The sequence below is a fragment of the Canis lupus genome, chromosome 6 (genome assembly GCF_003254725.2).
Source record: "Canis lupus dingo isolate Sandy chromosome 6, ASM325472v2, whole genome shotgun sequence".
Taxonomy (NCBI): domain Eukaryota; kingdom Metazoa; phylum Chordata; class Mammalia; order Carnivora; family Canidae; genus Canis; species Canis lupus.
In genome coordinates, this window is record NC_064248.1 from 76827821 (window position 1) to 76948640 (window position 120820).

The 120820-nt window shown below is 53.4% G+C and overlaps 1 protein-coding gene across 1 annotated transcript; it reads left to right on the forward strand.

Moving 5' to 3' along the window:
• The first annotated feature begins 22655 nt into the window (after nucleotides 1-22655).
• Nucleotides 22656-115823, forward strand: WLS (Wnt ligand secretion mediator). The gene is made up of 12 exons (XM_025418022.3): nucleotides 22656-22871; nucleotides 63664-63936; nucleotides 85486-85610; nucleotides 89738-89899; nucleotides 91033-91169; nucleotides 94280-94448; nucleotides 96313-96410; nucleotides 96663-96726; nucleotides 98330-98473; nucleotides 99703-99786; nucleotides 106244-106397; nucleotides 114919-115823. Exons 1-12 carry the CDS (start codon nucleotides 22766-22768, stop codon nucleotides 115026-115028), a joined length of 1626 nt encoding a protein of 541 aa, XP_025273807.1. The 5' UTR covers nucleotides 22656-22765; the 3' UTR covers nucleotides 115029-115823.
• Nucleotides 115824-120820: the final 4997 nt, after the last annotated feature.

A 120820-nucleotide genomic window follows, 5' to 3' on the forward strand; every position in this document is an offset into this window, starting at 1 on the left:
TCGGCCACTCGGCAGGAAGCAGGGGACAAGGATGATTTAACTCATCGAAAATGCCGACTCCGTGTAGACTTCTTGTAGGAAAAAAAAAGAAAACCGGCCTGAGGATCCTTTGCCCCGGAGCCCAGCACGCACGGGCCACTGCGACCTCTCTCCAGCCGAAGCTCCGTGTGTTCGGTGTCTGCGCTTGCCCTTTCAGGTGGCAGAGGCGTGCGACTGGTTGAGACGTTCAGAAGGGACACAACATCCTTCCTTCTCTCCTTCTTCCCACGTCTCCTCGGAGGGTAAACCGTAGCCTTAACGGCAAGGCCATCACGCCCCAAAGCTTGTGTGGGCGCTTGGTAGCCCGTGCGGGCTCCGTTACCAGGAGAGGCTGGGAGAGCGAGTGTGACAAAAATACGAGCCCTGTCCCCCCGGACAGGTGACCCGGGCCGACGGGGGAAGGTGTGCAGAACCTGCCCCGGCGATGCGCCAACCCGGCAACCCGGCAGGAGCGGCTTCCCGCGGGCGGCCTCGTGTGCCCAGGCGCGTTCCGTGGGGGCTGTTAACTCAGAACCGCAGCCCGGGGACGTCCGAGAGAAAACATCACGCGGGAAGGGAGCTGAGGGAAAAACCCAAGGCTGCCTTAAGCCACGGAGCCTCAAATGGAAGCACAAATAAGGAAATGCGGGAGATGGAGGGAGGCGAGAAGCCGAGGGCGCGGCGGCCAAGGTCTGCATGTCTGGATACGACCCTTTATTGCACGTCGGGTAGAGAAGTTTTCTTTTAAATGTGGGCTCTGGTTTGTCCTGCCCGAGTGGAAAGTAATCCTTATGCAAGTTGGAAGGTGCCAAATAAGGTGTATTTGTTGTTTCTTTTTCTTTTTCTAAAAAGATTTTATTTATTTATTCATGAGAGACACACAGAGAGAGAGAGAGAGAGGCAGAGGGGGAAGCAGGCTCCGTGCAAGGAGCCTGATGCAGGACTCGATCCCGGGACCCCGGGGTCACACCCTGAGCCAGGGCAGATGCTCCACCGCTGGGCCACCCAACTGTCCCTGCTCAGCGTTTTCTACAAGCGAATAAACTTTGTCTATTCCCCGTTGTTGTTGTTTGAATCAAGCAGGCTCTGTGCCCCACGTGGTGCTTGAACTCCCGACCCGGAGGTGAAGCGCTGTGTGTTCCACCGACCGGGCCAGCCTGGCACCCCTGTTTATCCAACTCGTCAAGTAGACCCAGCGAGTTCTCTTAATTATATTCCCTCTCGGGGCCAACGGGACGCACTGCCGAGAGGCAAGAGCGAGCACCCAGGGTCAGCTGGCGGAGTCGGGGTACAGAAGCAGCTGCCAAGCAGGGGTCAGGGCCGACTGCGGCCGAGACTGCGGGCCGTTCACCAGAGCTGTTTTCCCTTCTCCCTGGAACACTTTCTGGCCTTGCTTGTAAGTAAATATGATCACTTTAGCTAATAGAAGGGGAGCCCAAGTGAGCTGTGCTAATTGTAGGCCCACTCGGTGACCTTCCACGGCTCCACGACACACCGTCGTCTTTGTCTTCCTTTCTAGGCCTCCTGCTTGGTGACGGTCAACACGGTGCCCCGGGAGGCCCCAGGGTGGAGAGAGCAGAACCACAGGATAAAGGAGGCAGCCCTGCAGCTGAACTCGGAAGAGAGCCACCTGCCAATCAGATACCCGTTCCGGACTGGGCGAGAAAGGACTACGTCTCGTATTCTGTTCCTGGGACATGGTGCCCGTCTGCTAGAGCCACTGGCATCACCCTCGCCGACTCGTGTACCCACGAGAATGATGCAAAGTACAGCCCCAAGCACTTTAGAGATCAAGCCCAGCTCTCAATAGTATTCGGGGAGGTGACGTGATTCCCCAAGACCAACAGTCTAGCACTGGAATCCGGGTGTTGTTTATTAGGATGAACTGAAACCGTACAAAACAAAGAGTCACGTATTGGTTCATTTAATTGAAAAATTCCTGGGTAGGGCTGGATCCAGAGGCTGAGACAAATGCGCCCCGATCCGGCGTCTCCCTCTGAGCACTGGGTGGGCTCTGTTCCCAGGAGGCCTCTCCACGTCTGGGAGCGGGACGTGGCTGGCAGCTGCACGATAGAACCCCGACCAAATGGAAGTCTTTCCTCGCCCACCCTTGAAAACCTTGGAGGAATTGCTTCTGGCGGACCTGGCCCTGTCGGCTGCTCATCGCCCACCCAGACGCTGCAGCCACCAGCCTAGTTGACCAGCTGGGTGGCATCGGCCCCAATCGGGAGAACTGGAGCCAGAAGTCGGGGTTCTTGCCCTACTTAACTCACCACGACACCTCTCACAGGAGCATTGACTGCACGTCTACTCGGCGAACATTTGCAATACGCCGGACTCGGCGGGAGGCTCTCGTGGAGAAAAAGACGAGCAGGACACGCGCCTCCGCTCGACCCCCAGTCGTGTGGGTCTCGTCAAACATGTGCACAAATAGGCAGCTGGAGGCACGGTGAGGGTGTGCCTGGGGCCCGCGGCTGTGAGTTCTTGCTGTGGGGCCACATGTTCAAGTCCGCGGGGAGTCGGTGCCACTAGAAGGAGTAGACACAGTGAAGCCGAGGAGTAAAAGAGCAAACTGAAGCGCAGCTGGACAAGGCAGGGAGGACCCGGACGTCCCTTGTGCTTCCCAACCCCACCCGACCCGCCGACCCAAACGGCCAGCTTATGGGAAGCAACTTAGGATGGAAGCGCGTTCGTCTCCCATAAGACGTCCTGCTGACAAGGGGAGAGCGGGCAGCTTAGCCGAAGGCCGCAGGTTCTTCCCGCCGCGGGGTCGGTGCTGCTGCTCTCCTCCCCCGGATGACGAGGAATCGCTGCTGCACCCCGAGGCGGCGTCCGAGCGAGCAGAAGGGGGCGAGATGCGGGGAAGGACATGTTCTTGCCTCCAGAGTTACCCCCAGAGGCTGGGGACACCAGCCCCGCTCCCGGCACATTGGCCGCTCGGGGGCCTGGGGAGCAGCTTTCGGGGCCGGGGCTCTGGTGAGGGGCCTCCTGTGGGCTCAGCGGGGCCAGGGCCCGAGGGGGTCGGCCTGTTCGGGGGGAGCGAGGCCGGAGGGGCCAGCGTCCTGCCTCGGTCACGGTCACGTCGTGGCCCCGCTCGGCAGCGTCGCCCCGGGCCGCCCCTCAAAGCACCTTTTAACACACCTCCGTGGAGACGACAGTAACAGGCACCAGCAAGAGCTTCTGGAAGAAATGTCCAAAGGCAAAGGGACTGCCGGCTGTCACCGCACGGCTCATAGGGCTTATGCAGATTTTAAAGTATTTAGTCGTGTTCGTTGACGCAAACTCCGATGCCATCAAAAGAAACGTAAATACTACAGAAGTTGTTCAAAGTGCAAATCTTCCTCTTCCCAGGAGTAACCGCTCTTAACGACTGGTGCAGATCTTCTCATAGGGACTGCAGAGGTGCTTCTGTCTAACCCCAAAGTGATAGGGTTCCCAGCAATATCTTTTAGCAGGACCAAGGGAGAAGGAATGGTCCGCGGCTCGGCAGAACCCTCCTCGGTCGTTGCAAAGTGACGTGGCTCTTAGGTCGGGAAACCCTGGGGGCACCCGAGGCCAGGCAGCAGAGGACGAGTTCCAGCACTGGGTAAGAAATGGGGTGCATTGGGCGCCCGGGGGGCTCACTCGGGTAAGCACGTGCCTTCGGCTCGGGTCACGATCCCAGGCTGGAGACCCAGGCCCAAGGCGGCTCCCCGCGCCGTGGGGGACCTGCTTCTCCCTCTCTTTCTGCCCCGCCCCTGCTTGTGCACAGCTGCGCGCGATCTCTCTCAAATAAATAAAATCTTTCAAAACAACAACAAAAAAGGAGAGAGAGATGCGGTGCACCTGTACCCGTCATCCTGCCAACACCTGGCCTGGCTCCTCGGCACCAATTCTTTCCTCCCCTCCACCGCCCAGCTCCCCACGCCCAAGCCGCTACGTTCCCAAGGACGCTGCTTCTTCCCCCCGCCCCGAAGACTGGCTTCCACAGTCAAATACACCAGGTGGAAAATATTACAGGTGGGGTGTGGGGAGAGGAGGCGCTTGGGTTTTCTGTGTCGTTTCCTGACCATTCAGCAGTGACGGCCCCGGGAGTTTCTCTACATTCCCAGGGGACTCTGCCCCCCGGCGAGGACAGTGTATGCTGAAGGGCGGGCTCACGTGCACCAGCAGGACCATACGTGTGCCCTATAACCAGTGTCTTTATGGAGACTGGGGACAATCTCACTGCGTTAAGAAAATCAGTGAGATGCTGTGTAGGAACACTACTGTCTTATAAGCCTTTGTGGAGCAGACGCTTTAGGGCCCTGCTAGCAATGGCCTAGACCACTGGGTTGTTTTTTTGTTTGTTTGTTTGTTTAAATTTTTTTTTATTCAAGTCATTCCTAGTATCAAAAAAGAGTAAACAAACTCATACACCATTGACATTAGTGTCAGTGGATCCATAAATTGTGATTTATAAAAAGATCTTGAGAAACGAGGACATAACAACAAAAAATATTAGACCGAAACCTAACACTCCTAATTCCTTAGAGACTTAGCAAGCCTCAGAGTACAGACCTGAAGTGCCCTGGAAATTTTTAGCATCAATAACAGGATGCTTCGCTATGAATAAGCAAGAATTCTTTTTTTTTTAATAAGCAAGAATTCTACAATGTTTTTCTTGATCTCAGAGGGGCTAGTCCTTCCCCCTCCCCCCTTTTTTTATTAAAATGATGTCTATTGTTTTTATTTTTAGTTCTGAAGTTTTATGAAGATATTTCTGGACAAAAAGAGAAATGCATTGTGGAAGCCCCCCGGGGAGGGCTGCCGGTCAGCAGGTACCATGGATTCGGGGGAGGCTGGCCTCTCTTCCGATTAATCCCTACCCGACCAATGGTAATAGCCAGCTTTGTGTTTAAAAAGCGAATGTCAATTTGAAAACCAATTCATTCTTAGGGAGAGTAGGGTAAACTTAAAGTTTCTTCATTTTCTTGTGATCAAAAGTTTTAAATCAAAGGCAGCTATGGGGACTGGGTGGCTCAGCGGGGAGCGTCTGCCTTTGGCTTAGGGCGTGACCCTGGAGACCCGGGATAGAGTCCCACGTCGGGCTCCCCGCAGGGGCCTGCTTCTCCCTCTGCCTGTGTCTCTGCCTCTCTCTCTGGGTCTCATGAATAAATAGATAATTTTTTTTTAAAGGCATATATGTTTTTCAACTCCCCAAACAAGTATCATTTACAAGTTAACTGAAGAGAGTTGCCCTTGAGTTCTGATGCTCTTTTAGTCATGGTTTGGAATCACTTATAAAATAAACAGACAAATGAACCCACCTCTTCCACTGCTCCCCTTCCTGCAAAGAAACCCAACAAACAAAACCAGTGGGTGTCATTAACGCACTAACCCTTGCATATTTGTCTTCCTCAGAACACAAACACTTAATCCTTTTCATTCCCTCTGAGCTATTCCTGAATCTCCATTTTCTGTTCAGATTTGAAAAGCTCTACATACAGATGATGTGTGTATATTGATTCCTAAGTACTTACCAAAAAAAGGGATTTGTGAATTGGTATATTAGGTTTGTTGTTGTTGTTATCAGATAAACTTTCTAAGCTAGTGACCAATAAGAGAAAGATTCTCCAGCTTTTTCAACCAAAATTGGAGACTCTGCCCATTCCCTGGCCTTTAATAATGTGTCTTCTATTCATAGGACACCAAGATGGCGTGGGGAATCAGTTAATTCAGAAATTACTTCTCCATCATTCAAACATATAGAAACCAGATTTATAGACATGTAGAAACCAAATGATGAGGAAAAAACAACCTCGAGAAACTCAATCGTTTCTATCATGAGGGAATAAAAAAAATAAATTATTTAAGCCACTACACCTTACAAGTCTAGGCATAGCTTAAATAAACGACAAGTTTGAGTTTATTTTAAACTGTGAGTTATTCTCCCATTGATACTTTTCCACAATACACTGAAATAGTCACTTGTTATGTTTTAGATGTGAAATTGTAGGTGACCAACTGCTTCCTCTTTACTTCAAAATTTTTTGACTTACATATACTATTAAAATTGGAGGGGATCCCTGGGTGGCTCAGCGGGTTGGCACCTGCCTTTGGCCCAGGGCGCGATCCTGGAGATACGGGATCGAGTCCCACGTCGGGCTCCCCGCGTGGAGCCTGCTTCTCCCTCTGCCTGTGTCTCTGCCTCTCTCTATGTCCATCATGAATAAATAAATAAAAATTTTAAAAAATAAAAAAAATAAAATTGGAATTTTTTAATTAGAAGAATAATAAAACATTATAAAGTCAAATGACTTTAGTATTACTAGAATGCTAATTTGGGTACTAAAATGTTGATTCCACTGCTTTGCAAAGTTCCAAAGAAATCTGAAATGTAAGACTTAAGTTGTTCATTTTGCTGTTGTCCTCTACTGTTCAATTAATCTTAGAAATTTTTTGATGAAATCTGTGTTGGCAAAATAATTTTGAAGTCAGCCTAGTTTCATAAAATTGAATATTTCTCTTATGCAGTAAGTCTCAAGGAAGTAACATGAGCCAAATTATTCAACCTAGAAAGAGCCTGAATCACTTCTAGTGGAAGTTAAAATTCATAATTTGGTTTAATTTTGGGTTATACTCATTTTATGAGCTTTAGTTCCACCTAAAGAAGGACTGGGTACCTGATTCTGACCAGGCAATGAAGCAAACACTTGGGCAAATTTCCTTAACCAGGGTGAAGTCTCAAATTTCTGACAGTGATACAACCATTAATGCAATTAATTGCAATTAATGCAATTTGTTATTTAAATGTTTTTTATATTTATCAACCAGATAATTTCTTTAAAAAAGATGGACTAATGAGTGACATTAATCAGAGGAACTCTACTAGTCAATGAAAATCGCCAAAAGAAAATATCATGACAATCTTCCTCGGTTTAATTTCTGAAATCAGTCAATGAGACTGAAGGCAACATTTGCCTTCATGGCAGAGATGAGTGGTTTATCGTGAACTCTGAATATTCGCAGTCGGTTTCAGCAACATTAGACAAAGAATGGTCAAAACATGCTAACTTTCAGGGATTTGATTAATTTCTACCTTTAAAATGATTATTTCAGATTAGCATCCCTCCTAATACCCCAGTCTCTTAGGGGAAAAGCCTCTGTTGACTTTCTCAACAAATGCAAAATGTATATGACTTTTCCCCTGAGAATTGAGGCTAGAAGTTATTAGAAATCTTTTAACAGTAAAAATAATAGGTGTTACTGCAATAAAATCATTCTGTGCGTGTGCTCTACTTTTCACCATTAAAACATAAACATTGGGCAACCCGGGTGGCTCAGCGGTTTAGCACCTCCTTTGGCCTAGGGTGTGATCCTGGAGACCTGGGATCGAGTCCCACGTCGGGCTCCCTGCATGGAGCCTGCTTCTCCCTCTGCCTGTGCCTCTGCCTCTCTCCCTCTCTCTGTGTCTCTCATGAATAAATAAATAAAATCTTTAAAAAAATAAAAATAAAAAAAATAAAACATAAACATTTTACATAAACATTTTTAAAATGTTTACAAAAATGTTTGGCACGAGGTGAGCAGAGCAAGCAGCTCACGGTTTCTCAACAAGGAACCGAAGACCTACTGTGGATTTTTTAAAAACTCCCTGTTTACACACGACTCCGGGACTCCTCCAGCTGCCTTTCAAGATCTAGAACACCTAGTCGCTGCTTTACTTTGTGTCAATGCCACTTATTTACCTGTGAGCTCCCGACGGTCAGCAAACCAGGCGAGAGACGTGCTCCAGGCTTCGGGCACCAGGCCCGGCCCGACGGCACCGAGTCTACACCCGTTGAGCCCGAGGAGCGGCCGAGTAGTGAGCCACACGTGCGTGCCTCATGCATCCCACACCCGAGCCCTGAAGCCAGCAGCCTAGACCTCCCAACAAGTCACAGACTTCTTCCCCTCCTGTCCTTCCACTTTGCAGTGTCTACGCCTGACACTCGGGCTGAGCCGGGGAGGCCTCCTCTCGTCTCCGCCCGCCGCCTGATGTCTAGTTGCCCACGGGCCTGGGGGCTCAGATTCCACCCCGTGTCCGCAGCCCTCGGGGGGCCCAGAGGAGGCGCCTAGGAAACTACCTCACTCAACTGGATGCCAATGTCCCTGAGCCGGTGGCCCCAGGCAGGCGAACCTGCACCAGGAGGAAGGCCCAGGGACATTCCTGGCCCTGTGACGACACCCTACCCTCTCCTACTCTCTTAGCTCTGCTGGCAGGACGTCCGAGCAGTTTCGGGGTGTTCACTAACTTCACGCTCCCCCATTGACTCACCGACGCCTACCTCCGTGTTTATCACGAGAGTGGGACAGTTACCTACTTCGGTGGCCTCTAAGATAGAGCCGTGGGCGCTGGAGTTCTACTGAAGGCCAACCGATAATTAGCGACTATACCATTTTTTCTATTTCCTCCATTATCTGAGGATCGTGTTTGTGAGGCGATACGAAGTAGGGCTGTGGACTTGTGTTTAAAGTGGAATATTGCCCAATAATAGTGCTGTCTACCATATACTTATCCCCAGCCCTTCTCGCCTAGATTATAATTAAAAGCAAGGGCTGTTACCACTGCATGGTTATTACTTGTTTCATGTTACGGTAGGTTGGTTGATGTCTTCTTGAAAAATAAAGAACTCGACTTCCAGCAGAGGGATTTTTCTAAATACTCCAAAGCAATCCTTGTGTGCTCAAAATTATGATTCTCAAGTTTTGGGGAGAACATTAAATAAATCCAAACATTTGTGAAAGAAAAATAATGGAAAACAATACTGCTGGGTTACTTGCAATTGAACCAGACCTGAATCAAAATGAATTGCATTTCTTTTTTCTTTTTTTCTTTTTTTTTTTTTTGCGTTTATTTTTCAAGCTAGATCGTGAAGAAACAGCAAATCAAAAATAAGTAAAATGCGAGACGATTTTATGCTCTCAACTATTTCTCGGTGAATTTCTGGGCCTTTAAAAACTGACACACACACACACACACACATAGAAAATTGACACAAATTTCCCATTGCTTTAAGAAATTAACTATTTTATTACAACAATAATATAGGTTCAATATTTTTAAAATTAACAGAATAGAAAGGTAAAAAGTAAAATAAAATTCCCCTCTTTCTATCCTCTCTACTCTGTAGTCCTACTTTCTGGAGATAACCACTGGTAACATTTTTTCCTTTTATAGACATTTAAAATATTTCACTTTTACTGTTTGTATTATTTTTGCTAGATTTGCCATAACACAATACCAAACTGGGTGGCTTAAACAACAGAAATTCATTTTCCCAGAGTACTGGGGCCAGAAGCCCAAAATTAAGGTGTTCACAAGGTTAATTTCTTGAGGCCACTGTCCTTGGGTTGTGGAAGGCCACTGTCCTTGGGTTCCCGTCGTCCCGTGGTCTTTCCTCTGTTCTAATCTCTTATCTGGACATCAGTCAGATTGGATTAAAATCGCCTTGTCTCAATATAACCACCTCTTTAACTGTGATCTCCAAATACAATCACATTCTGGGATTCTGGGCTTCAACACATGAATTACGGGGAGACACAATTCAGCCCATAACACTACGAAAAGCAATACTACAAGAAAACTGGAATTCCTGTACATATATTCGAAAACTTTTGCAGGTATATGAGAAAGATAAATTTCAAGATAGACATCAAAGGATATGCTCATTAGTAATTTGGAAAGATACTGATACATTTTCTATAAAAGTTTTGTAATGATTTATACTATCAACAATGCATAGAAATGCCTATTTCCCTTGATACTTGGACCTACCTAATCAATTAACTTTCTAATTGTACAGAAAAAAAAATGACTATCCTGGTTTTAATTTGTACACTTGAAAACATTAATATGGTTGAGTATCTTTTCTTATGTTGATTGTCTAAAATGTTTTTTCCATGAACCCCTGTGCCCATTTTTTCCACTGAGTTATCTTTTGTTTACTTGTTAGAATTTTTGTATATCAAAGATGGTTTGGGGCGCCTCGGGGGGCTCAGTTGGTTCATGTCTGCCTTCGGCTCAGGTCAGGATCTCGGGGACTGGAATCGAGTCCTGCATCGGCTCCCGGCTCAGTGGGGCATCTGCTTCTCCCTCTCCCTCTGCCCCTCCCCCTACTCATCCTCACTCTCTCGCTCTCTCTCACTCTCTCTCTCTTTCTCTCAAATAAATAAAATCTTATAAAGATAGTGTGTCACATGAATGGCAATTATTTAAAATCTGTTTTTGTCACTCCTTTTGCCCCTTTTTACTACATATAGTTTTAAAATTGATAAAAATTTAAAATATGAAGATATAATTTTGGATATTAACTTTTCCTGTATAGCTTGATGACTTTGAAAATACTGAGAAAGGCCTTTCCCATGCCAAAATTATGTATGAGCTAATATTATTCCATGTTGTCTTCTAGACATTTTATGATGTTTGTTTTTCACATTTTAGTATAGAAGGAAAAGAGGAAAATTTAGCTTTATGTTCCTTAAGCATTTGGCCAGTCTTACTGGCATTGTTTATTCAATAGTTCACATTTACTAAAGTGCAAATTTTATCATTTATTAAATTCTGATAATAAGGATGATTTATGAACTTTCTCATTTGTCTCATTGATGTGTTTGTCTTGTCCAAGGTTAGGGAAACACAATTTTAAATATATTATCTATTATTGCCCTTGTGATTCTTCTCTTTCAGAAATTTTCTTATGTGTATTTTTTTAATATGGATTTTAGTATCATTTCGTTCAAGTTTCAAGAAAAGTCCAAAATCCTTGCTCATATTTTTGATTGATTGAAAGATAAACTGATGTCTTTTTTTTTTACTGATGTCTTTTAAAATATCAAATCCTATATCCAAATTAAAGGCATCTTTACATCTATTTAAGTTTTTTATGTACCTCTGAGAAATTTTAAATTTCTGTGCTTTCTTATTCATTCCTTTTTTTTTTTTAAATTTCAATCCTTTTTTTTTTTTAATAGGCTCCACACCCAGCGTGGAGCCCAACACAGGACTTGAACACACGACCCTGAGATCAAGACCTGAGCTGAGATCAAGAGTTGGATGCTTAATCAACTGAGCCCCCCAAAAGCCCCAAATTTCAACTCTTCATAGTAATTGTGAATGAGACATTTCCTTCCATTCTGTTTTCTGAGAGATAATCATCATTCTAAAGTATTTGACTTGACTTTTATATTAAATTTGTGATTACCAAAAATCACATGGGGGGGGCGGGTGTGATGTTAGTATGACCTTGTTATTTTGGACACTTCAGTGAGCTGCAAACTATTGGTGGATAATCTAGATCCACCAACAACGTTTTGAGCAACGCTGGATTTCTGCCTTCCTCTCCTTGAACTTCTACTTTCCCATATGAAAAATGGCGATAATTATAATTGGACAGACCTCCAAGGTTGTGAAGATTACCAAGATATTATCTTAAAATTGCACAGAATTGGTCCTATACAAACACAGGATAAGGTGTTATTATTCTCCATCTGGTAATAAACGTGGTTGCAAATGATAGCTCTTAAAGATCTGTAGATCTGTAATCATAATAAGAACAGCGCTTCTCCACCTTGTTATGTCCCTATCTCCCATGGCCACAGGTCTCCAAAGCGACAAGCTGAAGACAGACGGACCAATCACCCCTTCGCCGGGTATATCAGCTTTAGAAGTTATGGTTCCTTGATTTTAACCTTGCCCGTCTGTATTTTCCTGTTCGTCTCCTGAGAGAATACCTACTCATCTTCTAAAACTCATCTAGAGCTATGTTTTTCTCTAAAGACTTATCTGAACTCCTTTTTTGCAAGGTAAAAAGTCAGCCTCTCTTTTTCAAGCGGCCCAATGCCAGGGTACCCTTACGCGGCAGCACCACTGACTACTACTACTACTACTACTACTACTACTACTACTATTACTACTCACTATGGCCACCCTTAGTATTACCGTGTTTGAAGCACTGATCAGCTTTCTTTACGTGATTAAAACTTAAAGTCTTGGCATATGAGGTAGGTACTCTGAGAAAGTATAAAGCACAGGCAGTTTAAATGAATTTCCTAAAGTCACACAGGAAGTAAGTGGCGAGACTAGGCTTTGAACAGTCTGTCTAGTGCTTGGGTCTATTCGCTTAACTTCTCTGCAATCCTACCTGTCACTCTCTATTGTATTTGTTGGCCTTAATGTCCTTTCTGTTTTCTAGCTTTTTATTTTCTTGAGAAAAGAAACATTTTTTTTGAAGTATTTATTGTCTTAAATACATTAGGTGTTCAATAAATGTTTGCCGAGTGGGTGGAAGGTTGAATGAGTAAGGAGATCTTAACTTTCATCCTGGCAAGGTACCTCATGTTGATTATCTGGGAAATCTAAAAAGGAATTCTGGAACAAGGCTTTTAGGAGAGTAAATGCCTAATTTTTTTTTAAACGTTTTTTTTTTTCCTAAAGATTTAATTTATTTATTCATGAGAGACACAGAGAGAGAGAGAGAGAGAGAGAGAGAGGGGCAGAGACACAGGCAGAGGGAGAAGCAGGCTCCATGCAGGGAGCCCGACGTGGGACTGGATCCCGGGTCTCCAGGATCATGCCCTGGGCCGAAGGCAGACACTAAACCACTGAGCCACCCAGGGGTCCCACCCCCTGCCTTTTATTTAAATTGCCTACTTTTTTGAAGTGAGTATTCACTTCCAGATTATTCTGGGTTTCCAGTTGAAATTTTTATTTGACTCTCTTTAAGCCAAGTCTATTTGCCACATAATCATGGAGAAAAATAGCACCTACCTCACAGAAGGTGTTGTGGGGATTGAAGGAAGTAACATCCACAATACATTCAGAGCAGCGCCTGATGCCTAGGAAAGCCGAGGGACGCTGCTATGACTGCTGTTTGAACCAAAGGCGGAAGAGAGGAACTGCTAAGTGCATGGACTTTGGTACCACATTGATTGGGTTCAAAGTACAGCCCCAGTGTTTACTAGCTCTGTGATTTTGAGTAAATCACTAATCCTATCTAAACCACAGCTTCCACAGTGTCTAAAATGGAATAATAGTTTGTATCTCAATGGCAGTGAGGACAAAATGCTGTAAGTGGCATGTGCAAGAGCACACTCAACACTTTAATCCTCGCCATAGCCATTTGAGGCATATACTTTTATTTTACTATTTTAGTTCTAAGTGTTACACACTTGTATACTCATCTATCTATCCATCCATCTCTCTCTCTCTTTTAAGATTTTATTTATTTATTCATGTGAGAGAGAGAGAGAGAGAGAGAGGCAGAGACACAGGCAGAGGGAGAAGCAGGCTCCATGCAGGGAGCCTGACGTGGGATTCGATCCCAGGTCTCCAGGATCATGCCCTGGGCTGAAGGTGGCGCTAAACCGCTGAGCCACCCGGTCTGCCCCTATCCATCCATCTCATGGCAAACAACGCTCATTATGTTGTAAATATAAGTGTTTGGTATTATTATGACAACGTATTATTTACGTGGGTTGGCAGATGATATGCTCAGTATCTGTTTATTACACTTATAAAACAGAAGTCTAGGATGATTTCTTGGTTTCCATTTGGGTCTTAGGACAGCCAGTACCTTGAAATAGGTCGTACGAGAAGAAGAATGCACAGAATCATAGCTTGTGACACCACCATAAGGTCGACTGCTCTATCCCTGAGATAATGTTATAGGGAGAGAGACAAGAGCTCCCCTGTGAGTTATAGGGAGTAATGTATGGAGACATGTCTTGGGAGCCTGGGATAATCCAAAGTAGCTAGACCTTAGACTACTCAGTGAGGTTGTACTAGATACGGGCTTTCTTTGTAGGCAGTGGGGAGATATTGCAGAGTTATATTCAGAAAGTGAGGAAAACAGATCTGTATTTTATAATGATCACACTTTGGAAACTGTACACAGACTGGGTTATCTGTGGTAAGAAGCTAGCGATGGGAGAGTTGATGGGGAAGATCTTTAATCGTCCAAGTAGGGAGGTGGAGAGGATGGGGAGGAGAGGCCCGCCCATGTAGCAGGGGGTAGGATCTGGTCTGGCTAACTGACTGTATGTGTGGGTAATGACTCGAGGACGGCCTTGAGAGCTGTAACTTGTGGGACTGGTTGCAGAGCTGGGCCATTAACTCGGGGAAGGCATCTGGTTGATTTGGCTCCGTGAACCTAAAGTTCGGGCAAAAGGTCAAAGCCTGAAGGTACATTTGTTCTCAGAACCCATGGGAAGAGATGAGGTTAAGGAGAGATTGGTTAAGGATATTGACTTTCAGGGACTGGACGGAAGAAACAGCTGATGAGTGAGAGAAGGGGATGTTAGAGAAGTAGGAGAACTGAGAAAGCAGAGTTATTGCAGCTGAGGAGGTGAGTTTCTTTTTTTTTTTTTTTTTTCAAAAGAATGAGTGTTAAATTTCAGAGGCATCAAGGAAGGTGGACACCAAAGAGGCAACCAGTGGGCTTTGTCACAGCAGCCTCAATGGAATGCTGAATCTGGAATCTGGATGGTCTGCAGGGGGTCGGCGAGGAATGGGAAGGGAGATTCTAAAGCCAGTGAGTGTGAACTGTCCTTTTCAGAAGTGTGATTTACAGTTAAAGCAAAGAAGCCAGTGAAGGTTACGGATTAAGGAGAAGGCAGGGCTGAGAAGGGTATTTTTTAGGGCAGAGAAGATGTGGACGGAAGATTGAGGAAAGACACGAAAGAAGATCATTGACGAAGCGAGTCGTAGAAGGTGATGGAAGATAATTAAGAATAAAAGCTAACATTTACTGAGTGCGGCGCTGTGCTCAGCACCTTCTCTAGTAAGCACTTGCCATGTGCTAACTCAGTAAACGAAGCACAGGCTCTTACCTGGGAGGCTACGCTGGGCGGCTCTCTAATAGGTCCGAGCGTGGGTGCAGGCGGATGTGCCCACCTGAAGGTGCGTGCTGTGTGCAGGCCGTGGGTCACTGTTTCCTCGGGGAGCAGCCGTGGGAAAACGGTCATCAGGGTGCAGGACCTGCACCCTCGCATCAGGGTGCGAGTTTATGCCTGATGGCTCCTTCTCGCCACCTCCCCAGTAGGATAGAACATCTGTTTTGAGACGGAGGTGAAAAGGCAAAAATCTGCAAGTAGCAAAGCTCTGAGAGAATTGTTACAAAGCCTAAGGTTCTACTAGAATTAAAAAAAAGACTTTAGGGGCAGCCCGGGTGGCTCAACAGTTTAGTGTCGCCTTCAGCCCAAGGCCTGATCCTGGAGACCCGGGTCGAGTCCCACGTGGAGTTCCAAATCGAGTCCCATGTTGAGTCCCCCGTCGGACTCCCTGCAGGGAGCCTGCTTCTCCCTCTGCCTGTGTCTCTGCCTCTCTCTCTCTCTCTGTGTCTCTCATGAATAAATTAAAAAATCTTTAAAAATAAAAATAAAAAAAGACTTATGTTTCAGGCACTGTTTTCAATACTTGAACAGATCATCCCATTCAATCCATATGACAATCATATATGGGGAGCATATTTTATCTTATTTTCTAAAACTTACTTTTATATTTTTTTAGTAAGCCCTACACCCAACGTGGGGCTTGAACCTCACCCCCGTGAGATCAAGAGTTGCACGCTCCAGCGACGGAGCCAGCCAGGTGCCCCTGGGGAGGGTAGGATTATTCCCATTTTACAGCCAAGGGCACAGAGCGACAAGAACTGCACCCGAGCTGGCCAGGGCGCGCTCCACGGGCCGCAGCCAGGATCAGACCCCAGGAAGTCTGGCTCCAGAGCCCGGCAAGCTCTTCCTGCCACGGGGCGCCGGCCCCAGAGCGGGGAGGCCTGTGCCAAGCCCAGCAGAGCGCCTCGCGTCCTCTCGGTTCTCCACCTGAGCTCTCCCCCATGCCTCTCGCGCCCGGGCCTCCCGAGGACCCACTCGCGGCTGAGGGTGCTGCTGCTTCCCGCCTTGGCACACCCGACTCGCTAAGTGCTGCGAGAGCCAGGGCATATCTGGGCTTTTCTATTTGTGTCTCAGCACTTGCCGGAGACCTGGCATGTGGGAAACATGAATATTTACGAAAGAAATGGAAGAAAACATCATCAAGTCACTCAGGCTTCAGATTTCTCGGAAACGTAAGGACATATGTCAGAAATTGGGCACTTTCAGCCTCATAAATTCTTACCTGACAATCGGTGACATCGATCAAGCAATTGAAGTCTTTGGAGAGGAGGGTCTTTATTAGGGGTTCACATCACGGCAACAAAGGAAGGAAGCAAACAGAAGTACTTTAGGAATCCAGTTGCAGGTGAGCTAAGCCCAACCTGATTTTGTGCCCGGGACCGTCTGGCAGCGTGGATGCCTCAAGAAGGTCCTCAAAACACCGAAATTATGCTTAATTACTTCATGAGTCATTTGACTTGAAAATTGATCTTCAGCTTGGAAAAGCCTTAATGGCAAATACTACCACAGAATGAATTGCAGAGATTTAAGGCGTAATTGGTGGGAGTTTGCTCTGAAGTGGGGTGAGGAGATGAGGAGGAAACAGAGCGGACCGTGAACAAAGGAAGGGCCAAAGCCTGTCTCTGATCTGGCAGGAAAGGGGCTTTCTGCGTGAGCGTGTCCCAGGGAAACGCGGAGGGAGGCCCGGCTGCAGACCAGGGCGGGCCTCCTGCGTCCGCCACCCTGCTGGGCTCTTTCCTCTGCCCGGTTCAGGGCCTGTGACCCAAGGGAGGCCGGATGCAGGTTCCCCGGTGCGCTCGCCCGAGGTCAAGGACGCGTGGGCCGCAGCCCCTCCCGCGTGTCCATCCAGTGGGCCGCGACTCCTCCCCTGTGTCCGACGTGTGGGCCGCCGCTCCTCCGTGTGTCAGGGCCCCGTGGGCCGCAGCTCCTCCCCTGATCCGGGCCAGTGGGCCGCAGCTCCTCCCGTGTCCACCCCGTGGGCCGGCTCCTCCCGTGGGGGTGGTCTGCAGGGGAGGGTACGTGCTTTCACAGCAGGTGGTGGGACTGGGCATGTGTTCAGGGGCTCGGCCCAGGGGGACAGCCCTATTCCCTCTCTCTCGGGGTCCTCCCCTTTGCCAGGGGCACCTGCTCGCTTGCTTGGATGTGCCGGGAGTCTGCGTGACATCCTGGCCTAATAACAAAGCCGCTTGCACTTCCGAGGGCAGAGCCCCAGGTCCCCAGAGGGCCACAGAGAAGCCCCGGCCGCAGGCAGGGCAGGTTCACGGTGTCACTCGTTTGGGTTCATCTCCGCAGACATGCCTTGGGTAGGAGAATAGGGAAAATCTGTCCTTCTCAAAGTGCAGTCTTATTTTCTCTGCCTTTAAGTGTCCCACATACGTGTTTGTAGTTTGTTTTTTTCCATTTTTTTTCTGAAGAATTTATTTGGCAGAGAGAGAGAACATAGGCAGGGGGAGCAGCAGAGGGAGAGAGAAACAGACTCCCCGCTGGGCATGGGGCCCGATCCCAGGACCCTGGGATCATGACCTGAGCCAAAGGCAGATGCTCAACTATTAAGCCACCCAGGCGTCCCTGTAGTTTGATGTTTATTCATTTAAAATAAATAAATAAGGCAGCTCTGGTGGCCCAGCGGTTTAGTGCCGCCTGCAGCCCGGGGTGTGATCCTGGAGACCCGGGATCGAGTCCCATGTCGAGCTCCCTGCATGGAGCCTGCTTCTCCCTCTGCCTGTGTCTCTGCCTCTCTTTCGCTCTCTCTGAATAAATAAATAAATCATAAATAAATAAATAAATAAATAAATAAATAGAAACGTGGGCCGGGGCTCCTCCCCCGTGTCTGCCCCGTGGGCTGCGGCTCCTCCCCTGCATCCGTCCAGTGAGCCGTGGCCCTTCCCTTGCATCCCTCCCCCGTGGGCCACAACCCCTCCCCTGCGTCCCTCCCCCATGGGCCGCGGCCCCTCCCCTGTGTCCCTCTCCTGTGGGCCGCGGCCCCTCCCCTGCGTCCCTCCCACGTGGGCCGCGGCCCCTCCCCCGTGTCCCTCCCCTGTGGGCCGCGGCCCCTCCCCTGCGTCCCTCCCCCCTGGGCCGCGGCCCCTCCCCTGCGTCCGACCAGTGGGCCGCGGCTCCTCCCCTGCGTTCATCCTGTGGGCCACGGCTCCTCCCCTGTGTCTCTCCCCCGTGGGCCGCGGCCCCTCCCCTGCGTCCAACCAGTGGGCCACGGCTCCTCCCCTGCGTCCATCCCCGTGGGCCGCGGCCCCTCCCCTGCGTCCAACCAGTGGGCCGTGGCTCCTCCCCTGCGTCCATCCCCGTGGGCCGCGGCTCCTCCCCTGCGTCCCTCCCCCGTGGGCCGCGGCCCCTCCCCTGCGTCCCTCCCACGTGGGCCTCGGCCCCTCCCCTGCGTCCATCCCCGTGGGCCACGGCTCCTCCCCTGCGTTCATCCTGTGGGCCGCGGCTCCTCCCCTGTGTCCCTCCCCCGTGGGCCGCGGCCCCTCCCCTGCGGCCCCTCCCCTGCGTCCAACCAGTGGGCCGGCTCCTCCCCTGCGTCCATCCCCGTGGGCCGCGGCCCCTCCCCTGCGTCCAACCAGTGGGCCGCGGCTCCTCCCCCGCGTCCATCCCGTGGGCTGCGGCTCCTCCCCTGTGTCCCTCCCCCGTGGGCCGCGGCCCCTCCCCTGCGGCCCCTCCCCTGCGGCCGTCCAGTGGGCCGCGGCCCCTCCCAGGCGTCTAGGCCGCGTGGGCACTCGCAGAGTTCAGTGCTCACTTGCTCACTGGGTGGTTGACCGAGGCTGCCATGCCGCCGCTGCCCTAGGGTCGCAGCTCCCCGAGGGACGACCGGGCCCTCTGGCCGCTTTCTCCCGGTGAAATAACAAACATGCGGGTGCTTGGGGATGGATAGGGGTGTGTTGGCTGCCCGGCCTCTGCTGAGCTCAGCGTCTCAGGGTCCTGAGATCGAGCCCGGGTGGGCTCTGTGCTTGATGACGAATCGGCTTGGAACGAGCTCTGGCTCTCCCTCTGCTCCTCCCCTTCATGCTCTCTCTCTTCTCCCTCTCTGTGTCAAATAAATAAATCTTTAAAAAAACAATAAAATAAAATGATAAAACAGTACGTACCTCACAGAACTGTGGTGTGGATTAATGGTGGTGGAGGCCCATCCCGCCCGTGCTCCGGGTAGAGGCCCGTCCCCACACGTGCTCCAGGAGGAGGCCCTTGCCAGCCTAGCCCACTGCCGCAGCCCCTGTCAGGCCCAGGAAACCTCCTTCAGGTGTCAGCTGCCCCCCTGCAGGCCTTGGAACCCCATAAAGTTTTTTACCTGCCCCTTCCAAGCTGCCCTGGTTCAAAAAGCAATTTCATAAGAGACAATAATTAGGGGTTTTATAGTTCTTTTTTCTTCTTCTCTCTCTCCCTCTATTTGGGAACAGAAACCTCCTCTTTTATAACATGCAAAATGTTTGTTGAGTGCCCACCCCATGTCAGACTCCCTGCTAGGCCTGGTGAGGTCTGTTTAATGCTCGCCAAGACCGTGAAAGTGCTACTAGCAATTTTTTTTTAAAAGATTTAATTTATTTATTCATGAGAGACACACAGAGAGAGGCAGAGACTCAGGCAGAGGGAGAAGCAGGCCTCATGCAGGGAGCCCAACGCGGGACTCGATCCCGGGTCTCTAGGATCACACCCTGGGCTGAAGGCGGCGCTAAACCGATGAGCCACCCAGAGGTCCCCCTTAAGGATTCTTAAATACTCTTAAATACAATCACCGTCACCGCCCTCTCTTACAAGAATACCGGGAGGCAGGTAGAGTCACCGAGTCCAGTTTCCAGGTGACAAAGCCCAGCGCCAGAGCGCCCACGGCCCAGCGCCGAGCCAGGGCCCAGCCGGTTGCACGCTGCAGCCCAAACCCGGACAACCCTTGCGTGGCCATTTGTCTGTGTTGTTCCCTTGGGAAATACAGATCGGAGTCGCTTTTAATTTTAATTTTTTAAAAAGATTTTATGTATTTATTCATGAGAGACACACACAGAAAGGCAGAGACCCAGGCAGAGGGAGAAGCAGGCTCCCCGTGGGGGACTCGATCCTGGGACCCTGGGGTCATGCCCTGGACCAGAGGCGGGTGCTCAACCGCTGAGCCCCCCAGGTGTCCCTCACTTAATTTTTAAAGAGATCTGATAGAAACTGGGTTTTCCTTAAAGCCGGTGGCGACCACGGTGGCACATGTCGCACCCTCAGGTCCGCAACTGCAGGCCCACCCCCTCATGGCCGACTCTGGATTGCTCTCAGGCCCCAGGCGCAGGCTATGAGGAGGAGCCGGACCTGGAGCCCGCTTCAGGCTCTCTGTCCCTCCGCCTCTGCGGCCCCTCATGTGCCTTGTCCCTGTGTCTCTTGTGCTCTCCTCTCAAAAAGACATTGTCCTGTATGTACCTCTTTTTAATTAAGTGCCCTTAGAGCAAAGGGGACCGCGTGGGTGGGCGTGCAGTATTTTGTCTCCAGCCTGTCACTTCCAGATGGGGAACCTGGAGCCCAGGAACTGAGGCCAGTTCCTCTGAGGGGACCCTCGGGGCTGGGGGAGGCAGTGTGGCTGTCGCCCATGGGAAAGGGAGCCCAGGAGCTGGGGCCGTCACCTGCGGGAGGTGCGTGCAGGGACTGCCGGATGCCTGAGACTCGCCGGGGCACCGTGTGTTTCCCGCTCTGTGCCCCCCACAGGCCGTGGGTGCCGGGAGAGGTTCGCAGCAGGACCCTAGAAGGGGACACAGCAGGCGGGTCAAGCCGCGTGCCGTGGTCTGGCCCTCCAGATGCCTCCCTGCGCGGCATGCCGCCTTCCCGCGTGCCCGAGACACCTGCGTGCCGAACCAGGTGCGTGAGTGAGCAATCATTGTGCCAGAGCCTCAGGCTGCTCACCGACCTCCTGACAAGAAGGCACGAGGATCACCTGCTTTGGGCCCATCGGGCCCCCGCTGACGACAGGTAAGTGAAACCCCGGAAAACCAAGCTAGGATAAGCGGCAGACGACTAAACACATTCTGTGGATCCAGTTCACATTTCAAGTGCATAGAAACACCACCTCTTTCTTCTCCTTTATCTTTTTTTTTTTCTTTTTAAGATTGTATTTATTTATTCATGAGAAACACAGAGAGCGAGAGGCAGAGACACAGACAGAGGGAGGAGCAGGCTCCGGGCTCGGGACTCGATCCTGGGTCTCCAGGATCAGGCCCTGGGCTGAAGGAGGTGCTAAACCACTGGGCCACCCGGGGTTCCCTCTTCTCCTTTTTCTTAAAGATTATATTTATTATTTATTTGAGAGACAGAGCAAGCAGGAGCAGGAGACAGGGAGAGGCGGGCTCCTCGCTGGGCAGGGAGCCCTGACGTGGGCTGATGGGATCCAGGACCCCGAGATCTCGCCCTGAGCCCAGGGCAGGCGCTCAACCCACCGAGCCACCCGGGCGCCCCTCCTTTCTTTCTTAAATAGCAAAACATAGGATCAAGTGGAGGGGGAATCTTGATGTTGTGCCCTATCAGCCTTCACTTAAATTCCCTGGTATTAAAAGGAAAGTCTCACCTAAAGGCATCACTACTATTCCAGCGGGCGGAAGCTGGCAGCCTGCCGAGCCGAGCGCGCAGCCCGTGGGGTGGGCTGGGCACGCGGGTGAGAAGGGCATTCCCACCCTTCAGGATGCCCCGGAACCTGCTCTTGTCCGGGGAAACAGAAACGAGGTAAGCTTGTGAAAAGATAACGAAGAGAGGCAAATAACCGACGCGGGGTGCGGGTGCTGGGGTGCCGGGCACTTCGGACCCCTGCTTGGCCGCCTTCTGCTCGCCCCTCCACCTGGCCTGGGGCATCCGGGGTGAAGGGCGCTGTCACTGCTCGGTGGGTGGGAGCTGGGCCGGCTCCTGCAGGGCGCTGCGGCGTCCTCACATCCTGCCCTCCTCGGGGCTGAGGGGACACAGCCTGGAGCATGAGTCGGGCTCGGTGTGTGAGCCAGCTGCCCACGAGGAAGGGGTGATCAAGCAGCACCCATGTCCCCCGAACTGTCAAGACCTGTTAGACCCCCAGGAGACGGCCGTTCCCGTGCGCAGGAGCCTGCAGCCGGGTGGGAGCCTGGAAACGAGTCCTCGCACCCACCCGGGGTCATCTGCGGCACCTTCCATCGGGGAGAGGAGGGGAGACTGGGGGTGCTCGCTCGGCAAGAGGGGGTGCGGGTCCAGGGGGGCGCAAGGAGCCCGTGTCTCAGCGGTGGCAGGTGGTGGCAACCGTGTTCAGGGGTGTGTGTGTGTGTGTGTGTGTGTGCGTGTGACCAAGCGCAGGCAGGTTGTGGATGGAACATGGGACCCGCGGGCCCGGGAGGTCGCGCTCGGGTGGGACGGGAGCCGTCGGGGGCTGCCGCGCCGCCCTCCTTCCTTCCCCCTTGGGGAGTTGCACGGACGCGCGCGTGCACCCCGCGGGGCGGCGAGGGGCGCTGCCAGGGCGCGCGCGGGCAGGCGCGTGGGGCTTCGCGGCGCCTCGGCGTGGTCCCGTCCGCGCAAGTTTGCGGAGGAGCGAGCGGGGCTGGAGTTCCGCGGGGGCGGCGCGGCGGCCTCCCAGTGGGTCCCCGCGGCGCGCCGGGCTCGGGGTGGGGGGGGACGGGCGGGCGGAGGCGCGGGGGGCGGGCGGCGGCGGGCGGCGGGGGAGGAGGGAGGAGGGAGGAGGGAGGAGGAGGGAGGAGGAGGAGGGAGGGCGCGCGGCGTCATGTGATCCGCTCCTGCTCCTTTAAGCGTCCGCAGGCGGCGGGCGGCCCAGTCTCGCGCCGGCCCCGGGAGCGCCCCGCGCCGCGCAGCCCGGAGTCGGGGCCCCGAGGGCGCGGCGGGGCGAGCGCGCGCGGCGAGGGGCGCAGCCATGGCCGGGGCCATCATCGAGAACATGAGCACCAGGAAGCTGTGCGTCGTCGGGGGCGCCCTGCTGGCGCTGCAGGTCGCCGCCTTCCTGGTGGGAGGCCTGGTCGGTGAGTGCGCGGCCCGCAAACTTTTCCCCTGCGGCGCCCGGGCCGCGGCCGCTCGCGGCGACTTGTTACAGTGTCGGCGCCGCCTCCATGAGCTAATTAGCGCGGCTATTGTGCGGCGGGAGCGCGGCCGCCGGCTCCGTGGGGCTCCATCCAGTCTAGTGGCTCGCAGAAAAGGAGGCGAAAAAGTTTTGGCCTAGTTTCAGTATCCACTTGAGAGGCGGCGGCGCGGGCGGGGCGGGGGCGCGCGGGGGCGGGCGGGGGCGCGGGCGGGGCGGGGCGGCAGCAGGGACCCGCCGGGGCCCTTCCCCGGACCCTGCCCCGGACCCGGACCCGGACCCCCCCCCCGCCCCCTGCACGCCGCCCGGGGAGCCGGGGCAGGGCCCGGGCGCGCCGCCCTCTCCGCCCGGGGGTGCGCTCCGGGTGGCCCCCTGCGCCCCGCGGTCGCGCCCCGGCACCGGCGGGAGGCGGCGGGGGACCCCGAGCTGCTGCCCCGACCCCCGTCCCCGCGACCCCCGCGCCCCGGCACCCGGCGGGGGGAGGAGGCCGCGGAGGGGCCGGAGGGGGGACCCGCCGCCCCGGCTGCTGCCCCGGCCCCGGCCCCCCGGGCCCCCCGCCCCGCGCCCCGAGACCCAGTGGGAGGCGGCAGGCGGGAGGCGGGAGGCGGGGGGGTCCTGGGGGAGTCCGCGGAGGGCGCCGGGGGCCGGGAGCTGGGACCCGCCCCCCAGATGCTGCCGCGCCCCCGCGCCCCGGACCCCCGGACCCCTTGCCCCGGCTCCCCGCGCCGCGCGGTCGGGCCCGAGACCCGGCGGGAGGCGGGAGGCGGGAGGCGGCGGGGGGAGGGGGGAGGGGGGAGGGGGCCGCGGAGGGGGCCGGGAGGGGGCCCCGCCCCGGAGCTGCTGCCCCGCCCCCGGGACCCCCGCCCCCGCCCCCCAAGGCCCCCGCGCCCCGCGGTCGGCTCCAGACCCCGGCGGGACGCGGGAGGCGGAGGCGGCGAAGGCGGGGAGGAGCCCGGGGCGGGGGGCGGGCGCCGGGGGCCTGCGGGAGGGACTCGCCCCCGGAGGTGCCGCCCCGCCCCCGCCCCCGCCCCCGGGACCCCCGGGCCTCCCCCTGCGCCCCGCGGTCGGGCTCCGAGACCCGGGCCGGGAGGCGGGACGCGGCGGGGCGGGGGGGAGAGGGGGACCCGCCCCGGAGGAGCTGCCCCGCCCCGCCCCGCCCCGGCCGAGCGCGTCCCGGACCCCATCCCCCACCCCCACCCCCACCCCGACCCCGACCCCGCCGGCCAGCGCCTCCGCGCCCGGGGCGGAGGGGGGGCCCAGCGGGCTTCCTGGAGGAGGCGTCCCGCCCGCCGAGGCGCCGCCCCCCCTGCCCGCGGGTCCCGGCCGCACGCGCGCCCTCGCCCCGACCCCGGCCCCGACCCCGACCCCGACCCCTCGGACCGCGGCGCAAACTTCGGCGCCAACTTGGCGGCGGGCGCGGGTGCGGGGAGGTGCGGGGAGGTGCGGGGAGCCCTGAGCCGAGCCCTGAGCCGAGCCCCCGCGCCCCGCGCCCCGCGCCCCGCCCCCGCCCCCGCCCCCGCCGGCCCCCGCGGCCCCCGCGGCCCCACGCCGGGCGCTCGCACAAAGGGCAGGGGCGGAGCGTCCCCCAGGCCCCCGCCCGCCGCAGCCCCGCAGCCCCGCAGCCCCCGCGCCCCCGCGCCCCCGCGCGCCCTGGCCCGGAGCCTCCGCAGCCTCCGCAGCCTCCGCGGGGCCCTGGCGGTGATTACGCAGCGGTTGCAATTACACCTCTTGTCTCCCTTGATGAGCCGTTGCAGGAGATGCCACCGGATCCTGTGTGATTTCCGTGGCAGACCGTAATTAAAATTTCTTGCACCTTGTGCTTTCAGAATTAAATTGGCCTATTATCCCCGTCTGACCTTCATCCTCTTTGAGGTTTCTGCACAAGCGCGAGCCCTGCACGTCGTGGCCGGGTGCTGGTCGGGGTGCGCGTGGCGTTTTCCTTCCCGGCGAGGCTGGTCCCTGGCCCCGGGAGCCCACGCCCCGCTGCGGGGCCGCCCTCCCAGGGCGCAGTGTCCAGCGTCTTCGTGCTGGGGACAGAGGTGCCGGGGCGGCGAGCGGCCGCTGGACACCACGGTTGCCATGGGATCGCAGCCGCCCTGTGTTCAAAAGGGGTTTGTCTGGAGGAAGTGGTGCCAAGGCTTGCTTTTCCCACAGGGCTCGGCTGGCCACCGGGCCATCCCCGGCTCGAAAAGTTAGCGCTGGGTCCTCACCGTGGATTCCTCTCCCCGGGGAAAGGGCTGCAGTCCCAGCTTCCCATAGAAAAGAAGGAGCTCTGTGTGGGACACCTGTTGGGGGCAGCTGTGCGGGTTCACCGCCCGGGCCCCCTCCCTCCCTCCCTCCCTCCCTCCCTCCCTCGGTTGCAGGGCCTGTGCCCCCGCTTGCCCGAGGCTGCGAGACCAGATCCAGTTCACCCCAAGCGCTGCCTGGTGGCTTGGTCAGCTCGGCTGCACCAGCTAGAGCCTGTCTCTCTGTCCAGCCCATCTGAACTGGGGTGCAGGGGGGGCTGGGGGAAATAGGGGCAGAGGCGAGGGGGATGCTTCCCCACAGGACGTCCCTAACATGGGCAGCGGGTGAAGCTGGGCGAGGGCAAGGGCGAGGACCGGAGCTGAGCACTGGGCCGCTGGGACCGGTGCTTGAAGACGCGGTTCCCAGGCTGCCAAGTCGCAGCTCCGCGGAGAAACCTCCTCCTCCACTGTCCCCAGTGGGAAGAGCAGCCGTGGCCGCTCAGTGCCCCTGCTGAGTAGGAAGCCGGGGGTGTGTGTGTGTGGGGGTGTGTGTGTGTGTGTGTGTGTGTGTGAAGTGTCTTTTCACCTCATCTGCAGAGGCCAAGTGAGAAAGGAAAATCTTTGCTTTGAATCGGCCCTAATATTTGTTTCTTTTTCATCACTGTTGTCCCCCACAAAAGGGAAACGCGGCAGCCTAGGAAAGGGGGGATCTGGAGGGCAAAGCCCCGTCCGGGAGAGCCCAAGGCCCCCGCCTGTGGACCTGCCAAGCACAGCAACCGGCCACCCCCTCGGTCGCCGCACACTGTGCACCCCAAAGCCACCAGGCACTTAGCCAACAAGTTTCATTTCCCTCCTTGGTGGAGTTTCATAGGATGTTTAGACTGGTATCTGGCTGCAGCCTTCTAGAGTGGATGGGAAAATGGAAACGTTAGATAAAAGCAAATAGGAGGGATTGGGTTTTCCTTTAGCCGGCTTAAATACTTCCCAGGGGCCTTCTCTGAACCAAGTTTTTGTCTCGGTTTCTGCTTGTTTTGGTCGTCGGCTCTTCTCTTGCCAGTTCTTTAGGCTGCAGACCTTTCCTGGTATTTTGTAAAAAGGCTCTAGAAACCAGTACCTTATATGATAGCATTTGGGGTATTCAAAAATTCACAGTTATGCCATGCTTCTGTAAAAACTTTGAGCCGCTATAAAATCCTGCATCTGATTGTTTTCCTACGTGTTGAGAAGGGTTCTTAAGTGGCTGGCTTCTTTAGTATTTAGAATGTATTTAAAAACCTTAAGAACCCCTAAAGGAAAATAAGATATTTTTCAAGATGTAGCCTAATCTTCATCCTCCTTAAAAAGAAGCCCGCAGAAAATGTAAAAAAAATAATTTCCCTTTGATTTCATGCACGGAGAGGCAGCTGCAGGGGTGGTAGGAAGGGGGAGGGGAGGGGGGCCATGTGCCCTGAAACAAGAGTGCAGCCTACTAAAAATCATGAACTTGAATCCCTGGCCCATTATGTGCAATTTGCTCAGCTTCAAATTAGTCATGTCTGGGGGATATAATGGTTGCAGAAGCAGGTCACCGTTCCCACCTGTTCTAACCCTGCGAGGAAGAGTATGGAGATCAGAGCTGAATGAATAAAACATGATTGCATTGTTCTAAGCATGCCGGAAACGAGGCTATTCCAAACTGAAACTCCAGATAAGTATCCACAAATCGCCAAATATTTTATCTTCGGGGAGGATTGCCTTCTTTCCAAAGCTTACCATGAGTAGCCTTCTTTGTGTCTTAATGCCAAGAATATCCCATATTTATAAACAATACATAATCAGTTTTCTCAGTTGGTACATGGACTTATTTACTGCTTTTCCGTGCTACAGCCCATGTTACGCTGCTATTGTTATTTAAATGGGAACTATTGATAGTCTTGATTGTGGTCCATTCATGTGGATTTTTGTTTCTGCTACTGTTTAGTTGGCAGTTGCAGGATTTTAAGAAACCAAATAAATTGAGAGCTATGCAGAGTATGTAAAGGTTTGCTTCCCAGGACATTAGGTTTTAAGCTTGCTGTGGTGTACATTATATTTCTGCATATATTAATAATGGAATGTCTGTAACCCTGCAGTGTTTGGGTATCCGGTGAGAATCTCAAAAAGAACTAATTAGTTGGCATTCGGTGGATGTTAGCCTACATTTTTTTCTGTATTTGAGTCTCCTTTTTGTTTTGCAAAATTTCATATCTGGCTGAACCACGTAATTTTTTTCTCTTTGTTAAACCACTGGAGTACCTGGTGTGGCTTGTAGGACTACTGTGCAATCTCAAAAATTCTGCTTGTAAAAGGTGGGAGATTTTTTTTTTTTTTTTTTTCCGGTGGGAATTACATTATTTGACTTTTAAAAAAAACTTCATTATCCTCTTGGTTATTGCAACAAAACCATGCTTGTTCTCATAATCTCTCATCACGCTTTCATCTAATCGCTAGCCGCCTGTCTAGCCTTCTACTGGAACTTTCCCTTTTCCTTATTCAAGGTGAGAAACATTTCCTTGAGATAATCATGTCGTGTAGGGCTTTGGAAGGCTTTCAGATCTCCCGCCTGAACCCAGATCTAGACTCAAAGCCTTTCCTAGCTAGTTGACATTTTGCAATAATTTGGCCTTTACATTTTTTTTTAAGTTCATATAGACTGAGGAAAGATTCTTATCATCCTCGTAAAGGTGTTTCTATGGAGATTGAGAATTTGAGATTCTGTGAAAGTCCTTAGCTCAGAGCTCATGTGGGTCTCCTGCCTCATAGGCCAACTATTGATGAGAGCCGGCCGTGTGCCCAGGATGGGGCTGCAGGGGCTCCTGGGGGTTAGGAAGGAGGAGACTTGAAGCCCGGGTAGCCCAGGAGAACCAGAGGTAGAAGGGAGTGCTTCTTAATCCAAGTGCACGGGCAGAAGATTTCCTACGATGAAGTTCTAGCATCAAGATAATTCTCACTCATTTACCGAGAACCTGAGAACATGTGAAATGCGAAGCCCTGTCAGTTACGCTATCAAATGATTGGTCTCTGATCTTGAAAGAAATGTGTGGCTAAAATAACACAGCGGATGTTTAGCGTGTTAGTTAAACGTGCGCCGTGAGCCAGACTTTACCTGGTTCGGTCCATGCAAAGCCTTGGCGGATTGGTGGCCCCGAACCTACCTTACGTGTAAGTAAACCGAGATGACCCAGTGAGTCAAGACTGCCCAAGCTGGTCGGGGCCAGAGCTCCGCGCGGACTCTCGTCGGTCTGACATCAGAGCCACGGTCCTCAACCATCGGGCTATCCTGCCCCCACCTTCCAAAGCCTTGAAGATCAAACGAACGCGGTTTAAATCCAGAAAGAGATGATGAGCAACGCTGTGAACGCAGCTGCTTTCTCATTTTACTCATTAGGTGACATATCAAATGGGAAAAATCCAATACGATGATGAGCGAAACGGAGCTCGGCTTTTTATGACTGCAGGGCCGGACCACGGCTAAGGGGAGGACACCTTTCGAGAAGTTCTGCATGTGCCTCTCTGACCAACTTCTTACAGGTTCTAGCTAGTTCCTATAATTGTCTGAATCATCCAGTTGGCTGAGCAGCCAAGTTCATTATCCATAAAAGCGTTTGAGCTCTACTTTAAGAAAGATTACCCGATTTTATCTTCCCAGGTTGGTGGTTTTAGCGTATTTACACAGTTTATATACATCAGGGCTTTTTCAAAGGAAGAGGAGAGAAGGGATCCACCGGGTGGAGAGGCTTTTAGAGGGTGTGGATTGGCAGCCATGGGAGAGCCTTGAAAGAAGAGCCTTTAACTCAAAGTTGAAAGTTCTCTTCTCCAAAGGGAAATTTCTGTTTGTACACACGCCCGTGCATAATAACGAGAGAGCATGTCGGACCGGAGGCTTCCATGCTGACACCATGAATAGGTACATTTTGTTCTTTGGGAAAAATGCTGACGGGCTTTCTCTATTCAAAGATGTACCCGCCCTCCGTTCTGATAGAGGCTCTGGGGGACGGTGGGAGACGGGACACCGAGAGGTGAAATGATTGTGTCTGTTTCATTCATGCCTGGTGTGGTCAGGGCGGCCTAACACACACGTGCGCCCAAGGTGGACGCTTCTGAAAGTGCCAGGATGGGGAGCGGGTGGCAGTGGAGGGGACCTCGACGTGTCGGTGATCTCAAACTTTTTTTTTTTTAAATGGCTTTTTTGAAAAAAAAAATTTTTTTTTTTTAAAGATTTTATTGTATCTCTTTGGGAGAGAGAGGGAGCACAAGCAGGGGGAGAGGGAGGGGGAGAAGCAGGCTCGCTACTGAGCAGGGAGCCTGGGTGTGATGCAAGGCTCCAGCCCGGGACCCCGGGATCATGACCCGAGCCAAAGGCAGTTGCTTAACTGACTGAGCCACCCAGGCGCCCCGATGATTTCAAAATTGATGATGAAATGTTTTGCAATCACTCATTTTCATAATAAGGCTAATGTAAAGGGATTGCTAAATACCAGAAAGGAGCAACCCTGTGTTTGAGAATACAGAAATACTTGGTTCACCTCTTTGCCTTTTACTGCTACCTCTTCTCCCCTGCGTCCACCGTGTTCCACCTCTAATTAAATTTTATAGGGGAGCAAAAGCAGTAATCAGATTGTCATCGGACCAGTAGTGAGGGATCTGCCTACTTGTGATTTGTTGCTTTTTGAGGATTCATTGGGAGGCTACGGGAAGTATTTTACACGTGTGGATTCCTTTAACCATCATGACGACCTGGAGAAGCAGGTGCTTTCTCCAGTTTTCAGATGAACCAGATGCTCATTTAAGGAGCGTTTCAGAGGTGACCGAGACCGGAAGCGAGAAGGCAGGCACGCGAGTGCGCGATTCTCCACTGCCTCCTAAGTCGTGCTCCTACGTCTAAAGCCGCTCTCCTATTGTTCCTTCGAGTTCTACGGAGACCAGGTGTCGAGCGTGATAAGATTGGTTCCGCACAGATTCGGCACAGGCTGGAAGTCCAGCCTCCCCCTTTTCTGTTTCTACCTCTTTCCCAAACCACGTGCCCTCGTCGCTGCGTGGGTACTAATCGTTGACCTAGTAACTTCCTAAACCAATGATCCTGATTTTGAGTGCAGCGGCCGTTGGAAATGCTGACCAGCGCTTGCAGGCCGAGCTGGAGAGAGCGGACCTGAGAAAGTACCACCCCAGCTCCCTCCAGAGACAGATCCTCCCACACAGCGGACGGGAGCTGAGAGTTGTCGTCGAAGATGAGTCAAGATAACCGCAAAGTCCCGAACGCCCGGGATGCCTCCTGGACTCAGCTCGCAGGAGACGTCCTGAGTATAGCCCCCGAGCGCAGGGGAGGCGAGGGAGGGTGGGGGTGGATATGGACGCAGGGAGGGAAACTCAAGGCCCTCTCTTTGGGACACGACTTGTACCTGGGTTTCCGAAACCGATCTCCGATGCCGTCCGCCGCCTCCAACCTGAGCCGTTTCCGGCTCCTGTGTTTTTTAAACCCCGGTCCTCAAGGGCGATTTCCTGTTCCCTCTTTCTCCTCCCCCCCACTCGGTTAGACAGGTGTTCCTCCTTCCCTGGGCCCCGGGAGTCCTAGGGCCTTCTGAGACGCCCGGCGAGTGCCCTGGGTTAACTCAGAGGCCTTATCCGCAACTACGCATTTCCAGAGCCGAAGTAACTAAAGACGAGGCCAAGTTCTTACATTTGCTCTGCAAGCTCAGTTATGATTTTCATTAGAAGGAAGGTAATGGAGCTGTCAGTGGTTGGTTCTTCTTCTTCTTCCGTTTCTTTTTTCTTTTTTTTCCCCAAAGCCCAGATTAATAAGCTAAGCTCACAAGGCCTGGTTGGGGCCCAGTTGACTGCTGCCTTAGTCCTGGCTGAGCTCCTCCCAGAGAGAGATGGAGGAGCTCCCCATGGTGGAGGGAAACCTGGCTTGACCTCGGCAAACCTCCTCTGGTCTCAAGTCACAAAAGCCTCTTGGCCGCCCCCCTCGACTCTGTGGGACAGGGCCCTCCTGCGTCATGGTGATGGCCGTGAGGAGCCACCCTCTCCGGGACATGGCACCTGTTGGGCTGTCTCACCGGAGCAGGCCCAGCGAAGATGCGATTCCCAGAGGACTTCCACCGAAGCCGTCTGCTTAACCTCACGTCCATCGCCTACTTTTCTTCCCCCGTCCTTCTCCGTTCCTGGATCTGGGGCAACTTCCCTACGATGTCGTTTATTTCCTATTCCTCGTCTTCCTTGAGTCAGCACCACTTTGTCCAACACCTCCAGATTCGGGAGGTATGGGAATGACCCAAAACATAGCTGCTTTGGGCTCGAGAGTGCGCAGAGAGGTCATCTTGCTTCCAAACCGTAATTCCCGTTACCACCTGGGGTCTCGTAGTGAGCCTTCCCCAGATGGTGTTAATGTTGTAGATCGTCAGTAAGTCAGAACGCAAGTCTACGTGGTCGTCTGAGGCAAGCGCATTTTATTCCCAGGAGAATTCCTCATGCTTTTATTTGAGGCCTGTTCATTACTTTTGCTTCATACACGATTAAAAAACATGTATTTAAGGAACTTGTCTACCCAACGTGGGGCTCAAACTCCAAGATCAAGAGTCACACGCCCCACCCACCAACCCAGCCAGGCGCCCCTGCTTTCTACACCATTTTAGTAGAACTCAGGTGTGCCGTTTCCTAAGTCTACGGTCGTTGGGGTGATTCGCCCCCTGAATTCACTGGCGGCAGGGAGATGTGGACGTGTAGCAGGTAACACGAGGACGAAGGAAGCAGGCCCAGGATCCTGGGGTCTCTGGGATACAGGCGAGTCGTCTCGCACCTCGGTGGCCCCCAGGCGGCGTCATTGCAGGCCGCCGTGACAACTGGTCTCTCCAGTCTTGTGACCTGCAGCAGTGCAGCTCGTCGGGTCCACCGAGGCTGTGCACGGTGGTGGTGTTTGGCCTGAGTGGAGGCTGTGGGTCTGCTATCAAGCTGTAAAGGGGCCTTGGGGACCATCTTGCTTGACCTCCGTCGAGGAGGCATCAGAGCCCCAGGAAAGGGAGGGGCCTCGGCTTACGCAGTTGGAGGCAGGGCCATGGCTTGGACTGAGCGTAGGGCCGGTCAGCCCCGCAAGCTCATATCTGCTGAGCTTCAGCGTGAGGCTCACCTGGAAGGCCCTGTGGTTTGTGTGCAGAAACCGCCGCGTGTGGTTCCTAGAGCTCCGTTGACTTTGCTGTTAGTTGAAAATGTCATAGTGAGGCCCCTGGGGGGCTCGAGGTGCCTGGGGGTCAGTCGGTTGAGCATCTGCCTCTCGTTTTTGGGTGAGGTCATGGCCTGGGGGTGGTGAGGTCGAGCCCGGCGTCAGGCTCTGAGCTAGGCCTAGAGCCTGCTTGAGATGCTCTCTCGCCCTTTCCGTCCGCCCCGCCCCACCCCCTCCCTCTCTTAGAAAAAGGAAAGAACAACAACACGAATGTCTTCTCACTCTTGCCTTCGTACACTTGGTATTCTTGGCAATTACACCCAGTGCTGCGCTGTTCTACGCGGATTTTAAAGAAACTACAGAACTTGACAATGACTAAATTCCTTCCCTGCGTGCAGAGTGTGGCCCGGGCCCTGCATCCTGCTTGAGAACCTGCGGACTTAAAACTTAATGATAAAAGAGAAACCCCACAACCTTGGTCCTTCCTCCTGCCACCTGGAGTTCCGTCCTTGTGCTGAGTCTTAAGACGTCACCAGTCGCGGGCGTCCTCGTCTGAGAGTCTGTGACTCGCTCTTCTACTTTCAGGGATGTCTGGGGCGGGGATAGATCTGAAGTCGCAGTGGGTCTGGGGGCGTCCACATGCCCTATATTCTTTTGGTCTGTGCTTGCTCGTTCTTCATCTCCGCCACCTCTTCACCCCGCCGGTAGTCGCAAGCAGAACGTTCCAGTTGGCCCGGTAGGGCTTAGAATGGAGCTCTCCGTGCCTTGAGGGCTGCCGTCGTGCATGTTTGTGATTCCACAGGGCCACGCAGGATACCGTGAATTCTCCGTCCTCCGCCTGCCCCTTGGTTGGAAGGAGGCAGTCACAAAGACGAGTTTTCCCCGCATCCTCTGATTTAGCAGGAGAGTACGGACGTCGTAAGTGACGTCTGATGAGCCTGGAGCATTAGTGTCCGGCGTGCAGCATGACGCCTGGGTGCTTGTCCCGCGAAGTGGTCACCACGGAAGTCTGCCTACCATCGGTCACCATGCAAACGTACACGGTGGATTTTTCTGGCGATGAGAACTTTTAAGATCTGTTTGAGCAACTTCCAGCTAAGCGCTGCAGTGTTGAGGCTGCGGCCCCTGCCGGACCCTGCACACACCCCCGTGACTGACTTATTTCATCACTGGAGGTTAGTGCCCCTTGACCGCATTCACCAAGTTTGCCTGACCCCAACCCCCTCCCCTCTGTTAACTACCAGTCGGCTCCCTGTAGCTCTTAGTTTGGTTTTGTGTCTTCATCTGGTTTGTTTTTCAGGTTTAGATACAAGTGACATCATAGGGTATTTGTCTTTGGGTTATTTCATTTATTAGCATGATGTATTCAGGGGCCGTCCGTGTTGCTGCAGATGGCAAGACCTCACCCTTTTTCATGGCTCAGGACTATTCCGTTGCGTACAGGCCTCACATCTGCACCCGCTCATCTGTCGATGACACTTGGGATGTGTCCGTAGCCTGTCGTAAAGAATGCTGCAGTGAACAAGGGGATGCATGTATTTTTTTGAATGAGTGTTTTCACTTTCCTTGGCTAAATACCCAGGAGTGGAATTGGTGGATCATACGGTCATCCTATTTTTAATTTTTGGAGGAAGCTCCGCAGGTTTCCCACTGTTTACATAGTGGCTGCGCTGGCTTCCATTTCAACCCTGCACAAGGGTCCCTTTTACTCCACATCTTTGCCAACACTGGTTATTTCTTGTCGTTTTGGTAATAGCCATTCTAAGGGGTGAGGTGATATCTTTCTGTGGGTTTTGGTTTGCATTTCCACGTGGATTAGGTCTGCTGAGCATCTTCTCGTGTCTGTTGGCCATCTGTATGTCTTCTTTGGAAAAATACCTATTCAGGTTCTCTACCCGTTTTTTTTTTTTTTTTTAAGATTTTATTTATTTATTCATGATAGTCACAGAGAGAGAGAGAGAGGCAGAGACACAGGCAGAGGGAGAAGCAGGCTCCACGCACCGGGAGCCCGACGTGGGATTCGATCCCGGGTCTCCAGGATCGCGCCCTGGGCCAAAGGCAGGCGCCAAACCGCTGCGCCACCCAGGGATCCCTCTCTACCCGTTTTTAAATCAGATTGTTTTTTGTTGTTGCTGTTGTTATTCGGTTGTGTGATGTGGCTTTTGTTTTTGGTTTTTTTTTAATATTTTATTTATTTATTCATGAGAAACACAGAGAGACAGGCAGAGACCCAGGCAGAGGGAGAAGCAGGCTCCCTGCAAGGAACTGGACGTGGGACTCGATCCCGGGACTTCAGGACCAGGCCCTGGGCTGAAGGCAGGCCCTAAACCTGCTGGGCCACCCAGACATCCCTGTTTTTCTTGTTTCTTTTTTTTTTTTTTTTTTTTTTTTTAAGATTTTAAAGTAGTCTCTACGCCTAACTCAGGGCTCAAACTCAGGACCCTGTGATCAGAGTTGCGTGCTCTGCTGACCGAGCCAACCAGGCACCCCAAGTTCTTTATGTATTTTGGGTATTAGCCCCTTTGGGGATCTATGTTTTGCAGATATTTTCTCCCATTCAGTAGATTTCCTTTTCATTTTGCTGATGGTTTCCTTTGCTGTGCAGAAGCTTTTAAGTTTGACGGAGCCTTGCTTGTTTATTTTTGCTTTTGTTGCCCTTGCCTTTGAAGTCCGATCCAAAAAATCATCGCCAAGACCAGTGTCAAGGAGCCTACCAACTATGTTTTCTTCTAGGAGTTCTGTGGTTTTAGGTCATACATTCAAGTCTTTAATCCGTTTTGAGTCGTTTTTGTGCGTGGTGGAAGAGAGCAATCTGATTTCCTTCTTTTGTTCAGTTTTCCCATTTATTGGCGAGACCGTCCCTTCCCCCTTGTACATTCTTTGCCTCAAATCTTGGCTTTCGAGTCCCTGTTTCACATGCTTGCCTTTAGGTGATCACAACCAAAAGTTGGGTTCCATATTTTATTAAATCCAGCCCTTTCTCAAGGCAAATCGGGTCTTTTTGAAGCCCTGTTCTTTTTACTCTGGGTTCTTAGAGATTTTATCTGCTCTCATTTAGGTTGTAACTTGCCCGAGAATGGAATGCCTTCAATGTGGAAAAGACATGTCCCCACATTCCTTTCTTTTCTCTGTTCTGTTAAGCTCGTTCTGGCTTGTGTGAAATGGGCTCCAGCCTCAGCCCCAGCCTGCCTGGGCGAAGGGAAGGTGTAGATAAGATTTTTACTGAGCCTTTGAAAAGGCTGAACCGCGTGGGGCCAGGCTGCCACTCACAGAACACACCTCTCTAAGCTTAGAAAGGCTCAGCTTCTGAATTCTAAGTAGGGCGTGGGGTGGGGCTCGCCTGCGACGGGAATCCGGGACCTTAGGCATCCTTTTGCTCACCCTTCCTCCTCATTTACCCAGTTTGCAGGTCCATGAGCCAGCCAGGGTCACATCCCCAGCATCATCCTTTGAACATGCCTAAACACAAAAGAGTTTTGTACTGAGAACATGACGTTTCTGGACAATGGTTGATGAAAGAGAAACAGGATAATTTGTACACAAGATCTGTAACCTCAAAGGACACTTAAGGTCACTTTTCTTTCTTTTTTTTTTTTTTAATTTATTTTTATTTTTATTTTTTCACTTTTCAATTAGTATGTTTTCTTTTTCTTCTTTCTTTCTTCTTTCTTTCTTTCTTTCTTTCTTTCTTTCTTTCTTTCTCTCTCTCTCTCTCTTTCTTTCTTTCTTTCTTTCTTTCTTTCTTTCTTTCTTTCTTTCTTTCTTTCTTTCTTTCTTTCTTTCTTTCTTTCTATAGGTATCAGAAGAATCCTCCCATTCCCCTCCTCCCTGCTTCACCCACCTGTTTAAAAAAAGGCAAAAGAGAAAATAGAGTTTGGGAGAAGGATGAGCAATCCATTTGGGATTTGAACAAAATCAGCATACGTATATATTTGAGACGGTAATATTTCTTGTCGGGACTTGGGTTATGTCCTGACACCAGCCCCGTCTGGGGAAGTCCTCTGCCTCACATCCTAGGAAGTCTCCTGGCTAACCTCAGCTGCTGCGATAATTTTCGACGTTGCCTTTGATGACTTGGGCTTCTGACTGGATTCCTGGGGAACAGTCACTGTATAAACAACAAGGCAGTCGGTTCAAGGTTTTCCTTATGATGCTTCTGTGTTTCGATAAACATACTGATCCTTCCATTCAAAGTGATCAGAGTTCTGACTGTCGGCATGTGGTCTTATGGTTGATCAATGGGTATGATCTGGTTTGTTCACAAATTTGCTTTGTAACTTGGATAAACCATGTACGTGCTGTGAGCCTCAGTTTCCTCATCTAAAAATGTCTCCTGGGGCACCTGTCGGTAGAGCGTGCGGCTGTTGATCTCAGGATTGTGAGTTCAAGCCCCACGTTGCTGTAGAGCGTACTTAAAAAAATAAGATAAAACTTCCCCTTTGTAGGGAGGCTGTAGGGTTTGAGGAACCTAAGTGACCTACACCTACGTGTTACATCAATCTGTGTATTTAACTATTTCCCTGATTTACGGGTTGTCACTAATTAACTTCCCAAGGTTTGCTCTTTGGTTCTTTCCTTCTTTTGATCCCTCTTTCTCACTCTCTCTCCTTCTTTCTTTCCTTTTTTGAGTCCTCCTCTGTCTGGTTAGGCTCATGGCAGAGTGTTTCTGCTTCTTAGTGGAGGATGTAAACTTAGAAACCCAGCAACCCTGCTTGACAGCCTTCTATTAGGCACCTTCCATGCTATAGCCAGCAATTTAAGAAGCATGTCATTTACCCATTTGGTGAATTAGAGCGATTAACTTTTTGAGCCAGTTAGTGATAGTTTTCACCAAGGTTTAGTTTAAATCCTAAATTTTTGCCTTCCTTTAAAATGCCAGACCAGTCTTCATGGCTCTTTATAGCATGGAGAAGCCCAGGTAGCAAGACTTTTAAATGGATATCACTCAGTACATGGGAAGAGGTATAGTCCATCCATGCTTGCTGCAAAATTGAATCCCAGTTGTTCTGTTTTAAATTATAAAATTGAAGTCATCATCCATTGGGAAATTTTCTGCTTGCAGATAGGATGTAAATGACAAAGAGCTTTGAAAGTCAAACTTCGAGGGAAAAGAAAGTGATGATCTTTTTCTTATAAAATATTAACTACTTCTGATACATTAGCTAGACTTAGAATGCTGTAAGAAATCGTAAGCAAAAAATAAAGATGAACATCTCACCTCTATGAGACCGTAAGCTACATGAGAGCAAGGAAGGGCCTAGTTTGCTTACCTCTGTCTTGAGGGCTTGCCACAGCGCAGTGCAGCATGGGTGCCCAGAAATAGAGAAGGGAGGCAGGGAGGATGAGAGGGAGGGAGGAGGATGGGAGGGAGGATGGGACGGATGGAAAATAGGAGGGAGGAAGGGAAAATGGGGAGGGTGGATGGGAGGGAAGGAGGATGGGGGAGGAGGATGGGAGGGAGGAAGGGAAAATGGGAAGGAGGATGGGGGAGGAGGATGGGAGGGATGGAAAATAGGAGGGAGGAAGGGCAAATAGGAAGGAGGATGGGAGGGAGGATGGAGGGAGGGAAGGAGGGAGGATGAGAGGGAGAGAGGATGGGCCTCCCCGGTCCCTTCGACTGGGCCTCCCCTGAGCTCGGGCCCAGGGTCAGGGAAGCCCGCTGCGGGGCAGGGAGCCCAGGCTCCTGACTTTGGTCTCCAGACTGACCATAGAATTGAGAACGTTGAACAGTGTTGGCAATTGTGTGCTTTACTGTCTACGTTTCCTTTGTGGTAAATGCATTTCTTCTGCCCCAGGAAGGCTGGGTTTCAGGGGCTTCTTTAAGAAGAGCACATGGTTTGTGTGACGTCCTGTAAGCTCTTCAAGCTGGGATACTCCCCTTGCCCAGTTTGCCCCTAAGAACTGCGCAGACGCTTTTGCAGCTCCTCGGAGGGATGGGTGATGCGTCAGGATGGCCGCCCTTGTCCCTGCCCTCGACAGGAGAGCCCGGCGCTCAGGTGGCCGCCTGTGTGCGGGCGAGCATCCCCCGGCCTCCAGGCCCCGGCCCGGCAGAGAGGGATGGGGGCCTGCCGACCGTCCAGCGGAGCAGGTGGACGTGGGAAGAGACTGAGGAAGCAGATGTGGTCTGACAGGGATGGAGACAGAAGCCAAAGAAAAGCCCCACGGACGCTGGACAGGGACGGGACGTGGGATGGGACTGGGATGCCGGACAGGGACGGCTCTCAGCTTGGGGGGTGGTGGTGCTGGGAGAGCTGGGGCTGGAGAGCAGGGGCCGGGCCTTCCTCCCCAGCTGGGTCATCGTGTCACTGTCTTCCTCTAAAATAATGAAGATTCTCCTCCCCTCCCCCTCCCCCCCCTCCCCCTTCCCCCCTTCCTCCCCCTCCTTCCCTCCTCCCTCCTCCCTCCTCCCTCCGTCCTCCTCGCAGTGCCCCATCCAAGGCTCCAAAGCCTGGGTAAAACCGCACTGGCTAGGGGGTTGCTGTTCCGGTGTGCGCCAGAACTGAGGGGTGGGGAGCAGCACCGGGCGCACAAGCCAGCCCCCCCCCGTGTGGCTCCGTGGCCCCCGCGTACACCCCACCCCAGAGCCTCAGTTGCCTGGTCCCTCAGATGGGTGAATAGGGCGCGGGAACGCGCATCTCCCGACCTTTCCGCGAGGATTAAAGGGCCTAGTAAGTGAAGAGGATGAAGCTTTGAGACAGGAGCGGCCGGGGACGTGCTGGGTGCGAGGTGCTGCTGCGTCGCGGCTGGTGGGGTTTGGGCCGGGGGGAGCGCCTGGGGTCCCCGCCACCCTGGGGAGCTGGGCCGCCCCGACTGCTCCGCGGGGAGGCAGGTGCTTCCAGGGTCGGCTGGGGGGTGCCCTGTGGACATCTAAAGTCTAGAGATGAGGGTCACATATTTTTGTTCCCTCCTCCTCCTCGTTTTCACTGATGTTTTTGAACAAGAAGACGATGCTGGTAAAGGCATTAAAAACGAAGAGAAGGATCCTCCAGAAAGCCACCATTTCAGTACAAATCTGTGTTGATTTTTTATTCTTTTTCTGCGACTGAACGTTTCCAAGTTCATATAAAGAAGCGGAAAAGCCCAGCGGCAGAGGCTGAGGCCCTGGCGGCTCGGGCAGGTCAGCAGTCGCCCCCGCCCTCCCCGCCGCCTCCTCCTCCGCCCGGGCTGCTTGCTGAACCACTGAGCCATGGGAAATTCATTTTCAAAATCGGCTTAATTGCTGTGAGACTTTTAATTTGTTCTGGATGATGGTGCTAATGTCTGGGAACGGAGCGGAGCCTCCGAGGTGGCTGATTCAGCCGGCCGGCGGGGGGGCGCCCAGCTTCCCACGGGGCGTCAGGCCCCTCGTGGCCGCCTGGGCCCGGAGGGACGGAGCCGCCCGCCGTGGGGTCGGCGCTCGGGGCGGACTCCCGGGACGCCCTCCGCGGCCCCCTCCGGGCTTGCCCCGCCGCCGTCTCGGGTGCAGGTGGGGCGTCCGCGCCCGGGGCAGGTGTGGCGTCTGCCCACCTGCGCCTCTGCGGGGCCCGGGGTGTCGGCGCGACCCCGGCCGTCGGTGCCCCGTAGCCGCCGCGCTTCTCCGCGGCGTGACTGGTGAAAGCTCGCTCTGTCCTCCTGATAAATTAGCTTGTTTATTCCTCTTCTGCTTATTTCCATCCCGCTGTTGATTAGCGTAATGAAGCGGAAGCGCATTGTGTGTGTTCACTGGGTAGCGCTCCTCGGGCTCCAAAGGGGGTAATTGAGTAGAAAGGAGAGCGCTGTTGGCGCCCGGGAGAAGTTAACACCGCATGAGGTCACCGGGCTGCGGGCTCTAATCCGCGTGGACACAATGCGATTGAGGCTTTGAAAGGGGTTTGTTTATGGTGTGCGAGCAAGGGTCAGTAGTTAATTTGAAATGCTGTAGGTGTGTTTTCCTTGAACCGAGAAGGTACAGAGCATGTGTCACGGGGGACTGTAAATATCCTCGAGGGAGGGATGTAATTGGGGTAGAGGTTTAAAAAGGACGCCGCTTACACTCCAGCCTGCTTCCTATTGACCCGGCGCGCTTTATTTAAACGTGCACCGTCCTTCCAAACGGGAGGGAGGCTGTCGGGGGACGCCGCGGAGGCCTGGAGGACCGAGGAGCGGGCCGCCGAGAGGCACTTGTCGTCGTGGTCGTCGTCGTGGTCGTCGCCCCGAGCGGTGGTTTCCGTGGGGGGTATCGGGAGCGCGCGGCCTGCCGCCCTCCGAGCCCCGTGCGCGGAGACCACAGGCACCTCCCCTCGGGAGCCCCTGGCCTGGGGACCGTCCCCGCCGGCAGCCCGTCCTGGCCCCTCTCCTCTCGGCACGGTCCCTGCCCCTGGAGCCCTCCGGGACTCCGTCCCCGTTCCCAGGGCTGGGAGCGCCAGGCCTCCAGGATGGCCCGGGGCCCGCTGGCGAGAGGACGCCCGGCGCTCTGTCGGGTCGCAGGGCAGCCCTGAGGGTGGACCTGGCTCCTCGGAAACGGCCGGGCGGGGGGCGTGGAGCCCACGCGGGCGCCCGGGCACTTTGTGGGTGCGTGTTGCGTTTAGGCGGTGAATTCCTGCCCTCGCCGCCTCGCGCCTTCAGACTCTCCTCCTTCCTCACTGCGCGTCCTTCGGCCTCGGAAGGGGCGTCGGGCCTCGGGTGGCGGGTCGGGGCCTCGGGTGGTGGGTCAGGACCTCAGGCAGCACATCCGGGACCTTGGGCGGCGGGTCAGACCTCGGGCGGCACCTCAGGCCTCGGGCGGTGGGTCATGGCCTCGGGCAGCACGTTGGGACCTTGGGCGGCGGGTCAGACCTCGGGCGGCACATAGGGCCTCGGACGGTGGGTCAGACCTCAGGCAGTGGCTCAGGACCTTGGGCGGCGGGTCAGGGCCTCGGGCAGCACATCAGGACCTTGGGCGGCGGGTCAGACCTCGGGCGGTGTCAGGCGGGCCACCGAGCGCAGCCACCTTCTAAACCTCCGGGAACCGAGGGTGCACGGCCGCGTGGCGGGGAGTTGGGCAGCGTCTCACTCGGTGCGACCGGCCGGGTGGAATCACGGGGACTTGCGGTCCAGCGGCCGCCGAGCGTCCGTGAGGCTGCGGAGGGTGACCTGTCACGGGAGCCCCGTGTCGGCCGAGCGTCGGGCTGCGAGCTGCCCCGGGGAAGGTCAGGGCCTCAGCGCTCTCTTCTCGTCACCCTAACCTGCTGGGACACGGAGATGCCCCATGAACAGTTGCCGAGTATGAGGAACGGCCCTTTGAAGGTTCCGCTAACTTCAGGCGTCGGGGAACATCCAGATGTTTCGATCTTTCCTCGGCAGCATCTGGACCCTCAGAACCTTGTGGTAAATCCTGAGGAGGAGCCGGGGAGCGCCCGGGTGGAGTGCGCTGACTCACTAGGTTTGGCGGGCGGGTGGCGTGTGGGGTCCCCGCTGCGCTGACCCGTGTGCCTTCTTCCGTTGATGCCGCCCACTGTGTAGGCGTCTGAGGGCCCTTTTTGGTGCTGGTGTGATACCCGTAGAGTAGAGGTCCTGTGATCAGGTCACTCGGGGTCCTGAAGCTGGACATTGATCTTTCCCTTTGGGGGGGCGGTGTGTTAGCCCCCCAAAGGAAAAGGGGACTGGGGACATCCTTCTGGTAGTTAAATTCTTGTTGACACCCTTGATTATTTCCTTAGAAATTTCCTTCTGGGCCCCTGGGTGGCTCAGTCGGGAATAAGCACCTGCCTTGGGCTCAGGTCACCATCCCGGGGTCCTGGGGTGGAGCCCCGTGCCTGGCTCCCCGCTTCCCTGCCTCTCCCTCTCCGTCTCCCTCTGCCGCTCGCCCTGCTTGTGCGCTCTCTCTCTGTCAAATAAATAAAATCTCAACGAAAAACAAGAAAACAAACTCCGTTCTGTGAATTTATCTTAGGTCAAAAGTCATACTTTAAGGGGTCCCTGGGTGGCTCAGCGGGTTAAGTGTCCAGCTCTCGATTTCAGCCCAGGCCTTTATCTCAGTGTTGTGAGATTGAGCCCCGCGTGGTTGGCTCCACGTTCGGCAGGGAGTCTGCTTCTCTCTTTCTCCCTCTCTCCCTCCCCCTGCTCACACATACATGCTCTCTCTCTCTCTCTAAAATAGGTAAATAAATATTTTTTTAAGGCATGCTCATTTTTAAGGATTTTGATGGATGGAGCCTGCCAACTTGCCTTTCGGACCCCTGATAACCACCGTATAACCCATTGGTCAAGTCCGGAAGTGTCCATCTCCCTGCATTTTGGCCGGTCCTGGCATTGTTTTTATTTTTAAGATTTTCTGATGTGCCAAGAATATCTTGTAATTTCCATGTCTTTGCTTACTAGTGAGGATGAATCTCTTTTCATATGCTTTCTGGCTGTTTATACTCTTTTGTGACTTGCCTGGTTATTTCCCTCTTTATGTCCATCCCTGTGAATACAGCTTCTTAGAGATTAGGGCAAGAGAGAAGACTTCCTGGGCAGGATGGTTCAGCCTAATCCTGTCCGTAGCAGGACCCTGAGTGTCCTTGTTGCATCTCCCCCTCCCCACTCCTCAACTGTGTGGTTGAAGAGAATCTTCACCTGCGTCTCCGGTGATGAGCACGTAACCAGGGCACAGGGAACACACGGCTCACGGTAGTAGTCTACTCGGACTGCGTTCTGAGGCTTGTTGGAGGCCACCACCACGACAGGTCTCTTCTTTTTCTTCCTGACCTTGAACCTGGATAATGGGAGCCCAGAGCTGTTGGAGTCCCTCTAATGAAGCCCAAGAATGAAGCTAATAAGATCTAAGGTAGAATTCAGGGACTGTAGAGAAGTGAGATCTGTTCACAGGATGTCATTTCTCAGAACAATCACTCTCCGAAGACCACTCTGTCTCTGGACATTTTTCAGCTTCACCTTGTTAATCGGTTGATTAATTTTTGCTAAGGCAACTTTGAGCAAGATTTCCATCTCTCTTGCAACCCGAAGACCCAGACTGATGCACTTTACTGCATTTTGGTTTGAGGATAAGTTGGTGGAGACCATCCGGATACTGCAGAAGGGCAGGCGTATTTAGAGAGTTTGCTCATGTTTTATGCAATAAGTCTTCTGTAACAATAAAAAATAAAATCAGGTATGGAACCAGCCTCTGTGAGGCATAGCTCATCCGACCAGGGTAGCGGTTGAAATGACGTGTGTATGTGTGCGTATTGTACACTGTTGGAGCATCAAGTTGCTGGTGAAGATCATTAGTGACAATTCCTGGAGCTCGGCCAGGCTGCTGGCTTTGAAGTGAAGCTCATTGCAACACGTACTCCTGCTGAGCTGGATGTCTGTGTGAAATGGATGGCAACAGGATGTCCCAGCAGCTAAAACGAGGTTCTCGAAGGCATCGGAGAAGCTTTAATGACTGCCCAAGCAGAGCTGTGTTTCTGGGGATGGTTGGGAAGCTCGAGGAGATGCTGCAGTGGCTTGAGGTTTCTTCAGGACACCCAGGAGTCTGTGAAGCAGAACAAAGACCGAACCAGCACAGCACGTGTTCCCATCGTCCCTGAACCCGGTTGGTGACGGGCTGCAGACGGAAGTGCACACGTGGCCCTTGTCTTCGAGCAGCTTAAATTTGATTGGAGAGGCAGGATCGATAACATGAGACAGTCTGTCGTTAAGGTCAACGCTGGGTGAAATAGAGTGTGTTCTAAGCACTTTTTAGATCAGATAAAAAGGTTTTTTTTTTTTTTTAAGAATTAGAGAGTTTGACCTGGTCCTGTAAAGTACAGGGTGGTCATTTGAAGCAGAACTTGATGTGCGTAACCCATGACAAGACTCCCCTCATGTAAGGCACTGAATGAAAAATTGAGCTAAATAGAAAAAGCCATGAGCAGATTATCCAGAGATCTGACTCTAGCCCCTTTTGCCCCCTTACACGGATCTTCCAGTCCCCCTGCTGCTTTTTGTCTTTATTATTTGCTAAATGGACCTGGTAATGCTTTTTCTTGGCAAATAAAAACAGAGCCATGTCTTTCTCAAAGCCAGATAGGTTGGCTTTTCCACCCATTTCTTTTTATTAGAAAATCCTTAATAAATCCTCAGAGCCTTTAGGTTACCCACAGTTTGGAAAACCTAAACAAATTTTAGATGGCGATTAAGGTATGTTTTAGTACGTTGCTGAATTCTGAGGAATATCAAGAGCCACAAGAAGGGATCACGCGCTCATCTATGGAAAGAAAGCACCGGATGTGAAGTGAACGAATTTGGGAATTGACCACTTGCCCGCTGTGAGACCAGGTTTGCGTTTCGTGTCCCATCCATCACGGGCCATAGACCGGCAGGACCTAGGATGGTGACGCGCAAGAAGGTGTAGATGATGGTGTAGATGGCGCTTACCTTTTGGAATGGATCGAAGACCAAGTGGTGCTGCGTTCGCTGAGTAGATGGGGCAGGATGTGAACAAGACTATCCGTAATACATCAGCAGCGTGTGATAAAACGCCGGGTGGTGTTAGTTGGAGCTTTTACCGCGTGCCTGCAGCATGCTAAGTGTTTTTTATGTGTTCTCTCAACTGCTAAGGTGGGTTGAGCTGGGAACTGGAATCTTTGTCTCACTTTTGTTTTTATGTTTAAAAGTCTTAGAGATAGGAGGATCCTTAAAGCCGTGGTTTGGACTTTCTTAACTTGTTAACTGCTATTTTTTTTTTTTTAAATCCTTAATTCTAAAAGCAAAGGAGTTTGGGGGACAAAATCTGGAGGTGGTTGTAAATCGACCAGAGGGTTTACAAATACCCGTAAGGACAGGCATTATGTTAGACATTGTGGGCAAATCCATTCAGCCCAGGGCCTTCGGTTGGTATTTTCTTTTGTGAACTCTTTTGCTGAATGTCCCATCATCCTTTGTTGAGATGAGGTCCTGTTCATCCTGTCTGCTTTCACGACATGAATGTTTTAGGAACTCTCCACAGACTGGCTGGATTGTCCCTGTGAGCTCTGAACAGATTGTGTGGGTGATGAGACAAGTAGGAAAAGACTCAGCAGTCAACAAAGCGAGTGGAAAGCTCTTTCTCTGGCTTTCAGAATGGAGCTTAGACACAAAGGAAACTTCGTTAATCATGCCTCCTTTGTAATCAGAGTGGTAGGGGCATTTTTTTCAGCCACTATTATTTTGTCCTCTGTCTCGTCTGAGTTAAGCCAATTGTTAATAGCTAATTGAGGGGTTAAAATTTTCCCAGACACAGCCAGGCGGAATCCACTTCCCTTGCTAAAGGAGCAGGGACGGTTCTGGTCGGAAAACCAAACCAGGTGTAGGGCAGGTTTCCCGTGGTCGGGGCCCGTGGCCTGGTAGGCTGCCCTCATCCAGGGTCTACGTGGGGGCAGCGTTGTGCTTCGATGATGATGAAAATGTGATGTGTGCGTGAGAAGTGGGGAAGAGATGGGTAAGACTTGGGGGTTTGGGTGAGTTTACAAGATTCAGTCACTTTTTAGTACTGAGTCTCTAAAACAAGCACTGGATGGAAAGCTCCAAGCATCTCAATTACTGAGCAACCTTGGACAACTTCACTCGTTTCATCTTTCTGTAGTTGCTTTCTTAGAAATCAAAGGAGGGTAGTAATCTTTGGTACCCACTTAACCAGCATTGTGTGAAGTAATGAGACTGTAAATGCTTTGAGTGCCCTGGAGATGAAGAGATAGGGAAGATTCTCTTAAGTATTATTCATATTTAATATGGAAAGATGAATCAGTATAGGTTTTTTTTTCTCTTTAACCCGTTGGGCTTTCAGCACCTCCCTTTTATAAGAGAATGTGTGCCTGAGCAGAGGCTGACTTTGTAAGAATTCAGTCTTCCAACACAGGCCCCGCAAATTGACGACGTGGGTTGGTTTTCGAAGAGGCGAGTTTGAGGGTAGCCCTGTCCTCCCCATTCCCTGACTCTGCTGGTGAGGGGTTCTCTCTAAGGAACTCTTGGTGGAGCGTAAACCAAGGGTAGTGATACCAAGGCGATCTTCACGTTTACAGGAGAGCTAATCGGCTGTTACCCTAGCGAGCCCCTCGCTGTGTGTTTGCTACTTTCTCTTAATGGACTTTTGAGGCCAGAACAGTGAGAGGTGGTTGCAGATTCCAAGGAAGAGGCAACACCTTGTTTTAGGGCTGGAAGCTGCCTGGTCTCTGCTCTCTCTTTTTTAGCCCTAGTGCCCTATGTCTTGGTCGTCTGTCTAGGGCAGGAGGAAAACGTCCCCCGCAGAGCCTTCGCCTCCTGTATCTTGTCTCCCCTAAGTGTTTGCTTCCCAGGCGTGGCTGGGGTTCACGCCTCCCCTCTCCGGGAGCGGCTATGCTGGTGCTTTCTGCCCAGTGGAGATTCCCACCGCCCCTCCCCGCCATTTTTCTGTTTCCCACAGGAATCGACGATTTCCCAATTCTTCAGAGAAGCAGGTGGTTCTTTTGTAGGGGGCATGAGCATTTATCCAGTCCGGCCTCACCCAGCCTGGGGTCTCCCCACAGGGACCACCTCCCTGCCATCACCTTCTCATTCCAGTGATGAGTTCGTTGTTCTCTAGGCAGCTTGTTTAACTTTTCAGTCCAGTTGAAACACTGGTGGTTAAGTGTCCTTTCTCATCACTTAGTGGAAAACGGAAAACTTCCATTACCACGTCGTAATTTCCATTTACAGATCCTGGATTTTCCTTTTGAAATAATCTAGAACACATGCTCCCCTTCTGTGGGATGGTGGCCTTTCAAATACTTGAAAACAATGACCATTTCTGTCCGATGACTTTCTATTTTCCAGGTAAAAAACATTCCTCATCCGGTTTTGACTCCTTCCCGAACTTGCTGTCCCTCTCGGGTGATTGTATTCCCAGTCAAGATTAAGTTTATCTCGGCTACTATGGCAACTAGCTGTTGCTTGTTTCTACTCAGAGGAAACCACCATTTTCCTGTTTTCAGCAGAAAATCCGTAATTAAAAAATCGACATGTTCATAACGTGCTTAGAACAAGGCATTTACGTTGCCGGTGGTCAGTCTATTGCGGAGATCCGTGACTTCTGCGGCGGTCTATGCGCCGGCCTCCCCATTCTAACTCCCGTAACTTACCCTGAATGCATTTCCCGAATCTCTCTCTGCGGTGGTTTTCTCATTAGGAAACATCGTGTGGCATGAGTCAAAGAGAGACTGTAGGCTCCGATGGATTTAGGTTCAAACCCCAGTTCAGCCACTTGCTGGCTGTGACCATGGATGAGTCATTAACATGTCAGAGCCTCATTTTCCTCATCTCTAAGTGAGACAATAACTACTACTTCTGTGTAGACGCAAATCAATCGAGTTAAATCCCCTAGACCAATGCTTGGCACATAAGAAATTTCCAGCAGACGGTGGTTGTTATAATCCTTTATAGCGTGTAGATGACAGCCTGATGCGGGAAGTCCAGCAGGTGGGCAACTGCAATGGTCGTGGATTGTTGAGACTTTGGAAGCCCTCGAGTTGTCAGCTCTGTACAGGGAGGGTCACGGAATGGCTTGTGGGGTTAAGTATCTCTTCTAAGCCTGGGTGGTTGGGATAAAACGGGTTCTTAACCAGGAGCAGTTTCCCACAAGGGGACATTCGGCCATATCTGGAGACGTTTTTTATCTTCACGACTTGCTGGAGGAGGACGGAAGATGCTATTAGCAACCGGTGGGCGTAGCAACTAGCATCCTGCGATGCACAGACGGCCCCCAGACAGTTCTCTAGCCCCGGATGTCAGTGGCGCCTCGGTCGAGAAACCTGGGATAGAAGCACGGGCCGGGGGGCGGGGGACAAGGCTTCCAGGATGACTAAGAAGAACCCGGCAGGTGCAGCTCTCTGATGGTGAGGAGCCCAGACTTTGACCAAAATATTGAAATAAGATAATGACCTGGTGTAGCTGCAGCTCTAACCTCATGTAGTCTAGTCCCATAGTCCTAATGTGCCTTTCTAAGATGTCCCTCCTTTCCAACTTCCAGTGTCATGGGGTAATTAAATAAATCCTGCCAAAGGCTTATATGAGAGGTTTGTGCCTGCCGTCTTATGTTTTTATGTCGCCCCTACTAAAGGTGTGCCTGACCTAATTGGTCCAGTCTTGAAGCACTGATTGTGTCACAGAAATGGACAATCATCCAAAAATCAATTCCAAATAATTCCGTAACTTCAGTTCTTTACTTACATTGCCAAAACCTGGTAAGGAAGACCTATAGTAGCAATACTTCTAGACATCCTCCTTTCCCCCCCTCCATTTGATACTTCTAGCCTCTTCCAGAGTCTCTCAGAGACCTCCTCTGATAAAACGGTCCCCCCAACCTTAGCCCGTCTCCTCTGCTGCTCCCTTTGTCTTGATCGTGTCTCATGAAAACCCAGAGGGGCCGCATCTAGCAACAGCTTAACTCTCATGGGGTGGGGGGTGGCTGGGCAGGTGAGGGCGTGCAACAGAAGAGGCAAAAAGCATCCCCTGTACCTGTTGGGAGGAGGGGAAGGAGCAGGGAACACCCACGTAAATACTTGGGACTATCATGATTTTATAATTTGCGAACACAGTTGTGGAAAGAAGGTGTCATAGACCCATTTCACTGAGGAGAAAACTGAAGGCTCATTCTCATGTTCCCTCAAACAACAGGTTGCTCAGGATGTCCCTGGGATGTTTCTCAGGGAACGGCGTCTTAAACGTTCAAGTTAAAGTTCTTTGAGGATCATCTCTGATTGGGGGGGCTCTTCGCTGAGAGACGAGGAGACCTAAGGTCCCCAGATCCAGACCTTCTAGTTCCCTACACGTTGGCTTACACGTCCCTAGGATAGAGAACACGGAGCATGGTGCCCGCTTCCACCCCATTATCCTCCGTGTGTTGGCAGCACCGTTACCGCTAACATTTAGGGCCTCACTATGTGCACGGTGCTGTAATGGGCTCTTTCTATTAATTATCTTCGCTAGAAACCTATGGGGTGGGAGCTCCTAGTGGGAAGCTGGCCGCCTATGAAGCTGTGCGGGTTCCCTGATTGAATTGCTAGTAAGTAACAGAACTGGGATATGAATCCCAAGGTTTGGGTTTTTTTTTTTTTTTTTTAATTTTTAAATTTTTTTTTTGTATCTACAGCTTTTGCTTTTAATTTTTTCTCATTCTGATTTCATAGAATACTTTGGTTTTTTTCCAGCAGCACAAAGAGCCCTTCCTGTAAAAGCAGTTCGTTCCCTTGTCGCACTGTAATCATGGTGTTTCTCCTATGGAATATTTATTTTGTAAAGGGTAATCTGGGGGTAAATTTCAAAATATATTCCGAATCCCGCAGTTTAAATGAAAATTGGAATGTCGTGAATTGATGTCTCATTAGCAGATTTTGTCAGTGATCTTTTGGCTTAGGGCAGCGTGTGCCACGACTTCCATTTCTTCTGAATAATAGACTCAGCTCTGGCGAGCTTATTTCTATCACCCTGAAAAATAGAGGTTGGACTGGCTCCAAATTATTTCATTGTATTGGAATGTCTTTGTGTTGTATTACGCGGTGAGCGTACGGGCCATTGGCTGGAAGCTGGAATGGAGTTTTGCTTTTTTATGCCTTAAATGATTTCATTATGATTGGATTAGACCCACCTTCCCGTGGTTTATTTTATGGGGATGCATTTCGTCATGCCGAATACATCAGCATATGAAGGTTTACATTTGCTCTGGTTTGCCCTTGCTTCCAGAAGAGTTAGTTGGTCTCACCAGCTGTTGAGAGAGAGAAAACACCCAGAGCCCCCCGGGACCCCTAAGAGCACCGGAGCAGAGTAGGAGGGTTCAGACCTTTTCCTCTAATAAACGTGAACATAGAAGGAAAACGAGGGGAGAAGGAAGGGGCTTCCACGGACGAGGCTTGGTGGCCTCTACTCTGGGTGTATAAATTGACCCTGACTTAAAAGGTTATTTTTTAACCTTAAAAGAATGACTTTTGCTGTAACCTAGAGCATATACATTCCCCTAAGAGGCATGGGACTTCTAAGTTAGGAGTGACCAACAGGTAGAATACTGCCTTTCACAGCTGAGAGACCTGGGGGCCCGTGTCGGTTGATTGCCTGCCTCGTCGTGTATCCGGCACTAGACCCCGGCGAACTGACCTTGTGGGGTAATCCGTTCCGCCCAGATCTTCCCAGGGCGCAGGAGTTCAGGAGTAGCAGACGGATTGGTGGCACGGAGGTGGGGCTCTGCATGCACGAGGGGTGGTCACAGTGATGAAGGAAGCCCTAGAGGCTCTTGTCCTCCCCGTCCAGTGCTCAGATGTCCTCTGCTCGCTCTGCCCTCCCCGAGGGGTACAGCAGGTGCGTCTCACTCACGGCGTGGGCAGCGCAGGGTCTCCAGCTCGGGTTGACTTTGGGTCCTCAGATTTTACGGGCCTCAGATTTCCTTCCTTGGAACCTGCAGCATTGGGACTATCTGGAATAAATCTAATTCTTCTAACAGATCTTTTTTTTTTTTTTTAAAGATATTTATTTATTCACGAGAGACACAGAGAGAGAGAGAGAGAGAGAGAGAGGGGCAGAAAATTAGGCAGAGAGAGAAGCAGGCTCCATACCTCCATCCGGGACTCAATCCCGGGACCCCGGGTCACGCCCTGAGCCGAGGGCAGACGCTCCACCGCGGAGCCCCCCAGGGGCCCCCTCAGCCAGGTGTTTGACCTTAGATGTGTAACCCGTTCCCCTCCGCCCCCCTCCAAGTCCAGCTCTCCGTTAACAGGCTCTGTGGCCTTCGCATATCCCAGCTGCGTTGCGCCTGATTCTCCTCTCATTCCTCTCCCTAGCAGTGACGCTGCCCCCTCTGCTCCCCGGAGGACCCTCGGGGACACCCCTCCCTTTCTCACTCACATCCCCAGGAGTCAGTAGGGTCTGCAGACTCTTCCTCCTGAGTAGGGCTTCCCTCCCTGCACGTCGCATCTACCTGTCACCAGCCAGAAGTTCCGTGTGTCCCCTCGAGGCTTCTGGTCCCCGTCCCGTGCTCCATGGTTTCTTTCTTTTTTTTTTTTTTTAAAGATTTTATTTATTTATGAGAAATACAGAGAGAGAGAGAGAGAGGCAGAGACCCAGGCAGAGGGAGAAGCAGGCTCCACGCAGGGGGCCCCCACGTGGGACTCGATCCCCGGTCTCCAGGGTCACGCCCTGGGCTGCAGGCTAGACCTCTGAGCCCCCCGGGCCGCCCACCACGGTTTCTTCACACCTCGTCCTCCGCTGCTTTTCCCCGCTGGTTCTTCGGGAACTTTCAGACATGAAGCATTCAACCAGCGAGAAGAACGAAGACCTTTAGAGCTTGGAGGAAAATGGGGTCCTTGGCCCATATTTCTGTCTGAGCCTGTTTGTAGATTTGACCTCAAAAGTAGGAATTGATGTCTTTGGGGGGGGGGGTGTTTGTTTTTCTCTCTGGTAGGACGTGTTTAGAGGATATTAATGAAATGGCCTGAATTCTCCCTCTGCGTGTTCTGAGCAATATAGACTTTGCCGTAAAAACTTTACGGAGGCAGCCGTGAATTATACGCACTTAAGGCAAAGGTGCGAATATTTTATCTCACGTTGTCTCCTGTTTTCTCTCCAGCATGTGGGCTTTGATCTCCTTAGAGGAGTGCTCCAATATGGTGAATAACTATAAGTCTTCCTTTTGAGAACCTCAATTTCCAGAAAATATGCTCAACAGTAGTTACCTAAACATGTTTCCACAATTTTAATGTTGGCTGCAATCCCTTTAGGGAGGATTTTTTTCAGAAATTCCCATGTTTTTGCTTGCCTGTTGTCAGTCTCCTACACAGTCTTTTGATGTGCAAATTTACTTTATTTCCTGTGGATTGGGATGATAGCATTTCAGTTTAGGAAGAGGTCGTTTTGTGGTTGTTGAAAGTTTTTTTTTTTTTTTTTTTTTTCTTTTAGCAATGTTTATACCCATCTTGGATCAGGACCCCAAGATCAGGGGTCACAGGCTTCTTCTGACTGAGCCAGCCAGGCACCCCATTTTGATGTTCAAAATTTAGTATTCAGTACATGTGTAGGTCGGGACAGTTCTGGAGGAACCATCCTAAGTGGCCGTGAACCTCAGCTGGGGAACAGGTGTAGCACTGAGCGGTTGGCGTCATGGAAGACAGCCACGGCGTCTCCCCATCTCTCTCTGAATGCCTGTCTCGGTCGTACTTCCATGTAGGCAGGCTATGGATCTAATCCACTATGGCATTTTTATATTTTTAGATTTATTTTTAAAATTTCCTTTATTTATTTGAGACAGAGAGAGAGCATGAGCAGCAGACTTCCTGATGGGCAGAGAGCCTGACACAGGGCTCCACCCCAGGACCCCGAGATCACGACCTGAGCCGAAGGCGGATGCTTAACCGACTGAGCCACCCCACTATGGCATCTTTCAAAAATGCCTTTTAGGTGTTTGATAAAAGCTTCTTAGGTAAATCAGCTTATTTATTTATTTATTTATTTATTTATTTTTATTTTTAAAGATTTTTATTTTTTAAGATTTATTTATTCAGAGAGAGAGAGAGAAAGAGAGAGAGAGGCACAGGCACAGGCAGAGGGAGAAGCAGGCTCCCTGCAGGGAGCCTGACGTGGGACCCGCCCGCGTCTCCCGGATCACACCCCGGCCTACAGGTGGCACTAAACCGCTGAGCCACCGGGGCTGCCCATTTATTATTTTTTTTAAATTTTATTTTTAAGTAATCTCTACAACCCAGTGTGGGGCTCGACCTCACAACCCCCGAGATCAAGAGTCCCGCCCTTTTCCTGACTGAGCCAGCCCTGACACCTGTAAATCAGCATAATGTAATGCTAATGTGCTCATTAGGACGAGGGACTTGTGTTCAGGTTTGGAGGACGGGCGTGTTCAAATCTTTATGCTTGGTGCCAGAAGGAAGGATAAGATGTGGTCCCTGCTCTCCGGAGCCCATAGTCTTGTAGCGTTCAGAAGCTGTATCTGCAAATAAAGTGGAATCTGCAAGGCAGACCCGGGCCAGGTGCTCTTGGCATCAGAGGAAGTAAGGATCATTCGTTGCTGAGGGGAAATTGGTGAAGGCCTCACGCGCTGGCACGGTGGAAGCACCGAACAAGTGGAGGGAGGTGGCCTTGGAGCTAGAACCTAGAACTGATGAAAATATTAGAATATTTACCAATACATAGTGATTTTGCTTTATTTTGTCATTTCAGTGTTTTTGTAAAAACAGTTCCTGAGAGTGTGGCTGTTAAAATTGCAGTTCACCCTTAAAACTTGCCTTTTTGCCTCCAGTTCTAGGGAATTCAGAAGTCCTGAGGTCTCACCTTTTCTTTGAATATTCAGGGAAGGACACATGGTGATTCCTGGCATTTCTGAAATTCCAGATCAAGCCCTAAATGAGTCTTGCTTGACCTTGGCTTCAGCTTGAATGATCGGGCGCTGAAGCTGTGGCCCTTCCGGCCCGTGTGTCGGTCCTTTGATTGCTTTGTCTGTTGTTCTGAGATGGGTCAGAATGTGGGGAAAATAAATGGGTAAGTTGATGGCGCTTTGTAGTGGGTCTTTTGGCCTCCGTCCCCTGGCACCTCCCAAGTGTGGTGGGCGTCCTGGTTGCGGTGGCCCCAAGGAAACCTTGCTTGGTCAGGGGCCCGCGGCTCGGCTGGCTAAGGTTTCCGCGGTGGCCGTCACCTCCCCCGAGTGCGCCCCACGAGCAGCGAGGCCTAGGTTAGGCTCCTGGAGCTGGCGGCGGCCGCCCCGTGTCCTCGGGTCTGGGCCCGGTGGGTCCGGGACAGCAGCCCCCGGCCTCCAGGGAGGTCCCTGCTGTTTGGCAGCGCGTGACCCCGGCGTCCCCGCGCAGAACCGTGTCCCCGAGCGAGGCCCCGGTGGCTGGCCGGGGGTCCGTGCGTCCTGTGGGCCAAGCGGCAGCAGGGCCCGATCCCGGGCCGGGGCGGCGCAGGGCACAGGGAGGCGGCGGGGATGGGAGGTCGGGGTGGCCGCCCGTGACCGTGGCCCCGGAGAGCGCTCTCCAGGAGGTACGTGCGGTCCACGGGCGGCATCTGTGCTTGTGCCAACCCTGGCAGTGCCGCCGCCAGTGGACTCTCGTGGCTCCTAAGTGAGCGGGTGCAGGGGTGCAGGCAGCAAGCGGGGCCGGACGGGCCGCGGCGGCCTCCGAGCAGAGCCTGCCTCCCGGCCGGGCCGTCGGGGCCGTCGGAACCCGCGCTCCTAAGGCTGAGGTGCCGGCGGGCTTGCTCGCCAGGGAAGGCCGGCCGCCCCCCGTCGCTCCGCACCCCCAGCTCGGCCGCCGGCTCCGAGGCCTTTCCCACGCTGGCGGCCTGACATCGTGGCCGCGGAGCAGACGGGGAGGTGCGGCACCCGTGGCCGTCGGTGGTCTTGGCTGCGCTCCCGCCTTCTGGCTGCAAGGTGGCTGGTTTTGAAGCCTGGCCCAGACTCAGAACTTCGGCCCAGATGACTGGCTTGCGAGCAGGAGCGTCGGCAGATGAGCCGTTTGGTTTTTCTGTGGAGGTCTTTGGTGTTTACTTCATGTGCGTTTGATTTTTACTGTTTTGAGTATTTCTGGAGCGATGGAGAAACAGGAATTGCAGGCATTTTTCAGACACAGAGGTTAGAATTAGTAATTTAATGTACTTACCTTGAGCTTCCTGATTTAGTCTCTGTTTGCTGCTAGATGTTAAAGGTGAAGGTCATTTTTTTTTTAAGATTTTACTTATCTATTAGAGAGAGAGAGTGTGTGCACGCACGGAGGGAGAGGGAGGAGCAGACTCTCCACTCAGCAGGGAGCCCAATGCGGGACTCGATCTCAGGACCCTGGGATCACGACCTGAGCCAAAGGCAGGCGCTCCACCAACTGAGCAACCCAGGCGCCCTGAGGGTCGGTTTTTTAATCTGCATTCAGGATTTGAAGTTCCCCCTCCCCAAATAGCATATCTAATGGCCGGCAGATTTTATGTGCCCTTTTGTGCAGGGCCCTTTATGTGCATTTTATTATTTTTTTCAAGAAGATCAAAAAAAAAAAAAAAAACCCAAAAAACTAACACCAGTCTTGAGCCTAAAGTAATTTCATGTTTACCACAGCATCTCAGAGACGATGTAAGAGTTTGGCTCTGTGTCCCACAGCACTCTTAATTTTTTTTTCCCTCTTGGTTCCAACGCTCCTCATTTCCACGGGATCCGAGCCAGGCCAAGTAATGGAAGCCAAGTGGTGCTGCTTGCTTGCCGCGTAGATCCTGACAAATATAGAGTAATTCTTCTATTCTTCAAAGCTGTCACCTTTGCCTCCAGAACAATTGGGGTTGCAGGCCACGCATTTAAAATTCTCGTCAGCCTAAGATGTAAACATTAATATTGATAATAATGTTTATTATTTAAAATTAATGATATTTTTCAGTATTTTTTTTTTATCAGAACGAATCACACCAGTGTTTGCTGCGGTTTCTGAGACTTTGCCGTCAGAATGTGTCATTTATCCTTGAATTTGTCATGTGGGGAACTACTTTTAAGGGCTTGACTCTTGTGTGTACGGCACGAGTTACTTTGCGTTCGACTCTGCCGTGTGTGTGTGTTTTGGTGCTAGAAGTTGAGCGTAGAGGAATGTTCTGCGTTGGAGAATTTAGCTCTCCTAGAACAGATGTTAGCATAATTAGCGACTCACTGAAGATCGCTGGTGAGAACGAGTTCCTTTCACTCGGCCGACCCCGTTACACGCGCTCGGGCGCAGCGGGGACCATTCGGAAAATCCTTTCTCCAGGCCTTGGCCCTGCGAACCCACTTTCCGTTCCTGGGTACTTGAGATCGAATCGTAAGATACCATCTCACTTAGTAACCTAGTGGGATCGAATGGTATGGTTGACGGATGGGGGGTTCCCTCTTCCAGGCCAGTGGCAGAGGTGCAGTGAGCGCCTGCCCCGCACGGCTTCAGCGCACTGTCCGTACAGGAACTAGCAGACCCAGTCGGTTAATTAACTCCAAAGCACTAAGTCCGTTTAACCCAAGAATTTACGCTTTAGCTGAAAAATCTGAAGCGGTCATTCTACCGGGACATCCCACAATGTGCAACCTGCTGGAGCAGACACCGAGGAAGCTTCTTAGAAAGGACTGACCTGGAGGGGACAATACGCAGACTCGGCTCAAGGAATCGCCAGTCGTCTAAAGCCTCGCAACGCAATCAGAGAACACAACCCGGCTCCTTCATTCGTTCCGTGAATCCCACGCGTTGCCTTTTAACCAGACATAAAGCAGGAGGCTTTTGAGCTTGAGAAAGGGAGGCAGCGTCTTTGAGGGAACTCCGTTTAATACATTAAAAGCCAATTTCTAAACCCTGCCGAAGTTTCCTTTATGTGAAATAAGTGCTTTTGGGGGCCTTTGAGTAAAAAGCGTAGTTGTATAAATAACAGAAATTCATGTGGTCCACGTGGTTTCTGCCACCTGTGTTCCTTTCCCCGCCCTGAGGCACATCAGAAAGTCCCAAACAAACCCTGCAGTCGTGCAAGGGCCCGGGAGCCCGGTACGTTTCGTACAGGTTCTCATTAGGACAAACATAGATGTTGGGGAGGAAAGGCCTGGGACCCACGTGAGTGTATAATCTCTGACGGATCAGAAATCCCGCTCATTGTGAGGCCGTGGAAGTTGTGTCCACGATACAGAATGAAACGTAGCTTTTAGCGACCTTCAGCTTTGTAGCCCGTGTGAGCGTGGTGGGGGCTCCGGCTTCCAGCTTTTGTCCTCCGCCTCTGCCTCTGTAGCTGTGGACCTGGGCCAAGCCGTTCTCCGCGCCCCACCCCCACCCCCGCCCCCCGCGGGAGTCCTGTCCTTTCAAATCAGCCTCAATTCTTTTTTTTTTTTTTTAATAAAGTCTAAAGTCTACTTTCTAGTAACCCCAGGTCTTTTAGGAATGAGCTAGAAAGTAAACAAATGACATTAGAGGAGATAGATAAATAAACGAAGCATCAGTGTGTCTGCAGGTGCAGGGACCGCGGCAGCAGAACCTTAAGTGAGCCGGGAGCTCCGCGGTGAGAGCGACGGCCTTGCTGATCGCTGGGAGAGGTTCTGTGGTAGCATCGCCCTGTGTTGTTAAGCCGGGGGGGGGGGGGGTATTTTGTTTTCATCTCTGTTAGCTGATTGCTGCGGCGAAAGTGCAAGTGTCTCAAGTTTCCGAACTGATCATTTTTACTTAAAATCATTACTTTTTCAAGTGAGGGTTTCTGATCGTTAATGTTTGTGAACGCGCCTCTACCCCCGACCGTCCGTTCTGCACGTCCCTTCCCCTCGCAAGGCCGACATGGATCACGTCTTTGTCGCAGGAAGACGCGCTTTCTCTGGTTTAGGTGACCCAGACTCCGGAGGCTCCTTGGAGGCCCGGTGGCCAGAGTGGGAGGCAGAGCTTCGCCGGCCCCCATCCCTGCCCCCCGTCCCCTCCCGGTCCCTCCCCACGGCCCCCTTGCTCCTCCTCCCAGGAGCCCTCACGTCTGGCCTGGGGCTGCCTGCAGGACAGAGGCGGGTGTCTCGGAAGGAAAGCTCCCCTAAGTACAGGTTCGTGGTCATTTGCAGATCTCGTTCGTCGTCTTGCAGCCGGAGCAGAGGCCGCGGGGAGGGGGAAGCCGAGGCGCCTGCTGGGCCGCCCCCGCTGCCGCCGCCGCCACCGCCACGTAGAGAGCAAAGTTTGGGCGCCGCTGCATTTTCCGCTGCCGAATGGTCTCTTCATAAATTCTGATACTCAGGTGCAGGTGTTTGCAGAGCGCCCTGCGCCCAGGAGTGCGTGGCCTGGCACACGCTCTTCCCCGGTGTGCCCCCGGCCGGCCGCCCCGTCCCAGCTGCCTCCGCCCGAGCAGGCGCCGTCCGGAGGGCGCCCATCGTCCCTGCAGGTGGCGGCGCCCGCGGCAGCGGTACTCCTGGGCCGGCGAAGGCGGGGCTGGCCTGGGCTGACCTGCGCGGAGACCGGGTGTCATGTCAGCGTGTTGTCTTAATTTTATTTTAACTTTTCTAGGAGGCGACCAAGTCTCGTCTGTCCGTCCGGCTCTTTAATGACCGGTTCCGGAGGGGGTGGGGGCCGAGGATCTGCCGTTGACTCAGCCCGGCCGGGGCCGCGGTCGCCTGGCTGCCAATTTGCGAGCGGGCGGCCTCTGGAGATGCTCCAGCGGGAAGCGGCCCGGGGCCGGGAGCGCCCCACACGGAGGGCAGGGTTAGTCATCGGTCCTTACGTTTCCACTCGAGGTTCTGTTGTCACGACTGGAATTTCTGCCTCATTCTAGTGAATTCGTCTCTCTTAGTTCCCGGGCGTCTTCCTGGTGCCCTTTCTCAGGTGGCGTCAGGATGAGATGCGGAGGAGCCTCTGTGCCGCGGGGGCCCCGGGGGTGTCTGCAGCGTCTCAGGGCCCTGAGCTGGAGGCCCCGCTGGTTTCGTCTCCTTTAGCATCCAGTGTCGTCGGGAATCGCGTCTCCCGATCGCCGTGCCGCGGGGGACGGGCGCGGGCCGAGGACACGGGCGTGCAGGTGCGCGAGGAAGGCAGCGGCCCACGTGGCACCCGGGGAGAGAACTGCGCTCCAGGGAAGGGCTCGCGGCCTTACGACCCCTGAGCTTGGCGGGAGCCACCGCGAGCCACCGGGAGCCACCGCGAGCCACCGCTAGCCACCGCGAGCTAGCCGGCCCCGTCCTGCGCACGCTCCTCTCCGGCCACATTGCCCTGACGACTCCGTCCTGATGCTGGGGGAACCTCTGGCCCATCTTAACCCCCAGTTAAAGGCTTTGGGTGGGCAGAGGGGACAGCGGGTGGTGTCGCGTTACCGTCCCGTCCAGGAGCACTGAGGAGTGGTTACTTTGAGCTTTCACCTGAGCAAACATGACTCAGTTTGTTGACCTGAAGCCATCCAGGCCCTTCCTAAATACACAAACTCTACTAATTCCCGGAGCCACGCTAGTGACTAAGTAGGGCCTTCGTGACCTATACCTGCTCGTTAGTTGCTTGTGGTGTCTTCAAAGGTCATGGGTAATGTCAACATTTTCCATTTTATTCTTTCCTCTTACAGTAAAACCCCTCATACTTTTGTTTTTTTGTTATTGTTGATTTAAAGATAGAAATCAAGCTTTTTTTTTTTTTTTTTTAGACACTGTTCTGTGATCCGTGTAGTCACAATTTTGGGTATAGCTAGTAAAAACACGGCCTCTAGCTAGAAGCTTTGTTTTCAGTTGACTTTGATGGACTTTTTCTACATAAAGAAACATCCAGGAATTCACTTGTAGCTGGTATAGGAAGTTGTCTTAAGTTGTAAATATAGGGGCGCCTGGGGGGCTCCGTGGTGGAGCGTCTGCCTTCGGCCCGGGCATGACCCTGGGGTCCCGGGATCGAGTCCCACATCAGGCTCCCTGCATGGAGCCTGTTTCTCCCTCTGCCTGGGTCTCTGCCCCTGTCTGCGTGTCTCTCATGAATAAATACATAAAAACTTAAAAAAAAAGTTATAAATATGTTATTGGGAGAGCATCAGCTGTCCATGTTTGAATATCAGAATATTACTTTCTCAAAAATTACAAGCACTGCTGGAAAATCGAAAATGTTGAATTATCTTTAGGTTTTGAACCTATGCTAAAGGTTTTTGAGACTAGAGACTAGAGGACTAATTTAGTCAAGTGAAGAAAAATGTTTGTGACTCCCATAATACGGCTTGAGATGCACTCGAGGTTTCTCCAAGTTCGCTGCCATGAGATTTATGAAAATATTAGTATTCCTGGGATTTTTTTTTCTTTATGCAAGATACACTAGACTAACGAAAGAATGAAAATAATTCAGGCTGCTACAAAGGCAGGCGTTCACTGTGTCCATTAAAAATGCAGCCTTTGTGCCCGTAAAGTGTTCAGCTTCTCTGTTATTAAGTTTGGAATGTGGTTTTGGAGCTTAGCTGAGGAACTCAGTTATTTTTCATTTTGGTCTAAGGAGGGAGAGACTTGTTTTTCAAAAGTGGGGAGGGGAAGGAAAGAAATGAAAAAAAGGTTCGTTTTAGAAGAATCGAAGTTTTAAAATGTAGTAACTATTTTCTGCAGCAAATAGTCAGTCTGAGTATGTTAGCCAAAAATAAAATTCATGAGTTTTGTCTCCCTGTTTATTTCACTAGCTACATTAAAAAGGGTTCAGTTAAATGGACCATTTGATTTTAACAACGTCAGGGGGCGGTCTGGCTAGGTCGGGATAACCAAAGTTTGATGGATTCATACTTCTAATAAGCCAGATGTCTGATTTTAGGTGGATTAGGTGTAAAATGTCTTTGTGATACAGTTTTGAGTTTTAAAGAAAAACTTCCCTTGCCTGGATTACTTGTGGTTCTGTGGTGCCCGAAGGACTTTCAGTAGAGCTTAGTGGTGCTGTGTTTCCAGATACATTTTAGTAGACTTTGCCACACCTTTCTGCAAACATAACATTTTGCCAAAGATTTACTGCTAGGACAGATATTTAGGGATAGAGAAAAATATGTATTTGAGCATTAGAAGCAGGGCAAATATTAATAATGCACACTTTTGCCTTTTTTTTTTTTTAAGATTTTCTTTTTTTTAAGTGAACTCAGTACCCACCAAGGGGGCTCGAACTCACAACCCCAAGATCAGGAGCTGTGCAGTCCCCTGACTGAGCCCTCCAGGCACCCAGACCGCTGTCTCCTAAGTGACCTTCCTCCTGCTTTATTATTTCTCTGGTTGTTACCTGATGTCTATTACATAGGAAATGATTTCTGTTCATAAAAGGTGTGAAAGCACAGTGTGCCAGGGATCAGATGCACAGAAGTAAACGTGCTTAAGCTACCATAATCTATAATGTTGTCCTTTCCCTCTTCATTTTCAGAGATACATTTTATAAATCTATTTTATTTTTTATTTTTTTTAAGATTTTTAAAAATTTATTTATTAATGAGAGACACACAGAGAGAGAGGCAGAGGGAGGAGCAGGCTCCATGCAGGGAGCCTGATGTGGGACTCGATCCCGGGACTCCAGGATCACGTCCTGGGGCGGAGGCAGCACTAAACCGCTGCGCCACCGGGGCTGCCCTATAAATCTGTTTTATTTTATTTTATTTTTATTTTATTTTTTTTATTTTATTTATTTATGATCGACAGAGAGGGAGGGAGAGAGAGAGAGAGAGAGGCAGAGACACAGGCAGAGGGAGAAGCAGGCTCCATGCACCGGAGCCCGACGTGGGATTCGATCCCGGGTCTCCAGGATCACGCCCTGGGCCAAAGGCAGGCGCTAAACCGCTGTGCCACCCAGGGATCCCTATAAATCTGTTTTAAAAGTATATTGTACTCGCAGGACCTACAGGAAGAAAATTGTGAAAATTTTCAGAGATATCAAAATGGACTCCAGCTCATGGGGAAGGAATCGCTGTTCTTTGACAGGAAAACTAAATGTTGGGAAAGGATGTCCATACTCATCCTTGTAGGTTTAATGTAATTTCAGTCAAATCCCAGCAAAAGGATAAAAAGGGTAAATTTGAAATGGATTGGGGGGGAGGATTCACTCTATCAGATATTGATAGAAGCTAATTTATAGGATTCAGCACAATGTTGTATTGAACCATGAAGTGACAGTTCAATACATGAAATCGAGCAGACTGTCCAAAAACATCTATAGGTATACATGAGCTAAAGGTGAGGTCATGAGGTCATAAATCAACAAGAAAGGAGAGTCTGTTCAGTAAAGAATAATGTAAATGTTTAGCAAAAATAAAACTTGGGAACTCAATTCGTCTTTTATATCAAAACAAATTTCAGATGGACCAACTATGTAAATATTTTTAAAAATTAAGTTGTAAAAAAATAGAAATTAATAACGGTGGCTGGCTATTTATTGGATTTGGAGATAAAGAAGGTCTAAGCACAAAAGCACGGGAAAAACCTAAAGCTAAAGAAATATTCCTTTTTTTTTTTTTTTTTTTTTAAGATTTCATTTATTTGAGAGAGAGCGAGAGAGCAGGCATGTGAGAGTGGGGCAGGGGCAGAGGGAGTCCCTGTGGGGCCGACCCCAAGACCCTGGGATCAGGACCTGAGCCAAAGTCAGATGCTTACCTGGCTGAGCCACCCAGGTGCCCCAGGTAGAGAGAGATTCTGTATAAAATCTGGAACTTTGGGGATCCCTGGGGGGCTCAGTGGTTTGGCACCTGCCTTCAGCCCATGGTGTGATCCTGGAGTCCCGGGATCGAGTCCCACGTCGGACTCCCCGCATGGAGCCTGCTTCTCCCTCTGCCTGTGTCTGTGTCTCTCTCTGTGTGTCTCATGAATAAATAAATAAAATCTTAAAAAGAAAAATAAGTAAAAACATGCATTTAAAAAAAAAACTATATCAGGTGTGCTCCTGTTTTCTAGAAATGTATATTAATATTAGTATGTATTACGAAGTTACAGACTGTAACTCATTTATAAATTTTATCTAATTACACCCTCCTAGAAAAGATAGTATTTTGATATTTTTCCAACAGCGGTTACTTCCCTCTAGTGGGATTTTGGGTAAATGTTGTCCTGAACTTTAAAATTTCTATATTTCGCAGATTTTCTTTCATAGTCGTGTAACCATTTGATAATCACAAAACTGTGTGTTCTTGAATGTTCCGTAGTTAGATGTGCCGACCTCTTTTGCAACGCACAGATCGAGTGCGTGGGTTAGATACTCCCGGAGTACGGCCTGTGCTTCAGTCCTCCCGACAGCTGCGTGCCACACGGGGGCCCGGGGTTGGCGAGGCTCTTTCTGTCCATCGGATGCAGCGTAGAGCTCAGGAGCGTCCTGAAAACCAGCTGTCTTGGCCGGTCTTAGGAACGGACCCTCTCGTTTCTCAGATGAGGGTCCTAGAGCCACCAGATTAGACCCGCTTGCCCGAGACTAAGCGGCGGCGAGCTGTTCACGCGGGCTTCAGGCCCTGTGCTCGCTGAAGTCCCAGGGCCTCCTGCCCCGAGGTGGCTGGGAGCTGCAGCACGGTCAGTCGATTTTTGTCACATTTGTTTGGAGGAAGAAAGTAACTGAACCAGGGATGCGCGGGTGTTTTGGTGGTTGAGCGTCTGCGTGTGGCTCAGGGCGTGACCCCGGGGTCCTGGGATCGAGTCCCATGTCGGGCTCCCTGCACGGAGCCTGCTTCTCCCTCTGCCTGCGTCTCTGCCTCTCTCTCTCTGTCTCTCATGAATAAGTAAATAAAATCTTTAAAAAAAAAAAAAAAAAGGAAGTAACTGAACCAGAGTGGTTACGAATATATTCTTTCAATCAAAATGACAGTGATTGAAAACCTAGTGCGAAGACTCTTGGAGAAACTTGATGACACCTGTGGAGATCCCTGGGTTTGGGGGCTCCCTGGGGACTACGATCCCAATTATAGAAGGCAGGGTGAAAATTGGAGGCAAATGTCAGCCAAAAAAAACAAACATTTCAGTGGAAGATTTTTCTAAAACAAAAACATTTTCTTTTCAGCTCCAGGACCCACGACGGCAGTGTCCTACATGTCCGTGAAATGTGTGGACGTCCGTAAAAACCATCACAAGGCAAAATGGTTAATGCCTTGGGGACCCAACCAGTGCGACAAGATCCGGGACATCGAGGAAGCGATTCCAAGAGAAATCGAAGCCAACGACATTGTATTTTCTGTCCACATTCCCCTGCCCTCCATGGAGATGAGTCCTTGGTTCCAGTTCATGCTGTTTATTCTGCAGCTGGACATCGCGTTCAAGCTGAACAACCAAATCAGTAAGTGTTCTCTCTCCTCATTCCGTTCCTGCCTTGGACATTTTTCCTCTGCAGGTTCACGTTCTCAGCAGTTCAGTGAGGTAGGTCTTACTATTTCTTCCTGTGGATAGAAACCTTGGGCCCCCGCGAGGTTGCTCAAGGTCAGAGGCTTAAGAGAGTGGACGGGCTGGGGTTCAAACCCAGGCCGCCTGGCTTCCGAGCCGTACCCTAACCACCGAGCTTCATCACCTTCGTCCTGTTAAGACGGAGCTCAGCCCAGCAGAGCGATTTGAAGAATTCTGAAAGGTCCCGTGGTTTCAAAATGTCTTTTCCCACTAGACTTTGGGAAAAGGCATCATCTTGGTTAGGGTCCCTGTCAAAATGGGAATGCCAACCCATGAGCACCCATTTTCCCATAAAGCGGGGGTTGGGTTTTGTTTTGTTTTTGTTTTTTGTATCTTACTCGGTTGTGGCTCAGGGTTCTGAGGGCATGGGACATACAGACATCTCATGAGCGGGAGAAAAAAACGTTGGTCTCAACCTAACGTTCCCTATACTGTTTCTCAGACGCAAAAGTTAGGTTGAGACATTTTTTTTTTTTTACTGACACAGGATTAGGGGTGAGATGGAAAGAGAAAGACGAGTGTTGGAGGCCTCTCTGCCTGGGGCCTGTCCTTGGATCAAGGCACTTTTTCTAATTCTGATGTTCCTGTATCAGCAATAATCCCCATATATAATCAGGAAATTAATTTTGCTTAGGACTTTTGCTAGTATATGTGCTTGATCGACATCTTATTGGGAACAAACAGATATGCTGAGATAATTTCCAGAATGAAGAGCCCCCCCCCCCGCCCCGCCCCGTCCATTCATTTAGTGCACCCCATTGTTCCAAACCGTTTGCAGTGCCTACCACTGCCAGGCCCTGTGCTGATGGCCGGACATACGGAGACGGGAAGGTACGACTGCCCTTTAGGGGTTTATACTCAAGTGCAATGACGGGCAAATAAATGATCATGCCAGTGTGATGCGCAGGAGGCTGTGGAAATAAAAATAGGCTGTGGAACATGGTGAGGGAAGATTGCCTTGGTACACGTGTGAGCAGGTGTGTGTGCACGCACGTGTGTGTGTGGAGCTGAGCAAATAGATATCTGGAGCGAGCCTTACGGAGCTGAGACCCCGGGGGCACCCAGGTGGCTCAGTCCGGGTTAGAGCACAGCTGGGAGCAGTCAGAGGTACTTTGCATTTCACATGTCCACATTCTCGTATCTATTGTCGCCTTTGTTGGTTGTGTAACACACTCATTCACTCTTTCAAACCTTATTGTGTCTCAACCGTATGTTAGACACGAAGTACTGAGGATGAAGGACTGAGAAACAAATGTCCTTTTAAGGAGTTGGGAGAGACAGTGGTTGGGAAATAGACACTTAAACTTCCCAAACTACATATGTGTGTATACACATGCGCTGTAATAAGGGGAATAGGCAGTGTTGTGATAATGTGATTTATAGGAAATATATATTTGGTCATCCAGATCACCAACACGTATTTCTCATATATTTTGGGTTTTACCCACAGTTCCTGGCTCATGGTTCCCAAAACCCTTAGAATTTCCGGAGCGATGAGAATAATGGGAGCATCTTTTGTTATAATATTTGGTCTCTTGTCCTCAGTTCCTGAAAAAGCGTCAGAAGCCATAAAAGTGAAATGGGTGTTCTTGTTCATAACAAGCCCCTTTCCGCCGCAACTGGGCTTGTGTTAATGAGGTGACTTTTGGAAAGCACCTAAGGGGTGGGGGCTGGTTGCCAGGGGAACCAACTGTGAATAGAGGGGTGGCACTTTCAGTTCCACTCCTGGTTTTCAGGGAGGGGAGAGGGGCTGGAGGTCGACTCAGTCACCAGTAGCCAAGGATTTAATCAGTTGTGAATATTAACGAAACCTCCATAAAAATCCCAAAGGAAGGGAGTGCAGAGAGCTACCTGTTTGGGAAACCAGAATGCTTTCTTATGCTACCCTGCCGGTCCCAAACTCTGTGAGGAACGAAGGAATTTCTTTGTTTTAGATTTTCCTTATTTATTTATTTGAAAGAGAGAGAGAAAGAGCGAGAGAGAGAGCACACAGGCACAAGGGCAAGTGGGGGGAGGTGGAGAGGGAGAGGGGGAAGCAGACTCCCCGCTGAGCAGGGAGCCCGATGCGGGGCTCCAGCCCAGGACCCTGAGCCGAAGGCAGACACTTAACCAACTGATCACCCAGACACCCCAGAAAGAAGGAATTTCATTAGGGATCTTGTCCCAGGGATCTCTGACCCGGCTGTTGGTTCATATCCTTTGTAATAAATCAGTAATCTAGTGAGTTAATGGGTTTTTCTGAATTCTTTGAACTGTCCTAGCAAATTAAACCCAAGTGGGGGCTTTTGGGAACCTCTCATTTTAAAGCCAATTGGTGAGAAATGCAGGTAACGCCCCGGGCTTGAGATTGGCATCTGGAGTGGAGTAGTACAGTCTATGGGACTGAGCCCTTAACATCTCCAGGTAGACGGTGTCAGAACTGAACTGTGTTGTAGGACTCTGCTGGTGTCCAGAATTGTTGGGTATGTGGGGACCCCCCCCCAACACCACATCATACTGGGTGGTCAGAAGCGATCACATGTTTTAACAAATGAATCACTTCCCAGCAAATACTTGTTTTTAAATATTGTGTTTGTTTATTTGAGAGAGTGAGCCCACACACGCAAGGGGGGGCAGAGGCAGAGGGAGAAGCAGGCCCCCCGCTGACCAGGGAGCCCAACGAGGGGCCGGACCCCAGACCCCAGGATCATGACCCGAGCCGAAGGCAGATGCCCGACCCACCGAGCCACCCAGTCGCCCTTACTTCCCAGCAAATATTAATCCGAGACATTAAAAATGCCTTCACTGGTGAGGCTTTAACTAAAACATTTCTCTTCTTTTTTTTTTTTTTTTTTTAAGAGACAGCTCTCTCTCTTTTTTTTTTTTTTTTAAGATTTTATTTATTTATTTATTCATGAGAGACACACACAGAGAGAGAGAGAGGCAGAGACACAGGCAGAGGGAGAAGCAGGCTCCATGCCGGGAGCCCAACGCGGGACTCGATCCCGGGTCTCCAGGATCAGGCCCTGGGCCGAAGGCGGCGCTAAACCGCTGAGCCACCAGGCGTCCCAACTAAAACATTTCTATATGTAAATGAATTTGAATGTGTCTTGCATTTTCTCTCTCAAGTATGTACTCTGCCTCGAAAATATATTTTATCTTCATCTAGAAAAAAAGACTGTACTAAAGATTCTTATCTTAAAACATTGTTAAATTTCGTGTACTAGGAGGGCCCATACCTCATAGGGGCACATTAAAAAATTAACCAACAGCTCCTTCAGTTAATGTATAAAATAACTGACACCGTAGAGCCATCAAGAAAACCAGGTCAAAAAAGTGCTTTCTGGGGGCAGTAGCTGTGGGTGGGAGCTGTTACCTTTACTATGAGAAGGCTGGCTATGTGTCAGGTTTGTGGGAATATTTTTTTCCTTAAAATTTATTCTCTGTGCCTTTGTTTATGGACACTGAGGGAGGCACCCATTAAATTAAATATTAAATAGGGATGGTGTGTCTTTGCTCACAGAGAGGTATTTTTAATTATAATAATATTTATTAGGCCCCGTAGATCTGTTTTCCTGTGATTCTTAACATTCTTATGTTAAGAATGCATGAAAGTTCTGTTTATATTTTACCATTAGTCTGGATGCCTTTCTGGCAGTGGTAAGTAGGACAGGAGGAAAGAGATCAGGAATGTGGTGAACAAGATCCTATTACATGTGGTCGACTTCCTGTTTATCAGAGATTGAGCCATAACAGTATTATCTCAAGTGTAAGGGAAAGTCAGGACCGATTCTGTTTTTTCTTTAAACTTTCTTAGGCAGTCTGTGAGATGAATTCCTGATTTCAGATAATGAGAAGAGATTTTACATTTGGGCTATGAAATTAATATTGAGATTTCCAGATATACATAAGCCTGGCCAGAGTTTCCAGCTGCCTTTGAGGGGCCTTTGAGCAGATAAAAGAATCTAAGGACTATGTATTTTAAATGACTTTAGTCCTTGGGTGTTAAATGTATATTCTTTTTAAGCTTTTCCATTTATATCGATACAGGTTTTGGCTGGAATTTGAGGTCTTGACAAACCCCAGAAAGCAGAAATCATTGACTGACTCTTTAAGAGCTTGTCATTACTTAATCAGTTCCACGATTTCATCACATTGATGCCTTTAGGGGGGAAAATGGTGATATTACGGGGAAATTGTCCTCAAAGTGGTTAGAGAATGTGCAAATTATATTTGATTGTTGACAAAGAAGATAATCCCATGTGTGTTAATGTAAAAAAACATAATCCTTGTTTGAAAAAGCAATTGTAAACAGAACCTCTACTTTTCACCATTAAAACGTAAACATTTTACACAAACATTTTTTTAAAGATTTTATTTATTTATTCATGAGAGACACAGAGAGAGAGGCAGAGAGAGGCAGAGGGAGACGCAGGCTCCATGCAGGGAGCCCGACGCGAGACTCGATCCCGGGTCTCCAGGATCACGGCCTGAGCTGAAGGCAGACGCTTCACCGCCGAGCCACCCAGGGATCCCAAAACATAAGCATTTTAAAACCGACAATTGTCTTTAAGGGAGAAGTATAAAAAGTGGCGGGTTGAACTTTGAGGCGGTGACAGTTTTAAAACCACAGGCTGCAGGAGCCGGGGAGGGGAGGCCCGTTGGAGGGGATCTAGACTCAGAGATGCTTGGAAGCGGGAGTGACCGACCTGTTGGTGAATAGCAGTGACAGGTCCCGAGCAGACCCCTCTGTCAGAATCTGTGATTGGGTCAGTGCTCACTTTTTCCTGACTATGTCAAAGACTTGGAATTAGCCTGTCTGTCGGGGCCCTAACGTGGTGCTTCTGTAGGGTCGTAGGAGTGCCCTGAGACGGGAACAGTGGGCCGAGCCCTCTGGCCTCTGGATAAGGGGTTAATCACTGGGGGACATGAATGCTTATCTGTGTGATGGGCATCGATTTTTCTGTGATCCCAAATTCTGTTACTTGAAAATATCTTCTAAAGTGGATGTACCTCGGGACACCTGAGGGGCTCGGGTTGAGCATCTGCCTCTGGCTCAGGGTGTGGCCCCGGGGTCCCGGGATCGAGTCCCCCCGTCGGGCTCCCTGCCTGGAGCCTGCTTCTCCCTCTGCCCGTGTCTCTGCCTCTCTCTCTGTGTCTCTCATGAATAAATACATAAAGTCTTAAAAAAAAATAAATTGGGTGTGTACCTTCTTTTTAAAGTGTATTATCAGTCATTCAATTTATGTATTTTTCTGCAAAGGCAGGTTTGGATTGGCTAAGATGGTGCCTGCTCGTAAACAGGAATGTCACTCTACTAATTACCACTGCAAGTCACATACTTAGCATAACCTCAGACTCTCCATGGGGCTTCTTCTGAGGAACCTGGGTGCAGAGATCAAAGAAAGTTGGGTTTTTCTGACATGTCTCTACCCAGCTTTCACATCTACAGGCCGTTGAAATAGCAGCCCCGAGAGTCATTGGCGGAAAGCCTCAAGATGGATTGATCTGTGTTGGGTAGTAAATCTAGAATTTTAAGGGGTTGAGGGATTCCTTAGTCTGAAAAAATACTGGAAAATGCTGTGGGGTAGGAAAAGCCAGCACATCCATTCTGTTCTTAGGTAATGAAGTCATGATGTTTTGCCTTGAGCCCTGTGCTGTACGTTACGATGGAGTATTAAGTCTCTCTTGCTTGTTCCGTTACCGCAAATGACTACATGAAATGATGGAATTATTTCTATAACTGACAAGTGATTTTTTTCTTCTCTCTGACTGAAAACGTTTCTGTAAAACAAATTTCTAGTCAAAAATAAATAATTACAATGATGATATTACCCCCTTTTCAAGTTTCATAGCTGAGAGTCCTAACTCTTTACGAAGTGATTGTGCTTCTCCATTTGTACGTCTATGATGGAATGTTAGGCACCACATGAAGACAATTGGGATAAAAAAAAAACCAGTCTGCTAATTGTAAAAAAAAAAAAAAAAAAACCAAAAAACAAAAAAACTCCAACTGTCATGTTATCTAAAATGATTAGGGGTGAATTTAGAGGAGGAGGAAAGTCTGTGGGCTTTTTGACCATTAGCAAGGGTTGTTCATTTTTCTGAATTTTCAGATGCCTCTTGGGAGGAGTCCACGCGCCTGCTAATCACGGCGCCAGGCCATTGGTAAAATGGCATTCACGCGGCTGGATTTCCGTACTTTATCAGATAGTCCTTTTTAACAAAATATGTTGAAGCAACTACTAAGAAATCTAATCGTATTCTCCCAGTCCTTTCAAAAAGACACCTTTGAGTCATGACCATGTTACGGTCTCTGTTTATAACAAACATTTCTGATCGGATAGGGTTTTTATTGTTGTGGTTTTTAGGTTTACTTATATATTTGAGAGACAGAGAGGACGAGGGGGGCCCAGAGGGAGAGGGAGAGAGAGTCCATCCGGGGCTGGTCGCAGGGCTTGGTCTCATGACCCTGAGATCACCACCCAAGCCTCAAAGTCCAAGGCTTAACCAACTGCACCACCCAGGTGCTCCTGATTGGATAGTTTTTGTTACAGGCTGGTGTCCCCAATATTTTTAACTTGTCTATTAAATCTCTTTACCTAAATCAGAGTCAATATGAGCAGAAATGACCTCACATTTTCCCTCTGCCCTCACCTCCCTCCCCCAAAACGATAAACTGAAAAAGCTCAAGATCCACCAAAAAAGATCCAGGAGACTTAAATGTGGCAGGGTTTGCAGAGGTGGGTAAAATTAGGAGGGTCGTCAGTGTTTGAGGTGGGCTTATGGGGCCAGTCTGCTTTCTTCTTATGGAGTCATGTACCCCTTCAAACCTGGGGGAGAACCTAGAATTTTCAAATGTGAATCAGTCTTACCTACTGACTTGGGTTAGGAAGAAAGTAAGTCCCAGGAGAAGACTATTTCGTTGATTCACCCAGGATAGTGGAGATTAGGGACATCATGTTTGTTTGCTTTCGTTTATGGATTATCTTTCCCTTTGAGGGACTCTTCAGGCACAACTGTGGAATTAACCATTATGAACAAGTTTATATTGGCAGGAAAATGGGAACCTTCGGCTTTGTTTTATTTGGGTGTGATTATTGGTGAGCTCGTTATTTGGCCGGCATCACTATAAAACCCTCAGGATCTCCATCATCTGGCGGAAGGTTTCGTGTGAGGTTATGTATATCCAAACGAAGAAATGCAGCCTAGAGACAGGGTTGGGCTCCTCTAAAACCTTCCCAGGATTGCTAAACTAATGTGTAGAGTTTGGTATATCCAGTCCCTCCTACTTCCTCCCAGTCATCCATTGGCTTATGGGTCAATTTAACGTTGGAAAGGAGATCCTATTGGGTCGGTGTTTAGTCACAACAAATCGCTTACCTGTGGTTTGAATGATTTTCAGTAATTGTTATTAAACACCAGCTGTGTGATTGCAGACTTCCAGCACTGAAGGAACTTGAGGGTGCCTTAGTCTGGAGATCTTCAACCAAGAAGCCCGTGGGTGGATCCCAAGGGCCAGGCCAGCCCCCTGGTATTCTATGTAAAATTTCGGTCGTATTTATTATATGTATTTTTGGAGTAAGAGGGTTTGTGGCTTTTGTCAAGGTTTCAGATTGGCTTCTTAATGCCAAAATGTTAAAGGGACTGATCCTTTAATTTACTGGGTAAGGAAACCTTATACCCCGAGACAGGTGCGCACCGTGGCACAGCTGGCGGAGACAGAGCAGGACCTTGTCGCTGTCGTTAACCACGTAGGTGGGCGGACGGTCCATAGCAACAGGCGCGCTCCCACATCCAGGTCCTGAGCCTTCTACCCAACAGCACCCAAATATTCCTGGACAGAAGTTGCACTGGTCTTTCTAAAATGGTGTATTTTCTGTTTTTCGTTTCTAAATCTCCCAGTCTGTAGTTGAGGGAATGTAGTGCAGCCTAGAATCTGTTTATAGTGCCACAGCTGCACATCACCCACGTGTCTGATTTCCTGCTCTGAGTTTAGAATATAAACGAGGAGATTCTCTTTGCATCCATAACAAGTATATCCTGGTTACTAAAATAAATCCTTGTGACATCAATGAAGAATGTGGATAGCAAAGCAGCAGCAGATTCCTTGATAGCACCCCCACTGTACGTATAAGGTGGTTTTAGGGTTGTTTTGTTGTTTTTTTCTTTTTATCTCCTCTCCTAACTTGGAGTATTCCTGTCAGTATTTAAATGCCAGTCAGTCATCCCATAGCTAATGTGAGGTTATTTTACTGAGAAGCGTGCGTATCTTTATTTTGGTTCACTTAAGAACATGTGAAGAAAAACTATTTTCTGGATTATGCTTTTCAAAGCAAAAATAAGTGAGGTGGGGGAAGGAAGATCCTCTGATAAACAAGGCAGAGCAGATTTCTACTTGCAGCAGTAACAGGGACTCTACATTTGGGGAAAAAATTTCCCTTAGCATCTACCTGTAGTTTGCACACTGATGCTAGACGTGGTTCCAGTTCCTCTTTTGCTTTGGCAAGTTGGTGCTAATTTGGTTGGAGGGCAGTAGCAATTTTTTAAAGCAAGAGGAGGTTCTGATTTTTAAATTTTTCTGGGTTTAGGTTATTTCAAAATAATTACCCAATCAGTGTATCTTTGCTGCCTTAACTGTTCATTCATGTGGCCATCAGGAAAGCCCAGGCCTAACCTAACAAGCGAGATTATTATCTTCTTTAAGGAGGTAAGGTTTGAGGGGGAAGATTGAAAATATTTAAATGAAGCATCTTGGAAAAAAAAAAGGTGCTGTCGCATTGTTGGACTTGTCCCTTCAAGTACGGAGCAGCTTGTCACGGTGGGTATCAAGCGAACGCTGATTGGGGTGGAGAGTCCAGGATGACCACAGTGATAGCCTATGCAGGGCGGCCCTCTCTTTACAAAGTACTTTTTTTTTTTTTTTTTAATTTTTTTTTTTTTTAATTTATTTATGATAGTCACACACAGAGAGAGAGAGAGAGAGAGGCAGAGACACAGGCAGAGGGAGAAGCAGGCTCCATGCACCGGGAGCCTGATGTGGGATTCGATCCCGGGTCTCCAGGATCGCGCCCTGGGCCAAAGGCAGGCGCCAAACCGCTGCGCCACCCAGGGATCCCTTTTTTTTTTTTTTAAAGATTTTATTTCTGTTTATAATATATTCATGAGAGACACAGTGAGAGAGAGGCAGACACAGGCAGAGGGAGAAGCAGGCTCCACGCAGGGAGCCCGACGTGGGACTCGATCCGGGACCCCAGGATCACACCCTGGGCTGAAGGCCGGTGGCCTAACTGCTGAGCCCCCCGGGCGTCCCTACAAAGTACTTTTGTACCAGAGATGCTGATGGTTGTCTTTGTTGCCAGCCATTTGCTTTGGCTTCGCACCATGTTCTTGCAGCACTTGCCCCCTGCCCTCCCTCAGAGTGTGGGCCTCCCCGTGCCTGTGCGCCCCCCTCCCCCAGATGATGGATTAGGACAGGGCCTTCACCCAGGGAGAGCCAGCAGGTTCCCGCGGGCCCGCTCAGGCCTCCGTATTTCCAGCCCTGAGGGCTCCCCGGGCGGCCATCCTTCACCCCACGCCTGGGGAAGCACAGAAGGTTGTTTGGCAGAGTGGGGGAGCCAGGGGCCACGGACGGGTGGAGGTGGAGTGAGGGGTTGCTACGACCGACAAGCGGTGGCCTTCCTGCTGGCTCAGGTTCCTCAGGTTTGGTAGCACTTTCTGCCCTCAAGTTTCTTGAGATATCCGTCTCCTTCCAGCTAATTTCCGTGGGAGCTCGCGTGGGTGGAACCTTCCTACCCACAACCAAACCATCTCCGTCCGATTAAGACGACTTGACTTTTATTTCAACCGATCATCTCAACAGGTCCCCCTGGCACAGAGCGGAGATGGAAGACCAGAGAGGTTCCCTGACCCGTCCGGGGCCTCACAGCTGAGAAATAGAGGGATTAAAAGCAAAAGCGATCTCGGGGCTCCAGTGCCTTGACCCCCACCCTGAGTCTGTCTGTAGTGCCAGGGGGCGTGCCCCTCCTCGGAGTAGGAAATGGCCCCAGATGGCCCCTGAAGTCCTGCCTACTCCAGCTCTCTTGCTGCGAGTCCATGACTCACTTCAGATTCTTTGGTTTTCTAAAAGCCTGTGAGTATCCATCCCTCCAGCTTTGTAAACAGGCGGCTTCACAGACCCTCAAGTATGAGCCATTTTAGAAGATGCCCGGCCGTTAGTGGGTGAGCCTGGTGTTGACATGAGTGAGTTTTCTAGTATTTTCTTTTGTTACGTGTTTACCTTGTGTTCATTTCTAGTCCTTGGGTAGGCAGACGGGGCTGGTGTACTGGAAGTGTATTTTTAGTCTGACATTAAAAAATGTATCATAGACACCAACACAGGAAGCAGTTTTTAGGTGAGTCAGTGTATAAATAACCTCAAAGAGTTTTCATAAAGGGAAGGTAGACCTTTTAATTCGACAGCCCGGCTCCTGAGGCCCTCTTCCCAACTTCCTTTATTCATTCAGGGGTCATTTATTGGGCTTCTACTATGTGCTGGCATTTTTTTATACTTTAAGTCCTTACCCTTTACACTACAATGTCAGAAAACTTCAATGGCCCTTCTTTGTTTACTTCTCTCTATCCAGCAAGACTGGATTTTGAGAGCAGGGCCTGTATCTTGTTCTTCCTTTTGTGTCCCTACTTAGCATAGCCCCAGGCTGTATAAATACTCAAGGATGTACTCAAAATAATTAATTAGGAGCTCACAGTCTAGTCCAGCGAGAAACAGAAAATCATACCAATGTGTTCAGTGCTAAGTGCCCAGAGTATCGCATGAACAAAGAGGGGGGAAATGATTAACTTATACTCAAAAGGCAAGTTTTCTTTTTTTTTTTTTTGTTTTTTTTTGTTTTTAAAAAGTCTTATTTAAATTCGACTTTCCAACGTACAGTATAACACCCAGTGCTCATCTCGTCGTGCGCCTTCTCTGATGCCGGTCGCCCAGTTGCCCCATCGCCCCCGCCCCCCGCCCCCAGCCCTTTGCTTTGAGTCAGGAGTCTCTCATGGTTTGTCTTCCTCTCTCATTTTTCAGAAAAGGTAATTTTTTTTTAAATTGAGTTTTGAAGGGTGGAATCTTCTAGGAGTTGTTGAAATTCATGACTGCCTAATATATGACAGCCAAGACACAGTCCCGGAGTAGCTGTATTTTGTTCGGGGAAACCAGAGTGTTGGGGCTAAATTCTTGTCCTGACACTTGTCGATTTCGTGACACCTTTGGTAAGTTCATGAACTTCCTTCATTTCTTTATGTATAAAATAGAGATAATTGTAGGGCCATCCTTATAGGATTGTTTTAAGGATGAAACTAGAATAGTATGTATGTGGCTTTTTCATAGTAAGTGCTTGGTATGTGGTAAATGTTCAGTAAAGGTGAGCTATTCCTGGACTTGGGCAGAGAGGAGGAGTGTGAGTCCTGGAGAGAATGCAGAAGCCTAGCAAGTCCAAGCGTGCAGAACAAGGACCTGGGGGTTGCTGGGCATCGGCCTTTCATTACTTCAGGACAGTGGTTCTTTTTTTTTTTTTTTTAAGATTTTATTTATTTATTCATAAGAGACACACAGAGAGAGGCAGAGACATAGGCAGAGGCAGAAGCAGGCCCCATGCAGGGAGCCGGGAGCGGGACTCGATCCCGGGACTCTAGGATCACGGCCTGGGCTGAAGGCAGGCGCTAACCGCCCAGCCACCCAGGCGACCCGAGGACAGTGGTTCTTAACTTTGGATCAAGGACCTTGACCTTGGGGGAAAAATGTGCGTAGGTCCCATTCAGATGTTTTGTGTTCATATTTCAGCTGAGTCCCCGAAGGTCATCTGTGGGATTCAGAGGTTTATGATTCTCAGGGTAAGGGCTCCAAGTTCGTGAGATAGGTTGACCCCATGAGTTCCAAGTTACATATTGGTCAGCACTTAAGCAATTGGAGAACACTGTAAGATAGAAGATGTGGAAAATTCTCCGCGTCCTTCGGAGAGTATGCCCAGAAGGCATGGCTTAATTACGCGGGACTGTAAACACGTTAGCAGGGAAGATAAAACGTCTTGGAATAGGATGAGAGTAGAAGTGTCTGGGACACGACCTCTTGAAGCTCTGCAGGCTGAACGTGTGGCAGTGAAGTGACTTCTCCAGGGTCACGGGGTTTGCACCCGAGAAAGGGCCCAGGTCCCGGGTTTCCTGAGTGAAATGCTGTGAAAGAACCTGTGGTAGGAGGAGGACAGTGAGCCTGCTTGTTAGGCTGCAGAATTCCCTCTGGGGGAGGAAAGATAAGCTCCTGACACACCGAGGGGGCCCTGGGGACTCGCATGGGTGGCCAGGCAAAGAAATTGGAGTCTGATCCTTAAAAGGAATTGATCTCGCGGGTGGAGCGCTGAGGTACGAAATGTGGAATTCAGGATGTGGGCCTCAGGGCCTGCTCCTTGTGTTGGGCCGTCACTGGCACCCGGGCTGTCACTGGCACCCGGGCTGTCACTGGCACCCGGGCCCAGCCGCGGGCCTCGCGGCGGGAAGGCTGCTGAGCCCCGAGTGGGAGAAGTGGGCCGCGGGGTTAGGCCGTGGGGCGCCTCGGGAGGCGGGGTCAGGCCGCAGGGTCGGGGCTGCAGGATCAGGGCCGTGGGGGTCAGGCCATGGGGGTCAGGGCCGCGGGGTCAGGGCCCCAGGGTCAGGGCCACTGCAGGGTCGGGCCGCGGGGCGCCCCGGGCGGCGGTGGAACCCCAGGCCCCTCGGCCGCAGCCGCAGCTCGGTGGCCCGCATCCGGGGCTCCAGTAATTGTGGGTTTAAGTCACAGAGGAAAAAGATGAGAGAGCAGCAGGGCTGGTTTTTCCGCAATTAAACGTGGCCTCCCGGGCTTCCCTGGCGGCAGGGATCCGAGGGGTCAGGAACCGCCGGGCATATCCTCTCCCTCCGGCGCCCGCCTTCATCTGTGTCCCCTCCTCGCGCGGGGACAAGAAAAGGTGCGTCGGAAATGAAAGGCCCGCGCTGGCCCGCTTTCTCCTGCGGAACTTGCGGGAAACAAAGCTCTCCCGTGAACGCGGCGGAATCCCGTCTGGCAGCTGCCTTTCCTGCGGGCGGGGGGACGGGGACGGGGACGGGGGCCCGCAGAGCAGGTGCCGTCCCGGGGCCGGGGTGGCTTTCAGCCCCCGACACGCTGCGCGCCCCCCGTCTGCGCGGCGGCCACTGTGCCCGCTGCTGAAGGCCGAGGCCGCCGCCGTGGCCCGGGGGGGGGAGGCCGCCCGCGGCGGGGTCGGGAAGGCCCTGGCTGGTCCGCCGTAGGGCCCGAGCTGCACGCAGAGCCTCTGCCCCGCTGCCCGCCGCCGCCTCCCCCCAAACATCCCCGGGGGAAGAGCACCGGGCTGGGGCGAGCGGTACCACAGTGGCGGACACGGCCCGGCCCGGACCTGGGGCGCAGCGCTCGACGGGACCTGGCTGCAGCCCCATGGCGGCCTGCCGGGCCCTGACCCCCCAGGGTCTGTCCCCTGCCGGGTCTGTCTCCCCCCAGGGTCGTCTCCCCCCAGGATCGGTACCCCCCCATCTGTCTCCCCCCAGGGTCTGTATCCCCCCAGGTCTGTCCCCCCCAGGTCTGTGCCCCCCCAAGTCTGTCTCCTCCCACAGGTCTGTCTCCCCCAGAGTCTGTACCCTCCCACAGGTGTGTTTCCCCCCGAGGTCTGTCCCCCACCCCCTGAGGTCTGCCCCCCAGGGTCCGTCCCCCCTTCTACCCCCCCATCTGCTTCCTGCCCACAGGCCTTCCCTTGCTTCTTGAAGCCCAAGGCTCGTTCTCTCCGTGGGTGGCTCAGAATGAGGAGAGAAACTCAGACATTGTCGGGCCAGGAGAGGAAGAGAAATGGTCGCTCCGTGAGGCACCTGGCCTCGCCCTCCCCATCCCGACTTCCCTCCAGGGTCACGGGCAGCCCCGGGAAGGCGGCAGGACTGAGCCGCGGTGGGGGAGGGCGAGGCCAGGTGCCCCACAGAGGGGGCCTCTTCCACGCATCCGGAGCAGGCGTCGATGGCTGAGCGCGTGCGGGGCCGGTGGTGCGGGAAGGAGTCCAGGGGCAGGCACCCAGGGCCGCCTGGCAGATCTGGCCGAAGCCTTGGCTGCTTTCATCAGGATTTGGGGAGGGCCGATGAAGGGCCACGGGGCCGCCCGCACCCCTGCAGCCCTTTGAAGACCTGCCCGCTGGGATTCGTGCAGCCGGGACGGCCTGTGCGCCGTCGGTGGTCGGTTCCGCAGTTGTTCAGTTACTGGGGTGCGGCGGCCGGCGGCTGCGTCCCGAACCTGCCGTGGGCAGATGGGGTGTGAGTGAAGCCCTCCCCTGACTGCGGGGTGGGGCAGTGGTCACGGCAGCTGTTCTGAAGGCGCTGGCGTTGGCGTGTCCCGGGAGCAGCGGTGGGGCGTCCCGGGGGAGCAGCAGAGGAGCCTGGGCCTAGTCCTCCTGGGGCCGCAGGTTTCTTTTCTCTCCACATTTGTGTCGATCATGGTCACATGGGAAATCTCGGAGCCCCGGGGCCCCGGTCGGCAGAGATGAGCGCGCTGCTGAGTTCAGACTCCCTGAAGACCGGGAGGTCGGCTGGCGATAGTTGCCAGGAGGGACAGTCCTCCTGCGCTTGCTGAGAGCTGGGTGGGAGCCGCGGTGACCTCCAGCCGCTCACCCCGCTGCCTTCCCCTACCCGGTTCCTGTCTGCCTTTCACACACCTGCCGGGTCTCTGCCCCGACATCTCTGTGAACAGGATGCCCCGGCGTGGGGAGCAGGCCGGTCCCCTGCCATCACCCCCCCGCCCGCCCCACCCCAGCGTTGCCCGTTCTCTGCACGCCTTCTCCCGCCCTCCACCACGTAGGAGCTGGTTTCTCCGACTACAGGCCGCTGTTGACATGTCCTTTGACATGGGCAGCTCCGTCTGCCTGTGGCTCTTTCTCTTCAGTCCCCAGTGACCTTACTCCTGTGCGTCAGTTAGACGTCACCTCCGAGGGAGGCCCAGGGGTCCCCTCAAGGAGCCACTTTGGCCCCAGCCAGCGCCCGCCGTGGTCGTGCTGACCGTCGGCCTCAGGCCCTCACGTAGCGCCAGCCCCCGTGGTTGTCCTGATTCGTGTTGACGCTTGCCGTCCCTGCTTCACCGCGGGCAGTTCAGGGCAAAGTGCCTCGTAGGTCCTTGTGATCCTCCACCATTGGTGAAAACTAGGAGGTGCTTAAAAATACCTGGTGGAAGGAAAAAGGCGTCGGCCTGGACGGCGCATCCAGTATTAGAGGTTTCAGAGGCATCTCTTTTTTTTTTTTTTAATTTTTATTTATTTATGAGTCAGAGAGAGAGAGAGAGGCAGAGACACAGGCAGAGGGAGAAGCAGGCTCCATGCAGGGAGCCAAACGTGGGACTCGATCCCGGGACCTGGGGTCATGCCCTGGGCTGAAGGCAGACGCCAACTGCTGAGCCACCCAGGGATCCCTCAGAGGCATCTCGATTGCGTCCTGGCAGCACCGGCCGTTACGGGCTCCGGGATCCTCAGGGGCGTCCCTTCCCGCCTGGCCCAGGAGGCCTCGGTGGGTTACCAAGGACACGGCAGCTAGAGCTCGGTGCAGTCTCTCCTCCGGAACCTCTTGCAGGCAGTTCCTCATCCTACAGACTTGGACAGGCGTGATGTACCCCTCCAAGGGCAATCCCTTTACTACTTTGCTTGATCCTTAAACTGAGAGACTTCTTTGATCTGTAGCCTCCGAGTCACACCTTGTTTCCTCCTTTGCCCTCAGGAGCCCTCTCAAGCAGAGCATTAGTGCAGCCCCGTATTATAACTTAGGGAGGGGGAAAGGGGACAGACAGTACCTCCCTCGGGATCACTTCCCTTAAGAGCCCCCCTTCCCAGTCCTGGGGAACAGGTGCCTTGTTCCTTGACGGGACCACTGGGCCAACCTCGAGGACACCGCCTTCCCGAGGGGTACGTGTGTACATAGGTGTGCATGTGTGCGTGGGGGGCGGGGACGACAGCAGGCACGGGGGGAAGAGTGAATGCCACCGAGACCGCGGACGGCAGACCACACGCGTGGGGCCTACAGGTAATGGAGTAACAGAACTCTGGGGTTGTGAAGTACCTGGAGGAAGAAGGATGATGGTAATTTGACAGTTAATGACCGTCCCATAAAGACGTGAGTGAGGATAGTTGTGAGCAAGACCGAGCAGTCCCTGGCTTCCGGGAACCTCTCCGTGCACAGGGTGGTGGGTGGGGAAAGGCACGGTGAGGTGGTTGCACGGCTGGGGGTACTGGGGGTACTGGGGGGTACGTGCGGCAGAGCTGGGTGCGCCGGGTACTGAGGGGTAAGAGGGGCACTGGGGCGAGGCTCAGTGAGTGTGGGGAGGCGGGAGTGGGCCGGGGAACCCAGAAGGTGAACCGGAGTCTGCCGCAAGGGAGTGTTGTCTCCGGCCCACAGGAAAGGGAACCTTCTGGTGATTCAGCCTAAGGAGACACCTGTTTAAGGCTTGGGGTGCTGGCAGAGACCCCGAGTGCAGCCAGCGTGGGTGACCTCGAGTAGCAGCCTCGAGGACCGCCGTCCGCATTTACTGAGTGTTTGCTGCCTGCCGGGGCTGTGCCAAGCGGGTCCCACGTAGCTCCTTTAACCCTCACAACCGCAGGGCGTGGCCGTCGCCCGTCCCTATCCGTAGATGGCAGAGGCACTTGCCCCGCTGCCACGCAGATGCGGCCCGTGGGCTACCGGTCCGGGTCCGGGCTGTCTGCCCGCACAGCCTGAGCTCTCAGCGCGTCCCGAGGCCGCGGGTGGGGCGCGGAGCTACGCTCCAATGGAGAGGAACCCCGAAGGTAGGAACCCGGGGTGCCCGCCGGGGACCCCCTATTCGCCTTTTCCTTTTTCCCGTTGAAGGAATTTCCGCATTAAGCATTCTGAGGAGGACCCACGAGGGCATCGGCAGTGCTTTCCGAATCCTCTCCTGGCAGCAGCGCGGAGGGACGGGAATGGGGCCCGTGACGGCTGCTGAGGCCTGGGACGGTGGTGGCCACGAGCAGGAGCGGGGTCCACGGCTTCAGCCACCAGGAGGCAGAGCCGTCCGGTGGGGAGTGAGCGTGCAGCTTTGGGACCCAGCAGGGGGACCTGAACTTGGGAAGGGGGCCGTGCCTCAGTGGCAGGTGAGGCGGCAGGTGAGGCGGCAGGTGAGGCGGCAGGTGAGGCGGCCGGCGGCGGCGACCTGGGCAGAGAGGCAGAGGCAGAGGCAGAGGGAGCCGCTGCAGCCTGGTGAGCGGCGGCCGTGGCTTCTCTGTATCCTGCGGGGCCTCGGGTCCGTTCGCCCGCGGAACAGCGGGCATCCCCAGCGGCTCCCCGGAGGGACAGGAGCAGTGAGCGGCTGATTTCCCAGGACATTCCCTTTGCGAGTGGCCCGGGGTGAGGGTGTGAGGGACGCTGCCCCGGACACGTGCTTCAGCGGGGACGGGGGCTTCCCAGCGGGCAGGGGACCACGCCGAGGACGCTCCGAACCTGCCCCGTCGCACCTGGAAAATCTTGCTCCCAGATGCAAGCGCTTGATGCGATGGAGGAAAACGAGAGAGGCGCTGTGAGCTAAACTGTTAGGCCGGTTTGCGAAATAATCGTACTCATTCATTTTTATAACTGCGCACACCCAGGCCCCGAGGGCATCTTAAGAAAACAGCCAGGGCCAAATTTATAATTAGCCGAGCCCATTTTCGCCAGGCCTCACCGTGGATGTAGGACGGGCTTGGTTTTGTTATTTCCTTAATTGAGGGCGTCAAGAAAATACCAGCCGGGTCAGAGAGTTTTTGATCGGGGGAGGAACGAGGAGGAACGCTGGCCCAGACGGCCCCAGATGATGCAGGGGCGGGGGCGGGGGGAGGCTGGTCTGTGCGGCCTCCTCCTGAGGTTACCCACACAGTCCTTGGTGACTGGCAGCTCCCCTGTGGAATGTGCGAATGCCTGCGAGCGTCTGGAAATTAATTTTCTTCCCAGGGCCGGGGCCTGGGGAAACCCCGGGTTTCTCAGGGAACCTAAAAGCTTCTGACAACCATTAAAATAATTCTTTATTTACTCTTAATGCAGCTCGCCCTCCCCTTTCTCCCCTTTATTTCCAGTTAATAGGTCAACCCGGCCGTCTTGAGCCTGGATGGAAGGGAAACTAGTGTTTTCAAGTACTTAGGGTATCAAATGGTCCCGTCGGCCTTGGGAAGTAGGCCCAGCGAGTTCCATCTCGCACACAGGGAGGCTGGGGCTCATTCAAGGCCGCTCATCCAGAAAGTGGCAGACACACAACCGCAGAACATCTCTTGGCCTGCACACTCTGCTGTCTTGGCCGGCAAGTGCCAGTTTCGAGTCTAAGTGAGAAGCATCCTGATTAGCGCGCCGAGGCCCCATCTTTCTCTGCGTCGCCCCCCGGGGCCGGTTCTCACTGTTAAGCAGCTGCCCTAGATTCTTGGGGCGCTCGGGTTCTTCCCGTTGGGCTCCCCCACCCCTTCCGGCTGATGCAAAGCACTTGCCCTCCTCGTGGCTTTGTGCCGGTCTTTGGCAGAGTGGGCAGCTCCAGGACAGGGTTCCATGCTTCCCAAGAACGGGCCTGGTCGGTGCTGCGCGGTAAGGGAAGGCACGCATCTTCCCGCCCGTCTGGTCCTCCGCCCTTGCAGCGCAGAGTTCCTCCCGCCAGAGCTCTGCCTCGACCAGGACGGCCGTCCTGTGTGCAGGACCCTAGTGCCTTTCCACGCCTCCTTTCTCCGTGTTCCGAGTGGATTTTCCACCCAACTGAAGTGTGTCTCCAAAGCCGTTTGAGAAATGTGGGCCTTGGGTAGCACACAGTAGAGCGAGCTGCTGGCTCGGGGCCGTGAGGAGAGGGTCTCTGCGCGCCCTGCGTCCATCCGTACCTTAGGCCTCCACCCATGGAACTGGTGGAACCAGTGTCCTCGTTTATAGGGTTGGGTCCTCCACATGCCAGAGGCGGCCTCGGCGTCCTGCCATTGTCCCAGGGCCGGCAAACTGGAGTCTTGGCTTTCATGAGGTCCCTGTGGGGGAGCCTGTGGCCCACGCGGTACCAGGGGCACGAAACCAGCGTTTTATTGCACGCAACACAGTCGTTAAAGCTGGACTTTCAGTCCACTGGAGGCCGGACGGACGGAAGATGACCCGGGCGGCTGACCTCACGTCCGAGGCTCCCCTGCCCCGTTTCCAAGGTTGGTGCCCCAGGTCGGGTCAGGGCGTCCCAGGGCCCAGGTGAGGCTCCCGCTGCAGGGTTCCCTTCGTATAGAGCCCAGGCCACGGGGGCTCGCGGGGAGGTCTGCCTCGGCCCAGGCCGTGACCGGGGCCCAGATCGAGTCCCGTGTCGGGTCCCCGTGGGGCGCCTGCTCCCCCTCTGCCCGCGTCTCTGCCTCTCTCCGCATCTCACGGGTGAATAAGTAAAATGTTAAATAAACTGTGGGTCCCAGGTTAAGGGCCCCTCCTGCCGGCGTCGCGGCCAGTGGTGCTCCGAGCCCTGGGCTCCAAGGACTGATCCCCCCTCGCACAGCTTTCCAGGCCTGCGCTGAGCCCCGGGATCGAAAGGCCCAGCCTGTGCGCCGGGCCGGGAAGGCCGCAGCCCGTGCCTGTAGCAGAGCGTGGAGACCCGATGGAGCGGCGGGTGGGTGCGCCCAGCAGGAGGCCTGTCGAGCAGGGCGGCCCACGGCTCCTGTGCTTGGCCCTGGGTCCCTGCGCAGCCGGTGACCTCCGGCCCAGGTGGGAGGATGTGCAGGGGCTGCAGGTGCACTGACTCCAGCACATGCTCTGGCCCAGTCACCTGTGACCAGCACCTCGCCTGCCTCTCCTCTGCGCCAGCGCTGTGCTCAGGCCACGAGTGCCCTGGATGGCCGGCGGACGGAGGGCTCACTCTTCCAGGAGGTCCCCTCCCAGTGGCTGTCGGGAGGTCCTGCCTCAGCTACTTCTCATTTTCTTAATTCTTTATTTTTTTAAGATTTTATTTGTTTATTCATGAGAGAGAGAGAGAGAGAGAGGCAGAGACACAGGCGGAGGGAGGAGCAGGCTCCATGCAGGGAGCCCGACGCGGGACTCGATCCCGGGACCCTGGGGTCAGGCCCTGGGCTGAAGGCAGGCGCTCAACCCCTGAGCCACCCGGGCTGCCCATCTATTTCTCATTTTTAAGCAAGTCGTTGCAGTCTCTGGTCTGCCTGTGTCATTACCATTATTTTGCCCTTGAGATTTAATATCCTTTCTTTCCTTATACTGTTTTATGTTTTTTTTTTTTTTTTTTTTTTCCGTGCTGTTGCGGGAGGGAGAGGAAGAAAATGGGAATGGCCATTTCACCACGTCGGAGGACTGAAGTGGTACCAATAAAGTAGCAGGGTGCAGGTGTTGACGGAGGGTTTCATCTGGATCCAGATGGCCTCAGATCTCGCCTTTCCTGCCTTTCTTGAATTCTTGTGCTCTCAGAGGACGCTGTCAAATTGGCTTTAAGGAAGTCACACTGGGCCAGTGGATAGAAAGCCCGAATTCTCCAGACAGCACCTGTTCTCCATCCCGCCTGTGACCCATCACGCGCTCGGGTGCCGGAGCCTAGAGCTGAGCCCCGTCTCATAGCCCCAGTGGCAGCGGCGGCCTCTCCATTTTGGAGATGTGACCCGTGCCTTTTTTTGCCCCATTAAGACTCTTCTATTCTTGAACTTGCTCAGCCCAGTAAAAAATAGACAAAATGGATAGATGTGATTTTATTCGTCGAGTCTCCTCAATGAGCTCTGTGGTGAGTTAACACCCACCTACGGCCCTTACTAATACGGAAGTCCGTGTGAACGTCCACTTCCCCAGTTACGTGCTCGTTACCATGTTCTGTGTAGAAGTCTTTGATTTTGGAGAAACCCTTCATCTTTCACATTAACTTTCCCCACAATTTGCAGAGGGGTTTTGAGCTTTTGGGAAGCAACAGGTCCCATATGGAGAGCTTCTTGGGGAGTAACTCTTAAGAAGGATGCCTCGAGACTAGGGAATGTTCAGGAGACAGCACGGAAGTTCTCTATCAAGTCATGTCTCTGGGGGGTGGTTGGAAAGTTTTTGTCAGAAAGAAGACCCAGGAGATGAGGCGTGGGTTCCAGGTACGTGGGGCACTTTTGTGGAGGAAGGACCTCCTGTTCCGTGTGACTCCGAGGAACAGACCTAGGACCGGTGTTGCAAGTCCCGAAAGAGAAGTGTCGACCACGAGTCCCCGTGTGCCCATGTGAGCTGCTTCAGAGCGGGTGAGAGCCTGTCTCCGGAGGACTTGGGGGCACCGGCCTCCACCCTGGACATTCACCCTGCGACTTTTTTAAGTTTTCAGATTTGGAGACTTGGATTTGGAGTCTGTTAGGAACTACTGTGTTCTGTTTGCCTCGTTGGGTTCCAGGGCAGAGCCTGTGAGAACCTTTGAGCTGTTTCCCCATTACCTTCCCAGATACCGTTTCTGAATTGTGCCTCCTTTGTCTTGCAGGAGAAAACGCGGAAGTTTCCATGGATGTCTCCCTGGCTTACCGTGACGATATGTTTGCTGAGTGGACTGAGATGGCCCATGAGAGAGTGCCCCGGAAGCTCAAATGTACCTTCACATCCCCCAAGGTAGGATGCCTCGCCGTCTACATTGATGGGGTCTCTCTTTGGGTTCCAGGTACAAGAGAAGATTCACTTTACAGATCGTAGATACGTTCCTTATTCCCGGTGTGCATGACCGCAGAGGTCGGTTAGTCGTCTTTGTCTTAGTAGAGAAAAGGGCGATGCAGAGATGTTACATCCCCGCACAGGGAGGAGGCCTGTCTGAAGCGATGTAGTAGTTTCTCTGAACTACCTCCATAAAAACAAACCCTTGGTTCCTTGCGCCGAGAGCGTCTGAAGAACGTTGCTAAGTTATCTTGAGGTGCAAGGATCTGTTCGTATTGGATCAGTGCTCGTATCTGCTTCTCCGTTTCGTAGGCATCCCTGTTGCCAGAGTTAACGTGCAGGTACAAAGACTAAAACTCCCAGCGAACACCGCACACGAACAGAGGCCCTGAGGAAGGAAATCCAATTTCACTGGAGACCTGGGTCTTCCAACCCATTTTCAAGGCTCTGTCTTCTCTTGATTCTTCCAGGAGCTCTCATTCAGTCACCCAGCGGAAGGACGTTGGGGAAGGAGGTTACCCTCTTGTGCTGAAAATAGTCAGAGGTCTTTAATTTCATGATTCGATGAAAATGCAGAGGTTGACTCAGGGACCCTCAGAGGACAGTAAGATTTGATGGTACGAGGACCAGGTCACAGCTGGCCAGGGGCCGTTTTCACTGGCGGGGGCTGTCCTCCCGCACACGCCTTCCCGAGATCCCGACCCCCCGACCTGCACTTACCACCCAGTTTTGAGAGTTTCTGTGAAGGTGAAATGGAGCCGCCGTCAGTGTTACTCCTATCCCTCAAGGGTGTTGACACGGGGCAGCAGCAGCTAGGGGATCTCTGACGTCCCTTCAGGTACAGGAATGGTCTCATTTTGTGTGTGTGTGTGTGTGTGTGTGTGTGTGTGGTGCACCGAAGCACATTCTTGATCATGTCCCTTGTCACTTGGCATCTTCAGGTCAGTTCCTTTTTTTTTTATTTTTTTTATTTTTATTATTTTTTTCGGTCAGTTCCTTTTTAAAGGATTTGGACAGCTTGGAAAGCATACCTACTCCACTGATGAATTTGGTTCCTCTTCTCTCCTAGCAGTGGCCTTTCCTGACCTCACCGTGGCCCATCCCTGCAGAACTGGGGTTCCCTAGGAGTGGCAGGATACTGTGCGGGTGACAGTGAACGGTCGAGAGGAACTGGAGGTAGCAGGAGAGAGCAACATCCGACGTTTTCAGATCTCTATATGCAATAGGGGAAGTTAATTAAAACCTTTTCAACTGTCACTGCAAGCTGATTGTATCTTCCAGAGGTGAGATTGGTTGGATGCCTAACCTAAAGGATATGAAGCTCTGGCATATGGAATTTCATCCTCGGAAAGGGGAAAACTCATTTCTCACCTTACTTAAACACGTGGAGGGTGCCGAGAAGCAGAGCGAGGAGGAGGTCATTAAGAAGCCTGCAACTGCTGCTTAATGATGGCTGCTTAATTATCTTTAGGATGTGTTGATCCCTTTCAAGAAAGATATTAAACCTTGAAAAGTGTGAAGGAAATGAATCATCAAATCTCTGCTTTTTGATTGCACTGAAATTTAGTCTTGAGTCTGAAGATTAAATGAGAAATTGCTCTAAAGCTTTTTAGTCCCTGGTGGATTGTGAAGTCGAGAGGGAAAAAAAAAAAAAAGTCAAGTTGCCACCTGCTGTAATTTGTCCTAATTAGACAGGCTCATGCTGGAGTTGGGGGAGGGCTGAGGGGGATGGGGGAAAGGGGGGGGAGTGTCTTTCTTCTTAAATGCCCTAAATACTGGCAGAGGCTGAACCTCTGCATAGGAAGAGTCCCTGACAGGATTCAGCGGGTTTGTCCCTGAGACAGGTAGGTCGGGCCAGGGTCCCAGGAGCTGATGTATCTGATTTGTTGAGCTTCGGTAACGTCTCATGGAGTGGTAGTGTTACCCCCCTCCGTGAGGACCGAGCAGTGGGGGACGCCGCGGGGACCGTCCTGGGGGATTGGAAGGAACCCCAGGGATCGTGTTTTACGTGGAGGACAGCGAGGCTGAGTGAGGCAGGTGACCTTCACAGCTGCCCAGCGGGGGCAGATCTAGGCCTCCCTCGGCACAGCACCGTGCCTGCCGTTGGCATGTCTGAGGCGGCATCACTGTCTCCTCCCTGCCGTCAGAGCTGGAGGCTGAACGTGGAAGGCCCCTGTCCCCAAACCAATGTTGCTACGACTTTGGGACCTCGGGCGAGAAACAAATCAGGGCATTAACACTCAGTTTTGGTTCCCTTCCCTCTCAAAACTCTCAATTTGTAGAAATAAAGCAAGACCCTCAATGGAAACACGTTAGAAAATCTTTTTCATGCTGTTTCCACGGAGGGTAATCCGTTTCCTCGGTGCAGCTTCATCTGGAGCCAAATTAGGGCCTCCAGGGTATTGTCAGTAGTGCCTGCAGGGCCCCGGACCGGCCCTGACTCAGAAGGACAAAAGAAAGGAGCAGAGGGGAGGGAAGGAATCTGTGTGGGAAGGTTCATCCAGTCTGCAGCTGAAGTTTGGGGGAGAAGCAGGAAGCTTTCTACAGGAGAATTTTTTAAATCTTGCAAGCCAAGAGTCGTCAACTGCGACTGCTGAAAGAGCCCCTCGAACCTTCGACGATGAAGAACTATCGCAAGTGACTAGTAGTGGCTGCTGTGAGTGAGGAATGGGAGGATGGATGTGTAAATCCAGCTATTAGTCTGCTGAAATTCTGTGTGTTGCCCTCCAAGCTCTGAGTGTCCAATAAAGAATCCCCCAAGATCCGAAAAGGAGCAGAGACCCTCCTACGCACGTTGGGCTGCAGACTCCTTGTACCTTCCTCTGGTTTCTCCACTGGACTTTTGACTCCGGAGACCTAAAAATATTTGTGTGGGTCATGAGAATATAGGTTTAGGAACAACAAATTACACTTGCTCAAGAGCTGCATGCCAGCAAGCACTGATGCTGGCACAGAAACCCTCCGCTGATGGCAGACACTCCTCTCTTCCCAAGGGGGAGTCCCTGGCTGCTAAAGCTCCTGCCTCCTCACTCCCACATGTACCCCCACCCCCAGCTCCTTGGCCGGGGCGCAAGGCCCAGGGTCCTGGGTGAGTCAGAGCAGAATTTAGTTTTCAAAAGCAACCTGTACCCCCCCCCCACTCTTTAATAACCATGCTCTGGGCAGTAGCTCTTCAATCATTGGCAGGAAGTCTAAGACTTTTTCTCAAAACTGGGCTAAATTTGGTTTAATTAAAGTCTCTGGGCAGCCCGGGTGGCTCAGTGGTTTAGCGCCTGCCTTCATCAGGGCGTGACCCTGGAGACCCGGGATCGAGTCCCTCGTCGGGCTCCCTGCATGGAGCCTGCTTCTCCCTCTGCCTGTGCCTGTGCCTCTGCCTCTCTCTCTGTCTCCTCTCTGTGTATTCTCATGAATAAATAATAAAATCTTTAAAAAAATAAAATAAAATCTCTGCTCCCTCCTGCCATCTTACCTCTTGGGCAGAAAACCCCAAATGTGCGTCTCTAGCAGACTAACCCCATTATTACCTTTTGCCCTTTCGGTCTTCCCCAGATTCTAAGTGCTCCCTGACTGACTGCTTTTTCTGTCAAATCCGTAAAGAGAGGATCGTTTCACCTTCTTGTAGCTTCTCCTTCAGGCCTAAACCGTGAAAATAATTAGCCGTCATCGAAAAGCGTGATTAACACCAGCAAGGGCTTCTCCCTGAACGTCTTAGAAGCTGACTGGTCTACGCAGCCGCGAGGTCTCCAGTGATGTGTTGTGCGTCGAAAGCCCTTGTGGTCCTCGTAGACCAGCTTAGTCTGATGTGAGGCTTATGAGGACTGGAGAACCGCAGAAGTGTTAAGAGATAGAGGAGAGTCGCTTTTTATCTAAAATTTCTGGTTCTACTTCAAATGTGGCTGGGTTTTGGGGGGCGGGGGCAGGAGCAGCCAGTGGACGCCCTGCCTCCAGCGTGCCCTGTCACCTGGAGCTCTGCGGTGCACCATTAAGCATTAGCTCGTTAGGGCGGGTGACCCGAGGCCAAGGTCAGGGCGATCCCACATAGCCTGTGGAAATCGTGATTGTGCCTCAAACCTTCTGCTCTCTTCCAGACCCCAGAGTATGAGGGCCGTTACTACGAATGCGATGTCCTTCCTTTCATGGAAATTGGGTCTGTAGCTCACAAGTACTACCTTCTGAACATCCGGCTGCCTGTGAACGAGAAGAAGAAAATCAACGTTGGGATCGGGGAGATAAAGGATATTCAGTTGGTGGTGAGTGAATCTCATGGACCCAAGCGGCATGTGGCCCCGGGACACTGGCTCAGGACACGGGGGTGTGAGCAAGGATATCGGAAGGGGGCTCCAGGCCACCCTTGGCACCTCCGTGTGTCAGCTGCTCCACCTGAGAAATAGGAATAATATCCCCACGATGACTGGGGGCTTAAATTTACACGAGAGACTACAGAAGTGGAAAGCAGTTCAGTTACCGTGCCCGTTGAAGATTTCATCGTAATGGTCTCAATGACATCGTAACACCAGGATGAACTTTGTTTTTTTTTTTTTAGCATGTCTCACCTCACAAGCACAAGTGTTAAAGCAGTCGTTTTAGGTTCTTTCCATTTTGTTTAACATGGAAAAAAAGGTAGAACATGAAGCAAAAGGCTTTTTTTATAAATCTAAAAAAAGTGATATGAAATATGTATTTATTGTAGAAAATTAGGAAGCACAAGCATGTAGAAGAACATAAAAATTAAAAAACAAAAGAAGAACGTAAAAATTAAAAAAAAAAACATAAAAATTACCTGTAATACATAGAGAAAGAATCATTGTTGAGGTTTTGACGTCTCTCCTTATAGATCTTTTTCCTGCATAGATAGATGGAAGCATATGGTTTTTTTTTACCAAAACCAAAAAAAAAAAAAAAAAAAAAAAAAAATCACACTCAACTGATTTGTTCCTTGCTTTTTTTCATTTAATAGTATATTGAGAATATAATATACTTGGCAATGCTGCTTAGCGTTCCACTGAATACATTTGCCTTAATGCATTTTACCAATCCCAACATTTTGGGCATCTTAAAATATCTCAATTTTTCGATTAAAAAACCTTAGGGGGAAAAAAAACTTAGGAAAAAATCTTTGATCATGTTTGTAAGGATTCCTGTTGTATAGACTGGGCCCATTTTTTTTGTTTTGTTTTGTTTTGTTTTTTGCCTTTTAGTTAGATTTCTGCCTGAGGGAGGGGCTCGGGAGAACGTGAAGAGGGTCCATGCCATGAGTGCTAAAGCTCTGGATTGAAAGTTCAGCAGAAAATAGCTCCTTTCGCATCTTCCCAAGATGCATTTGCTGGTAGAAAGCGGCACTAAGATATATTCACCTTCAAAATTATGGTTGGTCTCTGTCCAGGGGATCCACCAGAATGGAGGCTTCACCAAGGTGTGGTTCGCCATGAAGACCTTCCTCACGCCCAGCATCTTCATCATCATGGTGTGGTACTGGAGGAGGATCACTATGATGTCCCGACCCCCCGTGCTTCTGGAGAAGTAAGAGCTGGTTTCAGAGCCCTCGTAAGGCTCCGGGCACCCCGGGTCGGCCCGCGTGGGCCTGGTGTCCCTGGGGCCTGCCTCCAGTGGTCCGTGTGTTACTGGGGCTGGTGATTGGACCCGGTCATCCTGGACTCTTCTTACTCCTTCAGGTTTCACATGCAAATCACCGTTAAACCCTGGGGATCCTACACCTCTCCTGTTTCTGGCTCTCGGTTCTCTCTTTGCTCGTCATGCCCGTGGTCTGAGTCAGATAACTGTCTCTGTCACAGAGACAGGGGACACACGCTCTTGCGCCTAAGTCCGACCCCCTCACCTCCGGGAGGACAATACCCTCGTCCACACATTCCCTTTCTGTCCCACGTTCCCGATTTTTCCTTTCTGCCGGGTTATTCTCATTACCCTACAAACATGCTGTATCATTCGCTTTCTTGGACAAGACTCTGACCTTTCCTACTCCCCCCGGAAGCCACCGCACCGTTTTTCTGCTCCTCTTTACACCAACCCTCCTAAAAAGAGCCTCGTCTGCCCTCTTCTCTGCCGGTCCTTTCTTGAGCCCGCCCCGCGCCTCATTGAGCCTGCTCTTGGCAGGGTCACCCGTGACCTTCACGCTCCTAATCCGATGGTCACGGCTCAGCTCTCACTTCTCTAGACTCGGCACCAGCATTCAACGTCATCGGTCACTTCCTTGTTCTCCACGGAGCCCCCTCCACCTTCTCACGGTTCTCCTCCTCCTCCGCTGGCCGTCTTGGTCTCCAGAGCTGTGTCCAGCCGGCTTCCCGCCCTCCTGACCTTTGGAGCCAGGGCTCAGTCTTCGGACCTCTCCTCTTTATTAGCTCTGCTTGTTCCTGGAGTGGCGTCTAGTCTCGTGGTCTTGAAAATCATCTAGTGTCTGATGACTCTTCATTCTTGTCCTTACCCTCAGCCTCTCAGCCCTAAACCCAAATATTCCAGCTGTTAATTCAATGTCTTCACTTTCCGAAACTGTAACATGTGCAAGGACAGTGTTCTGTGCCCTCCTGCTTCTAACTGGCTCCTCTCCCCGGCAGCCCCGTCCAATGGGGATGGAAATGGCAGCTCCAGCCTCTCAGCTGCTCGGGTTAGGGAGTGGGAGTTCATCTGTGCTTCCCGGGTTTCTCCCCGGCCCTCATCTAGCCCAGCAGGGCGGGCGTCTCACCGTATCCATCGCTGCCCCCTAATCCAACACCCCATCACCTCTCACTCCACACCTGGATGATTGCACGTGCCTCTCCACTGTCGCTGCTTCCGCTGTTTTCCTTCCTGTGGTCTGTTCTCACAGCAGCCAGTGTTCCCTTTCTGGTGTAAATCAGATCTTGTCACTCCTCTACTCAGAGCTCCCGGTTGGCTTCTTACTTCCTTTGCTCTGACCTCTGAAGCCCTTGATGACCTGGACCCTTGCTACCCCTGATTTTGTTTGCTGTCCTCTGTGCCAGCTTGATGAGGCTCATACACGTCTGACATGCTCCCACCTCGGGGCCTTTGCACTTGCCGCTGTCTTCATCTGAATGCTCTTTCCTAGCTACCTCCGTGGCTCAATACCCTTCAGGCCGGCCGTAATGTCTTTTATCTTTAGCCTTTATCTTATCCGCCGCCTATAAGATAATACCCTTTCTCTCTCCATTCTCTTACCTGGCTTTATTTTTCTCCATTATATTCCTAGTTCATTAGTTACCGTTCCTCTCAGACCCCTGTCTCCCCTCTTTTGAATGCAAGCATCGTTAGACCAGGATCCTGCCTGCTTTTTGCTTACTGCCATGTCCCCGGTGTCTAGAATAGTGACTGGCACATAGTAGGAGCTCAAGAAGTATGAATTTACTTAATGAATGAATGATGTCACCCCATTGTTTAAACTTCTTACTGGAGCCTCCGTTTTTTCAAGATAAATTTCAGATTCTCTAATGGGGCGGGCACGTTTCTTCACGAGCTCAGCCTTTTTCTACTTCTCTGGTGCCGTGTCCCGTCATTTCCTCGATGTCCAGCTTGCAGCTGCCCAAATGATTGAGGCTGTCCAGGCTTCTGGGCCTCATGCAGGCTCTCCCCTGCTTGGAAGGCCCTTCCACGTCCCCGGTCTTGACCCACGAGGCCTCCCAGTCTCCGTGTCTGTCAGGGGTAGAAGTCCCCGTGGCAGCCTGTGCGTGCGTCGCCAGTATCTCCGGTCACTCTTCACGTGGCTCAGCCGCCGCCGAGTCTTCCTCCATGGGTTGAGGAGCCCTACGTCGCCCAGTTATCGGAGGCCCTCCCCAAATGCCCAGCCTGAGATCCCTGCGTGATCAGCACTTGCATTCCGTAGGTGTGATTGAAAGTAGGAATGAGTCCCTTAAACAATGAACGATACTTGATAGAGCGGTGGCAGTTAGTCGGGCAACACGGGAAAAAGCAAGCGCAAAACTAAACAAGCCGCTAAAAGAAGCTGTTGGGGGTAATTTATTACTGAAACCAATGTGCTCACCTAGTTCATGATCGCTGAGGATATTGTCGTCATCGTGGATGTTGTGAATGATCAGGTTAATGATTATCTGAAGACGTAAAAGAGCATAATTATGTCCAGTGAGGTCTGTTTAAGGAGGCAGAGGAGGGGATTCCTGGGCGGCTCAGAGGTTGAGCGTCCGCCCGCCTTGGGCCCAGGGCGTGACCCCAGGGTCCCGGGGTTGAGTCCTGCATCGGGCTCCCTGCAGGGAGCCTGCTTCCCCCTCTGCCTGTGTCTCTGCCTCTCTCTCCGTGTCTCATGAATAAATAAATAAAATATTTTTTAAAAAAAGAAAAATGAAGGCAGAGGAGGGGACAGCATCACAGAACTCCTGATCTGATGTGGGCCCAGAGTGCAGCGCAGGGCATAAGGAGGGGAGCCTCAGCTGTACAGGAGGGTTAGTGTCGCACGCCTTCATTCCGCGGGGAGTGAACAACGTGGGGCACGTGGCCTCGGTGTAGAAACCCACGGTGAGAGCTGAGGACTCTGTCACGTGGCTGTAGTTTCAATATGTACCATCCTGATTCTCAAGCGACTGGGTTTGGAGTTTTTGTTTTTTTTGTTTTGAAAATCTGCCTTTGGGATGAATAAAATGGCTTTCCTGGTATCTTCTCATGATCAGAGTCATCTTTGCTCTTGGGATTTCCATGACTTTTATCAACATCCCCGTGGAATGGTTTTCCATCGGATTCGACTGGACCTGGATGCTGCTGTTCGGCGACATCCGACAGGGCATCTTTTACGCGATGCTCCTGTCCTTCTGGATCATCTTCTGTGGAGAGCATATGATGGTAAGAGCTCCCGAGGATGGAGGGGCAGGCCGCGGGCCGGTAAGCTAGTGGCTGCAGAACTGAGCCGTGGAGTCGGGACAGCGGTTCACGCTCTGACTCCACCGCTTGTGAGCTAGGCAGGTGGCCTTAGGCGAGTGACTGTGGCTCAGAGTCTCAGGTTCCTCATCTGTAAAATGGATTTTAAAGGCCTGGCATAGAGCTTTCGTGAGATTCAAGCGAGACAATGTGAGTATTTCACAGAAAGTCCACACACTTCTGCTTTGGCTTCAGCTCTGCTCATCCCAGGACCAAGGTAACCCCCGGAGCATGTGGGTCTGACTCTTTCCAGCTGGCGGTGTGTCCAGGCGGCCTAGTAACCCCTGTGACCCTGAAGTACAGACCTCCCTGGGCTCCGCCTGCACAGGCATCACATCCTATTTCAGGAGGCACTGAAGGTGCCGTGGATAAAAATAAGAGCGGTGCCGTCATCACGTTGTGGCTGTGGTGATCTCTGCCAGCTGGAGCGGGGCCTCCCGTCAGGCAGCCGGCCTCCTGGCAGTGCACTGCTCTTGAATTCCATCGGGGTGGGTCATCGCGTCTGAAGTCTCGCAGCCCTTCTGGGGGAGCCGTGAGGGGAGACAGCTTGGCTGAGAGCTGGGGCAGCCGGGGTGGGCGTAGGGCTGCTCCTGCAGTGATGCACCCAGAGCCCCTGGCGGCAGAGGTGGGCGGCCCGGGGGGACCTTGTGTACACGGTCCCACCTGGGCTCCAGCCTGGATGCTGACATTTGTCTTCTGCCTTTCCCCGTTTCCTCGCTCTACATTCCTTCATCTTCTGTCTCTTAGCGTCTTTGTGTATCAGAGGAACCACGCTTGTTTGCAGTGGAGATGTGGGGAACATATGTGTAGCTTCCTCACCATGAGACACATTGATGTATCTTTTGACATATTTTAAAGCCTCCAAGTCTTTATTTTGTCCTCTGGGCATCGGCGGCCTGAACAAACACAAGTGATAATTCACATAAGAATTTAGTTCTGGGGAAAAAAAATAAAATAAAAAATAAAATAAATTTAAAAAATTAAAAATTAAAAATATTAAATAAATAAATAAATAGATAGATGAAAGAAAGAGAGAGAGAGAGAAAGAAAGAGAGAGAAAGAAAGAAAGAAAGAAAGAAAGAAAGAAAGAAAGAAAGAGAGAAAGAAAAGAAAGAAAGAGAATGAATTTAGTTCTGGGGATGCCTGGGTGGCTCCAGGGTGGAGCTCCTGCTTTTGGCCCAGGGCGTGACCCCCGTGTCCCGGGATCGAGTCCCACATTTGGGCTCCCTCCATGGAGTCTGCTCCTCCCTCTGCCTCTGTCTCTGCCTCTCTCTGTCTCTCATGAATAAATAAATAAAATCTTAAAAAAAAAAAAAAAAGAATTTAGTTCTGGGGCGCCTGGGTGGCTCAGTGGTTAAGCATCTGCCTTTGGCTCAGGTCATGATCCCAGGGTTGTGGGGTCAAGCCTATGTCGGGCTCCCTACCCGGTGGGGAGCCTGGTCATTCGGCCTCTCCCCTCAACCCCCCCTCACTCACGCTTGCATGCACACTCTCTCTCAAATAAATAAATAAAATCTTTAAAGAAAAACAAAAAATTTAATTGTGAATGCGTGATCTTGCACAGAGCTTGGGCTGCTAAGGGTGCAAGGCCCTTTGTGTCCGGGGCATCCTGTGCTCGCCCTGTGGATGGGCCGAGACATCCTCCGTCCTTTGGAACGGGGGTTTTGGACTTGCTCTTGGCCGTGTGCTTGGTATCGAGCAGGTGGTCCGCAGGGGCTGTGGGAGGGCCTGACGGACCCAGAACGGCTTTGCTGTCTCTTCCCTCATTTTCCATGTTGCTTTGCCTCAGGATCAGCATGAGCGGAATCACATAGCCGGGTACTGGAAGCAGGTGGGACCCATTGCCGTCGGCTCTTTCTGCCTCTTCATATTTGACATGTGTGAGAGGTGAGCAGGTGCCGGGGGCCTGGGCTCAGTGTGCACCCCGGGTCCACCGCGGCTCAGGGAGGAGCATCCTAAAGGCGGGAGGCTGGCGGGAGCCTGTGGGGTCCAGGCATCGGCCCCGCTGCTCCTGAGCCTCAGGCTCGGTACGGCCGAGCTTAGACACGGGCCAGCCGGGCGGAGGCGCCGAGGGGGTGGACGGGGCGGCTCCCCTTTGCCCGTGGGCTAATGCTCCTTCCCATCTCGTTCTCTTCGCAGGGGGGTACAGCTCACGAACCCCTTCTACAGCATCTGGACGACAGATGTTGGAACGGAGCTGGCCGTATCCTTCCGTGACGGCTGCGGGGCTTCCTTCTGCCGCAGCTCTGATCCTCACCCAGTGATAATGGCACAGTTAGGGCCAATGATAAGAACGAATGCTCGCTCTTAAGCCGGGCCAGAGCAGGCGAGGTGCGGAGGGCGCGGCGTGTCCCCGGGCAGGGCGGCGGCTGCTGGCCGTGCTGGCCTCGCGGTGACCTGCTGGCCGCCTGTTGGCCGCACGCTCGGGCGTGCCTGGCGGAGCCCCCGGGCCCTGTGGGCCGCCCGTTTCCGAGGTCGGGCGCGAGGAGACTCCTTCCAGCGGCCTCGCGTGCTCCTGGCCGAGCGCGGGGGTGAGGCCGGGGCGCGGTGGGGCTGGCGGGGCCCTGTGCGGGCCGACGCCACGCCGCCTGTCCCCCGGGAGGCTGGATCCGATGTTCTGTGTCCCTGAGCGAGGTGCCCGTGCTTGGGGCGGGCGGCCACAGTCCTGGTCCCGGGCGGTCCCTCGCCGCGGGCCGTGCGCCTGTCGGGCCGTGCAGCCTGTGCGGGCGCCGCGGTGTCGCAGGCCCGGGGGAGCAGGAGCAGGAGCAGGCCGATGCGTCACGGCCCCACCTGACGACAAGTCCGTCCAGCCCCCGCCCCCCCCCCCCCCCCCCCCGCGACTGGGGTGGCCCCGCGCAGGGAGGACTTCCCACGTGTTGTCCTCCGGCCTGTCCCTCGCGCAGAAGCTGTGACGTCCCGGGAGGCAAATAAAGTCCTCCCGGAGCCGTAGGCGACGTGCCCTTCCTTCGGGCCCAGCCGGCGTGAGGGGAGGAGCCGCGGCCCGCAGGCCACCTAGTGAGCCGCACCCTGAGCTCACGCTCGCTCGTGATTTGGACTAGGCGGCTCGCGGTGGGCGACCGCGGAAAGGACTTGGGTCGGGCTCCGCGTGCCCTAGGTCTGCGTGGTCCTCGCGTGGAGCTCTCTAGGCGGCTCCTGCCCCCACCCCCGGGCCCCGCTCTCCGTTCGGGCCACGGGCTTCCCTGGTGCTGACCGAGAAGGGCAAGCCCAGCCCCACCCCGGCCCAGCGTCCCCTGCTGCTCCCCCCCCGGTGTCCCCTCCTGATGCCGTGGCGGCTCTGGGGCCTTATAAACGTCCAAGGGGGAGCCCAGCGGTCCTCAAGCACGACCATGCTCGGTTTCCTTGCCCTTGGAAGGCCCTGGAACCTGGGCCGTGCGCTGACCCGTCTGCTGACTTGGAGGCAGCGTCGGTCCTATGTGAGCCGCCACTGGCATCCAACACGCAGGGGTCTGGCGCTTCCCCAACGCGCGTACAGGTCTCCTGGGGATCTTGCTGAGAGGTGGGTGCTGACTCGGGCGGCTTGGGGTGGGCCCTGGGTCTGCATTTCTCATAAGGGGGCTCCCCCTTCCCTCCGCTTCTTCCTGGCCTCAGAGAGCGACGTGGAGCGTCCCCTCTGTTGTGCTTCAGTGTCCGGAAGGCCCTGCCTCTGGCGCTGGAAGGCCGGGTGCTAGTGTTGGTCCCCCCAAAAGTTGCCGAACCGTTGGGAGTCGAAGGGCGCCGCAGCCCGCGGAGCCGAGAGGCGCGTGTGCCGACAGTGAGCCTGCACTTTCCTTCACTGGACGCCTCAGATGGCCTTCATCATCGTGGCCGGCATCTGCCTGTGCCTCTACTTCCTGTTTCTGTGCTTCATGGTGTTCCAGGTGTTCCGCAACATCAGTGGGAAGCAGTCCAGCCTGCCTGCCATGAGCAAAGTCCGGCGGCTGCACTACGAGGTGAGCAAACACCCAGGCTGAGCGGGAGGGTGACCCAGTATCCCCGCTGGTGTCGACGCACAGCACGCACCTGCACCGGGCGGTCCGCACCCTGCGTCGGCTGCACACGAGAGGCGCTCCCGTCCCGTAGGACGACCTCTGGGCCAAGTAAGAGGCCAGCCCGACCCTGGGAGGCCGCAGGCTGGCTCCTGTGGATGTTTTCTGAGGTTTACAGTCTCTCCGTCCTCAGAAGGGGGGAGCCTGCTGGACGGGTTCTGCAGCTTTGGGGTGGAATGTGGCTGATACCAGAAGGGAAGCTGGGGAGGGAAGGGTCAGGGCCTGGCCCAGGGAGGCTTTAGGCAAGGTTCCCTTGCTGAGAATCCGCCTGGAGCCCGGGCTGCAGCCCAGGTGATCTGATTTTCAGACTCTTAAGAGGCCACATTTCCCCTAAAATATCCAGCAGGTGATCAGATAAAATCCAGTAATCTCCTTTTTTTAGATTATGTGCCTCATGCAAGGGAAAGTGCTCAACATCCTCCGACCTCTAATGCAGGCAACACGGTCTTAATTTTTCAAGGATCCCTTGGACTCACGCCTAAGTGGCTGTCCTTGGAGACATGGGCCTAATTCCTCTCGTGAAAAGACACAGAAACTGCAGAACCCTGGGGTTTTTTATGTGCGGTGGATCTGCAGCTGTGAGCCCTGAATAAGACGTGTCTCTCCCTGCAACACAGGTTGCCTTAAATCCTGCTCTCGGGAAACCCTGGGCGCCTGCTGAAGCTTTGCTGTCTCCAGAGCTGGAGTGACACACGAGAAAACTCAACCAGATCCACTTCATGTTGATTAATATGCACATTTCTTTTTGTTCACTGGAGCAGAATTTTATTACAACCGCAGAAAACTTGGATTTGGTGACTTTGAACCCTTGCAGAGAAGCATAACCAGCTTAGCAGGGAAATTAGCAGCCTCACGACGTGCCGTGAATGTAATTTCCCAGGCTCTGATATCAGTGTTCTGTGGGAGATAAGAGCCCGAGAAATACTTGGCCGGTGAAGGTTTCAGCCGCCCTCACCTCTGCAGGGGAGATGTCGACTACGTGGAGCTATTTTACTAGTCGCTCTGAGGGGTTTTGTTTTATGGATTCTTTAAAATTAGATTTTTTTTTTTTTTTAGATTTTCATATCAAGAAAAGGACCCGTGCTGGGGCTAGCCAAGAGAGTGTCGACTAACCTCTGTCTCCTTCCCAACAGGGGCTGATTTTCAGGTTCAAGTTCCTCATGCTGATCACCTTGGCCTGTGCTGCTATGACCGTCATCTTCTTCATCGTTAGTCAGGTGAGTGGACCCTGCAGGGTCGGGGTGGGATGTCCCTGGAGGTGTGCCTCGGCTCTGCATAGAAGATTCCAGAAGGCCGCTGAGGGCGCTCCAAGGCCCCGGCCTGTGTGCTCCTTGGAGGAGCAGGAAGTCGCTGCGTAAATGAAAAGCCTGCAGCCGGATCGCAGGGCACTTACCTGGTTTACTGAAGAAAACACACTTTTCAGGCCCCAAAGAAGAACCCTAACAAGCGTATTAGCTTGACTTGATCCTCATCCCGCCTTCACGGAGATCCTTTTACAGCCCGTCGGCCATTCTCGGTAATAATTCTATTTCCACTGAAGTAGGATTCAGAGGTCCCCTTGCTGGGATCTTCCCTTTCCGCTGGTGATTGCCCAAACTCAGGATTTGGCTTCTCCTTGAAAACCTTAATAGTGGTAATAATTTAAAAACGTCGGTGACTGGTTTTTAGGAAGCGGAAAGCCCCGCGTAGATCTGACATCCGGCCTGTCGTTCACTTGAGCTTCACAAAAATCCTGCGGGTTCAGCAGGGCGGTAGGGGCGGTTACCCCATTGCTAGGATACGAGATCTAATGGCCTGAGAGGCATTTCCTGTTTCTGCTGTTTCCCAGCTGGGGGGTTGGGGGCGAACACCTGGCTTAGCGGCCTGAGGTTTGCTCTTCTGCCGCGTGGCGTGGACGTGATAATGGCACCGCTGCACGAGGCGGGCGGGCGTGAGGGCCCCAGGAAGCGAGGCCTGCAGAGCGATTGCTGCAGGGCGTGAGGCACACCGGGAGCAAGGGTGAGAACACCGAGGAGGTCGGGGACCAGAACCCGGTACCTCGGACTGTCCTGCGCCAGCTGTCCTCCCCTCCTCCTGGTGGAGGCCCAGCACGGGGCTGTCTCCCGTGGAGCTCATCTCCTCCTAGGGGAGGGGCTCCCGTGCGCCTCTTGTACGGCAGACGCCTCGGGCCTGCAGTACTTTGGGCTTCAAAGATACGAGCGGTTGTACGTGTCACAGACGTCACGGGCCTGTGTTGTGGTTGACACGGAAGCGTCGTGACTTCTGTTGGAGACAGAATCCCAGGTGGTGCCGGCGGGGGTACCAGCAGCAGTTGTCTTCTCCGTTTGTAATTGAACGAAACACAACTTGAGTTCGAGGCTGGTGAAGGTGAAGCTACAGCTCTCCCCACCCGGCTCACGGACCCCGTGAATGTGACACCGGCCGCCCGAGGGCGCCCCCGAGCCATGCAAGTGTCGGGGTTGGAGGCTGCAACGAGTGTGGGGAAAAAGGAACCCTAATCATCGTGTCTTCGTGGGTTCCGCTCCCGCGTCTGCCGGGACCTCACCGGGGCTGTGCTCGCATCAGACCCTTCCTAGAGCCCTGGCGCTGCCGCCCGCCCTGCAGTGCGGCAGAGACCCCGGGTCTGAGTGAGCGCTGCTCGCCCGGCTGAGGCTCAAGCGAGGGCGGCTGAGGCCTGACGTGTCCTGGGGCTGATCCTCCTGCGGCCAGCGTGTCCGGCCCTCCGATGCTTGGGAGAGCGCGGTGGTGCCAACAGGGCCGGGTGGGGCGTGGGGGACCGCAGGGCGCCGGGCTCGGCTCAGGACCGAGAGGTGACCCCAAGGCGCGTTCTCAGGGGGGCGGGAACAAAGGGCACTTTGGGTCCCAGCACACGTGTCCGTCCCCTGAGCCAAAGCCGCGCTCTGCAGCCCCGCGGCACCCCCGCCCCCCGACGGTGGCCGAGGAGGCCGCGCGTGCCCGACGTAGCCGTGCTCGTGTTAAGTAACTGGTGCACCATTTGGAAGCGGGGGACGCCAGTTCTTCCAAGGAGCAGAGTCGTGGCTTTTCTTTGGAGGAAAAGATTAATATCGCTTTGCCCCAGTATTTTCCAACAGGGCTCCAGCCCGTGGCTGGCTTTTTATATCCGCCGTGACAGTCGGCCCGAAGTGGATTTCAGCTCCAAGGGGGTAGCAGCGAGCTCTTTCGGATTCCATTAGGTCCTCACATTCCTCCTGCTGGGCTATTTTTTTTTAAGGTTTATTTATAGATATCTAAGACGTTTTCAGGCATAACTCTCGATGTCCCAGGTACTGTACTAATATAGTCATCAGAGGGTTTATTTTTTTAATGTCATTTTGGAATGTCTCAGCAATGAGCTCACCTGAAAGAAAACCCATTGGGTAACTTTTTGAAATAGATCCCAGCCTTAGGTAAAAGGGATGTATTAAAACTCCCATTATACTCGCGGGCTTGCTGAGAGAGCTTGCATTTAAGCCCCATGAAATATAATGCGAGGGGATCTCGCCAGGATATTGAAGCTCCGAGGCCGGGAATGAAGGACCCGCAGGAAGCTGTGGGATGCGGCGACCTTGAGGCTTTGTAGCTGGTCCTGAGGGGCAGTGCTTTAATGCCTGGCATTTTAATGGCCTCAGTCGTAGCAGCCAGGGGATGGCACATCACAGTCTGGTATTTTAGCCCCTTCCGTCTGGAAAAGAGGCGTTCCGCGTGGAGGTGGCGGGCGGTAGGGGACGGAAGTGCGGTGCAGGGGAGAAGGTCGCCCACCTTCGCCAAGGGGACCCCCAGGTGCCTGACGTCCGGGTCAAGCCTCAGGCAGCAAACTCCCGGCGAGCCTGCCCAGCTCTTCTGTGTGGGATCGCTGCCTTCCGTTACTCACAGAGGAAATGTTTCCAGTAAGGCAGCCTGTGTCTGGGATTCGGAAATCTTGTTGTTAAGTGGAATGTTGGTTGTCAAGACTACTGGGTGCAAAGGGATTTGACCTGCACTTGGCTCCAGGGGTATAATTGGGCGGTTTCACACAAAAGTAAATTGTTCGAATGTTAAATCAGGAAAAGCAGGGACTTTTAGAAATAAGACTTCTGCAGAGGGAAGAGGATTTTCTTTTTTTTTTTTTTTCTTTTTTTTTCTTTTTTTTGCCTGGTTGGGCTGATTTTTTTTTTTTTTTACCCCTCCGGGAGTTAAAATGGGGGGACTGTCCCCTCGCCGCCACCTTGGCATTAATAAGATCTCGAATTTCCAAGGCCTGCTCCGTTGAGGCCGCGTACTGTGGTTCGTGGTGGTGGGAACAGGCTGTGAGCTCAGGGGGTCCCAGGCGGGACGACCGAGGGGGGGTGGACACCCACTGACGGGCCGACGCTGTGCGTACGGCTCCTTCTCCCACGCGGAGCCCTCTGCCCTCAGGAGATAGTGCACTTGGAGGTTACTGAGTAAATAGTGCGGGCAGTCCTGCAGCTCGGTGCTCCCCGAGGTGCCCGTGTCGCCCGTGGGGCGTGAATCCGCCAGTGCCTGGAGCCCTCGGAGCGCCGGTGTGCGCCCCGCGGTGTGAGCCTCTCGATCCCGTGGCCCCTCCGGGAAGCCGTGGCTTACGTGTACGTCCAGTTTTGAGCACCACCCGTTCCTACGTCTAGGATCTCTAGGGCGCATATGCTACTGGATTATATATGGATTTCGGTGTGCAAATCTGTGTGTGTCCGTGTGTGTGTGAATATGGACACGCTGGACGATAAGGGGCATTGTGGTCAATTGAGTCAACCTTGGAAGGACGTTTGGGCTCCGCGGTAGCTGCGTCATATGCCAACGTAACAGACTCCCCCCGCTGAAGACAACGTCCCTACTCTTACGCTGCGTAACGGTTAACAATACCTTGTCTTGGAGTCAGAGCCGCGACTTTCCGACGGAGCAACCTTGGGAAGGACAACGTGCCTCACCGCGGCGTAGTTTTCCCACGTGTTGAGTGGGACCGTCCGTGTGAAATCCCTACTGTAGTGCTTGACACATCAGCGTTGAATAAATGTCAACTATCATCCCCCTTTTTATTATGTTAAAAAGTCTTAGTTTTGCGGATATCTGTGTTTGCAATATTTAAGTGAAATAACACGTACTGCCCATTGGCTTACTTTATTTTTTTTTTTATTTTTTTTATTTATTTATTTTTTAATTTATTTATGATAGTCACAGAGAGAGAGAGAGGCAGAGACACAGGCAGAGGGAGAAGCAGGCTCCATGCACCGGGAGCCCGACGTGGGATTCGATCCCGGGTCTCCAGGATCGCGCCCTGGGCCAAAGGCAGGCGCCAAACCGCTGTGCCACCCAGGGATCCCTTGGCTTACTTTAAAGGACAATTCTCATTATTTACCGGGGAATACAGTATCTTCACTTTGCCATCAGATACTTCCTCAGAGTCCCTGTCTCTGTCCCTTTCTACTGCCGTGCACCTGCCCTGGCGTTCCCGCCCAGCCTGTACTTTTGTCCATGTTCATCCAGCGAACATCCGTCTGTCGCGTACCACGGTGACCAGGTGGACAGGTGGACATTCCCTTGGGCTGGTTATGCCAGTCCCAGTAAGGATCCATTTCAGGAAAATTCAGTACTGAGTATTCCCACTTTATGTCATGGGAAGTAGGGTCTCTTGCAGGAGAGAGACCTATTGGGGGCCTACTGCCTTCACAGGGAAGACGAAAATTAACCTGGAGCCACCCAGCCTCCCCCGCGTCACCTACAGAACAGGTCCCCTTGTTCTGAAAGCGGGTACGTGTATTTCCAGAAATTATCTGAAGACTTCCTCTCCTCCTCCATTATATGCATTAAAAATCATTTTATTTTATTTTATTTTTTTATTTTTTAAAGATTTTATTTATTTACTCATGAGAGATACAGAGAGAGACAGAGGCAGAGACCCAGGCAGAGGGAGAAGCAGGCTCCACGCAGGGAGCCCGACGTGGGACTCGATCCCGGGTCTCCAGGATCACGCCCTGGGCTGAAGTCAGGCTCTAAACTGCTGAGCCACCCGGGGATCCCTAAAAATCATTTTAAGCATGCCCTAACTACTGTAGTTTTTTTTTTTTTTACAAAGTTAGGCTATTCTGTTAAGAAAAGTGACACTTGGCGACCTTTCTAAGAAGTTAGTTCTAAGTAGCTTGAACGTTCACACATGGTTCCAAAACCAGTGATGGTCATAAAATTCTTCTTCTTCAAAAAAAAAATATTCCCGAGCACATTATATCAAATAAACTATGTTTGAAAATAAGGGTTTGCGATAGTGGTTTGTGCATCACAAAAATGAAAAGTTAATGCGTCACCAGGGCCCAACTAAAACGGGTTAGTCTGCAGTTTGTTGACCTAATTAACTGACGCTCCAGGTCTTTCAGAAGGAAATACCTGTGCTTCCAGCCGGCTTCCACCTGGGGCCCCAGGGGGTCGTGGGCTGCGGAGGAGGTGTCAGGAGGATCCAGACTCATGAAAGCCACCTGCCCGCTGAGTCATTAGCATCTAGATACAGCTCGTGGCCCTTACGTCCTCCACCGTCCTCCACCGTCCTCCGTCTCCCGCCGTAGCTCCTACAGGGGCTCCTGGAGACGCTTACATAGCCCAGCTCATGTTCTCACAGGGGAATTTGGCCATCGATGGTGCCCTGTGGTTGGCACGGGTGGTCGGAGCCGTTCCACTCATCTCAGCTGGCACAGACTGTTAGTTGCCGGTGCTTGGCGTGGTCCACAGGCCGTCAGCCCTGCCAACCATGCTCGGGTCATGAACGTAGACAAAAGCAGCCTCACCGCGGTCTTGGAGAACTGTGAAGCGTACGAAAGCCTCGCGATTACCCTCGTCAGCGACATCCGTATGGACGTAGCCTTATGAAGGGTTCACCGAGTGTCAGGAGATTTCTAGAAGCATTTTTACCCGATTCCCCTGCAAGTTTCTGTTTTGTACTGAAGGAGACCGCAGTTCGGGTCTTGGTCTTCCTGCGTTAAGCAGAGAATGAGTGGTGGAGTCTGCCTCCGAGTCCAGGGCCGTGACTCTCCGCTTCCCGACTTCCCCGCGAGGGAGGACTGCTCACCCGGAGGCGTCTCTTGCTTGTCTCGCCGGCCTGGCCCCACCGAGCCAGTGCGACGCGCCAGGCGCCGAGGGTGGGGCAGCGCACGAGTCAGGGGTGGTCTCTGCCCGCAGGGACGCTGCGTCTAGCTGGGAGGCGGCGGCAGGGTTACGGCTGTGGGTCAGCGGGAGATGCAAGCACAGTTTCTGTAGGTTGGGGTGACCTTGTGCTGTTATTTAAGAGAGAGATGCTCCCTGGGTGGTTCTGATGTGCACACAGCTCGACGGCCACTGGCTTGTACCTGGCACAGGAAGCCCTCAGAGAACCTAATTCATACTAGTGTGATTTAGATGAAAAAAGGAGTCGTAGCGGCACCTGGGTGGCTCAGTTGGCTAAGCCTCTGCCCTCCGCCCAGGTCATGACCTCGGGGTCCCTCGGGGTCAGCGTCAAGCCCAACTGGAGGCGTCTGCTTTTCTCTCTCCCTTGGCCCCTCCCCTAAATAAACAAGTAAGCAATCTTAAAAAAAGGAGTCCTACACGGCCCTGTCCTCGTCCCGTATGGAGAAGGCGGCTGGTTTCTGTGTCGGTTGGTTCCAGTCTCGCTGTTGTCTCCTCTTGGTTCCAGCTGAATGTTGTCTCCTTTCTCCGTAGGTGACCGAAGGCCACTGGAAGTGGGGCGGCGTCACGGTCCAGGTGAACAGTGCCTTCTTCACAGGCATCTATGGGATGTGGAACCTGTACGTCTTTGCTTTGATGTTCCTGTACGCGCCGTCCCATAAGAACTACGGGGAGGACCAGTCCAATGGTGAGTCCGGTCTCGTCAGCACAGCTTCGTTCAGGATACGTAGGCTCAGCCCCTGCGGGGTTCACCCGGCAAAGGCTCTGGGGTCCCCAGTCAGGCTCCCTCCAGGTGTCCGTGAGCACCCCCGGGGACTGGGGAGCCACGAGACGAAAGCCACCGCAAGGCAGATACTTCTTTAAGTCGTCGTCGTCTCTCTCTCTCTCTCTTTTTTTTTTAATTTTTAAACATTGAGAAGATTGCATTCTAGTCTGAAATACGTGCCCGTTTTATTTTAAAGCTTAAGTTTTCTTTCCTCAGTTTCTTGAACAAAATCGACTCTCAGAGATTAAGCCACGTTTATTCTTCTGGTTTGAAAAGCGTGATCTTAAGATACCAGGTGGCCTGGGACCGGGTCCTGAGACTTGAAGACTGAGCCAGCTTCGTGTTTCTCCTGCTCATTCTTGACGCGCCTCGGGCCCATGGCTAGTGCCCTGCCCGTGGCCTTCTCCTCCTGCGGGGCTACTGATGCCTCCAGGGGCCTCGGGGGACTTGGCCGGCCTGGTTATTTTGTAGATGGGGACCTGCGGTCCGGAGAAGGGAAGCGCGGACCTGGGGCTTCTCCACCAGCCGTGGCAGAGGGAAAGGGCTGTCACTGCCTAGGGTGTGCCCTGGATTTGGAATTGGTGGCCCAGGAAACGACAGTCGGAGAGCTCGACTCAGCCCTTTTCCTTTGACTGCTCAGCCCTGCGCTGTCTGGCTCCACCCCTGCTTTACCCGAGCCGTGTCCTTGCTGTTCTGAACGAGTGGATTCCTATCCTGGGTCCACTTGGGCCCTGATAAAACCCTCCTCATCTCCTGGGCTCACTCAGAATGCTTCCTCTTTCTTGAAACCTCTTCCTGATCGCCCTCGTTGGAGTCCAGCCGACTGTATTCAATCGAATGTTGTTGCCGTAGGATATTGATACGTCTGAGTAGTCAAACGACTTAGAGTCGTTGGGTTTTTAATCAGCATTAATGAGGTTTTTCCTGCAAGACATCTTGATGCCTTTAGTACTTTAATTTGCACCATAGGCCTTTTTTAAATGGGTGGGACGGACAGCTTTTCCCCAAATCACTAAATCATTTGGCCCTATGCTCCTTTTTCCAGGCAGTGTTTTGTTTTAGGTTTATTGGGGTTTTTGGGTTTTTTTTGTTTTTTGGAAATCGTGTCCTAAGGAACAGTCCTGGGGAAACACGATTATACCCTTCAGATGACCCCGTAAGTGTCGTAGATGAGCTTCCTGTCTCGTCGGCTCCGCTGCAGAGCTAACTCCTGAGCAAGGACGGGTCCTTGAGGGCGCCCAGGAAGTGTTGATTGAGTTGAGGCATTAGAAGTAAGAGTTCGGGCTCAGTTTTCAGATTTCACAGATGGGCCGGTGGTGTTGAGAGTTGAGGTTAACGCGAGGGGTGACGGGTGTGGGAGGTAGAGGGCCCGTTGCTGAGGGTTGGGGCCGCGCCAGCCCTCAGCCACCCTCCACGTTCCGCCCGCGCCCGCCGCTGCGTCGGAGGGTCCTTCCGGCTGCTTGGCCGCCACCCTGAGCATGGAAGTGGGGGCACGTAGCCTCTCAAGGTGGGCCTCCTGGCGCCGGCAGGAAGGGATGCCGGGCTTGTGACCAGGAGTCGCGGTTTCGTGTCGCGGTCCTGTCGGAGCCGCATGTTCCTGAGAGCATCCAGCAGGACCCAGGGCAATGCCGCGTGAAGCCGTCGCCGGGCTTCCCGGGAGGTTGGGGTGGCCCTGCTGCCGGGAACAGTCCGCGGACCCGGACTACGTAAACTCCCCGGTGGCTTCCGCTCGTGACGTCGGCGCACCTGGCCTCTGCCGCTCGACCCCTGCACCGCGTCTCCCAGCCGTGCTGTCCTGGAGCCTTCGGGGCCGCGCGAGTCTATAGCTGTGTTTCTCCTCATGGCCAAAGTGCAGGAGAGGACCTCGCCGGGAAGTGGCAGCCGGGCTGACCGTGTCGCGGCTCAGGGGTTTCCAGCCGCTGGGGAGGACCTGCCCGTCCTGCCCTTCTAGGCCATGGGGGCCGGTGCCGCCCGCCCTGCCCAGGCTGCCTGACCGCTTGCCGCCCGCTGGGCCAGTCGCCCGGGTTGCAGGCCAGGTGTCGGCCCCCCCGAGGAGGATGCCCTATGCTGCACCATGGCCACCCCCTGGCTTGAAGCCCTGCGGTTGACAGTAGCACCGGGTCTGTTCCCCGTAGGTGTTTCTTTCGTTGTGCTTTGTTTTTTTGTGTGTTGTTTTTTTTGTTTTGTTTTGTTTTTTGTTTTCTTTTGTTGTCGTCGTTGTCCTTGAAGGCAGCTCGACCTGAAATTTCACAGAAAGCTCAAAAGCTGGTTCTCACCAGCAGGTCCCATCCCTCCCCCAGACCCCCCGCCAGAACTATGCATGCCTGTTTGGTCTTGGATCTGCCGCTGTGACTGGGAGGTGCCCCTGGTACTTAGGGCCAAGCAGGTAGACCCCTTGGGACCCTGTCCCGGTCACGAACACACGTCACCCACCTTAGCAGCCGTGCGATGGTGACACGATCAGCTGTGACGGCGCAGCCGCCCCGCAGCCCCCGAAGCTCGTTTGCCATCCCCGTGCCACGTGGGCTCTCCGATCCCGCTCCCCTCCTGCCCTCCTTCACTTTTCGTCTCCTCGACTGGCGCCAGCCACCCAAGGCCTCCCAGGAGTTACGGAGCATTTGCCAGGATTTTGAAGCTCCTTGGAAAGAGCTAGTTTGAAATATTACATGGAAACCTAGAAAATGAACTCCTCGGGGGATACGCTGTATTCTTTAAATTCTCTGGGTCTCTGGATGACATCCCTTCCCCTCCCCCAGCCGCCCATGCTCCTTTTCCTTTCTCATGGAAAGTTTTTATTTTTGAGTTGGCTTGGGCTCCCCGGCTCCCCTGCTTTTAAGGTCCAGAGCCAAGAAGTCCGGTCTCTTGCTGTGGAGGATGAATCCCAGGTGTGTGGTTTCTTGCCTTTTTGAGGAGGGTCCTGGGCGGACCTCTGGAAAAAGCTCGTCTCCAGGGACTTGGCAGGTGGTTTTTGATGCAGCCAAAGGGGACGAGGAAATAGAACATTGAGGGGGTCGTTGTGTTTGGATGTGGAGAGAGATGCCAGGAGGGGGCACGAGGGGCAGGGGGTAGGACGGAAACGAAAGCAGCAGAGACTCCGGCGTCTCCCTTTTGGTCAAGGAACAGACTGAGAGAAACACAGCAGATGGCAGGTTCTAGAAAGGGTTGTTTTCCCAAAGGCGTTTTTTTTTTGTTTTTGTTTTAATTTTCCCTTGTACGTCTGTGCCTCTTCTATTGTGTGGATCAGACAGTGACCCTTAGGAATGAGCCACCGAGTACCTGGGCCCGGCGTCAGGCTGGGTGAGACGGGGTGGAACGAAGCCCGAGGGAGGGACGAGGCACCTCTGCGGCGGCTGCTGGGTGCTCCCAGGCTGTGGGGCTCCAGGTTCCGTCTTGCTGGTACCATTGTGGCCACGTCAGTTATTTCACACCATATGCATGTGTGTTTATGGACGCGTGTATTTATTTTTTTATTTATTATTTTTTAAAGATTTTACTTATTTACTCATGAGAGACAGAGAGAGAGGCAGAGACACAGGCAGAGGGAGAAGCAGGGTCCCTGCAGGGAGCCCGAGGCAGGACTCGATCCCGGGACCCCGGGGTCAGGCCCTGGGCCGACGGCAGACGCTCAAGCACTGAGCCGCCAGGGGCTCTAAATAGGATCGTGTCCTGTGCGTGTGTATGGACGTTTGTGCACAGACACGAACCAACACACGCAGACATTTGATTTAGCAAAGATCGCTTCGGCCTCTTTCTTTTAAGGACCGTTCACATCTTCTGCCCTGTTCCTCCTGCCATTTCCTTCAAGTCGTTCTTTTCAGCGTCGCCGTAAGCAGTCTGTGGAGCACCTGGGTGCGCGCCGGGCAGACGCTGGGCAGACGCCAGGGAGGCCGGCGTTGACCTTAGGGCCGAGCGACTGCAGGTCTCCCCGGGCTCCGCCTCGATGCGCCGCACACACAACACTGCCCAAGCCCCCGACCACCGAATCGTGGGGAAAAAACGTCGGAGCTGCTTCTGAAGTGGGACATTTGTTAATAACAGGCTCTCATCGCCGTGCCTTCGTCCGTAGAGTTCTGGTCAGAAGGTTGTAGAAAAAAAACCTGAGCCACCCACGGAATTCCTGACTGGATGACGATGACAAAGGGACCAGGAGACACCCATTGCCGGCCGGTCCCGTTCTGTTTCTATCGAGCGGGCTTTTCCCCGGGCATGTTGGGGACCCGGCCCCGTGGTGCCCGCGAGCGCGATGCCCGTGGTGGGAGCCCGGACCCGAGGTGGCCCCCGCTGGAGCCGCTTCCCGGTGAAGGTGCGAGCAGGCGGCCCAGTCCCTGCTGCGGCCCCGTGGGTGGCGGCCGCCTCGTCGTCTGGGGCACGTCCCGCCTCCCGAGCGTGTCCGATGGCCGGGCTCCGTCCAGCACCGCAGCCCGTGGAGCTGAGACCGCGAAGCGTGGGCATGTCCTCATGGCTCCAAAGGCTCGAGGCCCCAGACCGAGTGCGTCCGGCTTCCCTCCGTGCCGTCATGCGGCCTCACTGCTGGTACCTCAGCGCCCCTTCTCATGAAGATGCAGGCCAGGCCGGACGAGGGCCGCCCCGTGACCTCATGGGACGTCCTGACCTCCTGCAAGGCCGCATCTCCCAACAGTCACGTCCGAGGGTCCCCAACTAGGACTTGAACAGCTACATTCGGCAAGGCTAGGGTTCGGCCCATAACATTAGGATTTCCAAAACTTGTAGGTTTGGTTGTGCCCACCCTATTGCAGGTGCCAGGGACCCGGTTCCTGGAGGTCCTCTGGGGGCCGGGGACAGTGGCTCACCCCTCCCGGAATAATCCACCTCAGTGGCCGAAGGCGACCGAGGGGTGGCTGGCTGCGGCCGCTGCGCCCGTCCCTGCAGGGCTGGAGCTCGCCGTGTGCGTGCAGCCGGGAGGATCTGGACCAGCCCGTACCTGGACAGTCGTGCTGGGGGTTTTAATGAGCACTTACTACCTATCAGATTACTGTACTGGCTATTTATGTTCTTTGAAAAAAAAATTTTTTTTAAAGATTTTATTTATTTATTCATGAGAGACACAGACACAGAGAGAGGCAGAGACCCAGGCAGAGGGAGAAGCAGGCTCCATGCACGGAGCCCAACGTGGGACTCGATCCGGGACTCCAGGGTCATGCCCTGGGCTGAAGGCGGCGCTAAACCGCTGAGCCACCCAGGGATCCCCTGAAAAAAATTTTTTTACAGATTTTTTAACACCCACTGTCCACTGTATTTTTCACATCCCAAATGTAGGAAGGCCGTAACCTCAGGGTAAACCATAATCCTTTACGTGGAGACCATCTAGCTTTACAAACACCACCCGCTCCTCGTTTTTCTCATCGTGCCGTGAACCGGGCTGGACCTTATTAGTTACTGTTTGAGCTTAGCTTTGAGGGTGAGTAGGGGTTTGGTTGGTACGAGACTAGAGGAAATTCCGCAGGGAAGAACGGGGTCGGGAGTGTTACAGGAAGGACGTAAGCTCTGGGGGTAGACACAGGTGGTCTGGAATCCGGCTCCAGCAGGTCCTGAAGAGCCGGGACCTCGGGGCGTGAGAGCTCCCGGGCTTCCAGATGGAGGCAGTGGGGTGTCCGCCCGCTTTGGGAGCCCCATGATGGCCGGAGGCTGCAGGTCTCCCAGACCCCTGGGACAGCCGAGGCAGTTCTCCTCCCTTCTCCTACGGTAGCCACAGACGCGCAAGGGACGGCCGTCGAGATGCAGCCGCGGCAGGGAGCTGCGGTCACTGCTGCCTCCCTGTGGGGCCCTGGAGCGTTCCGCGTCTCCAGGAGGCGTTTAGCCGCAGGTGCAGGCAGGTAGCCGCGTGCCTGCGGACGCCAGGTCGTAAATACGGACCCAGCGATGGTCCTTAGTGATGGAATCGGATGCCAGAGGTTAGCCTCCTTCCACAACAACTGCACAGAAACAGGCCGACGGGAGCCGACACCAGAACCAGGGACGGAGACTTCTGCAAACTGAAGGATTCTTTTCTTCACCTTTCTCAGTTGTCTTCCCGTTTATTCTCCCCTCTTCCCAAAATAAGAAACATACCACATTTTTCGAAAAGGTGTTTTATTTTGTTTTTAGGAAAGGTTTTAAGCCCTTCTGTGCACTGAGTAGCAGGATCCAAGAGGGAGGGAGGGAGAACAGCAGGTGGAGCGAGACCTTGGCAGAGGTAGGGGTTGATGGGATTTGGAAGAAACGGAGGGTCCCCGCTCCTGCCATATTCCCATGTTCTCCCCCTAAAGGGGGAAGAGTTGGCCTTCAGGGCACAATAAAACCACAATTTGGCCGCTTGGGCCTCCTTGGCCTGGGTCCTCAAACGGGATCCCATTAGAGAAGCTGATTGCTAAGCCTCCGCGTCTTCCCGTCTTCTAAAGAGACACACGGCACGCAGAGCCCCGGGAGCCCGCCCGCGGGGCAGACGCCGAGTCCCAGCTCTCGGGACCGTCGGGGAGCCCATACGGCGCGCCCTGGATTCTCTTCCATCAGATACAAAAGCAGAGCTAATATGCTGGGCAGTTTATCCAGACCCCTGCGTGTGTTTATGGCCACGACCCGCTGCACGTGGACTCCTGCGTTGCCGGCAGAACCCACTGGACCTTGGAAACCAGGAGGTTTAGAGTCCACATGGCCTCAGGGCTTGGGAGCCCGGCTCCCGAGCCTGGCGGTGCAAGTCTGAATCCCTCATCCCAGTGCACCAAGCCGGCCCTTGGTGGGGCCAGTGCCTCCGTTTTTTTCGTGAATAGAGTGGAAATGACGACAGCGTTCCTGTCGAAGTACTGGTACGAGGATTGAGCGCATTAGGGTCTGCAGAGTGTTTAGAACAGGGTCGGCACGCGGCAGACACGGATGCGGGGGCTCATGAAAACAAGCTGAAGTCATTTTGGCCCAAGGGAGCTGTAGGATCCTACACATTTTGTAGGACATGCTGAGGAGAGTCAACACTTTAAGCCTGAAGAATTAGCGTCTTGGGTTCGAAGCCTGAGTAGAATTCCATTCTAGTGTCTGGTTTTGAGTCTTTGGTGAAAGGGATTCTTCGGGTAAACACTCGGCGGTGCTAGTGGGTCCACGGGGGTGGTCAGGCTTCTCTTTGGAACTGTGATGACTTACACAGACATGCAGATGCTGACGGCGGCTTTGGGGTTTCCAGGGCTCACCCAGATCCAGAACCGGCTTCGCCTGAGAAACTTGAGGCCCAGGCACGGTGCTAGGCCCGGGAGTGGGCTAGAAGCTGCCGCAGCGAGAAGGCAGGCTGGGGCCCTGCCTGTTGTGTACGTAGTGGGTCAGCGTGGCCCTCGCACCCCGCTGGTGTGCGCCCTGGCCATGCCGGAGGCCGGGCTGCCGCCTCCCGTTGCCTGCTCTGCCCCCCAGCCCGTGGATTGGACCTAGTGCACAGGGCCCCAGATCCTATCAGCAGTCCTGCAAGAGCCGAGGACCTCGCTGCGGAAAGTAGGGAGGCCTGGGTAGAGCGCTGCCCGCTAGCGTTCAGTAGGACCACCTCGGCTGCGCCGCTGCTGGCCACGGGGTCTGCAGGGGAACCCTGGTGGCGCATGGCACGTGTGAAGGGCACCGGCCCTGCAGCTTGCGGGACCAGTGTCCGGGTGATGCCCGGGGGTCTGAGCCCGTGCGATGCACTGACGCCCACCATCGGTGACATTAGTTGCAGGCGTAGGGCCAAAGCTCTCTTCCGACTTTCCATCCCAATTGAAAATAGCACTTATTTCCTTAATCCTGTGCTTTGAACTAGGAAAAACCTTAGTCCCAGAAAATAGGTGTCCACAGTTTAGATATAAAACTACAAATGCAAACTGTAATAATACGTGAAACCGTGTAATATAATAAAAATACCTAATGTAAATACGAACAGAACGTGAACGTCGCAGACCCCGCCCTGACCTGGCACTCTCCAGCGTCGCTCCCTGTCTGCAAATTTGCAAGTGCACGTGCGCCCCACACACGCTGTCGGAGGACGGCGGCCTCTTGGTTTTCCATTTCCCCTCTGCCAGTTGTGCATTTCTTTGATCTCCTGTGGTGCCCCCCCCCCCCGCCGCCCCGGGCCATGTCCTCACTGCCCTCCCTGTTTCCTCTTGCGTGTGGCCCTGGGGGGGGGGGCCAGACACCACCCCCAGGAAAGCACCGGGAGCCGCGTGGTCCCAGGTAAGCCCTCCTCACGTGCTCCTGGTGACCGCGGGGACGGAGCGTGGTGCAGGCGCATGGTCGCTGGGGTCTCCTCTCCGGGGGACGGGAAGGCTCCAGAAGCCCCGCGGGGTGCGAGTCCGAGGGTGGATGTGGCCCGAGGGTGGATGTGGCCCGCGTCGGCGCCCCGCTGGCGTCTGAGGCCGGGAGGGGGGAGAGGGCCGGTCCCGGGCCGCCGGCACAGAGGCGAGTCCCGTGCCCGTCTAACGCCAGCACCCTGTTCCAGGTGACCTGGGCGTCCACAGCGGGGAGGAAGTGCAGCTCACCACCACCATCACCCACGTGGACGGCCCCACCGAGATCTACAAGCTGACCCGCAAGGAGGCCCAGGAGTAGGAGCGCCAGCCAGTGGGGAGCGTGCCAGCGTGGGGCCGACGGCGCGCGGGGCTCCAGCCGTGGCTTCGTGGGCCGGTGGCCTAGACGCGTGTCCGCTGGCCTTCCGACTGCGGCTCCCGGAGGACGGTTCCTGCGGCCACTAGGGCGTGCGTGTGGGAACAGCCTCCGATGGGACACGCTCTCTGCTCGTCGTGAACTAGGGACGTAGGAGCATCCGTAGCAGGTGCTTAGGAAGCCTCTTGCGCGGGGTGCTCTCCTGGGGGATGGTTCGGGCCGGAGGGGTCTCTGTGGAGTGGGATATTGACTCTTTTTCCTGTTTTAGATTCTAGGATAGATTTTAACACCTTTGCAGGCCAGGGTAGGCTGGTGGCTTAGTCTTCTCAAACCTAGTCTGTGACCACTTGGGGTTTTTTTTTTTTTTTTTGTCTCATTTTTTTTTCTATTTATATCACCAGGTAGCCTATTGAGTTAATATTTAAGTTGTCAATAGATACGTGTCCCTGTTTTTTATGGCATAATATGAAATAACTGCGTTTCATGAGAAGGTCTGTTACACCAGGGGCATCTCGGCTTTGAAACCAAATCTGTGTTTCCAGTACTAACCAGTCTGTCGGATGTGGGTTTTGAAAAACTGTTTGCTAAACTACCCAAGTAGGATTCATTGTATTAAATGGCCTTTGGGTCTGAAAAGCTTTTTTACCTCTTGCTTAAAATGTGTTTTCTTTGGATAAGATGCTTCCCACAGCCTCCCAACGTGTAGATCCCACCATTTGAATAAACCTGTCTGTATATGCACGTCTGTATGCGCACACGTCGTCCTCCGGCCCAGCCGCACGCGGGCCCGCCGAGGCTTTGCCCTGCTCACTCTGGGGTGGGGGGGGGGGTGGAAATGGGGTCATGGGAAACCAGAGTGTTTGGGGGCCGGTAGGTCTTTCTGGAAGCCGGGTAGTGTTTTCTGTGCCAGGTGCTTCATCTGCCTAGGCTGGCAGGGAGAGCTCACACGGGAGGCCTCAGGCGCCGGGAGGACGCGGGCAGCCCCCCCCCCCCCAAGCTCCCTTCCCCAGCAGCCCGTCCCTCACAGCGTGACCCTGGTGCAGCCTCCGGGCCGGGCTGTCCCCGCCTACTAACCAGTTCAGAAACTTGAACCGCTCTGCGGGGTTGCGGCCCAGTTAAAGGAGTTCGAGTGCTTGGAGATGTTCCTGAAGCTCGAGGCCACGTAAACGTGTCCTTCCGGGAGTCGAGAAACCATTTGGTGAGCGTTTCTCGCAGGCGCAGGCCCGGCCGTGTGCCATGCAAGGTACCCGCTCCGCAGCTCCGCCGCTCCTTGGCCCTGCTTTTGGCTAACGTCAGGCCAAGCCACGACGGAAGGAGACACGTTGGCTTTGGCTCTCGGCCGGGCCTTCCCCGGCCCGGTCAGCACGTGATGGCGCAGGAGCCCGTGCACTCAGCCTCTGCTTTGTGATCGGCCACTGTGGTGCCAGGGATGGAGCGCGGCCTCGCTTCACCGTCGGGGGCGGAGGGTGAGCCCGAAGCGTGACCGATCGCCCGTCCCGAGGGATGGACAGAGTTTCTCCTCAGGAGATAGGAGTTTACCAAGACCAGCGGGCAGAGGGGACGGCAGGACGGCAACCCTAGGGGACGTTACGGAGACTGGCTGGGGCTGGCCCCCGGGCCTGGCCACTCGGTACGCGGAGTCGACATCCGTGGGCCCCGTGGTGCCGTGAGCCACGACGAGGTGGGGTTTGGACGCCGTGGATGGGCTGTAGGGCCTCACCTAAGGCTCTGGGTGGAGAAGCCGAACGGCCACGGCGACCCCTGGAGCCTGGAGAAGCTGGATGAGCATCGCAGAGAGGTCAAGGCCGGAACCAGGGTGGCCGCGGAGGACGTGGAGAGGAAGGGATTACCTGGCGCTAAGACAGACATGAACGGGAGCCTCGTGGAAAGGGTGGACTCAAGCCTCCAGGCCCTGCTGGATGAGGGAACGGCAAGGCCTAGACAGCGAGAGCTTCTAGGGCTGGCTCAGTGGGTCTGTTACCTGTAGGTCTGTAAGTGGAAGAAGCCTACTCCAGCAGCCTTGGCCAACACAAGAAGTTGCCCAGAACGTTCCTGGGGTATCCCCTGGGTCTGTGGAAGAGGGGGATCCTCCAGAAAGGTGAGCAGCTGGGCCACTCTCTGTGAGAGACCCCGCACCAGGAAGTCACGGCCCCGTCCCCCAGCCTTGCACCCAGCAGCCACCCCCAGTCCTCGTCTCGGGAGAATGAGCCGCTCAGCCCCGGGCGGCTCCTGTCCCTTTGCAGTCAACTGTGTTCAGACCAACTCCAGTAGCTGCTAGTGGCTCACCCCGTGGATTGGGGTCAGTTTCTAAAGAACCCACTCTGAGCAAACACTCCGGAAAGCTCTGCCACGACGGGCAGGACGGGGAGCTTGGATTTGCCGGGGCTGAATTTTAAAAGCCACCTTGTGGGAGAGGCGACAAGCAACCATTGGAAACCAGAGATCAAGAAAGTGGCGCGCTCGGGGCGGGACGTTGGCCCCGTTGGCACTGCGAGCGAGGACGGGGCCTCGGAGCCTCGGGAGGGGCAGTGCGAGAGCGCTGAGGAAGGAGGCAGGTTGCCCGGAAAAGGGCAAGTTGTCCAAAAAAGCCAAAGAGCCGGGTCCACAGGGGAAGGAATCCTGAGGGGATGAGACCTGCTGGATCTGGTGGTTTGCACGTCCGTGACCCTGCAGGTGGTGGGGGGCACGAGCCGGACGGGGTCGCGTGGGCAGGCGGGAGTTGGGGGGCTGCTCCAGGAGGCGCCCACCTAAAAGGAAGGCTGCGCCTGTACCCGGAGGAGACCCGGGCGGGTCTGTAAGGCCGCGGACGAGAGCCCGCTGTGAGGTCAGGGTGAGGAGGAGGCCCGAGCCCCAGGGAAACATGTGGGATCAGGGGCGCTGGCTGGTGGGTCGGTTCTGGGGGAAAGGTGATGTCCACCCTGAGACCGGAGGGAAGGAGTGACGTCCGGGGCACCGCCTCGGTGCTGCCTCTTGTCCACAGACAGGGGCCGCCGGGGGTTCTGAGGGCGCCCTCGCTCCAGGGGCGCAGGCTGGGCACCACCAGTGACGGGAGGGAAGTCGAGAGGCTCCCCAGAGGTCGGGGGGCTGTTCCTTTTTGTTTTTAAACAGTTTATTTATTCATTCATGAGAGACCGGGAGAGGTGGAGACCCAGGCAGAGGGGGGAGCAGGCTCCCTGCAGGAGCCCGACGCAGGACTCGATCCCGGGACCCGGGGTCACGGCCTGGGCCAGACGCCGACCCCAGCCAGTGAGCCAGGCGCCCCGGGGAGCTTCCACTAAGGGCCGTGGACCCGGGAGGACCGCGGCCTCACTGCCAGTTCTGCGGGCGCCCTGGGTCTTCCCGTGGCCGGAGGGAGGTCGGCCAAGGAGCACGGGGCCCGCTCCCCTGCTTCCCGAGAGTCGGGGACCGCAGGGACCGCAGGGACCGCACCTTTCGCACGGCGGACCCGAGTGGCCGAGGCGCCCCTGCAGCTCCCTCCGGGCGCCCGCCACCTGCGGGGCTCTGACCCCCTTGCAGACCAGGGTCGCCAGCCCTGCCCTTCACGGCAAGGAGTGTCCGTCACCGCGGTGCTGGGACTGCGTGGGCCACCTGGTGACCCGTCACTTGTCCTGCGGAGCCTGCGGCCCAGCCTGATGCAAGTGCGCAGGAAGGTCCTCTGCTCGTGCAGCGCGGGTGTGGCCGCGGTGCCCGATTCACACACACTCATCCAGACCGAGGAGCCTCCCGCAGCTCGGCATCGCCCTGTGCTCACCGCTCTTCACGCACGCGCACACAGGCACGCGCACAGACACGTGGAGCAGACGCACACACATGCACATACATGCATGGACACGCACGCGCACACAGGCACACACGCACATACACGCACCCACAGATGCACGCACACACGTGCATGCACATGTGCACATACACGCACCCCCACGCACACGTGCACGCACACGGCCCGGGGCCGTTGCACTCCCCCTCGGTGGTTCCGTGTGATGCACACACTGCCCTAATGTCCCCTCGACGGTCCGTGGCCGAGGTCCTGCATCACATACTAGGGAGCGAGCCCGGGCCGAGACGTGACCCGGTGGGGGCTGAGGAGGCCTCCGCTCAGGTCCCCGCGGGACGGCGTGTTTGCAGCAGGAGCAGCAGGAGCCCGGGCCGTGGGCCGCAGCTTCCCCCGCGGGCCTCCTCCTCCGGTTCCGGGAAGCTCCAGCCCAGGCTCCATCCGCGGCAGGTGTCTGCCCTCTGCTGGCGCCGGAGGATGGCGGCGGTGGACCCGGATTGGGGACCTGGGGGGACACCGGACAGGAGGCGCTGCTGGCCACGGCCACGGGGGAGGGGGAGCCTCACGGACCGACCCCCGCCCGGCCCAGAGCTGCGCTGTCGGAGGCTGCCAGGCCGCTCACCGCCCGCACTTCTCCCCTCTAATCTAGAGCTTGCCCTCTCCACCGGGAAGTCCTCACGCCCGCCCCGACTACCCACCCCGCGGGCGGGGGCCTGCTCCCCACGGCCTGCCCCGCGCTGCCCAAGCGGCCCTCCTCCATCCGGGAGCCGTGGGGGGCTCGGTGAGGCCCCCCCCGCCCTGCTCTGACCCAGCCCCGGGGCACAGCCACAGCCCGACAGTAGCTCGCGGGGGCCCCGGGGCCTCCATGCGGGGCGGGGGGCGGGGGCGAGGAGAGAAGGCCCTGCGGGGCCCGAGTCCACAGCCGCCAGGTGCGGCCCATCAGGTCCCACGGCGAGTTCACCGCGCGGCGGGGAGGCCCGGCCACGGACTGCGCTGCCTGTGTCTCCACAGCAGCCGCAGAGCAGGTGCCCTGGGGGTGAGCCTTGTGCTGGCTCCAGTGGGGGTGTGACCACGACGCTGAGAGCGGGACAGCAGAGGTTAGGGGCAGGATGGACGGGGCGGGGGTGCAGGTGGGGTGGGCCTGCGGGAAAGGGAGTAAACCAGGGGGGCCCGGAGGTCCAACTGCTGCCAATCATTCCAGGTGACGCGCAGGTGAGTGTGGAGGCTCAGGGGGGAGGGTCCCCAGGGTCAGGAGGGAGGGTCCTTGGGGGCTCAGGACAGAGGGTCCCCGGGGTTCAGGACGGAGGGTCCCCCGGGGTCAGGCTGGAGGGTCCCCAGGTCAGGATGGAGGGTCCCCGGGTCAGGACGGAAGGTCCCCGGGTCAGGATGGAGGGTCCCCAGGGATCAGGACGGAGGGTCCCCAGGTCAGGACGGAGGGTCCCCGGGTCAGGACGGAGGGTCCCCGGGTCAGGACGGCCCCAAGTCCCCGCGAAGCGCTGCGCCGGGCCCTGCGCGCCGTGGCCTTTGCCGCCCTCTGCCGGCGCCGGCGCGTGATGGCGCCTTGGGGAGCGGGTGCGGCCGCGGGGAGGCCCGTGCGCCCCGATCTACTCCGCCGCGCGGCCGCGCCCTGGACTCGCTGCCCCAGGCCAGGGCCCAGGTCACAGTAGTTTCTTTTTTAAAGGATTTTATTTATTCCTGAGAGGGGCAGGCGCCCTGCGAGGACTCGATCCCGGACCCGGTCGCGCCCTCCCCCGCCCCCAGCCGGCGGGCGCTGCACCGCGGAGCCCCGGCCCCGTGGCCTGCGACACGCACCGCGTCCTGCTGCTCCCGGGCGAGGTGGTCACCGACCCCTGTGGCCCCGGAGCAGCTGCGCTCCCCGTGCACCGAGGAGGCTGCGGCCCCAGAAGCCCGGCGGAGCTGACACCCGGGCTCCGCCTCGGCCCCGGGCGACCACGAGCCAGCGTCG

Coding starts and splice junctions, on each gene's coding strand:
- WLS (XM_025418022.3), top strand. CDS start 22,766: ATGGCCGGGGCCATCATCGAGAACATGAGCACCAGGAAGCTGTGCGTC. Junction 63,937..85,485: donor CAAGCTGAACAACCAAATCA/GTAAGTGTTCTC, acceptor TTTGTCTTGCAG/GAGAAAACGCGGAAGTTTCC. Junction 98,474..99,702: donor TCCGGCGGCTGCACTACGAG/GTGAGCAAACAC, acceptor CCTTCCCAACAG/GGGCTGATTTTCAGGTTCAA.